This window comes from Populus nigra, chromosome 5, assembly GCF_951802175.1.
Source record: "Populus nigra chromosome 5, ddPopNigr1.1, whole genome shotgun sequence".
In the NCBI taxonomy this organism is placed as follows: Eukaryota; Viridiplantae; Streptophyta; class Magnoliopsida; order Malpighiales; family Salicaceae; genus Populus; species Populus nigra.
In genome coordinates this window covers 2664358-2781631 of record NC_084856.1, presented here as the reverse complement: position 1 = coordinate 2781631, position 117274 = coordinate 2664358, and the positions used below count along the sequence as shown (strand labels likewise).

The 117274-nt window shown below is 33.4% G+C and overlaps 11 protein-coding genes, 2 long non-coding RNA genes and 1 other non-coding gene across 19 annotated transcripts in view; 8 read left to right on the top strand and 6 right to left on the bottom strand.

Annotated features, from left to right (window-relative positions):
- Positions 1-2435, top strand: part of LOC133693378 (probable WRKY transcription factor 21) — a 2463-nt gene extending 28 nt beyond the window's left edge. Inside the window, exons 1-4 of one of the 2 annotated variants that reach the window (XM_062114584.1) lie at positions 1-171; positions 294-1320; positions 1465-1590; positions 2260-2435. The exon at positions 1-171 is cut by the window's left edge and continues 28 nt beyond it. In XM_062114584.1, the coding sequence (XP_061970568.1) occupies positions 548-1320; positions 1465-1590; positions 2260-2404 (1044 nt within the window). In that variant the 5' untranslated portion in view covers positions 1-171; positions 294-547 and the 3' untranslated portion in view covers positions 2405-2435. Of the gene's footprint in view, positions 1321-1464; positions 1591-2259 lie in introns of both variants that reach the window. The other variant, XM_062114583.1, reaches the window with a different exon arrangement.
- A 4384-nt stretch (positions 2436-6819) lies between these two features.
- LOC133694270 (ethylene-responsive transcription factor 9-like) lies at positions 6820-7347 on the bottom strand. The gene has a single exon (XM_062115760.1). The coding sequence runs from the start codon at positions 7345-7347 to the stop codon at positions 6820-6822; it is 528 nt and encodes a 175-aa protein (XP_061971744.1).
- A 3427-nt stretch (positions 7348-10774) lies between these two features.
- On the bottom strand, positions 10775-13506 carry LOC133695329 (small ribosomal subunit protein uS19x-like). The gene is made up of 4 exons (XM_062117264.1): positions 13350-13506; positions 13013-13161; positions 12859-12916; positions 10775-11214 (listed from the first exon to the last, which is right to left on the bottom strand). Exons 1-4 carry the CDS (start codon positions 13350-13352, stop codon positions 10966-10968), a joined length of 459 nt encoding a protein of 152 aa, XP_061973248.1. The 5' UTR covers positions 13353-13506; the 3' UTR covers positions 10775-10965.
- A 7656-nt stretch (positions 13507-21162) lies between these two features.
- Positions 21163-22512, top strand: LOC133693814 (histone H1.2-like). The gene is made up of 2 exons (XM_062115140.1): positions 21163-21510; positions 21598-22512. The coding sequence occupies exons 1-2, from the start codon at positions 21322-21324 to the stop codon at positions 22255-22257; spliced, it is 849 nt and encodes a 282-aa protein (XP_061971124.1). The 5' UTR covers positions 21163-21321; the 3' UTR covers positions 22258-22512.
- A 5134-nt stretch (positions 22513-27646) lies between these two features.
- On the bottom strand, positions 27647-32807 carry LOC133693813 (calmodulin calcium-dependent NAD kinase-like). 2 transcript variants are annotated; one of them, XM_062115137.1, is made up of 9 exons: positions 31668-32807; positions 31384-31554; positions 31061-31284; positions 30923-30984; positions 30419-30640; positions 29963-30089; positions 28994-29316; positions 28735-28879; positions 27647-28275 (listed from the first exon to the last, which is right to left on the bottom strand). In XM_062115137.1, exons 1-9 carry the CDS (start codon positions 31675-31677, stop codon positions 28042-28044), a joined length of 1518 nt encoding a protein of 505 aa, XP_061971121.1. In that variant the 5' UTR covers positions 31678-32807; the 3' UTR covers positions 27647-28041. The 2 variants fall into 2 exon arrangements, with proteins under 2 accessions (XP_061971121.1, XP_061971122.1); XM_062115138.1 differs by lacking the exon at positions 31668-32807 and having other exon boundaries at positions 31388-31522.
- LOC133693815 (uncharacterized) lies at positions 32117-33559 on the top strand. The gene is made up of 2 exons (XR_009842183.1): positions 32117-32256; positions 32776-33559. It is a non-coding gene; the product is annotated as an uncharacterized LOC133693815 (long non-coding RNA).
- Positions 33560-38726: 5167 nt separating this feature from the next.
- Positions 38727-39661, bottom strand: LOC133694297 (uncharacterized). The gene is made up of 2 exons (XR_009842264.1): positions 39165-39661; positions 38727-39074 (listed from the first exon to the last, which is right to left on the bottom strand). It is a non-coding gene; the product is annotated as an uncharacterized LOC133694297 (long non-coding RNA).
- A 5912-nt stretch (positions 39662-45573) lies between these two features.
- Positions 45574-49839, bottom strand: LOC133695236 (fructokinase-1-like). The gene is made up of 5 exons (XM_062117132.1): positions 49190-49839; positions 48427-48677; positions 48009-48300; positions 46937-47089; positions 45574-46414 (listed from the first exon to the last, which is right to left on the bottom strand). Exons 1-5 carry the CDS (start codon positions 49583-49585, stop codon positions 46031-46033), a joined length of 1476 nt encoding a protein of 491 aa, XP_061973116.1. The 5' UTR covers positions 49586-49839; the 3' UTR covers positions 45574-46030.
- Positions 49840-50461: 622 nt separating this feature from the next.
- LOC133693816 (iron-sulfur protein required for NADH dehydrogenase, mitochondrial-like) lies at positions 50462-54681 on the bottom strand. 3 transcript variants are annotated; one of them, XM_062115142.1, is made up of 9 exons: positions 54528-54681; positions 54314-54435; positions 54093-54216; positions 53460-53582; positions 52813-52910; positions 52363-52489; positions 51703-51788; positions 51111-51236; positions 50462-51000 (listed from the first exon to the last, which is right to left on the bottom strand). In XM_062115142.1, the coding sequence occupies exons 2-9, from the start codon at positions 54338-54340 to the stop codon at positions 50830-50832; spliced, it is 882 nt and encodes a 293-aa protein (XP_061971126.1). In that variant the 5' UTR covers positions 54341-54435; positions 54528-54681; the 3' UTR covers positions 50462-50829. The 3 variants fall into 3 exon arrangements, with proteins under 3 accessions (XP_061971126.1, XP_061971125.1, XP_061971127.1); XM_062115141.1 differs by lacking the exon at positions 54528-54681 and having other exon boundaries at positions 54314-54521; XM_062115143.1 differs by lacking the exon at positions 54528-54681 and having other exon boundaries at positions 51116-51236; positions 54314-54521.
- Positions 54520-54680, top strand: LOC133695523 (U1 spliceosomal RNA). The gene has a single exon (XR_009842473.1). It is a non-coding gene; the product is annotated as a U1 spliceosomal RNA (small nuclear RNA).
- A 2235-nt stretch (positions 54682-56916) lies between the features above and the next one.
- LOC133693876 (probable myosin-binding protein 4) lies at positions 56917-62239 on the top strand. Of its 2 annotated transcripts, none has more exons than XM_062115231.1 (4): positions 56917-57191; positions 58155-59332; positions 59420-60837; positions 61698-62239. In XM_062115231.1, exons 2-3 carry the CDS (start codon positions 58198-58200, stop codon positions 60802-60804), a joined length of 2520 nt encoding a protein of 839 aa, XP_061971215.1. In that variant the 5' UTR covers positions 56917-57191; positions 58155-58197; the 3' UTR covers positions 60805-60837; positions 61698-62239. The 2 variants fall into 2 exon arrangements, with proteins under 2 accessions (XP_061971215.1, XP_061971216.1); XM_062115232.1 differs by having other exon boundaries at positions 56918-57191; positions 59423-60837.
- A 2721-nt stretch (positions 62240-64960) lies between these two features.
- On the top strand, positions 64961-66881 carry LOC133693687 (cytochrome P450 94A1-like). Its single transcript, XM_062114958.1, has one exon. The coding sequence runs from the start codon at positions 65192-65194 to the stop codon at positions 66713-66715; it is 1524 nt and encodes a 507-aa protein (XP_061970942.1). The 5' UTR covers positions 64961-65191; the 3' UTR covers positions 66716-66881.
- Positions 66882-84187: 17306 nt separating this feature from the next.
- On the top strand, positions 84188-85203 carry LOC133694267 (cytochrome P450 94A1-like). The gene has a single exon (XM_062115758.1). It carries the CDS (start codon positions 84188-84190, stop codon positions 85115-85117), a length of 930 nt encoding a protein of 309 aa, XP_061971742.1. The 3' UTR covers positions 85118-85203.
- Positions 85204-95767: 10564 nt separating this feature from the next.
- LOC133694304 (cytochrome P450 94A1-like) lies at positions 95768-97619 on the top strand. The gene has a single exon (XM_062115793.1). The coding sequence runs from the start codon at positions 95950-95952 to the stop codon at positions 97471-97473; it is 1524 nt and encodes a 507-aa protein (XP_061971777.1). The 5' UTR covers positions 95768-95949; the 3' UTR covers positions 97474-97619.
- Positions 97620-117274: the final 19655 nt, after the last annotated feature.

Below are 117274 nucleotides of genomic sequence, written 5' to 3'. Positions count from 1 at the left end.
ATTAAAAGCAAAAATAAAAAATAAAAAAATAGTAGGAGTGATAGAAAATTAAAGAAGAGAGCTCTCTGTGCAGTCTTCTTATGGGTTGTGTGTGAGTTCTAGAGCGAACAAAGCCAAAGCCAAAGTCTTCTCTTTCACACCTTTCAATCCAGGGTTTCATACCCCAACAAGGTCTGTTTCCTTGGTGCTTTCCTTCACTCAAAGTCTTGATCGTTTTTTGCTCTGACGAAATAACAAGGCAAAGTCCTTTGTTTTTGCTCTTTATCTTGGGTTTCTTTTCTTCTTCTTTTCAGTCAACTCTGTTGAATCTGCAAGGTTAAGCCTGTAGGAAGCTGAATTCCTTGGAATTTTCGTATTAAAAGATTATCCCTTTTGTGGTCTCTTGCCAAGTCTGCTCAAAGAATGACCATTAGGGTCTTTTAATTTTTGTTCGCTTGAAGATCTAATATTGAACTAGGTTTTCTAGACTTTCGGAGTTTTTATGGTTTTTGGTCCGGTGCTCTGAGTTTTGTCTGATTAAGATTGGTGGATTTTTTTTGGTGGTAAAATGGAGGGGGTTGAAGAAGCTAACCGGGCAGCTGTGGAGAGCTGCCATAGAGTTATAAGTTTGCTATCCCAACCCCAAGATCAGGTTCAATATAGGAATTTAATGGTGGAAACTGGAGAGGCTGTGTTTAGGTTCAAGAAAGTAGTTTCCCTTTTAAATACTGGTTTAGGTCATGCAAGAGTTCGAAAACTTAAGAAGTTACCGACCCCTTTATCCCAAAGCATCCTTTTAGACAACCCACTGAGCAGTACAGGCCACCCATCCAAAACACCCCAGTTTCTCCAGTCCAATAGTTACCTGGAAAGCAAACCAATTCAAGAATTGGGCTCAATTGCTAAAAATTGTCTATCTTTGGGAACCCCATCCCTGGAATTGAGTTCAAATGGGAAAAACTCTCTTCAGCTTGGCCAACCCACGCCAGCAGCGCACTATCAGTTCATTCAGCAACAGCAACTGCATAGGCTACAGCTTCAACAGCAGCAGCAAATGAAGCAGCAAGCTGAGATGATGTTTAGAAAAAGCAATAGTGGGATTAGCTTGAATTTCGATAGTTCTAGCTGCACTCCTACAATGTCATCTACCAGATCTTTTATATCGTCCTTGAGTATTGATGGTAATGTGGCTAATTTGGAAGGAAGTGCATTCCATTTAACGGGGGCGGCTCGCTCCTCGGATCAGAGCTCACAGCAACATAAGAGGAAATGTTCTGGAAGGGGAGAAGATGGAAGTATGAAATGTGGAAGCAGCGTTAGATGTCATTGCTCAAAGAAGAGGTTAGATTTGTTTACTTTCTTTGTGTCTATTTAATTATTCTGCTGTTAGCAATTGATAGTTCAGAATCGTGTCTGTTTCCTTTTATGGTGATCTTAGGCTTGTTTTAACTCCTTTTTGCTTCATTTTTTTTGCTGTTATGGCAGGAAACATAGGGTGAAGAGGTCGATCAAGGTTCCTGCTATTAGCAACAAGCTTGCTGATATCCCTCCTGATGATTACTCATGGAGAAAGTATGGGCAAAAGCCAATCAAGGGTTCTCCTCACCCTAGGTATGCTTGCTTATTCAATTTCTGAAACAAAGTTTTGCTGCCAGTAACATATTCAAGTTCTCTTTCAATGGAGTTGATATTCTGGAATGTTTTGAACTTCCTGATAAATGAACTTATGTTATTGCGAATTTTTCTGACATTCACTCTGTACCCAGTACCCGTACGTGGTGTGTAGTGTTCATTTATAATCTAAATTGCTCTCACATATACTAGACCAGGCATGTTAAATGCTCATTCGATTGTGAATGTTGTGCTCATTTTCAACCTTTTGGTTGTGGGGTGTGTGTGAAGTAGTCTCCAATGAAACAGAACTAAAGGCATGCGTTGTTTTTGCTTATTGATCAACCTTTTGGGCTGGCTTGAGCTGGTAGTTAAATAGTGTTATTTTTTTGACTCATGGCCTTTGGTGGAAATTTGCTTTCAGTCATCCCGTGATTTTTAGTCTCCTTTTGTGCTTGTCTGTCCTGTTTACAATTCTTGGTCGCCCGCCGTTGAATTGTTGTGAAATTCTGTTTTCAGAATGAGATGCCTTTACTGCTGGTTATCATTGGTGACGAGTAATGCTTGTAGCTTCTATTCAAGTGTCAATTTTTAGGAATTGCGTATTCTCCAGTACTAGCTTTTTGAGGAACTTGTTCAAACTGAGAATTCCCTCTTAAACTTGTGCAGGGGATATTACAAATGTAGCAGTATGAGAGGTTGTCCTGCAAGGAAGCATGTGGAGAGGTGCTTGGAAGATCCGTCCATGCTTATTGTTACCTATGAAGGTGAACATAACCACCCAAGGATTCCAGCACAATCCACAAACACGTAACCACCCAAAGGTTCTCACTGTTCAATGAAAACTTATTTATGAATGGCTCCTGTATATATTTAGCATGGTTCAACCCTGAGATATAGTTGGAGCAGGTGTTTTCTTTTTTTTTTTTTGTTGGGGGGGCGGGGGGGTGCTTTGGGGAGTTGGCTTTCCAAAGCTTTGTTAGCAGGCAGGCTTCAATCCTGGCACTGATCTCAGAAAAATGTAGAATTGGGGTTTCAAATTGTAAGAACTCTTTGATTTGCAACCAACGGCTTTAAACAGTTCAAAAGAAGTGTTTCTTCCTGGGTTGTTGAAATGGGCTCAATTGATGTAATTTTCTTTCCGATTTGACTTCAGTTCCTGATAGTATTGCATTTGAATGATTAGTAGTTGGTTTAGAGTGCTTGTGGGGTTCCTGGGCAGATAAGATGAGTTTGTTACTTTGCTTGCATGCACCCATCATGGCATACGGCATGTCCACCAACAATGGTTAGCAATGATGGATTGCAAGATACATTGGACATGCATGCAAGGAACTAGCAACAATGTACATCATTGAATGTACGGTCTGAATCGTAATTCAATCTTGTTGCTAGTTCTTGAATTATCAGCTGTGAAATCGTTTTTCCTTCTCTTGTTCACAGATAGTCTTCTGCATTTGACTACTAGCTGCTTTCCTGTCTTTGTGATCTTGGTTCTAGTCTTGGACCCTTGGTGACTTGCTTGCAGGTCGGCCATTTTCCGAGCCTGTACTTCCATTTATCCGGTGAATTAATCCCGAAAATATATATATCAGGAAAAAGAAGAGGAAACCTGCACACCAATCACTGCATTAACTCTTCCTCCCCTCTTATGAGGGAATCATTCAAGTTACTAGAGGGAGGATTGCGCAACAAGGCATGTGAAAAGTGAAGGGACCAGCATGGGCTATCGATCTATCGCTCTATCACTGGATCTCCACTGGCATTTATATTGTCCTCGGACAAGTCCCAAATCTTGAAAATTATCAAGAGCAAAACATTCTGTCTGGCCACCTGTCGGCCTAAGTTGGTAAACACTGTACAGTCATACAACCCGTCGGCCTAAGTTGGTAAACACTGTACAGTCATACAACCCCATCAGCAAGTATGTCCCCGCAAATAAATCATCTAAAACTAACAGGGGAAATAAATAAAGTACATGATGCAAGAATTGAGTTGGTTGTGGGGCTGAGTATTGCTTGTTTGTTCTTAAAAATAAAAAATTATTTTGATGAATTTTGAAGTTAAAAACATTTTAAAAACAACCTTATAATATTTCCAAACAAACAAAGAACTGGTCTGGTCAATCAATTACTAGTGCAAGTCACCAAAGTTACATTGTTCTCTCACCTGGCAGGGTTGAATAAGGTTGGACTCATGTTTCAAAATAAACCCATCATGGTTGTTGAAGCATGATGCCTAGTGGTTTTTCAACCCTGGAACAGAGGTAGATGGGATCCTGACTAGCTGCTCATATTGGTTCGTTGTAGTTGGGAAATGCCTTGTCGGGGAAGATATCCTTAGGGCAATCAATGATGACTTGGAACAAATTACCCATCTAAAACACCAGAACTCCATTTTAACGGCAAGTAGCCTTTCTTTTTTCTTTTTTTTTTTTTGGCAAGTAGCCTTTCTTAATCTCTCTTGGTATGGAGATCGTTTCCCAACCATGAACAAAATCTTCAACTTGTAATCAATTGGCTTTGACTGTAGTTTTCAGTTTGACCATATATATTCTCTTCTCTTCCCATTTTGGTGAGAATATAATCTTTTTGAGCCTTTTCCTTTTATCGTACAACAATGGGGTGGCTTTTTTTTCTTCCTATATAAGCATGTTGCTGACTCAATGTAGAAAATTCTATGCGAGGAAATCTATTGGATGATTTAAAAAAAAAAACAAATTCTTGACCAATCAATTGGATGCTGCAACCCTTTTTTTTTTACAATTAAGAAACTTGGACTGGTATTCTTTGGCAGTGGATCCGGGCGCTCTTTAATATTATTTAAATATATTTTTAAATAAAAATTATTTTAAAAAATAATTATTATTACATTTTCAAACACCTCCTAACTAGCTTGGCATCAATACTAGTTGAAATGGTCCGTCAGGCCCCGGTAACGACCTGCTGGGAGAGGGAAAGTATATTCTTTCTCAGGTGTGAAAGAGAGGAGTAGATCCTAATGGAAGCCCTCTACCACAGCGCCCCCCTTGTAGGTTTCGATGCAGCAGGCGGTGAAGAATGGGCCCTGAGCTCATGATGGCCTGGGCCTTTCTGGTCAAACCGTTCAGCTGCTCCTTTATTTCCCAGTGCCATAAAACCTGCCGGCGAGCATGTGAAAAGGCGACTTTAATACGTGCAGGCCAATCTATCTCTATGCACCACGATTTGTTGGCGCAGGAGGGAACTTATTGAATGCTACTTTGTTTCGTATGGTATGTCATACTTTTTTCTCTCTCCATTCAATCAAAATGCCCCGTCCACAAGCATGTGAAAGACTGCTTTGTTATGCAATACGTTGTGGTTATTGGAAAAAAAAGGGGTAAAGAAATGCACTAATAATACAGGTTAAAAAAGTACTAGAAAAATGGTGTACTTTGAAAGCAAAATTTTTTTTTCTCTTCGGAAGCTATAAGGAGTAGATAAGAAAGATAAATAAAAAACAAAACAAAACAAAAAATATTAAAACATACCAAAACTTTGACAATAACATCACTAATATCATCAGAAAGATCTCGACGAGATAAATCTAACAATATAAAAAAAGGTTATTAATGGTGACCAGATACTAGCCATCCGAAAGCAAATAAACCATGATATATTTGAATTATGATCCACTAATATCATATTTCATGATATTTTTTGGTGTCATTATATTCGTCTCGTTGATATCTTTTGAAAAGTATTGGTAATATTGTTATTATTAGAGTTCTGATGTGTTTCATAATTTTTTTTTCTTGTTTTTCTGTATCCTCTCAACTCTCTTATTATTTTAAATTATGTAAGTTTATTTTTAGAAATAAAGAGTCACGTATGATACTTATAATTCACTCTCTAAACTATACTATTTTTTAAAATATTTTATGTATTTTGTTATTTTGTCTGTTTTTTTTTTAGTGCTGAAGGAAGAAAGAAAAAAACTGCAAAAGTTGGGCCTTTTCTAAAGCTAAACATTAGAGTTACAAGTAGACCAAGAACTTGGATAAACTGTGGAGAGAGCAAAGACTGATAAACTGGTGAGTAAAGCAACAAAAACCCATCAGTTTTTTCAGCAGTAGGGCATAGCAGAGTAGCATTATAATTAGAACGGCATTAAAAAAAGAAGGAAAGTAAAAGAACAGGCACTTTTCATTTTGCGTGCTGGCTGCCTGGAGTTGAAATGTTATTAACATTAACATTATCATTAAATAAATAAATAAAGTTTTTGGTTAAATATACTTGACTACACTCATAAAATACTATTAATTAAAATAAAGTTTTGTAAAAAACAATTTGCTACTTTTAGTTTAATTTTTTTTTTAATCTCACCCTTAAACAACTTGATATATATATATATATATATATATATATATATATATATATATATATATATAGAGAGAGAGAGAGAGAGAGAGAGAGTCTCCATTCTGTTTCAATCGGCCGATCATGATCAACTGTCTTTAGGAAGATGATATGGAGTAGTAGTACTCACAATGCATTCTGAGATGCAGTGATTTTAGTTATCTAAACCTCGAGTCATGTTTAAAGTTTAGACTCAGAATTAATCTTGTTTAAAGTGTTTAAACAAAGTTATAAAATTCAATCTAATTAAATAAATTAATTTAATGATTCGTTCATCTGTAACTTAATTTATATACTAAGTTTTATCTTAAAATATATATTTTTAAATATAATCTTTTAATATTTTTTAAAAAATCATAAATCACGACTGATCATAAATTAACTCACCCAACCTGCCGTGCAAGGCCAATGTTTTATAACTATCTATTCAAGACATTGTATTTTTAAAATTAAAATTTTTAATTTTTTTAATCATTTTAATATATATATTAAAAAAAACATTTTAAAAAAACAAATAATCTCAAACCGGCCCTGAAAATAAGAGGAGCTGATTTTGATTTACAGTAGTCGGGTTCTTCTTCATAGCAACCAAATTCATGAATTCATCAAGAATAATTGCTAGCTGATTTGATATGCTATTTTTTTTTAGAAAAAGAAAACCCTTGACTGTTATAAATCCCACCATCAACCCCACGTTAACACAAACCAAAAACCCCGCCTAACCCTAAACTGTACACGATTGGACGCATAATCTAACCAGCGACAGGGCCCAAAATTCTGCAAACTAATCTTGACCGATCAACAACTTCCTCCGCCCAGCCCCACCCACAAAACCACAATCCCAGACCACTCAAAAGAGCGGTGCCGGCAAGTTCAAATCAAACAAAAAAGGTTTTTTCCCTCCACGCAACTTCTTCTCTTCATTTAAAACCAAACCCACGTTTTCATTCACAGTCTCCATGTTGTACCCCGTATACTCTGACCTAACCGGAGATGCCGCTGGCATCGTCATTCTCGCCACCTCACCAGCAAGACAAACCGGCGAGCAACATTTCTCAAAAACACCTGCACCAACAACCGCAGTTTGCGAAAATGGCACGGGAGCAAAATGATCGTTGTGGAAGAAGTTTGTCCTTGCCTTTGGCCCACGGAGAGATCGAGCTGCCTCGTCGTAAGCAAGTGCCGCCTCCTCCGCTGTGTCAAAAGTGCCAAGCCAACTCCGCGTCTTCTTCCATGGATCACGAATCTCAGCAGCAAAACGACCCCACGGCCTCTTCCTCACGCCTCTGAAATGGCGTTGAGGCTCATTCTTCGCCTGTACTGCTGGAGAGGAAGGAGCTGAAGAACCAGCAAGGGAGAGGGTTGTTGTGACAGTCATTGTCGTTAGTGTACTGTGTACAGGGATTGTTTGATAATGTCGTTTTTGGTTGGGGAGACACTGAAGAGATTTGGAGGTTTGTTTGGTGTATATACAGGAGGGGAAACGGTCTTGGTCAACGCCGACAGTTTTGAGATTTGGTTTAGTATTCGTTTGTTCGGTAATTAGGGGGTTTTTAATTATTTTTTATTTTAATTAAAAGGCTCTATGTGAAGAATACTAGTAATGACTTATGGCATATATAGTTTTGGTTTGGTGTCATGCTAATTATTTATTTTAATTGTTTTAATATGTTAATTTTAAAAATTAAAAAAATATTTTAATACATATTTAAATAAAAAATATTTTAAAAAATAATCATTATAATAATTTCAAATACCTCCGTAATTGACCAGCCAATGCGTGGTCTTCTTCATGTGATTCTCACGTGCAGGGACGAGAGATTTATGTTTTTAATTGATATGACTCCATTGAGCAGTAGTTAGGAGCGGTTTTGTCGGGCCAATCCAATGGCTTGTGTATCGTAAGACTATAACGAGCTGTGTTTTATTTTTAAATCAAGCGATAGATGAGTCGGTTTGATTTTAAAAAAATAAAAAATATTGTATTTATTTTTAAAAATATAATATTATTTTCTATTAATATAATTTGTTTCGGTTGATCTACTTGACCTATAACACTAGCCATGTTTTGTAACAATGGTTAAGATAATTGTCTAATGTAATTAATAATCTATTATGAAAAAACAAATCCAGGTTTTTGAGTTGTTGGATTAATTCAGGATTGTTAAATTAATTTTAATTAAATTTATATTAAAATAATAATATTTTTTATATTTTTTTAAAAAATTAATATTAATTCATTAAATATAATTAACTCAATCAAATCACGAGTTAATATACCAAATATTAGGTTTCAAAATCACATAATACATCACGAGGTAATAAACCAAGCTGGATCAAATTGAATAGTAATCTAGCATTTGTACTATGGAATGTTTTTTTTTTCTTTATTTTCAGGTATAATTATTTTAAAAAATATTATTGAATTAAAAATATATTAAAATAATTTATTTTTTTACATTAAAACATTAGAAACATCAATTAATTACTTTTCCGAACAAAAATAATTTAAAAAGACTAAAAACTCTAAAACAAACACCCGAACCCAGCCCGAAGCAGCTGTTGTCAGCTGATCACAGGTTTTGCAATTATGTGATCTACTGGTATATATTACTTAAAACGTGATTCTTCCCAATGCTTCTCGATTTGTTATATATGGAGAAGAAGATGAACAACAGAGAAGACCAGTTTTACGAGGAAAACACCATAAACCAGACAATGGATTGAGCCAATCAAAACCATTGTAGTCCTTGCTGTAAACAAACCTTTGAAATATTTAAAATAGAGAGATATTGGCGAGGGTGGAGGGCACCATGCAAACCAAGAAGAAGGGTTTTGAAACAAGGAGAGAATTCGAGAGACTAGTACAGGAGGGGAGTGAGAGTTTTTGTGATGACTATGAATGCATGCTTGATGGATATTTTTTATCACAATATTTTTCTTTTTAGACAAATAGAACGAAGCTGACGTGTCTGTGCATGCATGGATGTTAGATGGTTTCTACCCTGAAAGATATTATTTTGATGAATATAATTGAAAATAAGATTTAAAAACATCTAATTTTGAAGAAAAAAAATCAAGTAGTAAATGAAGTCATGTAGACAGATAAAGAAATAACTCACCAAAAAGCTAATGAACAATATAGTTTTATCAATAATACTAATAATTGGTCGGTAGGAATCATGCAAGTAACATCCGTTAATGTTAGAGGTTGAATAATTAGATTAATCCTAATTAAATTAGGTAAATTTAAAATTTTTTTAGTTAAGACTATTATTTTTAAAAATTTATTTTGATAAAAAAAATCAAATTAAATTTTAACCTATCAACTTTAAATTGAATTTTTTTTAAAGTATTTTTAGATTAGATCCTGAATCACTAAATCTAGCTTGACCTATTAATCTGAGTTTAATAAACGTGTTAAGTTTGGAGTTTTTGAGAAGTGGGAGTTAGAGTGTGTTTAAAAATATAATAAAAGTTGAGGTTTAGAATAGGTATATCCCAACTATATACAAACCTTACCCATAAAAGTTATATTTTCTTGTTTTTTCATTTTTTTTTATCTCTCAACATCTACCACATTTTCAAATATTTATTTAAATCTTATTTATTTTTGTGGTGGAAATGTTATTTTCAAATATTTTAATTTTTTAAAATTATTTTGATGTATTATTATAAAAAATAAATTTTAATAAATAAATAAATATCATTTTAAAACATTTCAAATAAAAAAATATTTTAAATTTAAAATAATAAACACGCTAACCTACATTTTCTGGGTACATGAACTGTCTCCTTGCCGGACAACATTTATGAATCGGAGTGGTAGGCTGAGACAGCGGGGATATTTTTGATGTTATGATGATAATAATAGCCCACCATAGGCAGGTAGGCATAGCTCTAGGAATGATGCAAGAATTCAAATGGCGTCGGCAAGCTCGAAAGCGTGGAGGGATGATAAAAATAACAGGATGATAATGATTATTATAGAAACTATTAGTTGGTAAAAAGTTAACATATCATACTTTGAAACGTTGAGCATTATAAAAAAATAAAAATTTTCACTGTAACATCTACTTAACAGGCCATATTTGCAATGATCGGACTGACTTATTGAGCTCTACATAAGCCCAATTGGTCACTCCCCTAACCCTTCTATCTATTTCCTTCTATTCTTTTAATAAAAAAAACATTAAAAATATTTTTTTATTTTTAAAATTTATTTTAACATTAAAAAATAAAAAAACATTAAAAAAATAAACAAATAAAAAATTTCAGCATTTTCGAAATACTTTTACCTCAACTTCTACTTTTAAAATTATTTTTATCAAAAAATTTTAAATTAATATTTTTTGAAAAAAGAACCATTTAACACTTTCTAAGCAAATGTACTTTTGAAAGCTACTGTACTCAAACTAGATTAAAAAATTAGTTTAAACAATAAACTAAAACTATGAGAATTATTTGAATAAATATTAAAAAAAAAAATGATTACGAGGAATAAGGATGCTTGGGATGACAAATTAGGTGAATATCAAGAAATTGGAACGATGAACTAGAACGAAAATAATCACGTTAACTGTTGACCGAGTCCATAATGAAAAATAAGTTTAGATTTGCATTTTACCATTGCTGATTTTCACCAAAAAAACTACCCGCTGTTGAGAAAGCAAGAGTTCTTCTAACCTAGTGTTAAAAGATATGGATTGTTAAGCAAATAATACTCTCAGGTTGAACACATCATAATCTCAACAAATACTAATAACGGTTCACTCCTTTGTCGAAGGAGAACCCAGCCAAGGCACTGATGCAACGAGAGTCTCAGTCTCTTTAGCATAATATAAGTTGAAATAAAACCAGACAAATTTTCTTGTTCAAACTTGAGAAGATATTTTTCAAGAAATGCAGTGAAATTAAAAACTACTCAATCAAGAAGTGACAGAAACAAAACGCACGTCCATGACATGAAACAACAGATACCGCATATGCAAAATCTTCACTTGAGAGGAATAAACCTTGAGGAGTGGGTAGCACCAATTCCAGGCCTTCCATGCTTAACGGGCTTGTAGGAGATCGAGAACTCAGCTAAATAATGGCTTATCATTTCAGGCTTGATTTCAACTTGATTAAAGGTTTTGCCGTTGTACACACCAATGACACTTCCGATCATTTCAGGTACTATGATCATGTTGCGAAGGTGAGTCCTGACTGGTTCTGGTTTCTCACCGGGTGGCGCCTCCCTTTTCTGTTCAAGATAACACATAAAAAAAGTTTCAGAAAGCATTCATATCAATTTTGCACATCAACAGACTTCTAATGACATATCAGGAAAAATGGAATGCAGACATCTCACGATCATAAACAAAATTGCGACCAAGCAAAATAAAACTACACCCTCCATCCCACCAATAGAGTCGTTTCCTTATTAGGTGTCCCAACATGTCTCTTGTCAAAATATCAAAGAATTGAGCACCAAAAAAGACATAGTATTTAATGCTTCTCTTAATGTGTTACCAGCCCAATAGGATTCTCTTTATCGGACGGATGGAGTACAAAGGTTGGTTGAATGACAATGAAAACTAAAAAGTGAGTTCTTGGTTCTACATATAGCCTTTCAACCAAATACATGCACCATTCAACCTTACAAAATCAATGTGTAGCAGTTCCAAAGCATAACACCATGGATAGTTAAACAGCATGTTTTTAACACTCAATGGGAAATGATATTCGCAAAATTAGGGCTAACACCAAGTTTGGATGGATAGAAAGTAGGGGAGAGAAGACGAGGGGATGAAAATAATGACAGCAAGTAGTTTTCTCTTTTCATATTTGGATGGAATGAAATGAGGGGAAAGTTATTTAATTTATTTGAAAAGAGGAAAGAAAAATTTTCTTGGTAAGAGAATTGCAGATCCACATTTGAAATAGTTACACTTGACATTCAATCAAGGATAAATATGTAAAATCACATAATAAAATGTGAGAGTTCCATTTCCTCCACTTTCTCCTTAAGATTGTTGAGACAGGAAATGGCGAGCCAAAGGACTTATTTTTCCCCTCCTTTGTCATCACGCACTCCCATCATTTTCCTTCAAACTCCCAAACAGAAAAGAATCACTTCCCCTTCAAACTTGCATGCCCATAGTTTTCTTTCCTCCTACTTTCTACCCTCCCAAACAGAATGTAAGATAAGCATCAATAAACATAACATTTACAAAGTCATGCAACAATCCTGACAGACTATAACAGCTCAATGATGCTTACAATCAAAGCAAAACAGAAATCCATAACAGCCATAAATGAAGAACAGACCAACTGTCCATTCTGGGAAGATGTTCCTGCCATAGAAACCACGGACTACAATGCAGCACCACCTTAAAAATGATAGTATTATTCTGGTGACATGTTTACTTCATTGGTAAGATCATCTTCCCTAGCATTGGAAAACAGATTCCCATCAAGGTGAAAAGAAAGTCCCAAAGAATTAGGTACTTGTATATCACAATCTGGCAGCCATATTATTGACTTGGCTGGCCAATTAGTTCAAGTGTTCAACCATTGACATGCTAGATAAACTTCTAGTGGTAAAGTCCCGTCAATGGATCAATGTCCTTACTAGTCTACCCACAACAAATAAAAGAAAAATCTTTAATATTGAATTTAAATAGAGGCCGTTATACTTCCATGGTATATTTCTTAAAATGCGATGCAATGGACCTCCATGCCTCAATAACAGGAATTAGATATGGTGGACAAAAAAATAACGGCAACCAGAGTTTATTTTTTCATTTAATTTATAACAAAATACATTGAGAACTATTCTAAAAAAACAATAAAATCCAAATCAAATTAAACCAGACAGCAGACCACGAGAAAGGAAAAAACGTACCGCCTTGCGAAGTTTCTTGATAAGTGCCATCGGTTTCCTCTTCAAGCCCCTCTGAAACCTGACATCAAAACAGCACGGATGTCAGTAGACATGTCCAAAAGAGCATTTAAAAGCATTAAAAAAAAAGAGAAAAATAAGTTTCTGTCTCGCTCACCTTCTGCGAGCACGAGCAGGAAAGAGCTTGACAAGCTCGTCAGTAGACATGTCCAGAAGAGCATCCAGATCTACTCCTCTGAAACTGAACTTCTTGAACGTTCTCTTCTTTGGCTGTCCTGCTGCAGCAACATCGGCCTCAACGTCTGCCTGAAAACCACCGACAACAAACAAAAAAACAATTAGAGAACCGTTCGATGCCTCTGTTTGGATCCCGAGAAAAAAATGATTAATCGATCGGTTGTTGGGAATTTCCAACAGTTTCGATCATTTTCCAGGGAAAGTATAGAAGCATAGAGAAGATTGAAGGTCGTATATGGGTTGGTTTGTGATCTTACCATGGTAGAAGGTGTAGTAGACTGCAGAGACGCAAAACCCTTGCTCGAGCTTAGGAGGTTCGGCTGGAGAGTGTTTTAGGGGTGGCTAGGGTTTTCGTTTTCGCTAGATGTGATTGTGAATTTATAGGGTACACTAAAAAGTAAATGGACAAGATTGAATAGACCCCTGGATTTCTTAATGCACTACTTGAAAACCCTATTTATCTTTCTAAACTTACAATTTGATCCTTTATCTTTGACGCAATCCTGTTGGAGCCCATTTCTCGTTTTTATTTTTCTACCAATTCAATTCTCCACTCATCCAACCCTGTATAGATATGAAAAGAACCAATGAAAAGGCACATGAAACTGATTCATTCAAATTTATTTTTATTAACAAGAACTAATCGGGAAATAATTTTTCGTCAACCAAAGTATTTTTTATTGGATTAATTTTTTTTAAAAAAAAAAAATTAATTTCATCCTTTAAAATTAAATTTACTGAGAATTGAGTTTCATAATTTATTTTAGTCTGTTTTTTATGAATTTATATTAGTCTCGTAATCCGAGTCGTGAATTTTTCGGGTTAACCCGAATAATTTAAGATTTTTTAAATTAATTTTTAAGAATTGAGTTTTATATTCAACTCATTAATAAAAGGAGATTAAAATGTAAGAACTAGAATGTAATAGTCTTGTATTTTATATAAAAAAAATTATCTGATTTTCTAAGTTTCAAGGCTTAAAAAAACTATTTTATGGATATAAATTATGGGATATTACAATGTTGTTATGGAGTTTACAATATAAATATTTAACCTTGAGTCTTTTTTTAATTTATATATTTTTATTTATCCTAGATATTATTTTTTTTCTTACAAAGAACAACTAATTTTATTTCTATCAATACATCATGCAAATACAATTTATTTCTATATAACATGAAAGAAAACAAATTAAAGATAAATGGGGATAATCTCTTTAAATTATTATAAAAATATAACAAAATATTAAAAATAACAAATAATTAAAAAAAAGTGAACTAAACAATTTTAAACATAAGAGAGAGTGTATTGATTAAATTTAAAATTTAAAATTAATGCAAAGTAAAAAATAAATAAAAAAGAAGGAGCATTTTAATCATATTAATTTGAAAAAGTAATTATAAAAAAGTCAAGCACTGCTTAGCTTAGCAGGCCAATCTTGTTTGTTTGCCAACTATCCGAGAACCAAGCTTGCTTTGGTTGATTTAAATGTTTTTTTTAATAAAGTGGATTACACGTTATTTGCTTTGTTCTTCTTTTACATAAACAAGTCGTTACCATGAAAGATAGCTTGTCATCGTTTGCAACATTTTCTGATCATTTCTAATAATCACAAAATCAAGATTCAAGTTTTGAGATTAAAAAAACTAAATTTTTAATTTTTTCACCTGATAACATTCTAAAAAACTTAAAAAAAAAGTTTTCAACCATACAACAACCTTGATCTCTTTGAAGAATCATCAAATGAAAAAACTTCAACGATGATGGTGATATAATGAGAGGGAAAACTCATCTTTATTGAACTCTCATTGATAATTCCAACTCATTACACCAAGATAACTTTTTTTAGTGGTTAGAATATTAACATGAGATAATTTTCTCACTTGTAGATATTTTTTTGTGACTTTCTCTCTGATTCCTTTAACTTGTAATTGAAAAATAAACAAAATGAACTTATAGACCAAAACATAAAAGTTTCAACCTACATAGATACAAAATAAATTTTAAAAATCTTTAAGCTATTTTTTTTTCAAAATGCACTTAATAAAAAGGAAAGAGTCCTCCTTTTTATCCCCTCATTTTCATTTTTTTATAAACAAAAAAAAAACCAAATTCTTTTTAGTAAAATCACACTAACTTAATTTGAAGATTTTTTTTAAAATAACAATCTCATGAAAAAAAATCAAAATAAATTATAAATCACAATTCTCTACCAAAGCAATGTTGAAGAAAAAAAGTAAAAAAAAAATTCAATTATAAAAAAAAATTCAATGATTAAAAAAAGAAAAACAATGTGCGAAACCAAAGTGTATTATGTCTCGAAACAAATGTTTTCCTCATGTCTTTTAGTTTTTTTTTTTAATTATAATTATAATTTAACTAGTCCAATTAAGTTTCTTCAAAACTCAAAATCTTTTTCTTATTGAAACATTCAATCCCAAATTATTGATATCCTAAATTCATTTGGGATAAAGATTAACTATAATTGATGAGTAATTTTATAATTATTTATAAATTAAAATGTGTGGGGTGAATACCGTGCAACTGGCACTATTAACCCCTTCACAAAACAATATGGATGACACTATATATTTTTGTATGCTTTATTTTGGTCCTCATAGTTTTATTTTGAGCAATTTGATTCTAATTGAAGGTTGATTCTAATCGAATCATGGGTAACGAGCCAAAGATTGCATGAAAAATCCATTAAGGTCTTCAATCTTTAAAAATAACGTAGTATATACCATTTAAGTCCCCTTAATTTTTTAAAAAATCAATTTTTATACACAAAGTTAATTTATGATATTTTTCAGTTCCTGGTTAGAGAGAGAAGAGAGAGTAGGTTACCAGATTCTAGAGAGGAGAGAGAAATTCATTGATTATTCCATTTCTAACCACTAAAATGGGTTTTCTTAGTATCCACAGGTTCATAAGATAAGAGAGACTTTATGGTAGGAAAAAACTAGATCTAAATCAAGAAAGTCAAAACTAAACAGGTTTGATTTTGGGTTTTTGAACCACTTTTTGGGTATTTGTAGTTGATGGAATGGTCTGTAGGTATTATGAAAGTGTTGATAAGGTTTTTTTTAGTTAAAATAGCTTGAAAATTGGGTTTTTTGGGCAATGAGAATAAGTCATGAAGCTCATGCGCCAATAAATCAATATCAAATCATGAAATGGAAAAAAAATAAAATTTATAAAGGATTTAAAAAGAAGACAAAACTTAAATTGAGTTAATCATCGAAACTAATGGACCTGTTCATAATTGTAGAAGACAAACACAAAAAAATAACAAAGAAAAATTGTTAATCGTAAGAAAATTAAAACAAATAGAAAATAAAAACAATGAGGACTAAATCATGCACAAAAAAATAATTGAAAGGAAATAATTAGGGATTGAAAAACAAAATAAATGAAGAAAAGGATGAAAAAAAAACAAGAAAAAATTGAGGACCAAAATTGGAAACAAAACAAAATTAAATTAAATTCTAAAGGATGATATATAAAAGAATTAATGCAAAGGATAAAAAAATAGCAACTAGAAGAATAATGATCAAATTAAATAAAAAAAATTATGAAATAAAATGCAGAGGGATGAAATTGAAACAAAAATAAATAAATTCAAGAAGCTTTAAAATCAAAATAATTAGAAATCAAAAGAACGAGAAGCAAAATTAAAACAAATACAAACCAAACGACACATTTGAATTTTTAAAGGCTTGGCATGAAAACTAATGCACAAAAGAGAGAAAAGAAGGGGAGGAGGAAAAACCTCCATCACCGCTAACCAGGCTAAACACGCCACACCAACAACTTTGCCACCACCTGACACGTTGGATGACATGGTGGTCAGTGTATTTTGATAATCGTAATACATCCTATGCTCCACTCGTTTGGTGGGGGGATGATAATGCATGCGTATCATGCCTCTTTCTTTTATTTTGATTTATTAATATTTTAATTATTACAATTAATAAAAAAAACCCCTGAGAGCATAAACATGGGTCAAAATTTGAGTAGCAACAATATGTATACATAATCTTTTTAGTTTACACTTATTTTTTTTTATGTGCAAAATGCATTGAAAAAGCTTGCATGTACACATTTTTTGTAAGAGGAAAAAATATTTGGCCTGCAGGCAACGTGTCATTGATTTTTTTCAAACAAAATGGAGTGGATAATATGATACAACAAAAAAATAACCCAGTCAGGTGGGCCTGCACTGTGTTTGAGCCCTAACGACAAGTGCTAGACAAGTTGACTTGACTTGCCAGACTCAACAACACTTGATTTTTTTTTGTTTGTATTTTTTTTTACAAATTAACGTTTCTTTTATATTTTTTTCAAATATTTTTTTATTTATATTTATATTAAAACCCATTCTCTCTTTTATTTTGTTTAGACAACTTATTTGAAATAAAGTTTATTTTTTAGTTATGCATTTAATTTTCAAAAAAGTTTTTCTAATTCAGCTATGATTTTTTTTATATCTTTTATATATGTGAATTTTATTTTTTAAAATAAAAAAATTATTTTCAAATAATATTTCTATTATTATGTAGCCTTGCATAATATTTTTTATTTTATTTAATTCAATCAATTTAATATTTGTGTTTATTTCTATTATTGTTTGATTGAATAAAAAAATTATTTTAATAAAATTTTTAATAAACATAAGCTGGTAGATGTTCCGTGTTGTAAGATTAAATATCTTGATTTAGACTTGTTTCTCATTTTTTTTAGTTTTATTTTTAGTTATCATTTATGAGTTTTTTTTTCATTTATTAACACATATAATTCTCGATTTATTTGATTACATGTATACATAAACTTTTTAATTTTTCCTTATAAAATTTTTAATTGCAAAAACACGTTGAAAAAAGATGTGTAGAAAATTTTTTGTTAAGAAAAAAAAACAAGTAATAACTAAACTTTTAAGTGTTTGTTTATTATTAATTTATTACGGTGATTTTGCTTTTTGTCAAACCATAAAGATAAATTTATTTTGTTAATTAAATAACTTGTTTTTTTATATTAGATACCACACATAGTTGCTTTTTAAATTTTATTTTATAAAAGTTAAAATAACTTTTTTTTTTCATTTATAGAGATATATTTTTTATTTATTTTACATGTAAAAATTTATTTCATAACAATTTTAATTAAATATATATTTTTTAAAATAACAACTTAAAATATTTTTTAAAATCATTTTTCTAACTACAAAAACTACAACGCTACTAAGCACACAATAAAATTATTTGTCTTGCGAATGTGTTTGGCAGTATAGTAGCGGTTGCTTTTCAAATAATTTTTTGTGCTGAAATGCATGCTAATGATTTTTTTTATTTTTTTAAAAATTATTTTTGACATCAGCACATCAAAATGATTTAAAATGTATAAACCAATTAAATTTTAACAAAAGAAAATTTTTTTTTTGAATTTTTTGGGAACGTGGTTTGCATTGCGTTCCCAAACAGTAATGACGGTCTTTAAGCACTTTTTATCTTTTAAAGAAAAATATTCAAATTAAAAATATTTGTTATTTTTATTTTAATCGTGGATCTCGGATCAGCTTATACATACTTCAATTAATTCTTTAAAATTCTAAAATTAAGAACAAGGTAAACCTTCATTAAGCTACACCCTAATATTTACTAATGTGCTAGCGAGGATTGACCTGGAGAAGTTACAATATTTTTCACATGCCTGTACATTTTGTGTTCCGACTCGGTCTTAATCTTGGTTTTTCATGCCAAGCCTTGACACAATACCAGTTTCCAAGGATCCCCTCGAGATTAACCTTCATTAATTTAAGCTTTTTTCGAGATTCCTATTGCTCCCATCGCCATCACTCCTGTGTAAACCTGATCAATTGAGAACGTAGAGTCGAGAGATGCTATCAAGGCGACAAACCAGTCTCTAAATCTGCAGTCAATTCTTAGCTTAAATTTGAGGGTCATCCTCCTATTTAATAAATGGAACTCTAAATGGATTCAAGAAGGAAAAAGTTGAGGGTGAAATAACAAAGATAGAAGACCTTTGTGAGTTGCATAAAGATTCAATCGCCACGCCTTCTTGCAAACTTTCATGCCATGTAAGGAATTCTATATCCCTGTTATGCTAGGTAAACTGTATACCTTTGTTCTTGCTAACAGATGAATCATACACCATCGCATTTTCGGCATTTCAACTAAAACATTGTCAGTGGAGAGAAGTTCTAACCAAAATTTACATGCCTTGTGTCGAAACATTGTTAGCTTGGACAGTGAATGTGTTGTAGAAGAACCAGGACATCACAACCAGTTTAACAGACGCACCATGGATAGTGAATCTAAACTCAACATGGATGCTAATTTTTTAAGAAAAATCAACATGAATATGTTGGATAAATAAAATAAATACAAGATAACAGAGCATCGAGAATCATGGTTGATTCCAATAAGTCTCCTGATCATGAGATGCTTTGTGCAGCCACAATGATGCCCCAGTTCAATCTTAGCCATATATATAGAACAAGAAGCACTACTTGCAAATATTCATGTCATCCAATGAACATTCATCAGCATTTTATATGCATTCTTGAGTTATTCTCGACCTGGATGCCAAAATGGTGGATCACATCTGGAAGCCTATGCATTTTTAAACTTGAAACATGTTGCTGATGCAATTCATTTGTGGTTATTAAAAGCAGTGATGCCTGCATAAGAAGCATTCTTTTGTGCTAGGATCACACCCGCTTAATATATCACCACAAGTTAATATTTACTGCACATACATGAATCGATTAGGCACTCAGTTAGTCTTTTGATTGCAAGCCAGAAGATGGATTTACGAGATAACAACATCAGACAACTATATGTTGGTTCCCGATACAGAATGAAGCGCATTGAAGTGAATTACCAGCGTGTTTGACAGCACTGGTTAGACAGCATTTACTTTGTCCTTAATTTACACATTCATGCAATTAAATTCATGGTTTTTCAGAACTGTCTACGATTTTCTTGACGATACTTCGGTGAATTGAAGAGATGTAAATGCATTTGTATCGTCTTTGGAGTCAAGCTACTGCTCAATGACTTTGTTGCATAGAGAAACTGATGAACAATGGTAAAAGTAAACAAATGATCAAGCACAGTAAATTGTAACACGATAAATTCCCAGATGGAGGTGCAATATACATCTGCAAGGATGGTTTTTAGACATTGATTTTCACACAAGAGTGAGCAGCATACATTGATGTGATGCAAATATCATACTGGGGTTCCATACGACTTGTTTACCTAAGAAATTTCCACATGATGTTTGAAAATGATTGGCTAAATGATCTTGTATGAATCATTGATTCAATCACACTGCATTCAATCACATTTATACTCCAGTTGATCACCAGCAGTGCCTTCACAGATTGAAAACAATGAATCAATTAATTTTTCCAGCAGATGCATACACCACACAAATGTTATAGTGGCACCTGGACACAACACTCTTATAGCTAGGATGTGTTCAACTTCATTGTCTTTCCAATCAATAGTTTCCCACCCAAATCTCAATAGAATTCCATGATTCTTGGGTCAATAGATTCCTTTGCTACCCTACTAGTAAATGACACAAAAAAAAACCAGAATTAAATCCAAGCATTCTTCTAAATTTTCCCAAAACCTCAATGACATCAAACAAAACCCTACTTTTGAGCATCACAGCTTCAAACTCAATTTTCTCCCAAACTACTCATCCTCAGAAAATGCTACACCACTCATTAGAAACCTCATATAATTACCTACACAATGCAAAAAATTTCAGCAAAATCAATTAACTCTAGCTCAAGTTACACTCAATTTAATTGAGCTTAAAAGCACACCCACTCCAGCAAAGTTTCACCATTCACTCCTAATCCTCCCATCCACCCCTCCCATAAGTCTCCAACAGTCAACCGTAGATAAAACCCATATCCAACGGCTTATATTTAAACCTGAACAAAGGGGGCGATCCGCTTCCTAACTCTCTCCACCAATCAGAACCCAACTTTCGGATACCGTCCTACTCTCCCTTGACTATTTAAATCTCATAATTTCCGTCATCTTCTTCACACAAGCGGAAAAAAATCAAGAATCGCCAGCGAACTGGACACCACCAGATCCAATCTAGTCTCCTCCTCACCCAGTTCTTCTTCGGATTCAATCCCCTTTCCTCTCTCCTGCCCCTAATTCAATCCCAGTTCTCTAAAAAATGTCCTCTGACGAACCCACTGTCACCGTCGATGGCAGCACCGACCCGCCAACTTCTGAACCAGCTGATGGTAAGCCGGCCACCAAACCCAGCAGAGCTAGAAAAGCCAAGGAAACTAAAGCCAAAAAAGCTCCTGCCCCTAAAAAACTCCGTCCTCGTTCCCCTTCCGCTCACCCTCCTTATGAAGAGGTAACACTTCATAACACGAGATTCAATTTTTGTTTTAATATTTTTTTTTGAATTTTGGATCTGATTTTTTTTTTCTGATTTTCTTAGATGGTCAAGGATGCTATAGTGACATTGAAAGAGAAGACAGGTTCGAGCCAGTACGCGATTACCAAGTTTCTCGAAGAGAAACACAAACAACTGCCGTCGAATTTTAAGAAGCTTCTGTTGTTTCATTTGAAGAAGCTCGTGGCTGCCGGTAAGATTGTTAAAGTCAAAGGATCTTTCAAGCTTCCATCGGCTAAATCATCCGCTCCAGCTAAACCAGCTGCTGCTTCTCCGGCTAAAAAGAAGCCGGCAACTGCTGCCAAGCCAAAGGCTAAATCTAAGCCAGCTGCTCCCAAGGCTAAGGAAACTAAGTCTACCAAGTCGACGGTTAAGTCACCGGCGAAGTCTAAAGCAGCTGCCAAGCCGAAGCCGAAGCCTAAGCCAAAAGCTGCAGCTGCTAAGCCAAAGGCTACCGCCAAGGCAAAACCAAAGGCTGCTCCAGCTAAGGCTAAAACCGCTGCTGCAAAGCCTAAGACGACACCGGCAAAGCCCAAGGCCAAGGAGAGACCGGCTAAAGCTTTGAGGACTTCATCGAGAACATCTCCTGGAAAGAAAGCGGTGACAACCAAAGCCACGTCGAAGAAGGCACCGGCTAAAACTGTTAAGCCGAAGAGCGTTGGCGCCCCGAAGAAGAAAGTAGCAGCGAAGAAAGGAAAGAAGTGAGGAATGATCGAGGGGAGAAATAGAGTGTAGTGTTGTAGGGGTAGTTCTGTAAATTCGGTGGTCTCTGAGGGGTGGGTTTGTAATTTGAGTTACTAGGAATCCCCACCTGATAAGAAAAGGAAAATGGCATCGGATGTTAGGTCGTTTTTTCACTCAATTTTTTGTTTGTGGTTATCTAGGGATTTGAAACAGTAATAGATGTAACGTTCAATGAAATTATTTAATGGTATAACAGAGCCTTGTTGCCTTCTTACATGTTATGTGCTTCGACATTTTCGAATGAGATATGGTTTAACCGAAACATCGTAGTGAATGAGAACTGTTCCGACCTAGGGGTTTTTTTAGGGGGGGGGGGTTGTTGCGTAGTTGAAGTTTGAAGGAAGCTGGCTAGGGTTGTGATTCGCTCTTCTTCTCAATTCATCAAGGTTAGTAGTTACAGGCTTTGCTTCGATACTTTTAAATTAAAGGAGGTAGATAGATGTCACCACATCACTTCAGTTACTTAAGGAACATCGAAATAGAACCCTCTAGCAGATATTTTCTTTTGGCTTCCTTTTGTATATGTATGATGAGAACTTCATTGCTAACGCAGAGCAGAAATGCTGCTGATATTATTTTTAGATTCACTGCTATTCATTTGTTCACCAACCACTGCTAGATTTGTCTATCATTTCATTGCAATGTTTCACCATCAAGCCCGTGTATGATTATGAATCACTTGCGCTAATTGGTGTTTTAACTTTTAAGCACACTCGGTTCCCAAGGTTTGGGAAACAATTAAAGGTTTTGAATGTGTAATCTCTTGGCATTCAATTGAGGTTTTAAATATAAACATGACATTGTTTGTTTCTTCTTTCAAAGCCATTCTTTATTTCAAAACTTGATAACAAATAATTAACCATTTCTGCCAAAGAATTTAGGAGACTGTGTGGTATTGAATGTTAACTATACCGATTCTACTTTGATTTGATGCAATCTAGTCTATTCTGGATGGTTGCCAATAATTTTTTTTGCAGGAAAAGTTTTTTCCATTTTTTCTTCACATGGTTATTTTACTTTCCATTTGGTGTTCATCAGATGATGAAATTATAGATGGCACCTGGGATGCCTGCTAAGAACTTTGCTATGTGTTGAATTATGATGACTTTGTTATGGAGGAGGCACAGAAGAAAGTGACACTTTTTCAAGCCACACACCAGATTTAGAAGTTCTTAACTAGATCAGTAACTTTAGAAACGTAACAAAAAATGTGCTCCATTGCTGATAAGATTAGAAAACAACTCATCCTCACTCATAATCTCTGGAAATAAAATCCCAGGTTGAGATTATACTAAAAAAAGAAGTCTGGGGATGAGCAAGTGGGGTAAAACTTCATGGATTTTCGGGTATATTACTGGCATTTGAATACATCGGAAGATGTTTTGAAATCTTGATAGTTTCAACCACAATTTGAATTTTGGGACATGCAAACTTTGCATTGAGGGCTCAAGAATTTCTGGTATATAGTCATGTCATTTTTCTAGGGATCATTGTTTAGTGCAATGGTTAAGTCTTGGGTCTGTATGCACGAAAATGTGAGTTCAAGTATCAAGAGTAGTCATTTCAAGCAAAAACATGAAGGGTAACATTGATTTCTAAATCCACCTCTCAGAATTTCACTTGACAGAGATCAAATCCAGGTAGGAAATGTGGTATGATTGATGTTGATCTTCATCAGGCTTCCTATTTCCTGCTAGCAGTTTTAAGTGGTTTGCTTGGGATTCAGAACTTGATTGTGCGTTGGCTAGTGGATGTAGATTTTTGTAGGAGCATTTTTTTTCAGACATGCAAGTGTAACAGCGATTTTCACCCTTTGGTTATTCCGTGGATATCCTTGGTAACCAATTCATCAACTTTCTTGCATCGGTGTTTTTTCTTTTTGATCAATGATAATTAATATTGGCAATACATAGTGTTCTAGACAATTAAATAGAGACCAGAGGGTTGTTGGTTCTTGAATGCCGAGTAATAATGCATTAGTGAACTTAGATCTGATGTTACCATCTTGGAAGGTTATTGGTGTTCTCAAACGCCTTCCTATTATGTTCAGCTGATCAATTTTTTTACTTGCTTATTTACTTTCTTCATTTGTGGACAGGAGAACCTTTTGCCCCTGGATAGTGCTCTATCCTTTGCTTCTGTGTGGGAGGACCAGGTAGAAGACTGTGAATGTAAATAATCAATGGTCAATATTTTCTCCAAAAAATTTCCTATACCGAGCTCCATGGTGAAATAGGATTCATCATGGTTTCCGGCTTGCTGGTTATGGCTTACTATTGTCATCATTGTTTGTGAACTGAACCACTTAGACATCGAGCGAGAATTGATGAGGAATGAGTTTTCGTATGCCATAATGTTTTCCTTTTGTTCATATAAGCAATTCGATTCATTATAACAGAATATCTTACAGCTGTCTGAAGAATCTATTATTTGCATATACGAACTTTCTTCAAAGAATGAGTATACTTATTTTGTTTAATGGATTGGTTGATACCTAGCAGTTTTTTTCTTCTTACCATTTAGGTACTCGCCGAACGTAATACTTTCCTTGCATATGATGCAAATACTAAATAAAGAAATTTTTTTCAATTTAAGCTTTTTTGAGAGGTTGGATTCATCACCTGTGCATTTGCTCAATAATCATTGTCAGTGCGAAACAATCATTGTCAATGCGAAACGGGGATATATTACTTCGCTGGAGAAACATGATTTGGTGGTCATTTTAGAAATGCAACAGGAGAGTGCTTCTGTATTGGTGGTATTTTAGGAGTACATATTTATTTAAATATCTTACAAACACTTAGACATGCTGAATAAGAACTGCATAGGAGAGAGAGATCTTCTATTCCAAATGAAGTTCTGGAAAATGTGTCTTCTCTTTTGGTAATTTGCTGAAGAATATTCATCTTTCATTCTTTTGTTCTTCTTCATCTGCTACAGTATATTATTTCATCGTCTTGTTAAGTTCCTCTTAAAATACTTTCCCGCACATTTTCTAGTGTTGGAGCTGTCTGCATAATTATTTGTGAACACTAATCATGACGCTGTTAGTTTTCTTTTATAATCTTTCATAGCTGCCATGGATGATTTTTAACTGTATGTTGTGATAATTTCCTTTCCCAAACACTTATCTAATTGGCATCTGTTCTTCTCCAGAACCACGTATCCTTATTTCCTTTCTCTTTCCCTTTCCTGGATTGTGGCTGCCATATTACTGAAATTGCATGTCTTGTCACAATATGCGGCCTTGTTTTCACTTGCTATGTCAATTGTTATTATAGGGGTACATGAACGAAGAACAATCATTTTTCTATGGTGTTCTTTGATTGCTGAATAGGCAGTAAATTGAAGGAAAGATTTCATGAGACAACTATATAACAGCATTGCAACGTGGTATATGGTTCTATCTTGTGAAGAAATAGATTGTTAGTAAAGTGGGAATAGGGAAAAAGTCATTATAGAGAATGAAAACGTTACTAATTCAAGGCGAGAACTGAGCAGTAAGTTCTTGATTTTGTTCCCACCCATTACGATTTCTTTCAATGATGTCTGATGTCACATGCATCAATTGAACTTCATTGTTCTAAGTGACACCTTTGTCTGGAGAATTGTGCAGGACTCTTTGAATAAACATGCACATCTTATTCCTGGGAATCATATGAAGTCAGGACTTAACTCCACGTTCCCAAAAGGTTTTGGACATCGGCATGTTGCAGACTGGACTGTTGAAAGCGTTGTATGCATATGGTTATACGGTAAATGTTCAAAATTGTAAGGTAGGAATCCACTTGAATTTTCATTCTCCCTCCCATGTACCCACAGGTTCATTCATCTGCATTTATATAAAACTATATTTCCTGAAATGCTAATAGTACAAGACTCAAGATGGAGAATTTTCCTTTTCTTTTTTAGTAAACAACTTGCGAGACTGGTTGCTTCCCATACGTTTTTATATATAGTTGATTATTTTGAATGATCAAAGAATTCCATGATTGTGTGGTAATTAACATGATGATTAATGTGTGGCTAGAGGAAGTGAATGACATGGTTGCCTATGACTAATTGTAAGTCTAGATTAACCCATCAGAGTGTTTATGTTTTGGACTAGTTTCATAAAAGATTACCCTCGAGCTTCCATTTCTGGATGAATTTTTATATGTCAGCTTGTTTTGCAAATGATAATCAGAGCATGGCCTCTCATGGTGTTTCTTCTCTTCGCTTACATGATTTCAGTAGCCTTATGTCTTCAAACTGTGTAGATGCCTCCAGAACAGATGAACCAGGCTCGTTGGCCATAAATAGGTAAGAAGACTGCAAATTATGAATCAAGCGTTCATAAAGAAAGACTTCTTACTACTCATGTTGCTGACACTAGGAAATTGTAACTCACTCAAAAGAGATCACTCTCTCATGCAGATGACTTTATATTACTTATCTGACTGTTGGGAAGTCATTATGACCGTTCTGGTGGTTCTATAACTGGAATCTGGCTTCCTAACATGATATATAATTAATTCTCCAACCGTGGGGAAAAGTTTTGCCTATGCTCGTGAGACAGAGATTTGGATTGTTCTATTTATGGGCATCCTCTGCCATTTTTCTGTCACTAGTTTACACCTGCCTTTCACTTTGCCTTGGTCATTTTGCTTCTGCTCTCTCTAATTTATTTTCTAGTACTTGTTTTCTTGTTCTTTTTATTTCTTTTTGCCTGTTCGATTTCACTTTTCAGCATCCAAGCACCTCTTGAAATGTTGAACCGTGGATTCCATTTGATATACAGAAGGTACACATTGGTTATTTTGTATTTAGTTTTAGGTTGCTAATGTTCAATTTATGACTACACACCTTTGTAGAATGTAGACTTACATGTACTTTGGCCATGACTTGCACTCATCGAGTTCATTTTATATACTGCTGTCTATTCAAAAGTAAAATCATACGGATTTACCCGTGCCTGAGACTTCTTCAAAAGTACACATTGGTTATTTTATATAAATGTTGATGATGGGTATGGAAATTGGGAGGTAACAGTAATCCGGAAGTTAATCTTATTCTGTCTGAAAAGGGTTACAAGAACATAGTTTGCTGAAGCGGGGAACCAAAATTGGTAGCAAATTTGAGGAAAGTTGTTACAAATATTTGTTGATGTTAAAAGATGACAAGCGTTGGATTAGATAATATAAGTCACTGAAGTTTGTCATCTAAGAAATAAAATAATTTTATTCATATTTGGAATATCCTAGGTGATCTGTTTTACAAAATAATAAAATAAAGGAACGTCAATACATCGGTTTTGTTGGGTCAGGATTTACTATTGACGAGTTAAGAATTATTGTTTTGAGTGACGTAATGCATCAAAAAATCTTCATTCATGAAATTATCATTTAGATTCTTGGTGGAAGGTAATTCAAGAGCTACAAGTATCTGACTTCCAGTACAGAAGATCTCGTGTAATTAATCATCTGATACATCCTTTAACACCAGTAAAAATATTGATGTATCTTCATTTTCTGTGTTTTGACCTGTGCTTTCCTAGCAATAGAATTCTAAGCTTAGCCACAAAAAAAATAAAAAATAAAAAATGAACGAATTTCTTCATATTAGCCCAGTCATATTTAAGTAAACCCGTGTTATACTTTCCTCAGCTGTAAACACGCAAAAATTTAGACTCTCATCAGCTTCAATCTTTGGGCCCTTGAATTTTTAAGAAGCTTGGAACTTCATCTTCCCTCTACTTTGAACTTGTCATTGTCTTTCAACTTTCTGGATAGAATACTTTAACTCCTTTTGAATGTTTAACCTTGATGGTGATAATACAATGTCTTTCCAAATCGAACCATCTTCACAAGCTGGATTAGGGTGCTTGTAAAGTTCATAAATAGATTCTGCTTCCTCGTTCAAGCTGCCCACTCTTTTTAAACAGTCTATTTCATCTGGATCAACCAGCAGAGTCTTGTCCTTGTCTTTCCATCCTATCAACTTCACAAAGATTGCTGTATTAGTATTTCTTTTCATGAAACCCTATTTGATCTATTGCCAGTGGAACTGTTTTTTTGTCAAGGTCTAAACCTGACAGCCATAATCTATATCTTTTATGCATGTTTCTCTTGGAACTTGAAATAACTGAACTATGTCTTCTTCATGTTGAGATTGAGCTTTAACCAGGTTTGCCATTGACAGTTTGATAGGTTCAGGTTTGCGATTAACTTCAACTCAGTTTTGTGGTTTTGTCGACTATGGCCTACAACCTATGAGCATCCAGTAATTTTTTTTTTGACAAGCAACTTTCTAGTCAAGTCCCCTAATTCCTAACTCAGGCTCAGGTCTCTGCAGTTTATTTATATGGTGTTTGGATTGCCCCTGTGTGCTACAGTCTGTGTCCTTGTTAAAAGCTTAAAAAACCAGAAATGAGTGAAGTCAGAGGAAGAGTTTATGTACCTTAGGTGGACCTTCCAGGGCATTGGTGCAATAAAGCCTGGCATTGTCAACCAGATGGCAGAATGTTAGAAATGCATTTGCAAATCTCTTGTGGGATTTCAGTTGTGATTGCACCCTAACAGCTCTTCTACACATTATAGCTCTCCTGAAAACACTCAAAACACCATCATATGTCACCTCAGGAATAAAAACTTCGTGCTCATTATGTTATTAAAACTGGAAGCGTTAGACCATTGCACTGTAATAATTTGCTACACACCTTATACCTCTGACAACAGCTAAATAAGCATCGCAAACCACCCCGACCAGCTCTATCCTGTATGGTTTTCTTTTTTTGGATCCTTCTTGTAGTGATTGTTCTTCATCAATTTGCTCCCAGTAGTCCTCAGTTACAGCTCCATCTTTACCGACCTTATAACCAGCTCCCATGCGATAACGTCGGCGGTGGACATTTCGGGCCATTGTTACTGTCTGCACAACAAATGGTACCCACGAGAGAGTGCCATCCATAATTACATCCCGCCCATCATTCAATGCTGTCACCAGGAGAGAAGATGCTGCATCTGTAGACGTCTGGTGCACCTGTTTGAAAAGAAGAAGAAGAAGAACTCGGTTCCTTCCTATTATGAAGCAACCACAATATTCAAATACTATTTAGAACTGGCACCATTGAAGGTTCAGGTTGAAGTATGTTAACTTCACAAGCATATGCTTGAATTCCAAACTTTTGTGCCTGTAGTTTTATCCCAATTGTGGCCGTTGGACCTATGCATGTGACAGTATATAAGAACTGATAACTGATAGGATCAACTCATACTTGGATCGATTCTTAAGAGTAGGGAACATCTATCATAAGTTTAAAGACCTCAAGATATAAAATAGGACCAATGATACTACCAGAATAGTTTGAGTAGGACAGGAAAATACCGGGCATTACAGTGGATACAAGTGATGCTTATGATAAGGAAGAGTTTTACTTGTAGAAGGGTTTGATATGCAAGGGGAGCTTGGACAATTTTGTGGTAGATAAATAGTGTCCTCATGCTGTTGGAATTTTACCGTGTGAATTGGCTAGGACTCGTGCATCCTAAAATATTAAACATTTGAGATCTGGAATTGTTTCTATGTGCAATTTGATGACATAAAGATAGCAAATTTAGTTTCGAAGACGTTTATAGAAAGGTTTCGCTTTGGGATCTCTCCAAGGTGGGGGGAGTCTCTATCTCACCAGTTCAGCCGTATGGATCATGTCAACATGTCCTCGAGAGCTCAGGGCTCTGTAAATGACATCTGATTCTTTGAAGGCATCGGCCTCGATAACCACTGCATTCCCTGCTGCTCCTGCCCAGAATGGCCTGTTCTCAATTCATTGAAACAATATATGTTAGCTTGTGTTATTTCTCCCTACAATTGTTCACCAACTTTGAGAGCTAAGAAAAGAAAAAAGAGCACCTATTTTTCTATGGCATTGTTGTTTGGAGGGATTAAGACTTTTCATTTGAGCTAATTCTCAGTCTTTGCCTTTCCTGACTGTAATTTTACTTTTGAAGTGTTTAAACTACCGAAATACTATTCAACTTGATCTTTCTCTGTGCTGTTTTGAATGTGTATACTAAGTTATATAAATCCTAAACGATTCATCTCACTCTACGAGCGATAATAACAAAAAGAACCATGCTCTTACTCGTTGAGAATGTCCTTGAGCACCGTGCTCTTCCCAGCTCCCATGCCACCACCCATGAAGAGGAGGACTGGACTTCTATCACTGTGGGCCACTGGGGCCATCACCTCTGTACATTGCGAGTCATCACTTGATGCAGGTCTCATAGCTTTCATTTCCTCTAGCAATGTACTGAACACCCTAGCAACCTTTAGATCTTTTGTCACCCTCTCAAACGTCTGTTCCCTAAACAAGAAAGAGAAGGAAACTTGGTTATTTTGCTCCTGCCAATTATTATTGAATATTGATATATATCCCGAGGCCTTTTAACTCGATTATAACGCGATTGATCGTTTGGCAGTTGTGTCCATAACATTTATCTGAAGCCAGAAAGATTATGTAGTTTTGACTTTTGAGTTCTCGTTGTGTTCGATGTCATATCTGTTCAGCAACTCTCCTGCTGGCTTCTGTTTTAACATAATTAATCACATTGATACTATGACTATTCCTAACTAAAGTTTTACTCACCGAGTTGCAGCCATGACAATTTGTTTGAGCTTCCTTTTGGGCTCCGGATCAGAACTCAAAACCTAAAATCGATGGTTAGAAAGCAAGAAAACTGAGATTCTGGAGACGATATGTGCAAGTCTAACACATCTCATTTACCTGACTAATCAAAAGATCAGCATGGCTCCAATGAAATGCAAAATAACTAAGAATGCACCGCTCAAACTCCTCTACCAGCGTTACATAGAGTGAATCGGCATCAGGTTCTTGAGCAAAGAATGCATAAATGTCCTCCTCACACCCTTCACATTTTCGGATGTATTCAGCAGCCAACCTGCATAGACGCGGGCATTCTCTCCTATCTGCAAACCCCATTTGCCTTGCTGCTCGACAGATTATAATGATTGAAAATGACTCAAATGTTTTGCGGAAACAAAATGGATTTGATGTATTCTTTTATCGTTGGATTAGATAATAATTACCTACATAATGGGGGAAGCTCTCAAGCTTCTCGGCACGGCCAGCTTCTGATGGTCTTAGGCGTGGGATGATCTTTCGATCCCTCGACTTCCAGAGACGATGATGAACAGCCGCTACGATCAAGCATATTGAAGAGGCCGCCATGATAAGGTAGATTTGTTTGCTGGTGTAATCTGAAGAATAATAATATAGAGACAAGGAGCAAACAAACGTTTCATGTAATTGTTATCCATTGTTAGTTACTAGAGACTAAGAAGATGACCAGATTTTGTCCTCTAAGACTTACCTTTCGGCATGTTTTAGAACTCCAGGGAAGAGAATTTTCTGTTTGGTTTCGTGTTGTGAAAACATGAAACAACGTTATTTGCATTGCTTTTCCTTTGAAGACACCGATAAAAGCGACGAAGGAAGGCTCCCTGAATTTCCATCACAATAAAATCAAGTGGTGACACATGTAACAGGCTTCTATGTCTACAAGAGAGAAGTATCTACAATCCGAATTTAGCTTTAAAATCCGGGTTTTGCCCGTTTAGGTACTCGGATCTAAATTCCTCGTGAATTAATTTTCATCTTCAATTTTCCCGGCTCTACAAATCCCAAAAAAGCAAACAAAACCCCTTCCAAATGGTTCTCAAAGCCCTACCCTCTTCTTCACCTTCTGTTGCTTATGTATCATCATCAAGACCAAATGCTTCTTCAATAGGCAAACTCTTATCCCTCTTCTTCAGTAACCCACAAAAACCCACTTCTTCAAATCCCAAAAATCAAATGAAGAACTCACTTCATGCTCCAAAACTTTGCCAAAAGTTGCAATCTTTAACACTCAAAACAAAATACCCCACTTCAAAAACTCCTCAAGAAAAACTGCAAGTCAGGTAAGTTCACTCTCAATGAAGCAGTTCACTTCTTTGATCACATGATTAACACGCACCCCGCTTCTTCAATGTCATCATTCAATCTTTCCGTAGGTTCACTTGGTATTTTTTTTTTTACTTTGATGTCATTTCATTTTGTAAAGAATTGCTCAGTTGAGTTTTTGACAGATTTTATTACATTGAATACTTTGATTAATTGTTTTTGTAATGTAAAGAGGGCTAGTGATGGTCTTTTAGTTTTTGGGAGGATTTTTGGGAGGGGTTTTAGGCCAAATGCTGTGACTTTTAGTTCTATGATTAAGGGTTTGTGTGTGGATGATAAAATTGGTGAGGCTGTTGGGTTGTTTAAGAAAATGGGTTTGTTTGTTTGTTGGCCTAATGTGGTTACTTATGAAATTTTGATTAATGGGTTGTGTTGAACTGGAAATACGAGTGTTGCTCTTAAGTTACATGAATAAATGCTTAGTGGGAATGGTTAATTTGGTATTTATTGTGGCCTAATTTAGTTTGTCATGGCAGTACGATTGATGGTCTTTGTAAGGATGACTTATTGGAGAAGCAAAAGAGCTTTTTCCGCAAATGAAGGGTAGAGGGATTTGTCCTGATGTGTTCGTGTATAGCTCTCTGATGCATTATTTGTGTTCTATGGATGAGCGGGAGGATAAAGGTTTGTTTGTTGAGATTATGGATTAAGGTGTGTGGCCTAATGTGGTGACATTCAATGTGCTGGCAGATATGCTTTGCAAGCCCATGAAGATGAAAGAAGTACGTGAATTGTTTGAACTTATGGTTCAGAGAGGTATAGAACCTGATGATTGTGCTTATTCCATCTACTTTTTGGCTGGCATGATTGATGATGGGAGGGACTCTTTGTTTCTGTTGTAAATAAGGGGCGTAAACGTAATGTTGTTAGCTATAATTCTTTGATAAATGGGTACTGCAAAAATCGGAAGGTAGATGAAGCTATGCGCCTTTAAAGGGAAATGCGTGATGAAGGGATTAGACCAATAATTATCAAATACAGTACTTTGCAGGTAAGGTTTGAAATGCTCTGAAGCTGCGACTTCATGACCTGGTACCTAATGTGACGACATATAATGTTTATCTGGATGGGCTTTGCAAGAACAATTGTTTTTCAGAGGCAGTGGGCCTGTTTCATAGTTTAGAGAATTGTAAGTTTGAATCGAGCATTGAAATCCTTAACTGCCTTATTAATTGCTTATGCAAAATAGGGAAGCTTGCAACTGCTTGGGACCTATTTTACAGAATGCCTAATAAAGGTTTAAAGCCTGCTGTTGTAACATACGCTATCATGATACATGGACTTTGTACAGAAGGCCAAAAGGAAAGGTCCAAGGACCTGTTAGTGGAGTTGGAGGACAAAAGTTGTACTCCAAATGTGGTCAGGTCACCTTTAATACACTCATGCTGGTTTCTTCCAAAATAATGAGACATGAAAGGTAGCCGAATTTCTTCATAAGATGAAAGCAAGAAACCTGTCACCATATGCATCCACAGTCTTAAAAGTGATGGACTTATTCTCAAAGGATGAAAACTACCATGGACGTGTAAAATTGCTTCCTTCATTTACTACTCAAGAGCTAATACAGCAGTTGACGTGATTAATGCTAATTGTCATTTGGCTGAAGAAAACTTTAGTAGACTTACAGAACCATGGCCTGCCGCTGTCGTTCCATCTGATTGAATTATTTGTGAAAGCTTCCATGATGGGGTAAATTTGGTGAAGTTTATCACAGAGGAATTTGAACTATTGAGGCGCGGCTTCAAGTTCTGATTTATATCATGGCTGGCACTGAATCCCTTGAACTGAGATGTTTAATCATAACAGAAGTTGAAGCCTGGACATGCACAGCTGGCATTTCTTCTTTACACCACAAATTTTTAGATGGAGTAAGTATCATGCTAGTTTGAGGTAGGTCACAGGCCTTTCAAGCTTGGGGATTTTGTAATAATCTATAATGTTGCTGGGAATCAATTTTCTTCTTACCAAAAATAATCGCTTGGCAACATGAACAGATGCATGGAGATGCTAACAACCACTGTACCACTTATGCCAGGTGACATCAACTATGTCAGTGAAAATGAGTGCATTTTGATGAGAATTTTTGGAGCATTCAGACAGAGCTCACTGAAAACACCGAGTAAAAAATGTTGCTTTTGAAGGATGCATTTTAATCACATGGCATTATTAAGTGATTTATTGATCGTTGGATTATTGGGCTGTTGATTACCAATTCTGCAACTGATTCTTGAATTGCATTTTTTTACACCACTCTGGCTAGTTGTAAAAATCACACATAATACTTCTATAAGACAGTGATTTCTTCATGCTGAGAGGTTATTGTTAGATTTTACTGTTTGACGGTGTTGGCTCTGATACGTCAAATTCACGAAGAAATTCAAGAGAGTTTCTACAAGTTATCGGAGCATCAATTGATGTTTTGGTCTGGTTGAAGCTGGTAACAGGGAGCAGTAACAGAGAATGAACACACGTAAATGTCACTCCATTGGATTATGCAACTCTCTATATAGTCATTGGAATTTGTTTGGTTCCAAGGAGATATCGTTTGGATTTAGCTTACGATCCTATGTGAAGCTACAATCCTATATTGGATAGGAGTAAGAGAGATCCTTTTCATACAAGGACTTGAGGAGAGCACTATTAGTAACGTGGCGTTTAAGTTTTTGGACCATGGGAGGATGAGATCATGTTATAAGGTCATGTTAGGTAACTCATCATACATCAAACGGGGGATGTTTTGAAGGACCACGATAATCAAATTGGCTACAAGGTAAGCTAAAGTCGACCTTTGATGGTGTCCCCTCTTCTTCTTTTTCTTGTGATGCATGATTCCCAGTTAACCACACTTTTTTGGATTAGGTATCACGATTTTGGTGGTCAGTCTCTTATTTGAATATTATTCAGTGCACTGTATGGTGATTGCTGAGCGTAGAAATACCAACTCATGTTACAGGAGAGGGGGAACTGTTAGAAAATTATTCAGTTTTGGTTTCGATAGTGACACCAGTGGAAGAGTCATGAAGTGAAACTTGGAACTTATTCCAACCCGAAACAGTTGGCACCTCTTGACAACGAACAGGAGATGGATTGGTGGTGTTCACACATGCGTGTTTGGCAGTGTGGTTGCGAGTGCTTTTCATATAACTTTTCGTGTCAAAATGCATGCCAACGATGTTTTTTCATTTTTTAAAAATTATTTTTGACATCAGCACATCAAAACGATCCAAAACGTACAAATCATATTAAATTTTATTTTTTAAAAAAAAAAAAAATTTCAAATTTTTTGGGAACGCGGCCGCAGCCGCGTTCCCAAACGGTGCCTTAAGCTCACATGAGAAGGTAACAGTTTTCTTTCAAGTTATTCTGATGGGATGAAAATTGGCAACACAAGGGGACATGCAAAATCTTCAAAAGAATCTGAGCCTAACCTGCTTGCCTAACTGCCTATATCCCTCTCTTCCTTTCCCACTCTCTTTCCAATGAATTTTGGATCCAAATCATTTAAAGACCATTTCTTGTCATTTCGGGAATTAAAGTTGTTCTGACAATGATCACAAAAGTAGCATTTAATAATCAGATGCCTGTATACATGACCCACATCCTCGAATATTTCCCCCCACTACCTTCCCTCACGGTTGTGCTTGGCATGCTAGCTGAATTCAGTATTCTCTGATCCAGGTTTATGCTTGGATGATCAGCTGAGAAAAAACCATGAATCCTTGAGTAAGCTTTTGGAACACGAATTAGATCACAAGAATTCTTGCTGTTACAATGGGAGGAATTTACTATTGTACTGACCAGAGAGGCATGGTAATTGCCTTTACATCTGGCCTCTCTATCTGCTTCGTGAAGTTGCATGTTCACTACGTACGTGACAAAATCAATCCCGAGGGCCCTGTAGATTTTTTTTCCATGATTGCCTGTTGCCAACCTTTTGCCGAAATTATTCAAGGCCTTACAAGACAACTCTCTCTCATATATATATATATATATATATATATATATATATATATATATATATATATATATATGGAAGCCAAGATGTTGGATATGCACCTTAGTGCTTACGAGGTTAGAGTTGCATAATCATGGAATGATAATTCTGTTTTATGGTAGATTTTGTTCTAAATGAAGATGATTTGGGGAAGCCGAGCTCTCCAGTAGGTCTCCTAGATATGTGATCGTGCTGCCCTAAAGTCTTTATCTTTTTCCATAAAAAAAAAAAAAAGTCACTAGTTTGAATGGTTTCTTGTGTTCGTTGTTGAATGCTTTTTCAAGCATCATTGCACCCAAGTCAAAAAAGGAGTAAGAGAATTGTTACTCCGTTTCACTTTAAGATGCAAGTCACGTGACATTGCGTCTTTGCCTAAACTAAGTCACATTTAAAGATTTTGTCCATATCCATGTATAATGCTAAAATCATAAGAATTAATAATTACCCCATTGATTGAACACTTGATGTAGTGTCTTTTAAAGTGTTTTTTATTTTTTAATTTTTTAAATATTTTAAAATTATCTTTTTTAATACCAGTTTATTAAAATGATACAAAAATAAAAAAAATAGTTTAAAATTAAAAAAATAATTCAAAATAAATTTTAATGGTAATGTCTAACACCATGCTAACACAAGAGTACTTAAGCTATTAGCTAATTATATTATGTTAAATATGAAAGCTATAGAGCGACATATGTTAATGAAAGTTTCAGAAGAGTGAAAATATGATATATTTTTTTTTAAATTGGAAACTTTAGATCAAGATTTCTTATCATATATTTGCTTTTTATATATTATTTTTATTTAAACTAATTAAAAGTTCATATTGCAAGCTTAATTAATTTGATTTAAGAGGTGCATTGAATATTTTTTTATTAATAATTAAAACTAGAAAAAGGGATAAGGAATTTATATATATCATCAATATTTATCAAATCCCCTTAAATTAATTAAAAGTTTATGATAATATAATAGTTGAATCATGTATCATTTACTATACATCCTTAATTCATTTCAACCAATATCCAATGGATGAATATATATGCATGTATCAACTTACATCAAAATCTTGTAAGTTTTAAGATTTTCGATGAAATATATATAGTTTGAATCATTAATCATTATATTTATGTTATGTAATAAAATCGAAACATAAAATAAAATAAAAAATCATTTTTAGAAAATAAATTAAGATAAAAAACTCCAAAATTAAGATACAAAAATTTTAGTTGAGAGGTCACTGGAGGCTTACATGGTCGTTAACTTCAGGACCCGTGAGATTAGTCGAGGTACACGCAAGCTGGCTCGAATATCAACATTAATAAAAAAGATTAATTGAGAAATTTTATGTTGCTCGAGCCATTACTATTAGATATATTTATAATATAAAAGAGAGATGGAGCGCACACATAAAAAAACCAATTTACATATCTTATACGGAATAAAATCCTCTTACATACATTCATGAGAAAAAAATAACCATCACATATTTATTAAATCTAAATCATTGTATTTTGTTTTTTTTTTTAATGTTTTTGGCTTGTCTAATTAATTAACGACTTAAAGATGCAATATATATTCTCAAATTTCTCTCGATCCCTGCCTTGTACTCGTTTAAAAGATGGGGTGCTTTGCCATGATTTCTCAACTGTAACCCATCTCGGCCATCCTATGGGACATGCGAAGAAATTTCTAGAAACAATTAATGGAGAAAAATGTTCCAGGGACGATAGTAAAAATAATAATAAAAAAGGGAAAGGTAAAGAGAGAAATTTTTGTTCTTTGGTAACCCTAACCCTAGACTTTAAGCAAGTAGGAGCCCTTCAATATTGATGCATGGAAAAGGAGTTGCATCACAATTTTGGTACGTAGCGCATAAGCAGAGCAGATTCTCTACAGGTTATCATCAACTAATTGAACTTTTCCCCCCTTTCATCGCCCTTTTCCATCCCTTTCACATCGCACCAAGCAGTTCTTCGATTGCTTCGAATCTTTCAATTTCAATTTTTTTCTGCTTTCAACAAAAGATGTTATTTCTACACTAACAAACATGATATTATCGTCACATCATGCTTCTTCTTCCTTTTCCCTATAAAGAAGGGCCTCAAATTAACATGTGATCTTTAGAAGAGGATCAGAGCTAGCATGGATACCTAGCTGAACTCATTAATCACCAATTATATCGTGATATCATGTAATTAATTAGCAGTACACTACAACTGCTTGTTCACCTTCCCTAATTAATTTTTAGACTTTGTACATGGTTTGATTCTTTTTTCATTACAATCCTCGTGATTAAAGCGCCCGTGGAGTTGGGGATAGTGTAATCTTATCCCAACTCGATGAATATTGTCCGGACCGATCCGATCCGATCCATAATGAATATTGTCAGATCCGATATTGATATTGATAAATAAGGTATGAATACATAAATTTTGTACACATTGAAATGGATATCCATTGCCAATCCTTACATGAAGCTGCAGTTGCTCTTCACAAACACACACATATATACATGTACATGACAACAATACCAAACAAATCTGACCCACCAGAAATAATGAGCTTCACATGTAAATCTGATCCCAGTTATGGTAGTTCTAATTTTATTTATTAAAGTTGACCCACAAGAGTTAATAGATATCTGACCCACCTGGTACAAATGAGAAGTTAATGGTGATGCCGCTGAAGATCATATGAAACTAGACGAAGCAAAAACACTTAAAAAGCCAAGCTTGGAAACTAAATTTGGATACTTTCTTCTTCTTGCTCCCCTGGTTCCTGAAATATATATCGCATACACAGAGAATATACTCTCTAAGACACAATCATGTTGGAGACATGAACAAGAGATTGGAACTGAAATCATACCAAGTACTGCCGCCTCTGATTGCTGAATTAGCATTGAGGTGTGTTCTCTTCATCGGAGGAAAAGAAAAACACAAAAATAGTTCGTGCAAAATTAAATACTAATTATCGATCGAGACAATAAAACACCAACCTTAATTTACTTGCAGGATCCCTTATCTGATTCTAACCGAGGACTACCATGGAGAAGATTGAATTAAACCCTGTTACATAAAACATATGCCCAGTCAAGGAAAAACATGATAAGAAATTAATTACAATGGACCAGAGAGATCAAAGACAGGAAGACCGTCATGCGTGCTTTGCATAAAAAACCTCAATCCATTCTGTGAACGCTAATCAAACATTGTTGGGGGGAATGAAGCCTGGTCCGAAATCATTCAATATTACGTTTATGTTTGAGCTTCTCATGAATGACATCGAACCAGACGACAATCCCCTCAACAGTTAATACGCGAGAGGGAGAGATGGGGTGAGGGGGAGAGAGACAAATCATGGAGTTTCTGATTTGGCCATGCATTATTTTTTCATGGGGTCCTTATATACGTAGGGATGATAAAGATATTCGAGCTTGAGTCACATGACATGGAGTTGGAATCCACTTTCTACACTACCCCTAACCAAGCTTTTCACACATAGGTAAACGTGTTTTTGGGCAGAAGTGAGTTAACTTTAATTACTCTTTTTTCTCGAACATGATAATTAATATTTCTTTGTCTTAACAACAAGTGTGTGCATTCGATGACGAGGTCAACCCAAACAGCCTCTTTTAGGGTTCCGACACCAATATGGGGTCTGTGTATTCAACAGCTTCCTTTCAAACCGATTCAGTAAACAAAGCGTTTTGACCGTCTAGCTTATCCCATTAAAAACATCGGATCATCAAGGATTGTCAGCTTAGGAAAATCCTACAACGAAATTGATGCCATTTTTCCAATGGTACTTACTGTACACTGATTTCTCGAAATAGATTTGGTCATAGTCCAGAACATTTAATACACGCAAAAGACAGTGCCTTTAATTTTAACCAGAGTCACCTGCAGCCGAAAAAAGAAAAAAAAAAACAAGGCACCATAGAAGGACTCGTGTTGTTTAATGATCATTAATACGCAAGGGACATTTTTCTTATATAATCGAACTGTACTTCGCAGCCATGTACCTGCTAAAACAAAACATGATTTTAGTTAGATATCCGTGATTAATGGAGCTGATTAGTCTTGGAGAGTCTTGCTTTCAAGACCTTGACCCTTGTGTTCATGCCAAGTAAGGAACATGTCGTTTGCTTGCCACTAAGGTAAAGGGAATAAGGTGGGAGGTGGAGAACCTTCATAAATGATGGCATATGGAGCTTGTACGATGCCAAGCTTAAGTCCCAACTCCAACACGGATTGGCCTGAACTGCATAAAGATGTAATCTTTGGTCAGCAAAAAAAATAAATAAACGAAGAAAGAGAAATGGACAAAAGAAAGTGGAAAACCAAGTCACTACCTAGTTAAATCACAGTACTCAGTCACTAATTAATTTGTTGCATAAAGGGCTATAATCTATATATGCATATGACTAATTAATCCATGAATATGTAAAAGACTAGCAGGTTTGAAATTCTCCCAAGGTAGCTGCAGGTAAAGTTGCTTTTTATAAAGTGACGAGTAAAGATAAAACCTAATGTTTCAACCGACAGCTTGAATTTTGTTGCCAAATAAAGCAGTCTATTTAGCATATTACTTTGAATAATTGAACTTTCAGAGCATATTGCTAGAGCTGGGAGCATATATTTCATCATCAGTTACCTACGATATACGCAAAGGAATCAAAGAATGATTCTTAGAACATGAAGTATTGACTGGTAAACTTTAACTTGATTCCACCAAAAAAAAAAGAAGACCTGAGCTTCATCGATCGGTAATTGATTAAGTTAGACTTTAATTTGCGGAAATTAATTTGTTTGTCTTCTCTAAAATGTTGAATTTGGGAAGCCTGTGGTGCTTTAATTACTTCTGAAGCAGAAAAGAGGTGCCAAACTATAACCATGTTATTATAACACTTCTTTTTATGACAAGGTAACTTAGCAGCATCCTGTACATGTGATCAAAGTGTGTAATCTCAGTTTGAGAAAAGTTGGACAAGCCCCCTCAGTTCTTGTTTCTGGGACTAGATATCAAAGCAATTCTTTTCAGCAAATCTTCCTTTATTCCAAAAGCTGAATTCATTCAATCAACCTTATGTTGCTGGCGCCAGACTGTGAAAGGCTAATGCTAATCTTTAAAGCAGATAATGGCAAGCCAAGTTGTGTCCACACACAAAATGCATTGGTGATATGCTCCTAGTTTCTTTTAATTGTCATCGATATTTTGCGGTTCATCACAATTCGGTAGATAACATGTCCTGTTCACAGTTAAAGCAATAAAAATCCCTGTATCTCATGTTCGATCCCACTTTTAAGTAGCTAGAGATCATGTAGCAAAGCCGGACAAGTTAGTAACAATTATGAGATCCAGCTAAGGTACCCTACCCTATATTACTGTGGACAGTAGTCGTCCTTGCGTAGTTCCATCATAGAATTCAGCATCAATAAGAGACACCTCCTACATACAGCCAAACGATTCTTGGCCCATAAATCTATCTATCATGAAGAAAAACGTACAGTCTTGGATGCAAAATGTGGAGTCAAAATAGGCCTTTAGGGGCCCCTTATTGTTGGAAATGATGACAGAATAATAAAGTTGATAATAATGTACCTTTAAACGACAATTGATTGATAAATCTATCGCCCTAAAACACGTTAGAGTGAGAGCTAATAAAAAAGCAACGGGAATCATTGGCTCTGTACAGATTAATTACATAAAAAAGTCAAAGCCTCTTTTTGTAATAGACTTCTGTTTCTACATTTCAAGCATTCATGTTCTCAAAAGGTAAGGTGTCATGTATTTCTTGTTCACAATTGAGAACATTTCTACAATGGTGCCTGTTGAAAGCAGGGTTGCATCTTTCCCTTTTACTCGGTAGGGTGTCGCATACTTAGGCCAGCAATAATTATTATGAAATAATTCACGAGAAGTACAACTAATGAGTAGGTCCCTCTGCACAGATAGGTTTCTTGTTGCTTACAAAGATCTGGATTTAGCTTAAAACAGCCAGTTGGTGCAAATTGCTGTTTAGAGTGCGTTGTTTCAACAAGGAACTCATTGGAGTAGAGGTCATGATTTTGTTGTTGATGTGCTTTTCAAGCCATGAGCTGCTTGTTTTGATAGAACTTTGAGAAATGAGCAAACCATCTCTAACAAAGTGTGGAATACAGTACAGGTTCGAAACAAAACAACAGACAGCAAGCAGAGTAACCCAAGAGAGCACAAAAGGCCAGGTCTTCCTCTTCAATTGCTTTCTTTAGAAAGCCCAACTCACAAGTCAAGACATCTGCCTGTCTTTTTGTTTGTTAAGCTTGAATGTGATAGGAAATTCAACTTTAGCGACTAATACCCTGTCTAGTTTGTCAGCCAAACGTAATTTACGAGTTCAAAGCATTGAGTTCTGTAAAGTATGACGATGTGACCGTACACATGAGATATTATAGATACATGGCATCATCTAGTACTGAAGCTGCTTTGAAATATATGCCACGGTTTCCATTTTCCAATTTGCCCAGCGGCAAGCGGCAGCTATATTTCATGCATTATTTATTGGATACGCCAATATGAACACATTCACACACAAACTTGACAATATCCTTTGAACAGTCAAATAATCTGGTGTTAGACTTCGAGCTTTTTACTTTAATATTTTGTCTCAAACCGAGAGATAGGCAGTTTTTTAGTCGAGATTTGTCAGCAACATTGTAGTGCATGTTTTCTATTTGGGGTGAAGTCTCATGTTGTAAGCTTTGATCTCATAATTAGATCCATAAGGGGGGGAAATCACTCATCAAGAGAAAAGTCCAAGCACAGGCAGCTGGCACCAAAATGTAAGGATTACTAGTTAAAATTATGCCTGCAGGAGCTTGAGTTATTTGACTTGAATGTTACTTTACCAAGCTATGACTCTTAATTATGAAAATCGTGTGGTTATATATAAATATGGTTTCTACATGCTGGCTAGGAGGGTTCAAAAATGTCTGCGTTGCTCTTAATCCATGTGCTTTCACCTTATGTTTTTCCTGGTAAACAAAATATAAATTTTAATTGAGGTTATGGTGGATCCTAAAATTTAAAATGCTTAGAAATAAAAATTATGTGATGGTTTTGAAAATCTAAATTACTTAGAAATAAAGTTGATGTATTAGATAATTAGTTAATCTCTCGGTTTAAGTAATTTAATTCATTCTTCTTAATCAATGTATATGTTGTCTTGACATGAAAAGCTCAGGTAATTGGTAGTAGCAGGTGATGTCTAGCTGGTACTTACAGAAAACTCTTCTTAAATGAATATGGAGACTTTTCAATAACAAAATCAGTAACTTTATAAAAAAAGAAAGTACGATAATATTTTAAAATGATAGAATCTGAAAATATATATGTTGAAAATATTAAGAATAAAGAGATTGTAATCTTTGAGTTTGAATGATTCATGATATATTTATAACTTATGAATCTTATTTTTTTTATGAATATGAAGGATTGAAATGTAGTTTCAACATTATAATATTTTAAATTATATTATACTTAAAATAATACGTTGAAAAATATTGAAGGACTTGCACCAGGTCTCTAAAAAAACCCTTAGCAAGTGTTGGGCTTGAAATGCTACATGAACCCAAGCCTATTTGGCTTAGAATACGCATCCAAACCCAGGAAAATGTTGGGATGGATGCCCGGCACCTTGCATGCCACGCCCAACCAGGTGGTGGGCACATGCCCTGCACCAGTTGGGGCATGCATGCATGTGCTCGGGATGTTGCACAAGCCTACACCTTTAAGAGTTGGACTCGAGCTCCTTAAATATATTTTTGGATTTTTCTAGCTTTTTTGAATCAATTTTGGAATGGTTTTTTAGATTCAGTAGGCCGTAAATCAAGTAAGGTGAACTTCGATTCTCTAGTGGGATAAAAAGATGAGACCAGGGTTCCTTTCGTCTCTCTGTGTAATGATTGATTCCATTCTACCCGCAGCATCAATCAATTTGAAAAATAATTTTGTTTTTTTTTTTTAAATACTAGAAAAAGATGATTAGTAACTCTCAATTCTCAAACCAAGAAAAAGAAATTATACACGAGTAAAAAGAGATTATTACAAAATGAAGGCAACGAGGTAGATGTCTTCGGCAATGTTGTAATTCTAGTTAGTATCGCTCTTTGATTACATTGGGGGCCCAAAAAATCTAATTAACTGAATTCCAAATCCCGTCCCATCAATTTGATTGGTGAAGGTGATGCAGCCATGTAGAAATGCAGAGCAGCGGCAGCACCATGGCGAAATTCCTTTTTAAATTGTGATTGAAAAAAAAAAACACACAAAAAATGATATTTTCACCTTCCAAAACGGCCGAGTTTATACTATGATATGCTTTTTAAAATATTTATTTCAGAATATATTAAAATAATATATATTTTTTAAATTTAAATTTAATATAAAAATGATCTAAAATTATAAAAAAATAAATTAATTTGAAATAAAAAAATAAATTAAAATATTTTTATACCACAGAAACAAAATGCGCCACAGGGCAAGAAGGTTGCGTAAAAGAACGCAGTCCAAGATGAGAAATAACAAGGCCTGGCAGAAAAAATATGAAAAAATTCAAGTAAAAAACGCTGCAGTACTCTCCAGGTCTGGCAGAAGCAGCAAAATTAAAGCTTTAAAACGAAAAGACACAAATTTACAACAGAGCATTTAGAAGTGACATCACTTCCAGTTGCCCTGAAAACATTTTCTTTCAGTGGAAACATGGTAAACATAGGAGCGCCAAGAGAGCCGAAGCAAAATAGAGAGACAAGTTTTGTTCCGCAGGTGAATTTTTGCCCATTGCAGCTCCTGATCCCAATCACCGATTTTCTTATACGATCTTTATACTGTAAATCATGATTATAATTTATAACACGTAAAAAATAAGTTCCAAATACGAGTTACTGGCAATGGCGGCTTCGTATAAATGCTGAATAATTATGGTGTCCAATCGGCATGGCAAGAAGCTAAAAAAGGTGGGGTCTTATGGAAACTGGTAATCCTGCACGGGGTTCCTCGCTCATTATACTAATGCTCCTCTCTACATACTATCATTACATACATAGATCACTTTATCATCCACAGGCCACATCCTTCTGGAACTCACCTTCAGTTACTAAGCATGCAAGAAAATATGCTAATGCTCGGTGGACTTTTTCCTGAAATCATTTCATTTCATTATAGACTTGGAACGCAACTTCGACAATTTGCAATCACAGGAGCTTAGTGTTTTCTTGGCGCTAACAAAAACTTAATATGGTGCAAGAGAAATCAATCTCTTTTATAGAGAATAAAAATCATATTATAATACCTGCTACAGAAGTAATCATGTTGCAATGGTGCAAAGAATTGGAACATGTTCATGAGCATAGGATTGCAAGAAAAGTTGTTCAGAGAAACCCGGTTCAAAAGCGCAACTCTCTGGGATGTCAACGCGCAACCATGATGTTAAATGATCCAGAAGAGGAAAAATGTGACTTCTGCTGATTCTTTGATTGGAAAGGAACTTTACTTGGCAAGTATCTCATCCTTGTTCCACCAAAGATGAACTCTATTGTATTACTTATGGCAATCGATTCATGGCAAGCAGAACTGCCAGTGAAATTGAGCACACTAAACCAACAAAATTAATTAGTACCTCAAAAATCAAATTGATTCTAAACACCTGCATTCTATTGCATCCATCAAGTGATACCTGCATTCTACTGTATCCATCAAGAAGCCACTTTTCCCTCTAACCTATTATCTTTGAGCTTTGGGAGCAGTTCAGAAACCACTTTTTGTAGAGCGACATGGTTTACATGATTGTTCCTTCCATTTATGACCATTTTTGACAGAAACGTGATTACTCCAGTATCCATATCTTTTACTAGTTCATTCCAGAATTCATCATCCTCGTTGATATTTGATGCTCTCATGAGTTCAATTACTTTCTCCAAGGTAGCCACATTGCGACCAGCGCCACAGCCCATGGCAGTTGCAGCACCTACTGCATTTGCAATTGCTAATGTATTTACCAATGGTATATTATGGATATAACCAAATGCAATAGCAGCTACGAAACTATCTCCACATCCAACAGTGTCAATGACATTCACCTGATCACATTTTAGAATACCAATCAAAATTTTACTTTCCACTTTTTAGGACACGTAATGGGAAAAATAGTTAGACAAAATATTGGACTGTCCAGTGTCCACTAAGAATATCAATCAAAATCTTATTTTCCACTTTTCAAGATATATGGGTAGAAAGAAGAGCTTAGCTATGGGAAGCTTGAGTATGAATTATTCACAAGTGTATAAAAGCAAAACTAACATGGCCTAAATTAAAAAAAGAAAAAAAAAATCAAAGATGATCAGAAAAAAGACTCTTTACTACTTGCCATGCTCTTGGTTTCGCTTCCTCAGGTTTTGAATGCCCAAAGGCTTTGGCAATGTCCAGCAAGCAAAATGAGGCAGTAAATGGTGGAAATTAACTATGAACATGTTCAAATTTGATGCACTAAAAACATCCTAAAACTAAGGCATTCTACGGGAGAATAAAGGCGCATGGTTTCAAGGAAATACAATAGAGTTGCACCTTCAAATGACTCTATGAAAAGGTCAGGAATATCATACCTTGAATGCAGGGGCACAGGATATACTTGACATGGTAACTAGAATCGAGCCCCTCGAACCCATTTTAATGATCACCCATTTTGTGCGTATCCCATTTTTAAGCAATTCTTGGCCTGCCAGTATTGGGTTTCCTATTCCAGTCAATGACTCAGCCTGTCAGATAATTAATGTATGCGAACTAAATCAGAACAGCACCATGCAAACAGCTTAAAGAATTCAAACTCAGAGCACAAATGAAAGACGAGTTAATTGCTATACAAGTGAAGTGTAACAAACTACTTGTAACAGCCATAAAAAGCTCCAAGACAAACCAAAAAATAAAGAACTCCTGGCGTATAATGGCCAAGGAAAAATCTAAAACTAATATTCTAATTCGTGGATAAAACACATTGATGATGCTGTTTGGAGCTTTTTAGTCATGTTGTGTATCTATTAACAAGTAGTATTCATGAGCCATGAAGGATTTCAGTACTTATTGGTTCTATAGAAGTAAGTGGCAATCTGTAATTGATCATATCCAAAGAACAAGGCGAAAGTTATGATGACAATCACGCAGTAAGAATCTATGTTAGCATTGAACTTCAAAAACTTATAGGGACAGATGGAAAGTGCTTAATAAAACTAATTCATTTAACAATCAGTTTATACTTCAACAAATGAAATTTTTTGAAGAATAGTTTACACATTGACCATAGTTTCATTGCAAGATCCAGACTAACTCATCCACAACTCTGAATTAATCTCTATACAGCATTTCATATTTAAGTTAAATGTTAGACATGAAAAGAATATACTAAAAAATTGTCTTTCCAAATTTTTCATGCTCGACCAAACTCTCTATTATTTTGTAATCTCTAGGTATACACATGTGCCAATCACAGTATGCAAGGGATATAAACAAAAACACAAGGTAATCTTATCTTATGTATTTATTATTGTCATTATTACTACTTTCAGAATTGTTTTCAATATTGGACTAGTTTTGAACTTTTGATTGGAGATTAAAAGTGATTGCATTTTGCTGAGAACTGAAGCTAATCTTAAAACATTCCAAGAAAGTTCTTGGTCAAACCTCATCAGATGTTAGAAGAAGAACATCACTCATCTTCAACAAATGGCTTAAAGCCTGTCGTTCTTCAGGTGTTCCAGTCAAAAGACTCTTTCCACGTGGTCCAGGATCAAAGAAAACAGATGTTCCAACTTCAACAGCATAATCTAGAGCTAACATTATCAGAGCTGGGGAAAGCTCATCAAATCCATAACCATTACAGAACAGGATCTTTGACTGTTTAATAGCCATCTTTACTTCTTCTGTTAATTTAGTCATCCAGCTAAATGCAGGGTCCTTGCAGAAATCTGCTCGACTGAAAACAACAAAAGCCACATAACGATGATCCTGTTGAGCACAAAAAGATAATAGCAACCTAATTTTTTTTTCATTTTTTTTTCAATATTGTAATCTAATTCTACACGTCCAGGAAAACATTTACCTACAAAATCCATGTCTTTGCAAAGGGTCAACAAGAACCCAACACAAAAGGGTCTCATATGAAGCATTAGAACTATCAACAATATCACCATCTTCACTCATCCCAACCATACTAATCCCCTCCTCGCGAAGCACATCAAGCAAAAATTGCCCATATATTTCATCACCCACGTGACCAATCGTGGCGCAATGAAGTCCCAATCTTGCAGCTGCTATAGCCATATTGCAGTTACCTCCAGCTTCCCAGTATTTCTACTTGCAAAAAGGAACACGCACAAATTACTTTAAAAACAAACTAACAACCAACACAGACAAGTGGTCAGTAATGTAATTGCCATTTATTAGTAAGATAATGAGTCAAATACCGATTGAAATTCTTCAAAAATAACATTAATCAACACAAACATAACTTTATTTATTTTCCTTGTCATTTTTTTTTATACCAATCATCTCCACAAATTAAATACTAACATCAGCATCTGAACTTGCAAAATTCACATAAAAACCAATCCAAAAACAGATGAACAGCTAAAACAAATAAAAGGGTCACTGATGCGAGAATTAAACTTCATAGATTTTCAATTATACTGATTAAATTTCTGCTAAAACCATAATAATCAATCAAAAATTCAAATTAAAAGGTAATATTAACAACAGGGTCATAAATACAACACTCCAATTTCATATTTTTCAATGTAATTTATCTTCGTTACTAATAATTTCAAAAAGTTAAACAACTGAAATCAGTTAAAAGAAGAACAAACCTTATCAGGAGGGGATTTGGACAGCTCTTGCATATAAGCAAAACTAGCCTCACGAGAACGAGGGGGCAATTTTGGAACATTAAGAACAATATCAACACAGAGATTTCCAAGGGTGGCAACATCAATGTTTTCGATACCAACACTCCTCACTTTCCAGTCGTGAACGGCAGCACCGTTCCCGTTTGAAGGTCCAAGCGAAGCAGAGCCATGACTGGGGACGGATAGTTGGGTTCCCTTACAGATGAAAACGGGGTTGTGGTAGATGGATCCTCCAGTTTTATGAGGGGATAAAGGGAGGACAAACTGTCTAGGGTTAAGAGGGAGAGAGAAGATAGGGTGGGAAGGAGGTGCATGGTAAGGGAGTGGAGATTTGAGAGTTACGGTGTAGTTATGCATTCAGGGGCGGAACGGGAAGGAGATTGAGAGTGAAGAGAAGAAAGGAAAGTAACGGAAATGAGAGGAGGGAAATGGAAGGAAACTGAGAGGAATGGATTTGCCTCTAGTTGCAGGGAAGGGAGTGGTCAAGTGGAGAGTGGAGACCGCTGCAACTTTTTTCGTCTGGTGTTGTTTGGGTGGGGATTTTGGGAGGAAATCTTTGATCAACTTTTAAGTTACAGACTTTTCTATTTCCCTTCTCTTGTAAGGATAAGATTATTATTTTTTTTTCCTTCTTGATATCTCGAATTCAAGGAAGTTTTTTCTTTTAAAGAAATTAGAAAAATAAATATATTGATCTCTCATATGTACGATAGTTTTCTTTTTATCATTTTTTTCAACATTATAAAAATAAAAATAAAAATAAAAATAAAGATAATTTTATTCTTTTTAGAGTTAATTTAGAAGTTCCATCAAACAATTTTTTAAAAAACATATTAATTTTTTTATATTTTTAAATTGTTTTTATACATTAATTTTTTTTAAAAAATATTATTTTAATATATTTCAATTATTTAAAAAAAAAAAACTCTACGACACCGTCCAACATCCTACGAGACCAACTCTCAAATTAGGAGATAGAACTCTTTATATTCAGTTTTAAACATATGCCAATCCAATATACAATAACTAAACGAAATATTTCTGCCTCACAGAAAATAATCCTTTGAATCTCTTGATAAAAATAAATAAAAAATAAAAAATTAATGTCAATAGTTTGCGTTATGGAATTCTTAAACTAATCCTCCCCAACGACTTATTACAACCTGGTATTTCATGACTAGGTAAATGGATAGCCTTTTTGTAATCATTCAAGAATTAATGAGTTCTCATCAGTGCTATAACTTCAAGAAAACTTAAAATTAATGTCAATAGTTTGGCTACAGCATCTGGAATGATGTCAGGATAGGTGGATGCATACCCCCAATTGTTTCACTCGCTTATCAAAATGTTGTCAGTGTAGCTAAACAATCTGCAGAGGAAGAGAACCACTGGCTGAGATCTGGAGCAAATTGCTCTGAGCTTTTCCCCATGCCCTATTTCTAGAATACATCGACTTATTCATACAACGAAAAGGTAAAGACAGAATAAAATTAGCATACTATATAAGCACCAAGTAAGTAACAAAATCAAGAAAAAGTATTTGATGGCTACTAGATCATAGTAAATGGGGGGGAGGGGAGATTGTTCTTCTACCAAAGTTTTTACAGATTAATCTCTGGATGGAGAGATGGTTCCTTTGCCAATTCCTCAAGTTTGTTGACAACATTTTGTGCTGTACCACCATATGCTTTGGAGATCGCAGAATCAGGTGCTGAAATCACTACAGGGATGCCTTCATCAGAACCTTTTCTGACGTCCAGTTCTAATGGTATCTGAAACATTATAATGTAAATTGAAGTGAATTACTAATTACAAATCAACTGGAACATCAAGAGATTGCACTCCTCATGTCGAAAGTAAATAAATAAACAAGTTGGCATACCTCACCAATAAAGTTGTGACCCATTGAAGCAGCTGTATTTCTAGCTCCTTCTTTCCCAAAAATGAATGAAGGTTCACCACAATGCGGGCATTTGAAGAAACTCATGTTCTCTACAAATCCCAAAATCTGTAAACATCATTAGGATGCTTATAAATAGAATTATTAACAGCAGCTTTTCTTTCCTTTCCTATAGAATATCACAAACAATAGAATAAAAATCCCAAACTCCTCCATGACAAGTAACAGAGGAGGAAAACACTTGCTTCAGTTTCTACTAATATACCAAAAACTAATAAATCTGTGAAAACACATGATGCAAGAGAAATATATCGATCCACCAACGGATGCTTGCATGTTTCACATGCATCCATGGGTGCTTGCATGTTTCATGTGTGTAGTGCCAAAACTTACAAAATCATTATCGTTTGTAACTAATGTGATTTGTAATAAAAAAATGTTATCCCGCTGATCATAATCAGTTTTTTATTTATGCAATATCTAGTAATGCTTCATTATCTAAGCCAAATTGCTGAATTTTTCACTAATTACTGAATGAAACATTTTCAGATTTCAGCAAAAGAAATGATCATACAGGAACGCCAACTTTAGAGAACATATTAGCTCCTCGACGAGCATCCAACAAAGCAATATCTTGTGGAGTTGAAACAATCAATGCACCTGTACAAGAAGAAAATATGTTACTTAAACAGAGTCACTTGTTGGCAATAAAATAGGAAAAGCTTTCTTCTTTGGCCCCCAATTAGATATAGGGAGTTATATAACATGTGGGAAACAGACTGAATGAACCAACAAAAGCACATTTACAAACATCACAACCTTTTCTGCTTATTATCAAGGAGAAAACTTTACTGTTTACAAAATAGTTGGAAGGGAATCAGTATTAAGTCATCCACAGAAATGCATCGAGAGAAAGCCAGATGAAGCAAATGAAATATTAAGTCATCCAAAATCATTTTCAACACTGTAAACATAATGCTTGCAGTGTCACAACATATCCATATTATATCCAGGAGCCATAAAAATAAAGGTCAGGAATAAAACAAGATACTAATATAAACAAGGTACCTAGAAACAACATTTAGTATTATTAATTAGACAAAAGGCTAGTCAGCATAATGGCAATTGTCATTTTGATAATTAAATCAGCGCAACAAAATTAACAAAACCTTAAAAGGGAAATGGAGAGCAATACTTTTTTGTCCTCAGGCTAAATGAAATACTCTTTACTCACCAGATAGTTGCAGATTTTGGGTCATAGTAAGTTGTGCGTCGCCAGTACCAGGGGGCATATCCACCACAAGAATATCAAGATTTCCCCAATCAACTCCCCTAGTCATTTTCACAAGAGCACTCATCACCTGTAGTAGAAGGTAGACTCAAGTTCTCATAAGAAGCAAATAAAAAATTCTATGGACAAAACTGCTACATTCCTGCCACCAGTAATTATTTGCAGATGATGTAAAGGCATAAGGATGAAAGGAGAGTAAATGTAAAGCACGGGGTTATCTCGATTTTTTTTTATCAATGTTTAGACATATTTTTCACTTAAAGAAAAGGAAAAGCATCATATTATATTAACTAATGATGAATTGTTGAGATTTTTTGTTAAGTTGATGTAAGACCACAATCCATCTGAAAGATGAATTGCCAACATGTAGGAGAAATATAACGACTAACGTACCATGGGACCTCTCCATACGATAGGGGCATCCTTCTCTACAAGAAATCCCATTGACATACACTTAACTCCATAGTTCTCTATTGGAATCATCTTCTTATCTGCAAGGGAGAGAGAGGAGAGAGAGAAAGTTATGTTCAAATTGTTGTTTACAAGTTATAAGCATGACAAACAGAGATCCATTGCATATGTTTGGGTGTGATTGTGTGTCACCTCAAGTTCAACACTGGATGTTAAATTCACATAACTTCAACCCACAAGGAAATCACTAGAAGTAAATGAAGTCACAAAAACAAAAACTCATTCTCCAACATCGGCATCTGCCATGCGTGTAGAAGGGGAGTCAAGGGGGGGTGAAAATTGACTTATACGATAAATTCACTTCCTTGTGTCTCAGTATATTTTCAAAATACACATTTTGCAAGGTACAAAGCACAAAGCATGTAATTCAGTAGTGAGAGTGAGAAAGAATGATGAGTTATGAAATCAACCAAGGTTAGTAAACGATCTTAAATAGAGCAAACAACTTCTAACTATCTCAAACCCCTTGCTATCGCACTTACAAGGATCAACTTATTGATATCCACTTAAAATACTAACATAAATCGACAACATGCCTTCTTGAACACATTAGAGACTTAAAGCGTTACCTTCAGTGATATCTGGCTTCCTGTCAATCTTCATCATCATAGGAACAGATGGTCCATAAACATCAGCGTCAAGCAGGCCCACCTTCAGTTGGCACTTAATAGCAAGTGCAACAGCCAAGTTAACTGCAGGTCCAACCAGTTTGCGGATATGAATCAAATCAAACAGCATTAAGGAAAAGGGCAATGGTAAGTGCCTCGTGGATCTCATGTACAAAGAGAAGACATATGACATGGTAATCAAACGCATTTGAATTCAGAGAAACAATCAATATTGCTCATAATTTGAAGTTAGTTTCCACTTTCCACTCCTCTTTAAACCACCCCCACTTGAAACATCACAGAAAAAGTAAATATTTCAAAATGAAAACTAATAACGCAGTCATTTCTCAAAATCAGCATATAATCATTGACCCGGAAGTTGGAACATTGCAATCACCTAATTGCCTCATTAGCTCAGCAAAACTGACAAAAAGAATGGAAATTTACGGTCCCAAAACCCCCAAAGAGACTCCATTTTAAGAAGAACAATGAAAACAAACTTGTTAAAAAGCTCAAAATGAAACAAACCCTTCAACTTAACTGCCCCTAAGACTATAAAATAAAAAAAGAGAAGTAATCCCAAAAACAAAGTACCAGCAGTGGTGGATTTGCCAACGCCACCTTTACCAGAAGCAACAGCAATAACATCCTTAACCCCTTCAAGCCGCAATTGTGATCTCTTAAACGTCCCTGAGTAGCTCCTAATACTTCCAAGCCGCTGCAATCCAAACCCACCACCCCATCACCATCTCCATCAAATTATCAAAACCCAAAAAAGGAAGAAACCAGATCCAAAATAAAAGACCTCAACTTACGCTCAAAGGTCCCAAGAATCCTTTCATGGATCCAACCTAGTTCAAAACACACAGCTTCTTCAAGACAGATGAATTCTTTTGAAAATCTCGATACAGTCTTTGTTTTACGTGTTGATGATCGACTGATCTTTGCCCCACATCGGAAAGAAATGGAGAGTGGAGTAAAAGGATGGATTATAAAACAGCAGGCAGCTGCAAAGGAAAAATTACTTACCTGGACGGGGTCGATGGGCGATCAAGAAAGCCCATGGCCTAGGTTGGCGGTTCTCATTGCACTTAGAGAGTGCGCGAGCCTAACATCTCCCCAAGTGGGAGAGTGTACGTCATAATTTGTGCTAGTTGGGGCCTGCGTCCGCGCGGCCCCTCTCCAATCCTTACCAAATTTTCAAAATGATGGGCCTCGAGCGGGAAGGTGGCACCGTCCTTCTTCATGCTGAAAGGTCTAATGTCTGAAAGCTTCTTAAAAGAAAAGGAGGGATAGTAACAGCTAGTTTGTAGCTCATGCTTCCAACTATTCATCAATTGCTTTCAATTATTCAGCGTATATGAATAGAATTCGTGCTCATAAAAAACATTAAGTTGTGGAGATGCATTTTCTTGAACAAGGAAAGAAACATAAATGTTGGTAGTGTTCTTGCCATGGAGTTTTTCCTAGGTGGATCGAAGAGCTGCTGGCAAAAGGGCGAAGTCCATGGATTCACACATAAAATAGACTTGAAGAAGATATCTTTTTTATATATAAAAAAAATGACACATGAAGATTTAGCCAATGTTTTAAAAAATATTCATACCATTACCAGAAGATTCTAATAGATATGTGTCCACCCTATGCCATGCGTCTATGTTTGTTTTTGTGTATAAAATTATATATAGATATTGTAAGCACATTTCAAATAAATAAAAGAAATTAATGAAGCACTAGTCGGATTTAATAAATAGTTTTACTTGAAATTTTCCAATTAAATCATCCATACAATAATTGAAACATTACCACCAATAAAGGATCATTTAGCTACTATTTTAGAAATTTAATACAAACATATCAAATTAAAATCCACATTGGATAATCATGGATTTAATTAATATTTAAGTCTAAAACATCATAAAATCTTAGCATAATAGTTACAATAAAATATTTACATTCATTTTATTATTCCCAAAAATCACACATAGTATGCAACATTATTAATATTCTTGTAAATACAAAATGTAAGGGTTTTGTCATCTACTAATCCCTACTGGGTTATATCTCTTTGATTATATTATATATTTTTTTTAATTTCACCTTTCATCATTGAATTGTTTGATAATTAAACTTTATAATTTTTATTTTATTTTTTCTTTATATAAAGTTATTACGGTGTCAAACAAAAGTTCTAATACTGAGTTAATGATCGATTTTGTAATCGTCTACTTTTTTAATATTTAGTTAAATAAAAAATAATTTAAGAAAAAAATCAAGTTAACTAAACTTTGTGGAACCAATGACCTAGTTTGCAGGTTTGGTGTGGTAACCCAAGTTATCTCAATTCACGGGTTTGGAGGGTTATTTTTTTTATTTGAACTCGATTTTGTGATCTTCAATTTTTTTTACCATATAGTTAAAAAATATATTTTTTAAAAAACAATGTTATTAAACTTTATAAAGTTTTTGGACCTATTCACAGGTCTTGTGGGTTGACCTAATTTGCAGGTTTCATGGGTTGATATAATTTGCAAGTTTATTTTTTTTTTATTTTTTTTTAATTTTATCCTTCAATAATAAATTGATTGGGAATTGAGTTTCATAAATTATTTTGTTTCATTTTCTATGAGATTATTATGGTATAAAAAAGCCCTGGTATTAGGTTGGTGCTCGATTTTGTGATCGTTTATTTTTGTTATTTTATAATTAAATAAAAAAAATATATTTTTTAAAAAAACAAGATATTAATTATAGTGGAGTTCATGACCTGATTTGCGGGTTTAACATAATAACCTGAGTTACTCAACTCACATGTTTGGTGTGTTTGTCCACCAAACTCGATATATTTTTTTTAAAAAGAGTTTTTGGCCCTTTAGTTTTTTAATTCAATTTTTTTATTTCATTCAATAATATTGGAGTGATTGAGAAATAAATTTCATGATTTATTTTTATATATTTTTTATAGAATTATCATGATTTCAAATAAACATCTATTTTAGAGTTGATGCTCGATTTTATGAGTATCTGTTTTTTATTATATAATTAAATAAAAGTAATTTATAAAAAATATAATTATTAAAGCTAGTAGATTCTATGACCCGAATTGTAACGTAACTCGGGTCAATTTAATCTAGATTTTTTTTTTATCGTTATTTTGAGGTTTTTCTAAAAGTTAAACATTTGTTTTTACCGATATCTAGATTATTTTTGAATTGTGAAAACGATTAGGTCAAAAAATTTAATTAAAGGCTTGAGCCAGATTGATAAAAATCCAAATTAAGAAGTTTCAAGATTGACGTGGAGTTTAATGTCTCTGTAAAGAAATTCACCGTATTCTTAACATTATTTTTGATGTTTAAAAAAAAAATGGTTCGAGAAGCGGCGGATCATTTTGGAATGGACTAATTTATTAAACTAAAGTTGAACACCTGTCCAAATAATCGGGATGGGATGGGTGTTTTTTGCCGATTGCATTTGCATTCCTATTTTGGCCATCACCATACTAATCCGAGACAGTTGATTTCAACGGTCACTCATTTTCCTCAGTGATAAATAATCAACCATTTTATAATTTTCCCTTATTATCACCACCTTCGTGTCTGTCTTCTCTAATTTTCTTTGTCGAATTTGGAAATAATTTATAATGGCAATGCCCTTCCACTCTCTTCCTCGTTAAATTCCATTGTGTCCCAGGTGCATTTTCAATCTCTGGTTTTTATTTTGGTGCTTATGATTGAAACCCATTTTTAAAGTTCAATTCTTTTTATACGAATCTGTGTTGTAATTGCATTGTACATTGTATTTCACCTTGATCCTTTTTCTTTTCACGTATAATGATTGGTTTAGCGGTTCTTAATTTCTCAGCATTCGTGTTTCCAACCTTGAAAGAGTGCAGATCATGCATGAAGTAGTGAATTCGTAATTATGCAGAATTCACAAGGGATAAATTTTTTTTTTGTGGGACCAAGTAAAAAAGGATCTCAAAAGTGAATCTGGGATTGGCTTCTTAGCATTAATCGATGTGGTTTGCAAATTAAATTTGCTGTCTGTCATCTTTATTGGGGTTGTTAGCTGATTCTAGTGTTATATTGTGTAGTTGGGTTGGGTAGAGGATTCTTCTTCTTTTTGTTTTTTAATTTAGTATTCTTCTTGTTGGTTGATTTTATTACTACCTTGTGCAATTGGGTAGAGCTAAATCTGTACTGATTTTCTTATGAATTCTGAGCCAGGTTTCCCTAACTTTGAAGGTTATTTAAGAATTTGTTCCAACTGTCCATTTTTACGAGGAGTTTGTCAGTTCATGATCCTTTCATTTATGCCCTAATTAACTTTGCCTTTTTTTTAGGTTCAATTATTTTAGATAGAGTCTCACGTTAAGCCTTAAAAACTTTGGTAAAAGTACACAGTTGAGTGGAGTATCCTCCTTTTTGGGGCTTTCTAAGACATTTCTGATTTTCTCCTATTTTTCTTTTTTAATTTTTTAAAAGCATTGCTGCAGATTTATTTGTAACTTAGTTATTTCTGAATTGATTCAATTTTTCTGGTTTCTGGGGGTTGTGGCCACGCGCTGCATTGAATTCAGAAGATATGCATTTGGATGATTGGTCTATGAAATATTTTGATGAATAACAGCATTTTTTTTCTTTTCCTATTTAGCGTGTCCGGAAATTCATGGAGTTCTAGTGTGTTTCTGGTGGAAATGGCTCCAACTGGCACCTCATTTGTTAAAGTACAGAGGAATTTGCAGAGGTTTATGACAGTTCTACAATCAGCAGCTTCTGAATGGTTTTTGATCTTTCTGCTGCTGATTGATGCTGCACTATCGTATCTGCTGACAAAATTTGCAAGTTATTGCAGATTGCAAATACCTTGCATGTTTTGTTCCAGGCTTGATCATTTTCTGGGCAATGAAAAACCTGGATTTTATAAAAATGTAATTTGCAGCAACCATAGATCAGAAATATCAACCTTGATTTCTTGTCACATTCATGGGAAGCTTGCTGATGGCTATGGAATGTGTGAGGAATGTCTATTGTCATCCACTATGAAAAGCAAATCAAGCACAGATATAAACAGACTGTTGATGGGTAAGTTTGGGTTTGATATTGGCGCTGACGGTTTCGAGAACTATTTGTGGAGTAGAGAACTTGTTTCTGGTTCTGTTGGTACGAGGATGTGCTCATGTTGCAATAAGCCTTGGAGATCAAGACAGCCTTCCAACAGAGTAGCCCAACTGAAATCACCTAGGAGTGGGATGACTAAGCCTGATATTCCCATGCCCCGCCATTTAACCCACCGTGAAAATATAAAGAAAAGGAGAGAGGATTTTCCTGGATCTGTAACATCTCACCGTCTTGTAAGGTGTGGTTGCAATCCTGGGTCACAAGTAGCATACACTGAGCTCAAGTTCACTTCTGATTCTGAGTCAGAATTCCCATTTTCTGATGATGATGAGGGCCGTAGTATTAGTCACATAATGAAGGAGCTGAAGGAAGAGCCTATAGTTCCCCCCAAAACATTGACCGATGGTATAGCCTCGGAGAAGATGACGTATCATTCCTTGAAAGGTTTGGCTTCTGATGTTGAGTTTAACAGGCAGCAAGCTGATCACGAAAACTATCCCTCTGCCTTACCTCAGCTTATTTCTTTTGATGATTTTCCTTCTTCATCCAGTGTAATGGACATTCATGTAGGAGTGTCATCGGTGAGAAGTGAGCTCATGTTTCCTTTCTCTCAGAATTACAATCTTTCTGCACTCTCTGATCTCATGTCACTGGCAGTTCCCTCATCATCTAATGCTGTTGAAGGTCCTTTGGAAGCATCAGAAAGGAAATGTAAGTTCTCCTTATCTTTTCACTTGCCTGTTATGTGAGGATAACTGTTTTATATTCAACTTATTACCTTCCTGTGATTGTTTCTAGCAGCAAATGACACTGGAACGGGTGACAGACAAGATATATCCATCAACAAGCACAAGGAAATTTCTATATTAACTGCACCTACCAGAGGAGGTGGTCAGGTTGCTAATGAAGTGCCTTCTATAAATTCACGTAGTGCGGATCTGATTGATGTATGGAAGCCTGCTGCCAGTGGTGAGGATGGAGAATCAAGAACTTCTATGGCAAAAAAACAGACTGTGAATGGACCTGAAAGAGTTGATATGGAGTTGCCAACGGAAAATGTTTTTGCTGAAGGGCCTGATTTATCTTCGCATAACGCTATCACTGGGATTGAAGGTCATGATGATGAATTGCCGATGAATAATGATGTGAGATCTAATGGAGTTCAAATGCTTAAGACAGAGAGCACTGGATCATCCGGTCTTGAGTCTCTCGATGGAAGCTTTTTCACTGAGATTGAAGGTGAAAGTATTATTGATCGGTTAAAGCGACAAGTGGAGTCAGATAGGAGACACATAAGCGCTTTGTACAAGGAATTAGAGGAAGAAAGAAGTGCTTCTGCAATTTCTGCAAATCAGGCAATGGCCATGATCACAAGGTTGCAAGAGGAAAAGGCAGCACTTCATATGGAGGCCCTGCAGTACTTAAGAATGATGGAAGAGCAAGCAGAGTATGATGTAGAGGCTCTGGAGAAAGCTAATGATCTGCTGGCTGAGAAAGAGAAAGAAATACAGGACTTGGAAGCAGAGATAGACTCTTTGCAATTGAACCTCTCCAATGAATCAACAGCAGAGACTATACATGTGGAAAGTGATGATCTGAAGGGGAAAAACATGAGTTTAGAGAATACTTCCCCATGCTATGATGATACCATTGTTCCTTGTAGCTCATCATTTAGGGAGGTCTTGAATGACAATGAGAAACCTGCTAGTGTCAAATCTTCTTTGTCAGAATATGAAGAAGAAAAGTTTCTCATTTCAAAACGTTTGAAGGGTTTGGAGAGGAAACTTCATCAATTTGCATCTCATGGGTGTTCGCAATCCATGTCTGATAGTGACTATTCCCAGGAAGCAGCTCATGGAGGGCATAATGTGGGAAGCCTTCCTGCCCATGAAATGTCCAGTGCTTCAGTTGGCAAACATCAAGTTGTTGCTAACAATGAAAGTAACCATCTGATTTTTGACGGGAAAAAATCCTCCAAGCAACACAAAGAAATTGATTTGGTTGTTCTTGAAAATGAAATCTCAGACCTTAATGGAAGATTGGAAGCACTTGAATTTGATAGGAATTTTCTGGAGCATGCTTTCAATTCTCTTCAATCTGGAAAAGAGGGACTACAATTTGTTCAAGAAATAGTTCATCATCTACAAGAGTTGCGGAAAATTGGGATGAGAAATAGTAGCTGATCTGTTCCTTGAGTTTATATGCTTTGTTATGGGGTTGGTATATTCATTATAACATTTGCATTCTCTTCCACATGTGCATTTTGTTGTCATTACTGCTTCTGCAATTGCTAATTTCTGGTAGTAGTGAAGCATTCATTCGGAAATTAGTAACACTACAATCAACATGTTTACTGGAAAAGGGAAATTTATAATCAGCCTTCGCTAATTTTGAAGCTCTCCCATTGGAATGGTAAATGGTTTTGAAAATTGAGATGCCCTTTTCTGTACAGAAAAACCTAATGAGCCAAGCATATACTATCACCCAGGAATTTTTAGAGGAAATTCATTGTGGCATGATACAATATTGATGCATTTTCAAATTTGCAGCTTCCAGTGTTCTTTTGGCTAGAAGTTTAGAAAGTCTATGCACATAGAAACTAATTGTTGATATAGGACTCTATTCACACTATGCATTGCTTCTTCTTCTTTTTTGGCTGTTTAATCCTCTAACCATTGCCAGTGAAAATGTTAGTTTATGTATTTGTCAACTAAAAGGAACTTGAAAATAACTAGCATAAATATGTTGCCAACCTTCACATGTTTTGAATTCATCATGAATTCTGAAATGGAAATGATGTCGAGAAAACTAATCCTGCTCGTTGACAACGATGAGACTCTTTTGTCCTATGTTGTCCCCTGCGTTACTATATTCAACTGATCAAAACTATGCTGCTTTAATGAACCATTCAAGATACTTGGTTCTGATTGCAGTTGAGTGGAGAGGGTTATTTGCTCTGTGCCCTGTTGAGATTCACGCTTTGCCTTTTATCCTCACCTTATTTTAAATCTTTTAATAACGCTGCACTTAAGATTCAGCATGTGTCTTTTCTTCTTATACTTGATATAATTTTCAGATATGCACTTGGCACTACTGAAAGAATTGGAAGCCAAGCACATTATCTACCAGTATTTCAGCGCAGGACTTGCTAAATGCTCTGCTGCATCATCTCAGCTATCGTGCTAAATCATATACAGGCATAATGAGCTCTCATGTACAGGTAATAAGACCTTAGATTTCTGGAAGAAAAGAATAACACATACTCCGAGGATTGGTTCCGTCCATTTTGAAGTGATTTCCTCCTTTTTTTTTTCCGCCCTCCTGGTGGATTTCTTTAGCTTACCTTTCCTGCTACTACAACTTGTAGGCAGGTTCATCGTTTTTTATAGTTTTGAGGGCACCAATAGAGGAGATTGCATAAAGTTGCATCGTTTTTATGTACTTCACTATCTATAATTTCTTGAAGTCAACAGATCCGTTGTAAATTCGAAAGACCACCTCTCTTCATTTCTTTCTACCATGCAGAGGCCACTTTCATTATCCCCAGTGACAGAGATAAGAAAATAAGAAGCAATTCTTCTCTCCCTTTATCCAATATATTTCAACTTTGTATTTTAACTTATGCAAGGAAGACGTTCCATTCTAAATCTTGGTCACATTAGAACAGCAAGCAGCCGGTTCCAATTTGATTTTCAACTCTTCACAGATAGGAATTTCCAAAACATAATATAACTGGTAGAAAACTTTTCGTACAAGGTAAGGAGCTATTTGCTTTTTCCGTCCAGCCATGCTTTTCACATTAGAGAAGCAATTTTTATTGTTTTGAATCAGTTTATTTATATTTTTTTTGATATGTAAATGTTAAAAATAATTTTTTAAAAATAAAAAATATATTTCAAAAAAAAAATGCAATCAAATCTTAGCGCTATGAATAATATTTCAAGTGTTCAAAGCGCCGCAGCATTGAAGACATCAAAGAACCCGTCCTCGTATTTGTTTTGTGGACTTTTTTGACGCAGTCAAAGCTGACCAGAAAAGACAAGGAAATTACAGAGATATATCATCAGTGACGTTATTTGGAAAGTGCTTTCATCCGTTGTCTCTCTTTGAATGGTGGCGTTTAAAAACTCTTCCACTAGTGTTTTAATTATCTTAGAGTGCGGATGAGATAGAAAGCAGCTGCCGCTGCAATTTCCTGGAGACACTCCCCACGTCTCTCATGGAAGTGATTAATAAGATATTTTATACTATTCCCAGTGGAGTGTTCCGGTGAACAACACGTGCTTATCTGCTTGAGCATTCCCTGACGATCTTACCGACCTATCAAGGTGTTCAGGTCACGGTCAAACTTCCATTTAGTCAAACCACATCAAAATTATATCCCAAGAAAGAAGCTTCTACATGAGGTGTAGCAGAAGCTTCTATAAATGATTTAATAATTACGAAAAAAAAGAAGGAAGAGTAATTGTAAAAGCCAACCACAAGGCATTTTAAAAAACATCAATATTGCACTTCAGGGTCTAGCTGCTGTGGTCAATCTTGTGACTTGTTCCGTCCTCGTCTCGGGTTCGACCCTCTATGTGCACGCCTGTCACCCCCGCGGTGCCTTACCTGCTCCTGGCCTTGCAGGATGTCCAGTGGGCCGTGGGGAATAGTCGTGGTGCGCGCAAACTGGCCCGGACACCCCACGTAAATAAAAAAAAACATCAACATTACCATCTAGGTGTTGGCCCAATAATAAGAGTTTAGGGCTAAGAGATTTCTCTCTCTGTGGTCTCAGGTTCGAGTCTTATGGTTGCTCATATGATAGCCACTGGAGGCTTACATGGTCGTTAACTTCAGGGCCCGTGAGATTAGTCAAGGTGCGTGCAAGTTGGCCCGGACACCCATATTAATAATAAAAAAAAAACATGAACATTCACAATATTTAAAATTAAAAATACGGATGGATGCATATGTGAATGAAATATACGTAAATTCTCCTTTTTTCGACATTTTTTTTTATATTTATATTTTCACGTAACAACAAACCCAATAGCAGCGCCTATAATTATCGAATAATAAACAGTTATGATGGCGTGATGATATCCTAAACGTTTGAAATTCCTTTTTTATGTTTTTTAAATATATATTTTGTATAAAAAATATTATATTAATGTTTTTTTAAATATTTTTAATTATTTTAATGTGCTATGTTGAAAAAAAAATCTAATTTTTTTTCTTTTAATACATTTTCAAGCAAAAAATTATTTTAAAAAACATATTTCATCGCAATCCTAAAAATACACTAAATAATATTACATTACCCCCTTTACCTTAAATTCTCAAACTTTTACATTAAAATTAACAAAATCCAATTAGATTTTTGGATATCAAACTAGTAGTAGTGCTAGATAATGTAACACAAGACACAAAGTATTTTTTTTAAAAGAAAAAGAAGAGAAAAACAATTTTTTTTTTGTAAAATATTATGTACTGTACGTATCTAGTGGCTTCATATCATAAACAGTAGCCAGATATCTTGAATGCTGGTAATATCCAATCAAGTTAGCCGTATTTGTAAAAGATTTTTTTCTATTTAATTTAGAAAAATATTTTTTTATGATGTTTTTATTTTTTTTATTTAATTTAAAAAATAAAATATTAAAATTGATAATTTTATTTAAGAAATTATAAACCTCTTAAAGAAATAGGTTAGATCAAAGTTATTTATTTAATAATAAAATTTTAAATTAAGGTTGCATGTGGTAAAATTATTTTCCTTTAATTATTTTTTATTTTGTTTTTTGGCATGTTGTTTATGTATCGTAAATTTTTTAATTAAATTTTTATATGATAATTATTTTTAAAAATTATTTTCATGAAAATGTATTAATTTTTTTTTATTACTTCACTATTTTTTTTTCAACTGTGGTAAATAAAACTCCGTCCTTGGGCTGAAAACATTCCTTCAAACAGCTGCCGATCAGCCCACGTTCACACTGTCATGTAATTCGCAGGACATCGAAGACTGAAAACATTTTCTTAAGAAAAGAAGCTTCTACAAAATAATTTATTATGAAAAAAAATTAATTGTTAATTAGCACATCATTTGACTCAAAAAGTGGCAGTGTCTTTGAGATAATATAATTTTAAAACTTTAATTATTAAAAAGCTTATTATTCTTATGATGATTATCAGCTTAAATTTATCATTCATAAATTAAAAGATTAATTTATTATTCATAATGAGATAGAAATAATATAAAATTATCATCTTAAATTTTTAAATAATAAATTCTTGAATTGATACTATTTTCAACATATAAGGAAATCTCAAGATAGAATGGTTCATACTTCAGGAGCCGAAGTAGCAGTCATCATCACGTACCTTATCTCACACGCATACAAAAAAGAAGAACAGTGTTTCTTTCAAATGGAATTGAAGTCTTGCCTTGCCCCTTTCCTCGCAGGTCCTTGGAGCTTATAAATTGCTACGCAAGGTTCACCTATCAATTCACACATCGATCGGCCCTGCCTGGATATCCATCCGCCAAGAAGAAATACCACCAGCAATTCACCAGGCCAAGCCATGTCTATTATTGAGCTCTTAGCATCACTTGCCCTTTTACTTGTCCCACTCTTCTTCTATCTCACCAAGAATTCCAAGTCCCAAGCATCATCAAAATCTAATCCAAACCTAAAATCATACCCCTTAATTGGATCCTCTGTAGCCATTTTTGCCAATAGAAACCGATTCATCCAGTGGACTTCAGATCTTATCCAAAACTCACCAACTGCCACTGTTGTTATCCGCCGTCTCTTGGATGATAGCCGTGTTCTTACAGGAAACCCTGCAAATGTCCAACACATGCTTAAAACCCAGTTTTACAACTATGAGAAAGGTAGCAAAGCTCGGCGAACCCTCTTTGATTTTCTTGGAAACGGTATCTTTAACATTGATGGTGATTCTTGGAAGTTTCAAAGACAAGTTTCCAGCCATGAATTCAACACGAAATCATTGCGTAAATTCGTTGAGACCGTTGTCGATACTGAAGTATCTCAACGCTTAATCCCGATTCTCTCCACTGCTGCGGCTAACAATACAGTTCTTGATTTGCAAGACATACTTCAAAGATTCGCTTTTGACAACATCTGCAAGATCGCTTTCGGATACGATCCTGCATACTTGCTGCCTGATCTCGCCGAAGCCGAATTTGCGAAAACTTTTGATGAAGCTGCCAAGATTTCCAGTGACAGGTTCTCTACGCTATTCCCCTTTCTTTGGAAGATTAAGAGGGTCTTCAATATTGGATCAGAGAAACGCCTCAAAGAAGCATCCTCTGAATTACGTGAGTTCGCCAGAAACATCATCAAAGAAAAGAAGCAGGAACTCAGCAACAAATCATCCCTCGAAACCGTAGATCTTCTATCACGTTTCTTGAGCTCAGGCCATTCTGACGAGGACTTTGTCACTGATATTGTCATCAGTTTTATACTAGCAGGCCGAGACACCACTTCCGCTGCCTTAACATGGTATTTCTGGCTACTCTCTCAAAACCCAGAAGTGGAAAAGGAAATAGTCAGAGAAATAGAAGACAAATCGGAGAGTCCAGTTTATGAAGAAGTCAAGGACATGGTCTACACACATGCTTCTTTATGTGAGAGCATGAGGCTGTACCCTCCAGTCCCAATAGATGGCAAGGTTGCAATGCAGGACGATGTCTTGCCTGACGGGACTGTGATCAAGAAGGGAATGAGAGTGTCTTACCATCCGTATGCAATGGGGAGGCTCGAGACGTTGTGGGGTCCGGACTGGGAAAAGTTCAAGCCAGAGAGATGGCTGCAGGGATCCGGCGATGGAGTTAATAGTAATGGGAAGTGGAGTTTTGTAGGGAGGGACCCATACTCCTACCCTGTTTTTCAGGCCGGACCAAGGATTTGTTTGGGTAAGGACATGGCTTTCTTGCAAATGAAAAGGGTGGTAGCCGGGATTTTACGGAGGTTTAAGGTTGTTCCTGCTGCAGAGGAGGGTTTTGAGCCCGTGTTTATCTCTTATTTGACGTCCAAAATGCAGGGTGGTTTTCCCGTGAGGTTCGAGGAGAGAGCTAATTAAATTATCTTGATTTCAGTACTATTGTGTATGATTAGTTGTTAAATTGCAATTAATAATCGGCATGATTCCTGTAATGGATTTTTGTTATTTTGTTGACTTTTGTTTGTAATCAGCTGTAGGTATGGATGATATAAAAAATAAAATTAGTGTAATTTCTTGCATGTAATATTGTCAATAGCAATTTAAATCTGTTAAACCTAATATTAACTCTTGCTGCCAGCTTGAGCATTTAGCATTCTACCTTATTGAACTTTACTTGGTTGAGTATTCTTAAAGTTCAAATCTTTCAATGTTATTATTGGTTTTAGTCACTTACTTTAAAGGATGTGATTATTTTTGGGGGTTGCTCTGTTTTGAGATCCCCTGTTTCATGCTCTGTTGAAAACAGAAAGTGGGAGGTAATTAAAGACTAGAAAGGAAGTAGTAAGAATTATAGCTAGGAAAGCATGCCAGTATCATAAATGCACCTCATCCGAAGGTACTGCAAAAAAGGGGTCTAGTTTCATCTTCGAGACGAGTGAAGTAGGAAAAATTATTAAATTAACAGAACCCGGAAGGGGCGAAAGGCATAGTAGAGAACTTAGTGACCTGTAAAAGACTCTTTCGAGTACCCTAGCAGACTGACTGTCCCCTTGGAGAACATAACATCAATAAGTCAGTCAGTGTCACTTTCCCCGGAAGTTTCTGTTAGGATGTTAGCTTCTCTTCCCCCTCATTCCTGCCTTCACTCGATTGAGGATAAACGAGAGAGGAGAAGCGTGCAGTCAGGAGCGATAGACTGACTACGGATGTAGCAAGCGGTTTTATGGTTACCGTCACGATGAGAAGAAAAGGTATTTCGCTGGGATCTTATCATGCTTCCCAGAGATGCTGGTTCAAATCCAGCTCTGGATTCCGCTCTATCCAGCTTGCTTTTCATAGTAGAGCTGGCCAAGCGCGGCATTGATAGAATGCTTTTAGTGCATCCTGGCTAGAGATCGATTGAGCACCCTCTCCAATCTTCAGAGCAGCAGCTGACGATTCCTTCCATCAATGGGCCGTTAGGTCATTCTCACAGCTTTCTTAAACTGGAAACCTGATCTAGACAGTCAGGGTCAATTGAGCTTACGTGCGTACAAGCATCTTTTTCCTTTGCCTTGGCCAAAGATAGATTCCGAGAGAAAGGGTGATCCTCAAAAGGCTTCGCAGATCCGGAGATTCATAGGGGGAATACTGCTTATGGCGTTGCAAAGGAATAGGATTGGACAGATTGATTCTTTCTATAATACTAACAGAGTACCCAATATTGATTTAATAGCCTATATAAAATAGAAACTGTATTCGAACACGAATGAAGATGCTTGTCAAGTTTCATGGTTAAACAGACTCCTTGAATACCTGTTTTTGGATAGTTTTTTTCTTTTTCTTCAAAATTATAAGGTAATGTTTGTTTTCTAAAAAGTAGTTTCTAGAAAATTATTTTTCAAACTTTCTTGTGTTTGTTTACCATTAAAAAAGGTGGTCAACGAAAAACACTTTTCGGTCAATGAAAAACACTTTTTAATCAAAGAAAAACACTTTCCGATTAACAGAAAACACTTTCCAGTCAAAGAAAAATTTGACTTGGTTTCCAGAAAAGTATTTTCCCTTTTGGCTGTGTTTGTTTTCCGGAAAGTGGTTTCTAGGAAACGACTTTCCAAACTTTCACTTGTTTGTTTGCCATTAAAAAAGTTGGTCAACGAAAAACACTTTCCAGTCAAAAGAAAATTTGGCTTGGTTTTCAGGAAAGTGTTTTCCTAAAAAATTTGGGCAGAAAACACTTTCCGGAAGTTGTGAAAAATTTAGAAATGTCATTATTTGCTGATTATATCAAATTTAATCCTCAAACTTTTGATTGCTATATATATATTATGGCTAATTTATGAAATGTAAATTATTATTATTATTTTAATTTCTTCATCTTTTAATTTTTTTTATTTTTATTTGATCTCTATTATTTTGATTATTATTTATTTTATTTAAGATAATTTATGAAATTATATTTTTTTTCAATTTCATTCTCATTCAACTTTTTAATTTGTAAGATTTGTTCCTCATTATTTTAATAAACTTGAAAAAAAAAATAAAACATTAATAAGTTATTTTCCAGTTCATTTTCCATAACATAACCAAACACTGAAAATTTTTTTCCAACTTATTTTTCATTACACTACCAAATATCAAAAAATACTTTCTCGGAATTCACTTTCCAAAAAAAAATTACTTTCCAACAAACAAACGAGGCCTAAGTACCTCTTGGATTTTTTCCCCGCAAACTTTCAATAATAATACTTGAGCATATCAACATTATTAGTTTATTTTATTTTGGACTAAAACAACTTACTTTCAACTCCAATGTTAGATATACAAAATAGAAGGTTTTGTAATTCATGTCGTTATATACGCTAGCAAAGCAACAGACATCAAAGATTTTCTCGAATGAATTATATTTATAATAAAATTAAAATAATTTAATAGAATAATAAAAATAAAATTATAATATCACATTATTGTAATAATGGTGTATTGATAATTCAAGTAACAATAATTTAATTCAAAACTATAAAATTACTACATGTTTTTTTAGTCATTTTACAATTACCAATATTTTTAACAGGAGTGTTAACCAAACACTTTTTAATTGTTTTTTATTCAACAATAATTTTAACCGCAGTTCTAACCAAACACATATTTTAACCCTATCAATAATAATTAAAATTGATTTTTAAATTTTTTTTTAACTGTTACCATAAAAGTTATCTCAATAACAAACACACTGTAGTTAGCTATTTTTTGGATGGTTAAAAGAAAACCTAAGCACTTGGTCCTTAATATAATAAAAATCAATTTTAATTTGTTTACCTCTATCATAAAACACTGGATTGAAATAGAGATATGTAGTATAATTATTGTTATTATTGTTCACTTGGAGCTCTTTTTCCACCTCTGGGTTTGGTTTCGAAGAGATGGGCCTTGAGCCTGTGATTGGATGCCCACGGAGGAGCTGAAGAAGGAAGTGACCCAGTTGAGTCACCTGAGGGATAAGGAGCAATTTCTCTTTAATATGATTTTATATTTCTCTTGTTTTAGACTATCACTCACATATCCAGGCTTAAATCTAAACCATTATATACTTAGCTAATTTTTTTTTATAATAAAACCAAGTTTGAATCTTAATTATAATTAAGGTTCTTTTAACCTCGTAGCAAAAAAAAAAAAACAATAAATTAGTTTCTCTAGTTTTATAAAATGAATTAAATAGTTTTTATAGTTTTAAAAATTAATTGATTAGTGTTGACTATATTTGATAATAATTTGTTCCAAAAAATATTTTTTTTAGTTTTCAATCTTTTTGTATTATTTTTTTTATTTTTAAAATAAAATAAATTGAAATAGAACAAGAAATGGATAAAAGAAACTAATTAGTTAGCTTTTTTTTTTAAAAAAAAAAAGGCTAAAGTATTATTTTAATTCAATTTTGCAAAACTATATGGATTATTTTATAATTTTTTTTTAGTTTAACGTGGGTGTCCGGGTCAGCTTGCGCGCGCCTTGACTAATCCCACGGGTTCTGAAGTTAACAACCATGTAAGCCTCAAGTGGTCATCATATGAGCAACCACGTGGTTCAAACCTGAGACCAAAGAAGAAGCAAACCTCTTAGTCCTAAGCTTTTATTACTGGGCCACCCCCTAAATGGTTGGATTATTTTATAATTTAATAATATGAATGATGTTGATGCATATGATGATACACATCTCAAAAAAACAAACAAAGCAGCTAATACATTTTGTTAGTTTTTACTGACAAATTGGTATGTTTCCCACCATACATATAATATTGAATTTCATCTTGAGATTTTTTTGTTGTTGTAAAAAACTACATTTTAGTTCTATTCATAGAGAAGATGCATTTATATTACAATTTATCTTTTAAAATTCAAGGTTTGCCCTTCTATGGCTCTTTTTTTTTAAATTCTTTTCAAGTATTGTTTAGATAATATTTATGCTTTGATGATTAATTTATATATTTTCTTACTTTATTTTTTATAATTATCATATCATAATGTTGATTAGAACTCTTTAAAATTAGAATTTTTTTTTAAAAAATTAAACTCTCTATTTAACAAGTAAAGGACACTAAGAATCCTAAAATAAACATTAATCTAGTAAATAGGTTACTTATGCATCATTTTTAGAATACAAGATCAACAACACCTTTATTAATCAATAACACCCTTCCCGTATAATTTCAAATAAAAAATTACTTTTATTTTGTATTTTTTTCTTTAAATCCATCATTTTTAATTGCTATAAAAAAAGGTTAAAGTCGCTACCTAGAAATAAAGGATTAATTGCTATAAAAATTATATATTATTCCTTAAGCTTACTTACAATCTTTTCATCATTTTTAGCGAATAATTTGATATCAATCCTTAAATTATAGGACTTTTTAATTTAATTATTTAATAAATTATTGAACATTAATCCTTATAAATAAGCGACTCGTCAATTTATTTATTAAAATTCATCTAATTAAAATCTTTTTTGTTTAGCTGTCTAACTTATTTTGATTTTATTTTTAAAAAAAATTAAGTCTATGTCGGTTTTTAAATTAGAAGACACGTAAGATAAACTAAATTTAATTATGACAATTTTCATAATGCAATTTTTTACTCTTATTATTATTATTATTTTAAAAAACGATGATAAAAAAATGAAATGAAAAAAATGAATGAAGAATAAATTGAAATTTAGGTCAAGACAATATAAATTGAAAGTTTGGGGACTTAACTAAACTTTGGATTAGTTTAATTAATCAAATTAAGAGTTTAATTGAAGAATTTATAAGTTTGGGGACTTAATTGAACTTGAAATTAGTTTAATTAATGAAACCAGGGGCTTAATTAAAAAAATATCAAAGTTTGGGGCTGATTTGGGTCAGAATTGTAAGGAATTAAAGTCCAAGGATCAAAATGAAAAAGCAGGGGTTCTGTAGGGAGCTTAATTGATTTTTTCAGGGGTAATTTTAAAGGAATTAAAAGTTGAAGAGTCAATTAAGGACTAAATTGAAAACTTCAGAACCCAAGGACTTTTTTGTGAAATTATCTATAATATAGGGGTCCAATTGAAATTTATCCAGGGGAAGAAAAAAGGGGAATTTCTTGATCAAGGAGCTTAATTACAAAATTTCAAAACTTCAGTGACCAGACTTGAAAATGACCGTTCCCATCTCAAAACGGAGGCGTTTCAAAGAGAACTGTTCGTCTTCTCCATCTCGCCAGGTAGGGAAGAAAAAAAAACAGACGCCCCACGATGCATTGCCATCACTCTTGCAACTACAACGGTCGTAACCAATGGCATTCTCTGGCTTTATAAGCTACAAAAAGGCCGCTCGAAAAAAGAGGGAGGAAGAAAAAAAATACAGAGAACACAGACCGGAATACTAGAGGGGACCATAAGAAAACGAAAAACCACAGAGAACGAGAAAGCCTAGAAGAAACAGAAGCAGAGGGGAACATTGGTTAACTATCAAGAAAATACACAGAAAATGATGATGATAATAATAATAATTATCATTTTCTGTGTATTTTCTTGATACAAAAATTAAACATGATCAAAATTTTGATTATGACAATAATAAATAAAATTACTATTAGCAAATGTTGTTTTTAAAGTGAGTTCAACTTCCAATTATATAGATATTGTTACTTATTATTACCCAATAAAACAAACTACTTCAGTAATTAATAAAATATAAATATCTTTTTCATTGAGTTCGATTCAAGTGAAACAATCACATGACCAATGCTAAATTGTCATGACAATAATTTTCTTTTTATGATTATCAATCTTCAATGATTAAATATGTACATTTATCTAATTCAATTTTTAAAAATCATATTTTCATGTTGAATTCATTTAAATAATATTTCATATGATTTTTTTATATTTTTATAATCGATTAAAAAAATATCAGTAAAAAAAGTTGCAAGTGATCTAAAGGACATGGAATTATTTTATAATTTGTATGCAAGTTTTGAATAAAATAAGTATTTAAAAAAACTAAAAAACTACATTATATAAAAAAATAAATTATAATGATGCGAATGAATGTGAAACCTGTATATAATATAGTATGGAGAAGTCCTCTACTCTATAATATGTATGACCCAAAATATAATTAACATGATGGTAATCGCAGTCCATTCTCTAATCCAAATTCTAAGTAAATAAATAATGATATCGAAACCTTTTTTGCCTAAACAAAGCAGTTATGTGTGCCTTTTGCTTCTTTTTCTTCTTTTTCTTATTAAACTCTAAGCTTCTATTATATACTTTAGACGTGTAAAAAATAAAAATCAAACAATTTATTGATGACACTTCTTTCATATACTCTATTTGATTATTAGCACAAATTATATGATTTGATGATGAAAAAAAAAAGATTATTGACAATTCATATAATAAAGGTATTGACTTAAAATGTCAGGCTATAATTTAGATTTTTTTCCTGATAAGGTAAGTTATTTTTCGCGTATCTTTTTAAGACTTAAAGAAGTTTAGAACAAGATGAATCTGATGAAATGCCAGGCCCCAAAACACTTGGGATCGATAATCAACCGAACCTAATATGAGTTGGGTCTGATGATGTATCAGACCCTAGGAAATACGAGCCTAACAAAATGACAAACCCAATATATTTAGATTTCTTAATATGTTGAACCCAAGAGGACATGGGCTTGATATCATGTTAAACTCGAAACACTTGGGTTCGGTGATCAACCGAGTCTAATGTAACTTAGGGTTGGTGATATTCTAAACCCAAGAAAACATGGTTCTAGTGAGATGCTAGACCCAACATACTTGAATTCAGTCGTCAGCTGAACTCAAGAAAACATGGGCTTGATGAAATGCCAAACCCAATATACTTAGGTTCAACAATCAGTTGAACCCAAGGAATCATAGGCTTGGCGAGATGCGAGATCCAACATACTTGAGTTCAGCCGTAAACCGAACCCAAGAAAACGTGGGCCTGACGAGATGTCAGACCTAAAATACTTAGGTTTAAGGCAATATGCTAGATCCCAAACAATTATCTAAACTGTGAATGTTATGGGTTGGACAAACCATTATGCACCTTTCTCTAGATTTAGTCACATTTTAGGTTTTGAGTATTCAGGACTAAGGAATCATACTTCTAGAAAAATCATATGAATTATTCATATCGAAAATAATGATTTTCTATATTTATTGATGTATAAAAGGTCTCTTAAAAGGTTTACCACACTTACCATCTCATTAATGATATGTAAGGAATATTTATCTCTTATTAATGCCACAAAAAATAAGGGACTTTTCAGTCATTCCCTTCCCTAAAAACAACAAAGTCTAGATGATATGAATACCTCTTGAACCATCCAAATAAGGGTTCAAAACCTTTTTTTTTTATTTCTTAATAGCGTATATATATTTCAAAGCATTAATCATCTTAAAATACGAGAACAAACATAACTTGTTCTTGAGATTTAAGGTTTTTTTAAGTTATTTATTATTTTTTTTCATAAAGTTACTAGCTTTATCATTAAAAGATTTTTAAGTCCTCCTGGTTGGCACTGTTTTTGCAGGTGCTTAGGGCTTTATCATTAATTTAGTGCTTCCTGAGCTAAGGAGAAAAGAATTGTTTACTCGAACATCTTGATTAACCATTATCCATAAACTAAATAACTTGTTACAAAAACATTTTAGGTTTTGGGACATCATCGCTTCCACTCTTTGTTTTTTTTTTCTTTTTTTTTGGTTTATGCACGATGGAAGTTATAAAAGTATATATACCATAGTTAGTTCTATTTAATTTTAATTTAATAGTTATCTGAAACCTTACTTTACTTTTTATCAACACAATTAAAAAACTTGAGGTTGGTTCAACTATTCATATGAATATATGCACAGTAAACCAACTTGTTCTATTATTTTAAGTATTTGGTTAAGAAATTCATGTTGTAGCTCATTGGTTGAAGCACACATGAAGCTTAAGTCGAGATCATGAGTATGAATTTCGATGAAGGTAATTAAATCTTTTTAGACGACAGACGACATGTTGTTCACATATTGTTTTTATATATAAAAAGTTTATATATAAAAAAAAAGGGTGGAGGACATGTCATCCTCCTCTTATAAAAAAATAAAATCAAGGCCTATGCTGCTTGCCTCTAATAGAGTTAGGCCTGCAATAACATGGATTTTGAGTAGTTAGGTGTGAGTTTGCCATAATTAGATGATGATCTACCCCAAACAAATGACATGGATGGACTAACAAATGTATTTATGGATTAATAGGATAGGTTAAAGCCTAAGAAGATGCCTAGTCATACTAAACTAGAATAACAACTCAAAATGACCAGAACTTTTGATCTGATCGTTTGATCGCACTTAAATTTTTATAGGATTTTTTGAAGGTTGTTTTCCCTAAAATATCCACTGCGTTACTACGCTAACCATCAAATATTTAGATATCAAAAATTTGGCCGAGACCCCCTGGATTTGGTAGTTTTTGTGATTTTTCCTTCTTATTTTCGGATTTCTTGCTTATTTTGGATTTCATTCTTCTTTCCTTTATAATTTTGGATTTTTTTGTTTTCTAGTTGATATAGGTTTTCTACCCTATTTAAGGCTTTGTAAACCATCTAGGTAGACTTTGTTATCATTATTTGAGAGAAAATAAACTCGGGAACTTGGGGCTCATATTTGCAGCTTCTTTCATCCATTAAAAATTTTGTTTTCTTTGTTTAATTATTATTTTTAGCTTCTGCCTGCATCATCCTCCCTCAAACCCATCTTCTTAGGCTTTTTATAGGCTCGTGGCATTTTTATTAGCCATTTAGAGTCCTCTCCCTTGTAATTTTTTTTTTAATTCCATCATTTAATATGGAGTTTTATTTATTTTTATCCTTCAATATTAAGTTAATATTAATCAATATTGATATTTTTTTTATTATATAATAAAAAAATTTGGCCCTTTTTCTCTCGTTCTTTTGGTTTTATTTTTCCAAACTCATTATTTAATATGGATTTTTTAATCCTTTGGGATTTTAGACCCTTATTTTTTTTATCTTTTATTTATTTTTGTTCCAAATTTATCTTTTGATAAAAAGTTCTTATTTAATTTTATCATTCAATATTAAATTAATTTTTATTCTTTGGACCTCCCTAGAGAACTAGGTCTTCCGGGATAACTCTTACATAATTTCATTTAAAACCTGGGCTAAAAAATTAGTTGTGTCGAGATTTTTTAAGTTTAATATGTTGTAGCAAGTTTCATAAGATTACTGAATTTTTTTTTAACAATCTAGATTTTTTTTTACATTCAATTTTTTTTTATCCAAGCTGTAGTACAAGCGTGATAAAAAAACTAGTAACAAAACAAATAAAATAAAAGGCAAATTGGTCGTGGCTATAGACACATTTTACTATTTTATTGCTACAATGTAATAATGTTTTTGCCCTTCTTAAAAAAATCAAATGTCATGGTTTTAAAGGTATTTTAATCTTTTTATATGGACAATTAGTCATTAAAGAATTGATCGTAGCTATATGTGTCTTTTTTGACTTTTAAAGTAAAGTAAAATGACTTAATTACCATCTGAATAAAACATTTTAAATTTGGCACACGAGGATATATAGTTTATTTCTCTCTCTCTTTCTTTTTTTTTACTTTTTTTTTCATTTTTCCCCAACTTTCTCCCTTTTTTTGTTTATTTTTTCTTTTTTCTTTCCAAAATTTCTTTTTTTCCCAACTTTTCCTTTTTTTTTTAATTTTTTTAAAAATATCTTTGTCGATTTTATTTTTTTAATATTAAACTGGTTAAAAATTTCACTTTGTAATTTTTTTTCCTTTAAAATACTATGGATCACTATGGTGTTTTCTCACATGGTTTTTTTATTTTTCAAAATTATTTTTGTTGATTTTATTTTTTTTAATATTTAGCTGATTGAAAATTTAGTTTTGTAATTTTTTTTGAAAACATTGTTGATTGCTACAATGTTTCTCCACACGGTTTTTTTAGTTTTTAGTTTTTTGATGATTTTCTCTGAAATTATCTTTTTCAATTTTATTTTTTAATATTGAGCTGGTTAAAAATTACAGTTACAATATGTGAGAAAAACACTGTAACTTTTCTCGCAAATTACTGGGAATTGCCATAGTGTTTTTTCCAGTTTCTTTTGTGTTTTCTTTTTTTGTAATATCTTCTTCCAAAATTATCTTTGTCATTTTTTTTAATATTAAGATAATTAGAATTTAAATTTGTAATAAAGTTTAATCATATGAGGAAAACATTGTAACTTTCCTCACAAAACATTGTGGGTTGCTAGAATATCTCTCAACATGGTTTTTTTTTCTTATGATTTTTTTAAAATTATATTTGTCAATTTTATTTTTTTAATATTGAGCTGGTTGAGAATTACAATTACAAGTCATTACAAATAAGGCTAAATTATGTGGGGAAGCATTATAGCTTTCATCACAAAAAACTGTGAATTGTTATAGTGTTTCCAACATGGTTTTTTTTCATGTTTTTTTTGTTATTTTTTTCTAAAATTGTCCCTATCGATTTTATTTTTTTAATATTGAGCTTATTGAGAATTTAGCTTTGTAATTGTTTTTTCTTTAAAACACTGTGAATTGAGGTAGTTTTTGTGATTTTTCCTTCTTATTTTCGGATTTCTTGCTTATTTTGGATTTCATTCTTCTTTCCTTTATAATTTTGGATTTTTTTTTTTCTAGTTGAGATAGGTTTTCTATCCTATTTAAGGCTTTGTAAACCATCTAAGTAGACTTTGTTATCATTATTTGAGAGAAAATAAACTCGGGAACTTGAGGCTCATATTTGCAGCTTCTTTCATCCATTAAAAATTTTGTTTTTTTTGTTTAATTATTATTTTTAGCTTCTGCCTGCATCATCCTCCCTCAAACCCATCTTCTTAGGCTTTTTATAGGCTCGTGGCATTTTTATTAGCCATTTAGAGTCCTCTCCCTTGTAATTCTTTTTTTTTTAAATTTCATCATTTAATATGGAGTTTTATTTATTTTTATCCTTCAATATTAAGTTAATATTAATCAATATTGATATTTTTTTTATCATATAATAAAAAAATTTGGCCCTTTTTTCTCTCGTTCTTTTGGTTTTATTTTTCCAAACTCATTATTTAATATGGATTTTTTAATCCTTTGGGCTTTTAGACCCCTATTTTTTTTTATCTTTTATTTATTTTTGTTCCAAATTTATCTTTTGATAAAAAGTTCTTATTTAATTTTATCATTCAATATTAAATTAATTTTTATTCTTTGGACCTCCCTAGAGAACTAGGTCTTCCGGGATAACTCTTACATAATTTCATTTAAAACCTGGGCTAAAAAATTAGTTGTGTCGAGATTTTTTAAGTTTAATATGTTGTACCAAGTTTCATAAGATTACTGAATTTTTTTTTAACAATCTAGATTTTTTTTTACATTCAATTTTTTTTTATCCAAGCTGTAGTACAAGCGCGATAAAAAAACTAGTAACAAAACAAATAAAATAAAAGGCAAATTGGTCGTGGCTATAGACACATTTTACTATTTTATTGCTACAATGTAATAATGTTTTTGCCCTTCTTAAAAAAATCAAATGTCATGGTTTTAAAGGTATTTTAATCTTTTTATATGGACAATTAGTCATTAAAGAATTGATCGTAGCTATATGTGTCTTTTTTGACTTTTAAAGTAAAGTAAAATGACCTAATTACCATCTGAATAAAACATTTTAAATTTAGCACACGAGGATATATATGTGTTTTCATTTTCTCAATTATAGTAAAATGACAAGTTTACCTTTTAAATAGAAAAACTTAAACCAAGCATCCAGGGGCCTTTTGTTCTTTTCACTATGTTTTTTCTATTATTACTAGGTTCACCGAGGGCAATTTAGTTTTTTACATTAATTTTATATTATTTAAATGAAAAATGCTAATGGTGTGTGTGACGTCTCTCAGTGGAAAAAAATGCCCTTCCACCATGTTGTTGGATGCATGACAATGTCCCTTTTCTATTAGTGCGACGTGTGTCAGCAGTTGTGGGGTGGTTTATCGCTGGTAGGGCTTTTTTTTTTCTCTCCTCCCATGAAAATTATAAGTTAGGTTTTTTTTTTGTTGACATTTCAACTTCAGTCTTTATTCTTTTAATTTCTGATTTTTGTTCTTAGCCATTTTGTAACAGTTTTGTTTGTCTTCATTTTCATCCTTCAATCTTAATTTGTCATTTCTTATGTTTTTCAATTTGATCCTTATTCTTTTGATTTCTAATTTTTTTTCTTGACCTTTTTGTTTAAGTTTTATTGGTTTTCAATTTCATCATTCAATCTAAGTTTATGGCATACTATGATTTTCAATTTCTTCCTCATTCTTTTGATTTTATTATCCTTTTTTTCAATTTATTTTTATTTTCAATTTCACCTTCCAATAAAAAAAATTATAGTTGTCCTTTAATTTATTTATTTTATTTCAATTTGTATCCTTATTCTTTTAATTTCTATAGTTTTTTTTATCCTTTTTAGTTGGTAACTTCAAACAAATGAATGTGGAGCTAAAAATCTCTAAATTGAGTAAGGTAAAATCTAAATGAAAGTTGTGTATCTTATCTACCAACTTTAGATGGTCTCAAGTGACGATGACATCAAAATTGCTCCGACGAAGCCTTAAAAGTAGGCAACTCAATCAGCTATGTCTGAAACATAATTGTACAAAAACCTACCTTTTTTTCATGTGTTCACACATAAAGGCTCCTCAATGGGTTCTTATCAAGAGTTTACAACACTTCCCTCAAGATAAAGAGGTCAGAAATGGATTCAAAACCCCTCAAAACCTTAGCAAAACCCTATAAATACTCTCTTAAGATCAGAGCTAGATAAGGCTAAAAAGGGGGAGGAAAAAGGGAAAAAAATAGGAAAATATTAATAATAAACCTAGGTGTAAAGGTTAAAGGGCCTAACACAAATTTCTTAAGCTTTGAAATGATAATAAATTTGTGAGAGGCAAAATTTTTCCAAAAAAAAGCAAAAGGAAAGAGTAGCTATTTTATGTATATTTTCTGTTCTAAAAGGAGACCCTTGTGGCCTGCTTGAGATGTTATTTATTTATTTATTATATTTATGTTTACAAGCATAAAAAAAAAGGTTTGGAATGCTTAATAAGTGATATTGTATTCACCTCTTTGTTGTTGTAATCTTTTTTTGAATTTTCTTTTTATGTTTTTGATATAATAAAGTTATTGTTTAAGTTGTTTTTATATATATAGTGTTGTTTTAGTTTAATGTAAGGAATGCATGTTGAAGTAAGAATGTTTATCCTGGGTGTCCTTCATGGGAGATGGATAAAAAAGATGTGATTTCATGTTTCTTTCTTTTGAGGTAAAAAGTTGAGGTGGTTTTGGGATCCAATTACTGATGTTCTCATATTTGTGCATGCAACCACAAATTTGGCCACTGGTTTTTGTCTCTTTTTTCTCATTTTTGTACAAGGAAGTTAGCATAGAACATCGTTAATCTCTTCTTCAGGGTTTGGTTTCATGTTTATGAACTTTACGAAAAAGAGAAGCATGCCAAGATTTTCTTTACCGAATTGATGCATTGTATACCTTATTGGTGTTCCAAAATTGCAAAAATAATTCATAAGATACTTTTCAGACCGGTGAAATTCAGTAAAATTAGGATTCCTCGTGAACCAACAAGATTTCCCGTGAACCAGTAAAATTTAGTATGAACAAATTATAGTTAGAGCTGCTAAAGAAATAGTAAGGTTTGGCGAATTTAATCTTGAACATCAATGGAAGTTGAAAATGAATTAATGAGTCAAACAAATTTGCAATAGAATATGGGATCGAGGAGGAGGGAATCGTGAAGGGAAGCCTAGGAAAACATCCTTCAATTAATTAAAATAAAACTATAACCCAATTCATTCAGTTTTCTTCTTTTTTTGAAACGCGTTTATAACACCTAAAGATCATTTTTTTACGAGAAAAAATCAATATAGACCTACGACATAGCGCAGTACATATGTAATTTATTACGAAATGAATACCTACTCCTACTCAGCCATATTAATATTAGAAAGTCAAGAAAAATATAAATGACTGATGGTCTCCAGCCACTAGGAAAACTATATTATATTAATAAATGCTAATATTTCATTTGAAAAAAAAAGTCATTTTACAATTCATCACTATTTCTAGATTTTCAATAATACAATAAAAACACTTCGAACAATTTGAACAAATTAACAGTAATATCATATTAGAAATTAGAAGTTACAGGGGAACGCCTTGCCGAGGTTGTAAGCTTTTTTAATTCATTATATGTATATTTATAAAACTCAAATCTAATTTAATAGATTAACTTGAAAATTCGTTGATCCTGAGTATTGCTTGAATCGAATTTTATTTCAGCTTGTTATTTTTTTAGGTCATAGTTTGGGTTGCCCATTAATATATAGATTAGCTCACGCAACCAACAATTCAAGTTTTAAATTAGATCAATCTTAACCATTTAGTAAATAGTTTAGTGGTAAGAATTTGGTATTAAAGAGTTTGTTTTTTCTTTAATCTCAGGTTTGAGTCTCGTGATTGCTAATATAATAATCACTAGAGATTTACATGTCGTTAATTTTAGAACCCATAGAATTAGTTGAGGTGCGTGTAAGCTGCCCCGGATATCCACATTAATAAAAAAAATATAGATCAATCTTTATATTAATTGGGTCTTTTAACTTTAGTTATATACTCTCGCTTTACTTTAACTTATTGTAAAAAAATATCATATAGGAACGGGTCATCCATGTTAAGATGAGTACGATAAAAAGAATTATCATGCGACCATACAACAATTATCCTAATTAATAAGATATTAAAATATTATAGAACAAAACAATTTAAATAGCATTAATAATCTCGCTCTTTTTTTTTAATCTTCTTATTTTTGCTTCCGATGTTATTTTCAATTTGTTCTAATTCCAAGTTAAAATTGTTGAATTTCACTGTGCAATCAATATTCTCAAATCTACATTATGTATAATTAAATAATAAAGTAAAGGATCCAGGTGATTCATTATTCACCCAAATCTAATATATTATAGATTACAATAGTTATTTACAGTTCATTTCTCTCTCTCTCTCTTTTTTTTTTACCTTTTTTTTTTTCATTTTTTCCCCAACTTTCCCCCTTTTTTTGTTTATTTTTTCTTTTTTCTTTTCAAAATTTCTTTTTTTTCCCAACTTTTCCTTTTTTTTTTATTTTTTTTAAAATATCTTTGTCGATTTTTCTTTTTTAATATTAAACTGGTTAAAAACTTCACTTTGTAATTTTTTTTCCTTTAAAATGCTATGGATCACCACGATGTTTTCATACATGGTTTTTTATTTTTCAAAATTATTTTTATTGATTTTATTTTTTTTAATATTTAGCTGATTGAAAATTTAGTTTTGTAATTTTTTTTGAAAACATTGTTGATTGCTACAATGTTTCTCCACGTGGTTTTTTTAGTTTTTAGTTTTTTGATGATTTTCTCTGAAATTATCTTTTTCAATTTTATTTTTTAATATTGAGCTGGTTAAAAATTACAGTTACAATATGTGATAAAAACAATGTAACTTTTCTCGCAAATTACTGGGAATTGCCATAGTGTTTTTTCCAGTTTCTTTTGTGTTTTCTTTTTTTGTAATATCTTCTTCCAAAATTATCTTTGTCATTTTTTTTTAATATTAAGATAGTTAGAATTTAAATTTGTAATAAAGCTTAATCATATGAAGAAAACATTGTAACTTTCCTCACAAAACACTGTGCGTTGCTAGAATGTCTCTCAACATGGTTTTTTTTTTTTAATGATTTTTTCAAAATTATATTTGTCAATTTTATTTTTTTAATATTGAGCTGGTTGAGAATTACAATTACAAGTCATTACAAATAAGGCTAAATTATGTGGGGAAACATTGTAGCTTTCATCACAAAACACTGTGAATTGTTATAGTGTTTCCAACATGGTTTTTTTTCATGTTTTTTTTTGTTATTTTTTTCTAAAATTATCCCTATCGATTTTATTTTTTTAATATTGAGCTTATTGAGAATTTAGCTTTGTAATTGTTTTTTCTTTAAAACACTGTGAATTGTTGCAGTGTTTTCCCATATGATTTTTTCCAAAAAAAATTTTGTCAATGTTTTTTTTTTTTTTAATATTGAGTTGGTTAAGAATTATAATTACAATAAAGCTAAATCATATGGGGAAAGCATTGTAGTTTTTCTCACAAAACACTGTAAATTGCTACAATATTTGCCTAATTTTTTTTTTTTATGATTTTTTCTAAAATTATCTTTGTCGATTTTATTAGAGAAAGTACTGTAGTTTTCCTCACAAAACATTGTCAATTGCTATAACGTTTTTCCTCATGGGTTTTTTTCCTTCCAAAATTATCTTCGTTGGTTTTTTTTTTTTAATATTAAGTTGGTATAGAATTTAGCTTTGTAATTTTTTTTTTGCTTTTTATTAACAAAAAAGCCAAATCATGTGGCGAAAGCAATGTATCTTTCCTCACAAAACACTGTGGATTGCTATAAATCATTTTATTCAGTCTTTAAGTTTTTGATTAGCAACACAACTTTTTTTTTCTGTCATGAAATATTGGATTCATCATACCTTTAGTTTTTATTACTTATCTAGCGTTGGTTCATAATTATAACACTATCAAGTACATTTATTTTATAACCCCATAGCAGCGCGCGGGTATATCATCTCGTATAAATTAAAACACATCCATAACCAAACATTTAAGATAAACAATATTGAATAATTATTTCTTTATGTAACTCTAATAAGAGCCCTTAACTATTCCATGATACTCTGTCATCGTCTAACTATGCTGAGCAAATAAAAAAATATTACTGATAAATTTAAATGTAGGGATTGAAATAAATGTTTAATCTTAGTTAACTTTACCACTATTTTCATAGGATAACCTAACAGAAAAAAAAGCAAAGGTTAAGAGCCAATAATTTAATGTCAAATGATAAAATAATTAAAAAAATTAATGTTATAAAAAAATATAAGAAAAAAAATCTGAATCAACCCAGATAAACTCGACTAACCCACTACCAATAACATGAGAACAAGATTAAAAAAAAAGGCTTCTAAAAGAAGGACCTAGCAAAAAAACCAAAATTAAAAAAAAAACTCAAGCTAACCTGAGCTAACTTGACCTACCCACACTCAAGATAATTCAACATAGAAAAACGAGAAAGTTGCAAAACTTAAAGGCCAATAATTTAATGTTAAAGGATGAAATCGAGAGGAAAAAATCAATTTCATAAAAAAAACATTAAGAAAAAAAAATTCAAATGAATTCAGGTTAACTTGACTAATTTATTACTTGGAATATGAGATTGGTTTTTTTTAATGATATTAAATTATTTAAAACTTTTGATGAAGCTGCCAAGATATCCAGTGACAGGCTCGCTACGATATTCCCCTTTCTTTGGAAGATTAAGAGGGTCTTCAATATTGGATCAGAGAAACGCCTCAAAGAAGCATCCTCTGAATTACGTGAGTTCGCCAGAAACATCATCAGAGAAAAGAAGCAGGAACTCAGCAACAAATCATCCCTCGAAACCGTAGATCTTCTATCACGTTTCTTGAGCTCAGGCCATTCTGACGAGGACTTTGTCACTGATATTGTCGTCAGTTTTATACTAGCAGGCCGAGACACCACTTCCGCTGCCTTAACATGGTATTTCTGGCTACTCTCTCAAAACCCAGAAGTGGAAAAGGAAATACTCAGAGAAATAAAAGACAAATCGGAGAGTCCAGTTTATGAAGAAGTCAAGGACATGGTCTACACACATGCTTCTTTATGTGAGAGCATGAGGCTGTACCCTCCTGTCCCAAGGGATAGCAAGGTTGCAATGCAGGACGATGTCTTGCCCGACGGGACTGTGATCAAGAAGGGAATGAGAGTGTCTTACCATCCGTATGCAATGGGGAGGCTCGAGATGTTGTGGGGTCCGGACTGGGAAAAGTTCAAGCCAGAGAGATGGCTGCAGGGAGCTGGCGATGGAGTTAATAGTAATGGGAAGTGGAGTTTTGTAGGGAAGGACCCATACTCCTACCCTGTTTTTCAGGCCGGACCAAGGATTTGTTTGGGCAAGGACATGGCTTTCTTGCAAATGAAAAGGGTGGTAGCCGGGATTTTACGGAGGTTCAAGGTTGTTCCTGCTGCAGAGGAGGGTTTTGAGCCCGTGTTTGTCTCTTATTTGACGTCCAAAATGCAGGGTGGTTTTCCTGTGAGGCTCGAGGAGAGAGCTAATTAAATTATCTTGATTTCAGTACTATTGTGTATGATTAGTTGTTAATTTGCAATTAATAATCGGCAGGATTTCTATAATGGATTTTAGTTATTTCGTTTACTTTTGTCTGTAATCAGTTGTAGGTGTTAATGAAATAAAAATTAAGCGTAATTTCGAGTGGATTTTTGTTGTTGTTGAATGTGAGGGTGAATTGGTTTATTAGAGAAAACATTGGTTTAACATCCCGAGTGCTGCTGTAAGAGGAGCCCTTTCCAGTTATTTGATGAGATCATTTGTCGCATCCTGACATTGGGATGGTTTTAAAAATATAAATGAAAGATCATATTTTTAGCTTTTTATTTTTTAATAAAAAAAATCTTGTTTAAGGAGTTGCTATCTAATATTATAGTTATTAGAAATCATAACTAATTAGTAGAGTTTCTATGGTACATGACTGATTATGTAAAAAAGATGATATTATCATCCCTTAAACGTCCTACCTAAAGAAGGTTGCATAACTAATTTTATTTTAAATTGCTAAGGATTTGTTGTGTTTTATCTTTGAAGGTCTGCCTATAATATTGTTGACTCTGACGCCAATAAATATTCGTTTATAGATAGTTTCAACTCTGGTGTTGATAGATATTACATAGCAAAAGAATTGTATGGTATTCTTGGTTTTGACGCCAGTAAATAAACCAATAAAATGAATCTAAAACAAAGCATACATAATTTTTTTTTATCTTTTTTTTTTAAAAAAATGTATCAAATACTGAATTTGCATTTCATAATAAAAATTCATAGATTAAATATATAGTGAAATACCCAAAAAACAATACAAGAAAAAATGAGTTTGTTAGACCGAATATCAAAATAAAAAGGAATCAAAATAAAAATGACTAAAATAAAGGGGATTGAGCCAGTTGAGCCTGAAGCTTAGGCCTAGTTGTTTTTTTTATTTTTTAATTTTTTTTTAATTTTTTAAGTTTGGTAAGACTCAACCCAGGCTGGGCCGGACCCAGAGGCTTGGGTGATTTGTTCACGCACACCTGCTATAGTTATAAGGTAATTAAAATGGCAAGATAGGAAAAATAAAAACTTGCTTTTGCAGAGACTTTGCACGAAGCGGCAGACACTAGGTGAAGCTCCTGTCTTCAACTTCCTTCCTGCTCCTTGTTCTTTCTTTTTCTGTTCTTTTGTTTCTGTTCCCCTTGTAGTGTTCTATCGTGGGTTTTCTCTCTTCTTTTCTTCCTCCTATTTCTCTAGATGAAGATCATGGTGATAAAGGCGTGAGGTGCTGCTGGTTAAATGGAAGCTCCCTCCTTTGTGTTTTTTTGTTTTCGTCTCTATGTTAGGCTCGTTTGCCTTTCCTGGTTCTGTTTCTCATCATTCGTTCCTTCTCTCCCCCTGTTTTTTTTAGTCTTCTCCTTCATTCCCCTCTATTCTCTGTTTCTTTTTTTCTCTTCGTTCCGCCAGTGTTCTGGGTTCTCTCCCCCTGTAAGGCCTTTCCGTTGCTTTTATAAAGCCAGAAAAGGTCGTGTGCTCATGCCTTCAGAAATGAGGCATGTTCCGTGAGGGATCGTGGGCACCGTGGTCCATGATCTGCTGGCTATGTTTCCTGTCGATCTGGTCTTCAGGATGAGGAGATGATGAACAGTATGCGTTCAAAACGACACTGATTTCACCCGAAATGACTATTTTCAATTTGACCCCTGAACTTTTGACATTAACAATTGGGGCCCTGATTTCATTAATTAAACAATTTCAAGTTCAATTAAGTCCCCAAACATCCAATTCTTCCATTTTTTTTGACCAAATTGACTCCTAAATTTATAATTCAATCCTTATTAGTCCCCAAATTTCAGTTTGTGTTGTCTTAATCCAATCTTCAATTCATTCATTCATATATATAAAAAAAAAATCAGAAATTAGGTTATAAGACCATTAAAGAAGGGATTAAGCCTGATTATATTAGTATCGTTGGGGTTCTTTTGCTTGTATTCATGTTGGTTTGGTTGACTAACAACTGAAATATCTTGCCGCAATGACTGAGGTATCAGAAATGGAGCATCGCAACTGCATGGTGTATGTTTTAGGTCATGCTGGTTTGCTAGAAGAAGCAAAGAATTTGACAGAGAATGCAGATTGTAGATGACCCATCTCTTTGGACGGTTCTTTCGATGCTTGTATAGCCAGTTCACACTCTGCCATTGCAGAGCTCTTTGCAAAGAAAGTAATGGATTTGAAACCACACATACCAACAAAGACCCTCATACCAACTGTAAAATGAAGAGAACAAATAAATTTTGGTATTAACATCTGGTGCACATTTTACATAATCTTGCAGCTAAACCAAACTTTACATTAAGATAGTGTTATCCACAAAACAGCCTTGACTAGAGAATCATTGGGCTTGATCCCTCCATGCTTTTTTTGGCTATAAATCCTCTTAACACCTAATTCAACCATATCACCTTTTCCATAACAATGCACCAGGTTAAAATAACCATTTTAGCCTCAATGCTTCCCATCTCTTAGCTCTACCCAATGCTCGAAGCACAATATTATAATGAATCATATTTGGAACATAATCCTTCCATGACTTAAAAACTCAAAAACCCTAACAACTCTCTTCAAATTCCTCTGTTCTTTGAAACCACAACTTGTTCTTTAGGACTCAAATTCTCAGAAAATGAATAATGGTTCATGCAAGCATAAGCTAAGTAGGATAGCGACTAGGGGTGTTCAAAAAAACCGAAAAACCGATTAAACAGAGAAAACCGGAAAAAAAATAACCGAAAAAACCGAACCGTGAAAAAAAACCGATTAAACCGATTAAAATTTTGAACCGGTTTCGGTTCGGTTTCGGTTTTTTTTTTTAAAAAAATTCGGTTTGGTTACTTTTTTTTATAAAAACCGAACCGAACCGAACCGTGAACACCCCTAATAGCGACAACACAAAAGAATCACAAGAAAAGACACAGAAGGTTTGATGAGTGATGAGGGTTGTTGGTATAAACCCTGAATTTATAATTTTATTTTCTAAAAAATAAAACATATGTATTGATTATGTTTTTAAGAGGTTTAAAAGACCTTTAAATAGGTCAGGAAAAACCAACCTCCTCTGTAAAACAATCTAAAGTCCAAAAATATTAAGGGAAATAAAATAAGACTATAATTAAAAAACACTAGAAATCCAAATAAACCTAGCAAAATAACAAAATTGATCCAAACAGGAGTTAAGGCCTGAAACCTAATTTCAAAAGATCCAATGGTATGAAAAGTAACGAATTAGCTATCAACTGGAAAAGTTTCTCTAGAATCATATGAAATAATTTGAGCTTGATCCAACGATCGGATCTTTCAATATTTTAGTTTTAAAGTGTTAACCTATCTTAGCACGACTAGATCTCTTTCTGAACTAGATCTATTTTACTTATCTATAAAAGCATGTGTTAGGCCATTTATATAGTTTATGATATGGGACAGATCCCCATCTAGTAATATCTAATTGTCACCTAAATACTCAGAGTCACGCGTGTTTACAAGCTCAATTATATCTAGGTTTTTCTCAACAACATTATTGGACTCCAAAGAAAAAAACTTCTGAGGTTGAAAAAGACTCTCTTTTCAACAGAACAAGATGTTCAAACGATTTTTTCTCTAACAACAAATTAACCCTCACATTCAACAACAAAAAAATTCAATGCATAAACCAATTAATATGAAGGTGATCGTAGTCTATTCTCCGGTCCAAATATATACATTGCAGGAGCTCTAGCTCACTCACTCTCCCAAACCTCTTAATTACTCAATCAACACCTCCTCCTACTCTACCGTATTGATATTAGAAAGTCAAGAAAAAACATAGAAGGCGTCGGAAAATTGATGGTATCTCTGGCCACCAGGAAAGCTATAGGATATTGTTAAATGCTATCTGGGGTTAAAACCATAAACCTCTATAAATTGTTAAAACCATAAACCTCTATAAATTCATATCATTGAAACTATACAAATATATTTATTAATTAATTGAGATATTTTTTTTAAATATACAATAATTAATAAAAAAATTAATTCATCAAGATATTTTTTTTCTTAAGAAAAATATTGAACTTAATAATTATTGTGTGTTGTGATTATATAAATATTATCTAATTACCAAATTAAAAATTATCATTATTCTTTTTATTTTTTTAACCACAATAATTTCATGAATATAATTAGTCTTATTAACCAGAAGTCATGTGTCTATCTAGTTCTGCAACAAACTAAAATGGCATTTAATCCATGTACTTATGAAAATTAACTCAAGCAAAAATATCTATAAAAAAGCATATAGTATCACAAATAATAAAACTAAACACGATATCTTCTCATTTTAATGATGTAAAAAATCAACAATGACAAATGGAATTAAACACAATGGCGATTGAAAATTATATATTTTTATCAAAGAATTGAAGTATTATGATACAATAAATGTTGAGTACTTTTTGAATTATCAAGGACAAATGGATAAAATTAGGCAACTTCAAAGTTGTTAAGTAATGAAAAAATTAATGAGAGTGTCATGAAAAATAATAAAAAATAGGAAGTTGGAGATGATAATATTTCTATCATACAAAGTTGCACTCAAAACAATAATTACATTGCATAATTTTCTCTTGCAATATGAAAACACTACATCAAAGCTTTTTAATTAGAAAACTCAAAGATGAGGTCTACTCAGATATCAATTTCAAGAGAAAATAAATAACACTCGAGTTATATTTTACATAGGCCTCGTAACTAAATCATGTATCAATATATTTTTTTATGTATAAAAAAATTATTAATTTATATATCAAATGACATATATGTGTTTCTTAAAATGTATTATCTAATAAATTATTAATTTACCGATCTAAAGTCAACATCAACAAAAAAATTATTTAATTAATTTATTAGGTATTCATTAATTGAGATTATACCTGTAAGTTCATTTTTAATTAAACCTTTAGTGGTACTATTTTCGTCATGCTTTGATTAATGGGCATTTAATTACCCTATTTTTAATAGACTTTAATAAGGATTTGATTCAAGTGTGGTCGAGCTAATTTTTTTAATTTCTAATTTTTTTTAGATATTCCGGTTAATTTGTTCTCTCCTAATTTTAAGAGAGGGAGGAATTGGAGAAACTTCCTTTCCTGATATTGATCTCCTAATTTTTTTTATATGCTCGGAACATAACTTTTAACGGAAAAGAAGATCAGGCGTGTTTAACGTTGTATTTTGGAAGTGTTTTTTTAAAAAATTGAATTTTTTTATTTTTTTTATTTTAAATTAATATTTTTTTAATATTTTTAAATTATTTTAATGTGCTAATATTAAAAATAATTTTTAAAAAATAAAAAATATATTATTTTAATATATTTCTAAAAAATTACTTTAAAAAATAATTATTTCTATTTCATTGGTTGGTCTAGGAGAAAGAAAAATTTTCGAGCAAGGGACCTAACAAATTTGTTGAAGAAAATGACCAGATGTATTGATATCCATCCTCGAGGGCCCAAGGCCACTGTCCCCGAGTCAATGGGTATTGATATGGCGATTGATTATTTTGATATGCTTACATATAACTATGCCAATATATATATCAATCATGTTATATATATATATATATATATATATATATATATATATATATATAACATGATTGTGCATGTTGTTATCCCTCTGTGATAATTAAGGTATTATTCTATCAGTTTTGCGTGATATAGGCTTGCGTTGATTGAATTTGAACTGCACTGCCTGCAAAGTTACACTTGTATATTATGTACACTAACCAATATGCAACTCGCTGAATCAGATAGGTTCAACATTAATTACTAGATTTACATATGTTTTTTTTAGTATCTTTAATTTAACCATCCTCTGTGATTCATGTAATTAACTATATTTATTGTTAACCTTAGATACTGGAAAGAGCTCGTGGCCGGAGGTAGTGGGAATAAACGGCGAAGTGGCAGCAAAAATCATCGAGAGCGAGAATCCCAAGGTTCGTGTTTCGATTGTGGAGGAAGGAATGATGGTGAGCCAGGAAATCCGTTGAGACAGGGTCCGAGTCTGGGTTGATAAAAATGGAATTGTGAAAGATACTCCATCGATTCGTTGATGAGCAAGAGCGATAGCTGTTGGTCTCCTGGATAATGAGCCTTATATATATATATATGTATATATATATATATATAATGATTTAACTTTGGTGATATTATTGTCGTTTTCCTACTCGTTCTCGATCGTTGCTGCTGTTTTTGTCAAGATACTCTCTAATACATTTTAGTTTTCTTTAATTTCGAGACAAAAAAAATCCATAAATAAGAGATATTGTTGTTGAAATAAAATCTATTGGAGGTAGCTCATGGCATTAAGGTAACACGTTTACGACGCCCTGTATTTGCGAAGAGAGTTCAAGAGATTTGACAGAAGAAATTTACAAACACGTAAATTAAAAAATTAAAAAATCATACACATGAAGATTTCTTTTGTAGAAACATATAAATCATATAATTTAAGAAATAAAAAGATATATAAATCATATAATTTAAGAAAACACGAAAAAATTTCCTATCTTTGAACTGCATGGATTATTCTGACCTAATTTCTGTTTCTCCTTCTAATCTCAAATATATATTATTTTAATTAAACACAAATTCAAAACCAAACTCTATCTCTAATTCGTGTTCATAGTTCATCATTTTCTTTGAACCCTTACGTATTGATATTAGGAGAATATTCTCTAACTTGATGTGAAAAGGAAATTAAAAGGATGGTTTGGAAAAATAGTAGAAATTATTTTTTAAAGTATTTTTTACTTGAAAATATAATAAAATAATATATTTTTTTATTTTTTAAAATTTATTTTTGACATCAACACATTAAAACAATTTAATAATAAATTTTTAAAAAAAAATTCAATTTTTTTTTAAAAACATGGTGGTTTTGGAAAAGAAAACCTTACCATTGGGCTAAAGATCATTGTTTTACTAGAAAAAATTAATAGAGACCAGCACAGTACATATGTAATTTATTAAAATAAAACTATAACTCAATTCATTTAGTTTTTTTTTAAACATGTTTATTACAATAATATCTAAATGGTGTAGGGGAATCACTGTTCCCCCACACACAAAGCATGGTGGATTACAACAGTAATCCATGGTGCTTTACTTATTTTTTTTACTAACTTGTTCCTTTTTTTTTCTTGTTTTTTTTTCTTTTTTTTCAAAATTATTTTTTTTTCAACTTTTCTATTTTTTCTTTTTTTTTCTTTTTTTTTCATTTATTTTTTCTTTTGTTTTTTCCAAAATTATTTTTGTTGATTTTACTTTTTAAATATTGATCTGGTTAAAATTTTTGCTTTGTAATTTTTTTCTTTAAAATACTATGGATTGCTGCGATGTTTTTCCACATAGTTTTTCTATTTTATTTTTTTATTTTTCAAAATTATATTTGTCGATTTTTTTTTAATATGGAGCTGGTTGAGAATTACAATTACAAGTTATTACAAATAAGGCTAAATCATGTGGGGAAACATTGTAGCTTTCATCACAAAACACCGTGAATTACTACAGTATTTCCAACATGATTTTTTTTTTGTGTTTGTTTTGTTATTTTTTTTTCTAAAATATATCTGTCGATTTTTTTTAATATTGAGCTGATTAAGAATTTAGCTCTGTAATTTTTTCTTCTTTAAAACACTGTGATTTGTTGTAGTGTTTTCCCGTGTGATTTTTTTATAATTTTTTCCAAAATTATCTTTTTTGATTTTTTTTTTGAATATTAAGTTGGTTAAGAATTATAATTACAATAAAGCTAAATCATATGAGAAAAGCGTTGTAGTTTTTCTCACAAAACATTGTGGATTGCTACAATATTTCTTTAAATGGTTTTTTATTTTATTTTATTGGGAAAAGCGCTATAGTTTTCCTAACAAAACATTGTCAATTGCTGCAATGTTTTTTCTCATGGATTTTTTTCCTTCCAAAATTATTTTTGTTGGTTTTTTTTTAATATTAAGTTGGTAGAGAATTTAACTTTGTAATTTTTTTTGCTTTTTATTAACTGAAAAGCTAAATCATGTGGTGAAAGCACTGTATCTTTCCTCATAAAACACTGTAGATTGCTACAAATCATTTTGTTCGGTCTCTAAGTTTTTGATCACCAACACAACTTTTTTTTTCATCATGAAATATTTGCTCCATCATACCTTTAATTTCTATTACTTATCTAGCGCTGGTTCACAATTATAATACTATCAAGTACATTTGTTTTATAAGCCCGCAACAACACGCGACATTTCATCTCGTAACATCTAAAGATCATTGTTTTACTAGAAAAAAATAATATAGACCTACAACATAGGCGCAGTACAGATGTAATTTATTACGAAATGAATACCTACTCCTACTCAGCCATATTAATATTAGAAAGTCAAGAAAAATATAAATGACATAGGAAAACTGATGGTCTCTAGCCACTAGGAAAACTATATTATATTAATAAATAAATGCTAATGGGGTTTAAGCTTAATTAATATAAGGATCCATCTAAGATTGAAAGATTTTTGAAGTAAAACACATATAAATAGTTAGTTAAAAATTCCAGCAGTTCAAAATGAGTGCTGAAACTTGAACAAATTAACAGTAATATCATATTAGAAATTAGAAGTTATTGAAGCAAATGACTTAAATATAGCAACTTTTGAATTGGTTGGAATAAGTACTACTGGTTCTATGTTCTAACGGTTTGGTTTGGATAAAAAAATCCAACCAAACTGATTTATTTTTTCAAAATGTTTAACTAGATTGTACTAAGAGAAAGAACTAAGACCATTGATTTTGTTTGGTTTTATACATTTTAAAATTAAATAGTTCCATTTTGAATTAATAGGCCATTTAATTGGACTATTTTTTACAAGCTTTAACAAACTAATTAAATAGTTCGGTTTGATTCGGTTCAGATAAGTTTTTTTTTTATTTTTAAAATTTAAAACTAAAATTAAATCTTTTTATTTAAAAAAATTTCTAACTAAAATTATCCAACAAATCCATAAAACCTTTTAGTTTAGTTAATTCTGAATTGATTTTTATAAATATTCTAGATAATTCAGTTTATTTGCTAACCTTTATTTACCTGGGATGGAGGAATTCAAACAAATATTCTCCGTTCTTGGAATTAAATATGTTCATAAAAGAACTTTTAGCATGAAAAAAAAAGTCAATTTGCTTTTGAGATGGTAAATTTCTCATACAAGGAATTCAAACAAACTTCCGTTCTTGGAATTAAAAAGGGGAAGGGGGAGGGAAAGGGAAGTTGGTGTGCTTCAAAATTAAATTGTCAATACTGATTTTTGTCATAGGGGAACGCCTTGCCGAGTTTGTAAGCATTTTTAATTCATTATATGCATATTTGTAAAACTCAAATCTAATTTAATAGATTAACTTGATAATTCGTTGATCCTGAGTATTGCTTCAATCGAATTTTATTTCAGCTTGTTATTTTTTTTAGGTCATAGTTTGGGCTGCCCATTAATATATAGATTAGCTCACGCAACCAACAATCCAAGTTTTAAATTAGATCAATCTTAATCATTTAGTAGGTGGTCTAATGGTAAGAGTTTGGAATTAAGGGGTTTGCTCCTCCTGTGATTTCAGGTTCGAGCCCTGTGGTTGCTAATATGATAGCTATTGGAGGCTTATATGGTCGTTAACTTCAGAGCCCGTTAGTCGAGATGTTTTTTTTTAAATATCATTTTTTTTAATGATATTAAATTATTTAAAATTACCAAACAACCTCTAAATAAATAAATAAATAACCATAATGAAAAGAATAAAACCTCTTAAAACTAGTCTTAGTTTTTTTAGATTTCAAGTGTAATTGTTTTATTTAATTGTTTAAAAAATAAAAAAAACAAAGAAGACCATCTGTGCATGTTCATTTTTTTTCCTTTTAAGGGTATGACAATAACTTTACTGTGCAAGGTTTTTTGAAAAAACAAAAGAGCTCCTGACTGAATGCTTAACTTTTTTTTTTTTTTTTGCTTTTAAGAGCAAAATAGTTATTTTACTGTGATAAAAAAAAGATATTGTGTCTAATTTATTCCTAATTAGTTTTACAATAATTAATGGATCCCTTGAAAAAAAAATCTAACCCCAATTATAAGCTTCTTTGATTTTTTTGATTAATGGTAAAAATATTATTTTATTATTTTAATAAACAGTAAAATATATCTATGATTATAGTGTTTTATCGATGGCTTTTAGTTTTTTTAAAAAGAAATTTATTTACCAGCACATCCCTTTTGTTTCTACTACGTTGAATGATTATTTAGCATAAGTTGGTGGGATAGAATTATAACTAATAAGATACATTAGTTACAGTTTGAGCATTGTTTTTTTTTCTTTTTGTTAAACTCTTGAAAACATAAAATTAATTTTAGAAACACTTTTAATCACTTAAAAAATGGAAAAGTTATTAGTTTCAATTAAAAATTAAATATCCACTTTAATTAGAAAAAAGAAGAAGAGAAAAGATACGCTTAGTTACGAAAATTGATTCAAAATAGAATGGTTTATACTTCAGGAGCCGAAATAGTAGTCATCATCACGTACCTTATCGCGCGCACATACAAAAAAGAAGAACAGTGTTTCTTTCAAATGGAATTGAAGTCTTGCCTTGCCCCTTTCCTCGCAGGTCCTTGGAGCTTATAAATAGCTACGCAAGGTTCACCTATCAATTCACACATCGATCGGCCCTACCTGGATATCCATCAGCCAAGAAGAAATACCACCAGCAATTCACCAGACCAAGCCATGTCTATTATTGAGCTCTTAGCATCACTTGCCCTTTTACTTGTCCCACTCTTCTTCTATCTCACCAAGAATTCCAAGTCCAAAGCATCATCAAAGTCTAATCCAAACCTAAAATCATACCCCTTAATTGGATCCTCTGTAGCCATTTTTGCCAATAGAAATCGATTCATCCAGTGGACTTCAGATCTTATCCAAAACTCACCCACTGCCACTGTTGTTATCCGCCGTTTCTTGGATCATAGCCGTGTTCTTACAGGAAACCCAGCAAATGTCCAACACATGCTTAAAACCCAGTTTTACAACTATGAGAAAGGTAGCAAAGCTCGGCGAACCCTCTTTGATTTTCTTGGAAACGGTATCTTTAACATTGATGGTGATTCTTGGAAGTTTCAAAGACAAGTTTCAAGCCAAGAATTCAACACCAAATCATTGCGTAAATTCATTGAGACCGTTGTCGATACTGAAGTATCTCAACGCTTAATCCCGATTCTCTCCACTGCTGCAGCTAACAATACAGTTCTTGATTTGCAAGACATACTTCAAAGATTCGCTTTTGACAACATCTGCAAGATCGCTTTCGGATACGATCCTGCATACTTGCTGCCTGATCTCCCCGAAGCCACATTTGCGAAAACTTTTGATGAAGCTGCCAAGATATCCAGTGACAGGCTCGCTACGATATTCCCCTTTCTTTGGAAGATTAAGAGGATCTTCAATATTGGATCAGAGAAACGCCTCAAAGAAGCATCCTCTGAATTACGTGAGTTCGCCAGAAACATCATCAAAGAAAAGAAGCAGGAACTCAGCAACAAATCATCCCTCGAAACCGTAGATCTTCTATCACGTTTCTTGAGCTCAGGCCATTCTGACGAGGACTTTGTCACTGATATTGTCGTCAGTTTTATACTAGCAGGCCGAGACACCACTTCCGCTGCCTTAACATGGTATTTCTGGCTACTCTCTCAAAACCCAGAAGTGGAAAAGGAAATAGTCAGAGAAATAAAAGACAAATCGGAGAGTCCAGTTTATGAAGAAGTCAAGGACATGGTCTACACACATGCTTCTTTATGTGAGAGCATGAGGCTGTACCCTCCTGTCCCAAGGGATAGCAAGGTTGCAATGCAGGACGATGTCTTGCCCGACGGGACTGTGATCAAGAAGGGAATGAGAGTGTCTTACCATCCGTATGCAATGGGGAGGCTCGAGATGTTGTGGGGTCCGGACTGGGAAAAGTTCAAGCCAGAGAGATGGCTGCAGGGAGCTGGCGATGGAGTTAATAGTAATGGGAAGTGGAGTTTTGTAGGGAAGGACCCATACTCCTACCCTGTTTTTCAGGCCGGACCAAGGATTTGTTTGGGCAAGGACATGGCTTTCTTGCAAATGAAAAGGGTGGTAGCCGGGATTTTACGGAGGTTCAAGGTTGTTCCTGCTGCAGAGGAGGGTTTTGAGCCCGTGTTTGTCTCTTATTTGACGTCCAAAATGCAGGGTGGTTTTCCTGTGAGGTTCGAGGAGAGAGCTAATTAAATTATCTTGATTTCAGTACTATTGTGTATGATTAGTTGTTAATTTGCAATTAATAATCGGCAGGATTTCTATAATGGATTTTAGTTATTTCGTTTACTTTTGTCTGTAATCAGTTGTAGGTGTTAATGAAATAAAAATTAAGCGTAATTTCGAGTGGATTTTTGTTGTTGTTGAATGTGAGGGTGAATTGGTTTATTAGAGAAAACATTGATTTAACATCCCGAGTGCCGCTGTAAGAGGAGCCCTTTCCAATTATTTGATGAGATCATTTGTCGCATCCTGACATTGGGATGGTTTTAAAAATATAAATGAAATAATATATTCTTGCCTTTTATTTTTTTAATAAAAAAAGATTTTATTTACTGGTATTATGGTAATTTGAAATCATAATTAGTCAATAAAGATTATATGATACAATCTGCAGGCTTACATGATTTGTTCATGCATGCTTGCTACAGTTATAAGGTAATTAAAATGGCAAGATAGGGAAAACAAAAACTAACTTGCTTTTGCAGAGACTTTGCACGAAGCGGCCGACACTGGGCGAAGCTCTTGTCTTCAACTTCCTTCCTGCTCCTTGTTCTTTCTTTTTCTGTTCTTCTGTTTTTGTTCCCCTTGTAGTGTTCTATTTGTGGGTTTTCTCTCTTCTTTTCTTCCCGCTGTTTCTCTATGATTTTTCTGCTCAGGATGAAGACGATGTTGATGAAGGTGCTAGGTGCTGTTGGTTGAATGGAAGCACCCTCCTCTGTGTTTTCTTGTTTTCGTCTCTGTGTTAGGCTCATTTTCCTTCCCTGGTTCTGTTTCTCATCATTCGATCCTTCTCACCTCCTGTATTTTTTAGTCTTCTCCTTCATTCCCCTCTGTTCTCTGTTTCTTTTTTTCTCTTCGTTCCACCAGTGTTCTGGGTTCTCTCCCCCTGTGAGGCCTTTTTCTGGCTTTTATAAAGCCAGAGAAGGTCGTGTGCTCATGCCTTCAGAAATGAGGCATCTTCCGTAAGGGATCGTGGGCATCGTTGTCCATGATCTGCTGGCTGTGTTTCCTATTGATCCGGTCTTCGGGACGAGGAGATGATGAACAGTGTGCGTTGAAAACAACACCGATTTCACTTAAAATGATTGTTTTTAATTTGACCCCAAGCTTCTGACATTTAATAATTGGGTCCCTAATTTCATTAATTAAATAATTTCAAGTTCAATTAAGTCCCCAAACATTCAATTTTTCCATTTTTTTTACCAAATTGACTCCTAAATTTATAATTCAATCCTTATTAGTCTTCAAACTTTAAGTTTGTGTTGTCTTAATCCAATCTTCAATTTATTCATTCATATATATATATATATATATATATATTTAAAAAAATTCAAAAATTAGGTTAGAAGACCATTAAAGAAGGGATTAAGCCTGATTTTATTAGTATTGTTGGGGTTCTTTTTGCTTGTATTCATGCTGGTTTGGTTGACTAGCAGCTGAAATATCTTGCCGCAATGACTAAGGTATCAGGAATGGAGCATCGCAACTGCATGGTGTATGTTTTAGGTCATGCTGGTTTGCTAGAAGAAGCAAAGAATTTGACAGAGAATGCAGATTGCAGAGACTACCCATCTTTTTGGACGGTTCTTCCGATGCTTATATAGCCAGTTCACACTCTGCCATTACAGAGCTCTTTGTAAAGAAAGTAATGGAATTGAGACCACACATACTAACAAAGACCGTCATACCAATTGCAAAATGAAAAGAACAAGGAAATTTTGGTATTAACATATGGTGTACATTTTACATAATCTTGCAGCTAAACCAAACTTTACATCAAAATAGGGCTATCCACAAAACAGCCTTGACTAGAGAATCATTGGGCTTGATCCCTCCATATTTTTATTGGCTATAAATCCTCTTAACAACTAGTTCAATCATATCACCTCTTCCATAACAATGAACCAGATTAAAATAACCATTTTAGCCTCAGTGCTTCCCATTTCTTAGCTCTTAGCGTTACCCTGTCAAATAATCATCTCAACCCAATAACTTAAACTGTTAGGTGAGGTCTCAGGATATGATTTATATTATTCTCTAACACACCTTCTCAAGTGAAAGCTTTTTGAGCTTAAAACTTGCATAGACCAAAAGCAATAAATAATTATCATTATTTTTTTTTTATTTTTTTAACCAAAATAATTTCATGAATATAATTAGTCTTGTTAAGCGGAAGTCATGTATCTATCTACTTATGCAACAAACTAAAATGGCATTTAATCGATATACTTCATGAGAATTAACTCAAGCAAAACTATCTATTAAAAAACATATAGTATCACAAATAATAAAACTAAACACATATCTTCTCATTTTAATGATATAAAAAGATCAACAATGACAAATGGAATTAAATACAATGGCAATTGAAAATTGTAAATTCTTATCAACGAGTTGAAGTATTACGATACAATAAATATTGAGTAGGTTTTCAACTATCAAGGAGAAAATTAGGCAACTTCAAAGTTGCTAAGTAATGAGAAAATTAATGAGAGTGTCATTAGAAATAATAAAGAATAGGAAGTTGGAGACGATAATTTTATATTGGAGCTCCTATCATGCAAAGATGCACTCAAAACAATAACTACATTACATAATTTTCTCTTCTAATATGAAAGCACTACATCAAAGCTTTATATTTGTATTTTGGAAACGTTTTTGAAAATAATTGAAATTATTTTTTTTTTTTATTTCAAATTTTTTTTATATATTTTTAAATTATTTTGATGTGTTTATGTAAAAAATAATTTTTAAAAAATAAAAAATATATTATTTTAATATATTTTAAAATAAAAAATATTTTAAAAAATAACCGTTACATAATTATTGCTTTTCCAGAAAGTAAAATTTTCGAAAAAAAGACCTAACAAATTTGTTGAAGAAAATGACCAGATGGATCGATATCCATCCTCGAGGGCCCAAGGCCACTGTCCCCGAGTCTATGGGTATTGATATGGCGATTGTGGGCTATCTTTAGATCCATGCTTGAAGAGACAAAAATAATATTCCCTCTGAATTGTCTCTGAGTTAATTGTGGGCTATTTGTAGATCCAATTTCTTAGTTTTTGTTCAGAGAAGTTTTGACAAGAATAAAAGTATTATTCATTACCAAATTAATATTTATTTCATGTGATAATTGCTTATTAACACTATATTAAATCTCTTAATCTAACTATAATAATGTTATTTATTATGGAATTTATGGTGAATTAATGTGTAAAATTCTGACCAACTGCTATATCAAGTTTTTAGCTATATTTATATACATCCGGTATAGCTTGATGCTCTATGTAGCAGTACACAAGAAAACCCAAAGTTTCTATTTCAGCCACTTAATCTCAAATGTATATTATTTTAATATCATATCTGTAATATTTCATCATATTTTTAAATGGGGTTGAGAATTTATATACTGAGTCCATACATTAAGGGTATATTTATATAAAATTATATAAGATACCGAGTCCATATCTTTAGATATTGCTTATTCCAACATTGTACTCAGCACATTATAGTGTTCCGATTGATTGCTTATTTCGGAAAAGTATATGGTTGACATTTTGATTTTACACAATCCAGATATTGCAGATATATTATGTTAATTCAACAGTGCACCTTACGCGTTAGCAAAGACGTTCAAACATAGTGGCTCGCAATTAGCTACCATTCAACAATTCGACTGTTGAAATCTCTCAAAGCAGAAAACTGTACGCCTTCACCTCCCCTATATATAGTTCCATCCCCTTCCCTTAATTAATCTATCACCCCACAAGAGAGAAAGGAAAGATGACAGATGTTTGCTCTGGTAAGCGATTGATTATTTTGATATGCTTGCATATAACTATGCCAATATATATATATATATATATATATATATATAACATGATTGTGCGTGATAATTAAGGTATTGTTTTATCAGTTTTGCGTGATATAGGCTTGCGTTGATTGAATTTGAACTGCACTGCCAGCAAAGTTACACTTGTATATTATGTACACTAACCAATATGAAACTCTCTGAATCCAATAGGTTCAACATTAATTACTAGATTTACATATGTTTTTTTTAGTATCTTTAATTTAACCTCCTCTGTGATACATGTAATTAACTATATTTATTGTTAACCTTAGATACTGGAAAGAGCTCGTGGCCGGAGCTAGTGGGAATAAACGGCGAAGTGGCAGCAAAAATCATCGAGAGCGAGAATCCCAAGGTTCGTGTTTCGATTGTGGAGGAAGGAATGATGGTGAGCCAGGAAATCCGTTGCGACAGGGTCCGAGTCTGGGTTGATAAAAATGGAATTGTGAAAGATATTCCATCGATTCGTTGATGAGCAAGAGCGATAGCTGTTGGTCTACTGGAAGCTGGAATATTTTGGTGGCTTCTCTATAGTTATTACTTAATATATGTTAAAGTGTACGGATGTACGTGTAAGGTTTATCTTCAAGATTGTACGTACCATGCATGCATGTGTACGTAATCCTGCTATTTAATCGTCAATAAAATGGTTTTTTTTCCCTTTTCTGTTTTTTTTTGGGTTGCAAAAGTGTCTTCCATTCTTTGAATAACGAGTCTTATATATATATTATTTAATATTATTATTTAATATTCTTAAATCGTTTAATATTATTATTATTATTTTATTGACAAATATATATATATATATATATATATATATATATATATAGGGGCGGAGCTAGAATTATTTATTAGGAGGAGCCATAATTAATATAATAAAATATAATATTTATTTTATTTTATTATACATGAGTTATAAAAAAATCTGTATAATTTAGTTTTATTTAAATAACTTACTATAAACATATAATGATCTTTGTATAAGATAAAAGGTTCGAAAAAATACCAAATTGAGTCAAAGCAACGAAGTTAATTTCATCTTCATAATATATTCATCAATTTAATGTTGTTGGTCTTTATATCTATCAAATATAAACATATAAAGTATATAAGAAACATTAGCTAAAACGAATCATTATTTTTGTTCAATAAACTTTGAAATAAAGTAAAAAATAATAAAGAACTATTTTCACTAATCAACACGGGTTCTTTGTAAACTGAGGCGCATTGGAGTTGCTCAATCATAACTTTAACATTACACATTGGAGTTGGTTCACTAGGCTGCGAGTTATCAATATTTTTTTTGAAAAAAAATCAAATTCTTCTTATTTTGTTCATGGTACAACCTAAAATCAAAACATATATCGTGAGAAAAAATTGATAATTTTGGTGATTCTGTTAAAAACAAAACATAAAAAAATCAAAGTATAATCAAAACAAACTAATAAAATATATCTAATTAATTAAAAAAATACTATAATAAGAATTCAAAAAACAATTGGTAAAATTAGCAGATCTAAGAAAAAAATGAAGCAAAAATGGTAGAATTATATAAAAAAACCTCATCAAATTATTAACAAACATCTCAAAATAAAATAAAAATAGATTTTAAATTTAAATTACTTTTTTTTGTTTGATGAAAAATAAATTAATTAATGGCTTTGCTTCAATCTTTCCGTTGAAAATTTTTATTTATGATTTATATTTTTATTTTTATTTTTGACCGGCTGCAGAATTTATTGCGCAAAGTAATGATTATATATTTACAGGATTTATATTAGGGCTATGTAAATTAATTTTAAAAAAAATCAAATTGAAAAATTACACTTAATTACAGTAAAAAAAACTCATCTTTGTAGAATAAAAAACTTCATCCACACTTAATTACCTAATAATATATATATATATTATTACTGTAATTATGTAATTAAGTGTGATTTATATATATATTACAGGGGCGGAACATTTAAGGGGGCCCGGGCCCCTGCTTGCCCCCTCTTCCTTCCGCCCCTGTATATATATATATTTGTTAATAAAATAATAAAATTTATTTTTAATATCAATACATAAAACAATTTAAGAATATTAAATAATAATATTAAATAAAATAATTTAAAATTTTTAAAAAGCACAATAATTATAGCCCACCTAACCCGTGGTGCTGACTGTTGATCCATGCACCATCATTCACAATCTAGCTCACGCATTTGTGTTAACATCCCTGTAAATGGTACAAATACAATTGTAGAAAAGATAGCTTATGTGTTTTAATCATTAAGAAAAAAACAATTTACAAAAATATCATGTCAACATAAGTGGTAAAGTGTTGGTTTTTTTTTAAATAATTCATCTTAAATAAAAAAATAATTATCATATGAGTCTCTGATTTGTTTGTTTTTATATTATTATTAATAGTTGAGTCAAGTTGAAGGATGCGGATCTAAATCTGTTTATTTCTATTTTAATCAGCAATTTTTAAAAGTTGTTTACACATTTATTTGAAGGGTGAGAATCCAGATTTCTTGTTATATTTAAAAATTATTAAAAAAGGAAAAAACTGTGAATTGTCCATGAGAGGTCGAAGTCTTCTTTTTTTTGTTGAGAAAATAGCTAACAAAAACATCATTTTCACCTTAGAAGTTAAGATCGAGGGATCGTGGCGGACAATATTGCGCCGAAGGAAAATATAGTTGTTCAGCAGGAAAAAAAAAATGAAGAAAAGGTGAAGACATTTTCTCAATGTTTTCTATTAGTTTATTTACGGCATGCGCAAAAACACCGGTCTTTTCCAAATTCAAGGAGCTAGTTCGAGAACATTAATTTGGCTATGGATATAAATAAGTTCGAGAAAGAATTTGCAAATCAAAATCGATCCCTGCTCATCAGAAAAGTTAAAAGATCCTTCAACTTTTCTTCCTTCTTATTTTTAATAGGAACAGACACTTCAAGAGCAATAACTTCAAAGATGATGGCATTAATTAAATGTGATAGTTTTTTTTAAATTTAAAACTCTTAAATAAATGTGTTTAATTAAGATAATAATGGATAGTTTATATCTCTGATATTCATATTTTATGACCATTCATGACTGCTTAATGGGTTGATATCGACGAATAAACAACTAAGAAGTCTATCAGAAATTAATTTTTAAGGGACTTCTGATAAAAAAAGATGATAATATTTGATGTTTTGACGTGAATAATCCGTAAGCAATCCCAATACCATTATAAAATACCGACGGAACAATAATCCTCGATAGATTTTCGTTGACAATTAAAATACTGACGATGTTTTTCTTAAACGCCAGCAGAAAACTCTTGTCGGCATTTTTCAATTTTCTAAGTAGAGGCTATGATGCTATCCCATTGCAGCTGATAAAGTGTGCAATATATATTGGGATAGCATCTTATCTACTTTTCTTTATCTATATATTATCATTAAAGTATTTATGTGATCATGGGTGTTCATAGGTTTTCGGGTGAACTGCAAAAGAAATCTTAACTTTTGTACTAATTAAGGAATCATATATGGTTTCAAATCTTTGCACTTAAGAATCTTATGTTTTGATTTGTTAGAACTTTGAGTTTTTCAGGATTCTTACAACTTCTATATTTTTTTTTAAATTTTTTTCCATATTCCTCTGCCAAATGACCAGGATGATTACTAATACTCTCGCATACACCAAGTACTTATGAAATATACTCAATATATTATGTACATATATTCTAATTTTATTCAATATTTGATCGTAAAATAGAGTAATCACATCTATCACATGAGTTTAACTCCATCCACCCTTCCACCGATCATCCTGCACCTCCAAATGGCCTCCAACAGACAGTCTCAACTCTCACGATTGCACATGCACCCATGACCTTATACATAGTGAGCAATTCCACTGTGTGCGCCAGCCGTCCTTGAATCCAATTCCCATCAAAACTCGTCTCCCAGTAAACCATATCCCCAACACATCTGTGACAAGCCACCCTGTGGTTCAGCTTTCTTTTGAGAGATATCCATCTTGGTTAGACTATCACTCTCTGCGGGAGACTTTTAATAAGCATGGAAAGGTAACTGCCCCGTTTCTAGCCCTCTAAAAACAAAATAGGAGGCGATGGAGATTTGGTTTCGTCACGATACAATCGCAGTCTACAACATCAATGCTTGTTAAGCAACTCAACAACATATGGTTTGGAACATATAAGCCACGGGTCAATATCAGGCGATATCAGTCTACAACAGCAAGGACAACACATCAGATTACTAGCAGGAAATCTCCAGCCCAACATGCTCCAGTTACTGTTACAGAGCGCGACTCCAGAAGTTATGCCGTGGTGGTTCGCACAGGTCATCGCAAAGATTTGTCCGCAGCCAATCAGGAAATCTGCAGTGAGAGTAATTCTATTGTGCATATGCCTGTAGTTACTCATGGTCCTTCGGAGGAGGAAAGGGTGAGGCTTCAAATTGCTTGGTGGGTGTAATAAGCGAAGGCGTTATTTATCAGCAGATACGGGATTCATTGCCAGCCAATGCAGTGCGGTTCAATAGGTTTCGTTTTATGGGTTCCACACAGGCTCTTATATCATTTGCATCCTATGACGCAAAGATGGAGGCATTGAAAAGGATATATCAACGTGGCGTATCTACTTTGACGAATTAAGGCCAAGCATTATTTCAGATGGTCCTGTTGATCGATTTGCCTGGGTTGAGATCACTGATCTTCCAATTATTTGTTGGAATGCTTCTGCTATTACCAAAGTCCTGTCATCATATGGTAGGGTTATTAGTTTCGATAAGATCAGTTATCGCTACAGCAGTCAGGGGTACATTAACATCTTAATTGGTACAAGGCGCAACAGGTTCATTACGGAATCAGTAACTATACAGATAAGGGGCTCTGACTACAAGATTCAGGTTAAGGAACTCGATCCTCTGCATTTTCCGGTGTTTGAAGCCATTGAGTACAGCATTAGGACTTTCAGTCCCATGCTGGATGAAGAAGATGATGAAACAGAGTCCACGTCAGACAGTTATGAAAGCATCGATGCTGCTGACACAGACATTAACGAAGATGGAGTTCCTCAAGCAGTAGGTTTGGAAAGAGACGTTGATGGAATGAGAGTTCACCAGGCTCAGAATGCGGGCTTGTTTGCTAGCTTCAAGGACAGTTGGGATTTAAATTCTATTTCTGTTAGCGCACCTCCTGAAGCCCTGTTTCCTGAAGCATTTCAACTACCGCTATCCCTTCAGAGGGTGGATTGTTAGTTAATCGGAGTGCAGTTCCAAGCCCATCTGTCTCAAGCCCATCATCTATTAGCCCAAATTAAGGGCAAAGAATGGTGGCCCATCACGACACCAACTGACAACTGTTCAGTACTTCATTTAGGCCCCGTCTTTCACAAGCCACGCAATCGCAGATTCAGAATATGCCAGCAGCTGGATGCAAATCAATCATCCCTACTATGTCGCATCCAATGGTCCTCGGACGCAGGAAGCACATGGACTTCAATTGGAAGTCTGCAGCAGAGTGAAGACGTATGTGAGGTGGAATCAGAAAGCTCAATGGACTCTGGAATCAGGCAAGGGAATCTCAGCTTTTTAACAAGTTCGTGGGCAGCCTCATCAGAATCTGTCGTTGAGACAGAGGTGCAGGGACTGTTGGAAGCTGGGCAGGAACTGGGATTTGGGAATATTGAGGACTTGCAGTTGGCAGCTTCCATTAGAGACCAGGCGGATAGAGAGCTGGACGATTAATGGAATGATGCCCAGTAGTTCCAATTTCACGGACGACTCTAGATAGGTATTAACTTCTTTCTTCATGAAGATTTTATTCTGGAATAGTTGTGGATTGGGTATGTCTTCTAAGAGAGTATCAGTTAGAAATATTATTCGGAAAAATGATATTGAGGTGTGCTTCCTGCTAGAAACTAAGAGAGCAATGTGTTGTGATGGTTTTATTCGTATGCTATGGAATAATTTATCAGTAAAATGGTCTGCAGTAAATTCATTTAATAAGTCTGGAGGAATTGTAGCTATGTGGGATGACAGTAAGTTCATGGTTCAGTCAATCGAATATGGTGGGCAATGGGTAGCACTTTTTGGTCTACACGTGGGGAAGCAATTTAATTGTTCAGTAATAGGAGTCTATGCCGGAACCACAGTACATGAGAGGCGTGAACTGTGGGATGATCTCCTTATCTTACAAGCTGCATTTGCAACACCTATGTTCATTGTTGGGGATTTCAATGAAACTTTGAATCAATATGAAAGGAAAGTGGGTTTTTGAATGCAATTGGGTCTGCAGATTTCAAATGTTTCATCTCAAGCTGTAACCTTTTGGAGTATTCCCCCAGTGGCCACCGATACACACGATTCATGGCACCTCAATGAGTAGACTTGAGATAGCCTTCGCCACTCCAGACTGCCATTTAAAATTCTCAGGCCTTCTTCTCAGTCGTTTGCTACGAGGCTTGTCTGACCACTGTCCAATGATCTTAGGACAGCAATGCGCCAAACGTTGGGATGGAAACCATTTCGTTTTTTAAACTGTTGGGTATCCCAACCTCTATTTATGGAGAAACTTGAGGGTATCTGGAAGAAATGCGGTATTAAGTTTGATGGGAGATTTCAATTAGTTAAAAAGCTGGCATTTATGGCTACAAAACTCAGAATTTGGAACATACAAGAGTTTGGCAATCAAGACTCAAAACTGCTACAGCTTCAGCATGAAATCCAGACCATTGAGAATACAACGGAGGAACTTAGCAATGATGAACTTTCTTAGCTGCAAACATTACGATCCAAGTAGTGAGACGAAAGCAAGTGTGTGGAATCAATCTGGCGTCAAAAATCATGACAGACCTGGTGCATGCTTGGCATCAGAACACAAAGTTCTTCCACATAACATCTAATACTCGAAGAGGCAGAAACTTTATTAATCAAATCAGATATAATTAGAGGTGAGCAAAAAAACTAAAAAATCGACTAAACTGAGAAAACCGGGAAAAAAATAACCGAGAAAACCGAACTGTGAAAAAAATCGATTAAAATTTTGAAAAAATTGACCGGTTCGGTTCAATTTCAATTTTATAAGTCTGAAACCGAAAAAATCAAACCGAATCGAACTCAAAACTGAAAAAACCGGAAAAAACCGAGCTAAACTGAAAAAACTGAAAAACCAAGCCAAACCAGTTTGAATCAGTTTTTGTCCTAAAAAACGAACCAAATCGAACTGAAACCGGTTGGTTTGAACCGGTTTTGGTTTTTAAATTTTTTTTTTCAATTTGGTTACTTTTTTTTTATATAAAAATCAAACCGAACCGAAAATGATTACTCCTAGATATAATAATAAACTACATACCTTTTCAGTAGACATTAAGCAAGCGACAACTTCTTACTTCTCAAGTCTAATAACTAATGACACTACTGAAAGAGCTAAAATGGGATTACTTGGGTTCACCAAGATCTCCACACAACAAGCTCAACAACTAGATCAAGAGGTAACTATCGAAGAGGGCAAGCAAGCAATTTGGAGTTGTGATGGAACTAAAGAACCAAGACTTGACGACTTCATGTTCACCTTCTACAAGATAGCATGACATATGATAGGACCTGATGTTTTTTATATGTTACATGAATTTTTCACGCTTGGGAAATTACCAAAAGGGGTTAATGTCTCTCATATAGCTTAGGTCCTAAAGACAAAACTGCTTACTAAATTTTTAGAGTATAGATCGATAAGTTTAGTGTATGGCTTGTACAAAATTGTTGGAAAATTGTTATCTAATAAATTGAGATAGATTATGCCTAGCATTATTAGTGCTAACCAGACAACTTTAATCTCTGGTAGGCAGATCTTAAATGGTTTTATGATGGCAAATGAAGTTGTACATAGTGTCAAGAAAAGTGGGCAACATGGTTTTGTTATGAAAGTAGACTTCTATAAGACTTTTGATTCAGTTGTTTGGGAGTATCTAGAGGAAATGATGTCATACATGGGCTTTGGGAAGAGGTGGATTTCTCTAATCCATGAATGCATCACGAGATCTAAGCTATCAATTCTTATTAATGGTTCACCAAGTATGGAGTTTGGAGACACCGTGGTCTATGTCAAGGCAACCCACTATCGCCTTTTTTTTGACATGGTTGTGGAAGGGTTATTAATTTTGTTCAAGAGAGCTTCAAATTCTAGCTTGTTTAAAGGAATTAATTGTGAAAATGGCATGCATCTGATTCATCTACAATATACAGATGATACCTTAGTATTTAGTCCTGATGATTTCCATTTAATTTCACTTAATTGTTTAAAGGATTTTAAGGTGGTTTTAGTTGGCTTTAGGTCTAAAGGTAAATTTCCATAAAATTTCACTTATTGGAATCAACCTAAATGATGAATATATAGTAGGAATGACAAATGTAATATATTGTAAATGGGACTCGCTCCCAATCTGGTATTTAGAACTTTTCTTTGGAGCAAATCCGAAATGACTCTCCACTTGAAAACTTGTAATAAATAGCATCCAAACAAGACTAGGCTTATGGAAATGATGTTTATTGAACATGGTAGGATAACATCCAAACAAGACTAGGCTTATGAAAGGATGTTTATTGAGCATGGTAGGAAGAGTGTGTCTTATTAAAACTGTGTTATCCTCTCTCTTCTTATATTACATGTTTGTGTTTCTAATGCCAAAGGAAATTGTTAGGGTCATTACTTCAATTAAGAGGAGATTCTTATGGTGTGGAGATTCAAAAGATCGAAAAATTTATAAAGTATCATGAAAAATGATGGTCAGGGGAAAGAATAGAGGAGCTCTAGGCATTGCTTCACTGGAAGGTAAGAACAAGGCGTTGCTATTTAAATGGATATGGAGGCTACGATACAATAATCCAATAGGATAGCAAGAGCTTATCAGTAAAAAGTATCAGGCTTCCTTCACTAATGGTCTCCCAAATACTTCATCCATCTCTTTTAAAAACATGGCAATCCATTAATTCTCTCATCATCACAGAATTTGTAGTTGGAGAGGCTTTGAATAACAATTGTTGGTATCGGGTTGATAATGGTAAACACATTCACTTTTGGACAGACAAATCATTATGTGGTGGGATGTTAAAAAATCTCTATCCATGCTTATTTTCCTTATCCAAAACACCTTCATCATGCTTGCTAGATATGAGGAGTACGTCTCAGCTTAGTGGCAGTAAAGGCCACACTGAAAAAGACGTCTACAACCATCAGAAAAGAAGCAATTGTAGAGTGTGACTCAATTGCTAGCAGGTATAACTCTACATGAAAACATAGCTGATACAAGAATATGGGGAGGAGAAGCAACTGGTTCTTATACTTTCAAGCTTGGAAGTGAATTAATTGATAACATCTCTTATCCAAGAAACTTTCCTTGCTCATCCCTCTTGTGGAAATGATTTTCCCCACTAAAGATTGGAATGTTCATATGGCCGCTGCGTCATGGCAGAGTATGTATTAGAGCCTTCCTAGCACACCGTCATTTGATACATCCTAGTCAAGCAATATGTTCCTTCTGTGAACATGAAACGAAGCATGATAATCATCTTTTCCTTCATTGCTACCACACGTGGAGACTGTGGCAATAATTTTAGAACTGGTTTGGTATTTTTTGGTGCATGCCGAATAGAATAGATCAAATCATTAGCCAATGACAGGACATGGCAAAAGACAAGTTCCAATGAAGTGCATTAATGATGCTATCGTATGATATTTTCTGGGTATTTAGATTGTAAGGAACAAGATGATTTTTGAGGATAAATTATGTCGGATTGGAATGTACAATTTCAACTCATTCTCCACCATCTCACACTTTGGTGAAAGGCTTGGAACAATAACTTTACATATATAAAGAATGATTTAATTAGAGGCCATGGCGGTATTTTATCATGAATTAATAAGTGAAGTGTTTTTAGTTTAGGAGCTTGCCAATATATTTTCTTTTTGTACATCTCTTAATATTTTGAATTCTAGTTTACCGTAGCTTTAATGATAAACTGGTTTTATCAATAATATCTCAATTATTATATAAAAAAAAAGAGATAATTAGACACTTAACTAGTGCCCATGTATTATCGCAGCCAATACTGAAATAAGATTTTTCTATCTATACCAACACATTTACGTTGGATTATTAAATTAGAGCCCATATTTTCTATTTTCAATTAATACACACGCATAGTTTGTATCTGGTAAAAGCTTAGGACATGATTTTAATTTGTTTTCATAAGTAAATCCAGCTTTTTATCAAATCTATATATACTCAATGCCTTAAAAACATTAAATTAGAAAGTAGATTGCTTTCATTTAATTAAGAGGAAGTCGATTAATTAAAAATAAAATAATTATCGAAATATAAATGTCGAATATATAATATTATATTCGGGATGTGAGAGTACAAATTAAGGACATAAAGAGTTTGCGCAGTTGAAAAATTATGAAAAACTCAAAGTGCTAACAAATCAAGCATAAGACCTTTAAGTGGAAAGCCAACAACCACAGTAACTATTTTTTTGCTCATTCCCCTAATTTCTTTAATCCAATTGTTGATGCACGTGGTGCTCTCCCCTCCTCTTACTCTTCCTTTTATTTTATTTTATTTTCTTAATTAATTAATTTCCTTGACCTGGTTTTATATTCTTAACCTGGTTTTATGTTCAGTCAATTCTCTCCGTATTTCTATTTACTTTACCTTGCCTGTGTTAAGAATATCTCTTAGCTTCAGGATTCAAGAATATATATAGATGTATTGATATGTATATGAAATACAATAAGAGTGTTTTGAGCATCCTTTAAATCAAGAGATTAATTAGTTATTGATATTATTTAAATATAGCAGAGTGTGTGTATACATATAAAATAAAATTTAAAAAAAAAAAACATCATTTTTGGTTGTTGGATCGAAAATCAATAAGCAAATGGATAGTGCTTTTTAGGGTTTCAAAGTTTAAATGGATATGTGTTAGTGAGTGACTCGAGCTAGGGTATCATTTGCTTTCTTTTTGTCTCTTCTGCGTGCAAGATCATTTGTTTGATGTGCTAATCATTCTGTTTTTTATTTTAATTTGATCAGGATAAGCCATGTTATAAGCTTAATTAAATTGTTCGGCAAAATTAGAAGAATGATTTTATATTAATTTTTTTTATAAATTTCTTGAATTAATATTCTTATATTTTATTTTTTTCTGGTTATGTTCTTTATTATGTCATGGAGTTTTTCTAGCTCTTTAGTTTTTTATTTTTATTTTAAAATAGTAGAATATTTCAACTTAAATCACTTCATTAAATAAGCTATGGAAACAATATTAACAGTGTTTTAAAAAAATTATTTAAAATTAATATTTCTTTATATTTTATGTATAGTTTTGAAGTGTTGATATCAAAAATAATTTTTAAAAAATAAAAAATATATATTTTTATATATTTTCAAGTAAAAATTATTTTACAAAGTAATTAATACCACACTTTTAAATACCTCTAAGAATAAAAAATAGTTTTATATTTTTTTCCACACAGATAAATTGAAACTCTTTCAATATAGAAAGCTATCAGCAATTAGCATAGGCTTTAGGGCTAGGAAATTTCGTGTGGTGCAGCTCTCCTTTAGTGGAGCGGCTTTAACTTCCATTCCACCTATATATAAAGGTGGAGAGCTCCACTGGAGTTGCTCATTGCAAAAACCTGACCTAATTAAGGTTATTAGTGAAACAGTTCCAGGAGAGAAGAAACCGTTATCCGGCCACTTGTGCGCCTAATCTTCTAAATATCTGCCTTAATCCTTTCATAAATATTTGAAAATCATGAAAACGAGCAGAAACTTAATACTCTGCAAGACAGTGATGATTGTAATTATCTTGTTGGTTTCTGCAACCAAACCTTTTGTAGATTCTAGGTTCTTACAAGAAAAGAAACCAAGAGCTGGTAGTAGTGCTGATGCAGTTGAAGTTTCCCTTCAAAGGAGCCCAGTCCCTCCATCTGCTGCTTCACCGTGCACTAACATAAACAAAGGGAACTACAGCGGTGGTCATTGCCCTTAATCAAAGGTAAAGTTGCTTGTATAAAATATGCATGCCCTGGTGCAAGTGCTGCCACCTGATTGTGATTCAGAACTCAGTCACCACATGTGAAGTTTGTGGTTAATTATAAGTATCATAAGACTGAGATGTAATTTATTTCTCGTTTTTTAATGTTTGGATTCGATGTAAGAACTATTTATGAATATATATCATCTATGTGTGTGTTTAGATAAAAAGACAAGCTTCTTCTGAATTCTTCTTTTCTTAGAGCACTGCACTCTGATCCCTCTCTCTCTCTTAGTTCCTATATAAATGTAAATATAACTTTTAAAACAAATTTGGAGAGTAAGACTGTTCTCTATTCTAGTTTTTAATTGTATTCTAAGGCTGATTTGAGATACAGAGAATTCAGACTAAAAAGAATCATCAGAACTATCGCCGGTACCTTGATAATGGGTGATCAGAGAGAACCCCGCGCGCGCATATATATATATATATATATATATATATATATATATATATATATATATATATATATTCATGCATGTATAGCATGAAACTGAAAGAAAAATAATTAGCACAATATCTATCTCTTGTAACCGCATGCTAGTCTATCCATTTACCATTTGAATTTAAGTTTAAATTAATGATCAATATCTGGGATAATACTCAGGACTGGAATCAAATTTAAGATTTTGATGAGAATATTCTTATTTAGCACTCCAAGTACCCTTCTTTCTATATCTATTTATGTATGTATGATGCTTGTTTAATTTGTGATCCTTCTCTTTTGCTTTAATGGGAAACCCTGACGAGCGTTGTTTTGAGTGCAAGCTTTATAGTGGAGCTGGTAACATTTCTACTCTCCGTCCTGTTCGGACAGAAGATTAAAAGGTACTGGAAATGAGGGAACCTTTTTGGATACCTTCTCTTATGATTCCGGTGGATGATATATTTAGGGTTTCATTTAGAAATGCTATCAGAATCCATATTCCCATGGATAATGGTAATTTTTTATATTTATATTTGGGACGACCAAACTAAGACCTTCGGGATTTAAAGTGTGTATTGGCTAGAAACTAGCTACTCTTTTTATTTTTTGACAAGCAAATGAGATTAAGCCAACAGATGGCAAAATAAGCAATCCAAGGGGTCACAATGAAAAAATAGATACAGGGAAGAAATGAAGGAACCCAAGCCAACAAACTAGCCCGAGGAATATTGACCAGCAGACATCATTTTCCCAACACAAACTCCGATACTCATCTCTGGCTACTTTTAGAACAAAGAATTGAAGCTACATAGCACAGAAAAAGATCTTATTCTAACCCAGAAGATAAATGGCTTCTTTTGATTTTAATTCATAATCCCTAATCCAAGTGAGCATGCTAAAATTAATTTATACTTTTTCTTCCCCCTTTCCGACGTTCTTGAAGACTTGAGTTGCTTTCGAAACCATCGGAAACAGGTGGGACTAATTCCAGTGTTTCTATCGGAATCCAAGAACATACTTTTGGATTAACATGTTTTATATTATTTTATTAATATATTTGTTTTAGCAAAAGTTTTTTAAATTTTAAATTTATATAAGTTTACGATCTTACCTTGTATTTAATTCTATCAGAATCTAAAAACATAAGTTTTTTCTCGTTTTTTTTTTTTAATTGTTTGTGAATGGATAATCATAGTTGACCAAAAGATAGAAGCTGGAGCACTTAACCTCTTTCAAAGAGCATAAACTTCTAACATATCACTTAAATGAAAACTCTTTAAATAGAAGTTGTTTATAAGATTTAAATTCATAATTGTTTAATTATTAAAGTTTATAAGACCATATCAAAGAGATATATATATCAATCAAAACACTTAAGCTAAACTAATAGATAACACTTCAAGATTAACGATGTTTTAAAATTCGATATGCTCGGGAATGAGATTATTTAGTGTTTGGATAGTGGTTAGTCATACGTTCAGATTAATATTCTTTTCTTCAAAGCTCACGGAGTAGAAGATTTATGGTAGAAAATCTAACACTTGCAAAACAATCTTTTTTTATAGGGTTTAAAGACCATCCGATGATAAAATTAGTTACTTTTAGTAAGGGATTATAATAAATACTAGAATGAGCTTTAAAATCTAAGAAAAAGTATGTTTGTTCTTGTTTTTGTATGGCAAATGCTTTGAGAATAAAAGTATGAAAACTTAGATAATAGAATTTGCAATCATTACTTGGGTGGTTCAAATGATATTTATAATCCATTAATCTTGTTGTTTTGATTGAGTGAAGGGACTTGAGAGTTATTTTCTCGTGATAGTATTGATGAGGAATAAATATTCCTTACACGACATTAATAAGAGACAAATATCAATATCATTAATGAGATGGAAATATAGTAAGCCCTTGAGAGAATTTTTATACATCTATAGATGTAGGGAGATAAATATCCTTGATATAAATATTTCTTGCTAAAAGTCTTAAGAATAAGTAAACAGGGTCTTATGACCCTAAGATAGGCTATAACAACCTCCAGACCAATTGGATTTGGCATGTAGCCAAGTCTGGAGGCGGTAGGTCTGGTAACTTGCTAAATCCACGTCCACCTGAGCTCAGCACATGGCTAACTTAAGAATGTTGGATCTAACAGCTTGTCAAACTCAAATTTATTTGTACTCAACACGTGACTGAATCCAAGTATATTAGATCTGGCAATTCGTCAGATTCATATTTGCTTGGGCTTAGCACGTGGCCAAACCTAAATATGTTAAGTCTAGCAATTCGCTAGACCCATGTTAATTTGAACTCGGCACATGACTGATCCCAAGTATGTTGGATCTAACAATTCACCAGATTGACATTCGCTTGGGCTCAACACATGACTGAATCCAAGTATGTTGGATCTAACAACTTGTCAAACCAATGTCAGTGAATTATCACCCTGTTATTGGATCTTTTTAGATAGGGGTTTAGGCTTTTTCACAAAGCATCAAAAATATTGATTCATCAAACATATATGATTTGTATTATTATCAAATAGCACTAACTTTCAATTGTATAAAATGGGGTTTGTCTTGACTGCAGGTGTTCAAAATTTTGTTCTTTGTAACCTATGGATATTCAGTAAAGAGAATAGAATGTACAATATTATTTTCTGTATAGGCTCGAGACTAATCGTGTGATCAAGAATTTTTGCACACCGTGAAATTCTCAGTGGCACCACAACAAAAGACTTCTGCAAGTTTTGCTTTGCTCAATCCAGTTCATAGTCCCAACTACCAATCTTCCAGCAAATATTGCACTTGAGAAGCACTTCATTCCAGTCTTCCTTAACAAATTGATATTCAAAAAAACATGTAGTCCCTCATTTCATTAGATTGTCTACTAAGAACAACATAAAGAATCAATAACTCTATCTCTCTTGATTTGGTTGTCGACCATCATCTTGTCTTATTATTTTGTTGCAGAATGTATATCCGCATCTCTCATCTATGTCGAAACTAGATCTTCTTTGGGGGTATATAATTATCTCACCCAAATTCATGAGCAAAAGACGCAAAGAAATCATGTGCTTCCTCCTTGTACTTAAGAAATTTATCTGTGCGAAAATGCAGCTGGTAGGTATCCTCTAGCTTCATCAATTTCATGGCATGGCCAGTCCATTTGCACAGGGTAATGATTAATTAATTGCAGTATTAATTAATTGTAGTAGGGTAATCATTAGAAAGTCTAGAATATGCTTTTGAAAGTCATACGGGCCATGATCGCTATTTTATGCCTTAAGCATGCCTTCCCAATTGAGATGGCCGGTTTGCATTTTTTAGCAGCTACGAGGAATCACCACAGATTTTAGCAAATGTAACTATCAAACTTTTTTG

Excerpts from the sequence above, each read along its gene's own strand:
- LOC133694270 (XM_062115760.1), bottom strand. The coding sequence starts at position 7,347 with ATGACTGTCACAACAACCCTCTCCCTTGCTGGTTCTTCAGCTCCTTCC.
- LOC133695329 (XM_062117264.1), bottom strand. Across the intron at positions 12,917-13,012 it reads CCTGCTCGTGCTCGCAGAAG|GTTTCAGAGGGGCTTGAAGA; the intron begins GTGAGCGAGACA and ends TTTTGATGTCAG. Across the intron at positions 11,215-12,858 it reads TCAAGAAACTTCGCAAGGCG|AAAAGGGAGGCGCCACCCGG; the intron begins GTACGTTTTTTC and ends TATCTTGAACAG.
- LOC133693814 (XM_062115140.1), top strand. The coding sequence starts at position 21,322 with ATGTCCTCTGACGAACCCACTGTCACCGTCGATGGCAGCACCGACCCG. Across the intron at positions 21,511-21,597 it reads CTCACCCTCCTTATGAAGAG|ATGGTCAAGGATGCTATAGT; the intron begins GTAACACTTCAT and ends TGATTTTCTTAG.
- LOC133693813 (XM_062115137.1), bottom strand. Across the intron at positions 31,285-31,383 it reads GAGCTTCCCCCATTATGTAG|CAAGGCAAATGGGGTTTGCA; the intron begins GTAATTATTATC and ends TCTGTCGAGCAG. Across the intron at positions 28,276-28,734 it reads CCCTGGAAGGTCCACCTAAG|TTGATAGGATGGAAAGACAA; the intron begins GTACATAAACTC and ends ATCTTTGTGAAG.
- LOC133695236 (XM_062117132.1), bottom strand. The coding sequence starts at position 49,585 with ATGCATAACTACACCGTAACTCTCAAATCTCCACTCCCTTACCATGCA. Across the intron at positions 48,678-49,189 it reads CCAAATCCCCTCCTGATAAG|AAATACTGGGAAGCTGGAGG; the intron begins GTTTGTTCTTCT and ends TTTTGCAAGTAG. Across the intron at positions 48,301-48,426 it reads CAAAGACATGGATTTTGTAG|TCGAGCAGATTTCTGCAAGG; the intron begins GTAAATGTTTTC and ends TGTTGTTTTCAG.
- LOC133693816 (XM_062115142.1), bottom strand. The coding sequence starts at position 54,340 with ATGAAAGGATTCTTGGGACCTTTGAGC. Across the intron at positions 54,217-54,313 it reads GATTCTTGGGACCTTTGAGC|CGGCTTGGAAGTATTAGGAG; the intron begins GTAAGTTGAGGT and ends TTTGGATTGCAG. Across the intron at positions 51,789-52,362 it reads CCAAAATCTGCAACTATCTG|GTGCATTGATTGTTTCAACT; the intron begins GTGAGTAAAGAG and ends CTTCTTGTACAG.
- LOC133693876 (XM_062115231.1), top strand. The coding sequence starts at position 58,198 with ATGGCTCCAACTGGCACCTCATTTGTTAAAGTACAGAGGAATTTGCAG. Across the intron at positions 59,333-59,419 it reads GGAAGCATCAGAAAGGAAAT|CAGCAAATGACACTGGAACG; the intron begins GTAAGTTCTCCT and ends GATTGTTTCTAG.
- LOC133693687 (XM_062114958.1), top strand. The coding sequence starts at position 65,192 with ATGTCTATTATTGAGCTCTTAGCATCACTTGCCCTTTTACTTGTCCCA.
- LOC133694267 (XM_062115758.1), top strand. The coding sequence starts at position 84,188 with ATGAGATTGGTTTTTTTTAATGATATTAAATTATTTAAAACTTTTGAT.
- LOC133694304 (XM_062115793.1), top strand. The coding sequence starts at position 95,950 with ATGTCTATTATTGAGCTCTTAGCATCACTTGCCCTTTTACTTGTCCCA.